The 144,179-nt window shown below is 33.4% G+C and overlaps 1 protein-coding gene across 1 annotated transcript; it reads left to right on the forward strand.

Annotated features, from left to right (window-relative positions):
- The first annotated feature begins 7,282 nt into the window (after positions 1–7,282).
- LOC143225262 (uncharacterized) lies at positions 7,283–71,393 on the forward strand. The gene is made up of 7 exons (XM_076454342.1): positions 7,283–7,483; positions 45,726–45,954; positions 54,905–55,125; positions 62,218–62,353; positions 68,675–68,808; positions 69,492–69,717; positions 70,028–71,393. The coding sequence occupies exons 2-7, from the start codon at positions 45,846–45,848 to the stop codon at positions 70,129–70,131; spliced, it is 930 nt and encodes a 309-aa protein (XP_076310457.1). The 5' UTR covers positions 7,283–7,483; positions 45,726–45,845; the 3' UTR covers positions 70,132–71,393.
- The last annotated feature ends 72,786 nt before the right edge of the window (positions 71,394–144,179 follow it).

The raw sequence follows: 144,179 nt of genomic DNA on the forward strand, positions 1-144,179 counted from the left end.
TTAAAATATAAATATATTTTTTTTCTATCACTTCACTATCTTTTTCAAATAATATTTTTCAATTTTCTGATTAATGAGAATAACAGGCGCAATATATAAAATGTGTGGATTATAAACTTATTATTGCAGAATGTAACGTGTAAATAACAATTATGAAAAATTATAAACTTGTGGTAAATTATCAACAAATTGAACAGTTTTTCTGACCTAACTGTTTTTTTATATTGCTATTTAAAGAAATGTCGTGCAAAGACGATACGCACAAATCTACTGAAAGTTATTTCCTTCTATTTTCATTCAGTTCATAAACTATTTTTGCATTATTATGCTATTTTTAGACATTCATCAAAAGACTTAAAAATATTATTCTCTTGAAAAAGACCTATAGCTTCTTGTGCATTATACCTATCACGCTCTATTGAAATATTTTCTATTGACTCAGTTTTATATGTCTTGTTCTTGGAAATTTTAAAGGTTTACTTTCATAAAACGTTATGAAAAAACCTATGATTTTTTCTATGGAAACCTATAGGCTTTCTAGATGAATGTGGCCCACTTTTTAAAAGTATTTGCTTAACTACAAACAAGAACAATTTCAACCATTTCGTTAGGTTTACCTGAATATTTCGAAACGAACTTTTATAGAAATTAAAAATATATATATTTAGTTGCTTTTCTATATAAAACTTTAGAACTCATATAATTAATCTATAAAACTTTACCAACTCTCCTAACGAATTCTTTAGGTTTGCTTTTGTAAATGCTTTAGAAATCCTCAAAGAAAAACTTTAGCGAGTTCCTATAAAAAACTTACAGATTATTTTATTGATAGAATTTCTTAAGATACTTTTTTCTTTTTTTGAAAACATTTTTTATGAAATATCTCCTATGAGGTACAGCTATGACGAGATGTTTGATTTAGTTGTTTGCAGGGAAACATGAAAAAAATTGAAAATATTATTCGTATGCTAGGGAAAACTAAAGACTTTATCTGACAGAGTAAGTTGCATCATACTGAACAAATCCTAAGAGAACAAATATTAATTTACTTTTCCGTCAGTCAGTTGAGGACATGAAATACACTATATAGGTCTTCGTATGTTTTCTTCGTGATTTCCCCAGTGACATGTTAAAGCTATCATTCGTATGTAATGAAGAGAAAAATATTAGAAATTTGATCATTGTAATCAAATGTAATTTACCGACATCTACGTAAGACGTACTTGAAGAGGTTCATAAACGTAACGCGGATTCGTGTAACAAAAATATAAATCCTCACAAGTGGCTAACCACTATGAAATTTTGTGAATTAATGTCGAAATTCGATCTGTGATGAAGGTAAAACTAAACGAAGTTTTTAAAAGTGACTTTTTGAATGAAGACTTCTTGCAGCAACAGATAACTTTAATTTTCAACAAAAAAAGTAAGATAATATGTATTATATCCACGGTTTAATTCATTTTCTATTATCTGCATAAAACGTATTTTTCAATTACTTTAAAAAATAATGAAACGAACACTCCGTGGACAACCAAATAACAACGAAGTGTAGTTACGTCAATGTATATCTCTAATAATAGCTATGGAAAAAACAACATTAGCTTAAAAGAAACTCTAAAACTAAGCTTAAAAAATCCTAGTCTATAATTATATAATAAATTATAATTAAGTGCTCTACAACTTTATCTTTATTTACTCGTATACAACAGCGAAAAATTGTCTAAAAATGGAGACAATAAAAATGTGTTATCAATATAATACAAAGAAATATGCTCTGAAGACATTTGAAAAACAACGGCTTGTAAATCAGCAAACGGCCCAACAGGGCCAGGTGGTTAAGGCACTCGACTCGGCTCCAAAATGCTCACCCTTTTAGCTGTTGGAGCGTTACAATGTGACGGTCAATCCCACTATTCGTTGGTAAAATAATAGCCCAAGAGTTGGCTGGGGGTGGTGATGACTAGCTGTTTTTCCTCTGGTCTTAAAATACTAAATTCGGGACGGCTATCGCAGATAGCCCGTGTGTAGCTTTGCGCGAAATTAAAAAACAAACGAACAAATTAGCAAATATTAATTATATTCCGTAAATTAGATTAATTGGGACTTAAATAATAATAAATAAAACAATGTAGTGAGTAATATTCTACCATACAGTAACAGCCTAATTGTTTAACTGTATCTTTAAATATTTTAATTTCATAGCGCTAATTGGTATAAATAGAGGTACTGTCACTCAATTAAGAATTCAGGAAAATATGAAGTGCTTGCTCCAAGTGCAATTGAGTTTTTTATAGTTCAACATAAACATTGGCAGTAAGTTATTTGTGCCATGCCAACCACGGAGAACGAAATCCAAGATTTATCAGCATAAGTTCTCATAGATGATTACCCTATCAGACGTGGAGGTGTTATAAAGTGATGGTCAATCCATCTATTCATGTAACAAGTAAAAGAGTAGCCCAAAAGTTGAAAGTCGTTGGTGCTGACGACTTGTCTTCTCTCTTGTCTTCTACTTCTAAATTAGGGACGGTTAGCGTAGACAAACCTCGTGTAGCTTTGGACAAAATTTAAAACAAACGAAAGAAGTCCTCAGACGCACCTCTGCATCACCGAGTGACAGTACATATAAGCATATGACTAGATTTCCGTTTCTTAATTGCATTACATGAAGGAAGCTTTCATCAAGTAATAGATCAAGTATAGACCCTACGCTGCCTTGATCAACTAATGGATGAAGCATAGTCCCTACACTGCTTTCATCAACGTATGTATAAAATATAATTCCTACACTGTCCTCATCAACTGGTGAATTAAATATAGTCCTTAAACTTGTTTCATCAGCAGATGGATGAAGTATAGTTCTTACACTGGCAAAGAGAAATACTCTTTCTTTCAAGAAGTATAAAGTACTACGATAAAATTGTGTTCTTAGTGTTCAAAGAAAATAATTATGTTTCTAAATATAGAAACACTTAGCATGAAAAAAATCCTTAAACTAACAAAAGAACTTCTCTCTCTTCTAGTCACATAATAATGCCCTAAGATGAAATACAGCCCATCAGCTCTCACATTCTATCAACATAAACATAGATATATCTGAAAAATCATATCAACCATCCCAAAGACATCATATTCAAATAATTCAAGGTGTAAATACCGGAATAACTCAGTAAATACCGCATAAATGAAAGTATCTTGAGAATGAAATAGATGTTTCTGAAGTTGCAAAGATGGAAGAACACTCAAAAGCAGCTAGAAGTCGCAGTCACTTGAAATACTCTCATCCACAGTGAATAAGATGCAGTTCAATTTAGGTTAGCCAACAAGAGTTTCTTCATGGGACACCATAATAAAAATAAAAGGTATCGAAATCCGTATTTTCACATTGTAAGTCCATAAACATACAGCTGTGCCACTGTGGAGGATACATACGATCAAGAATACAGTGTGTGTGTGTGTGCTTTCTTATAGCAAAGCCACATTGGGCTATCTGCTGAGCTTACCAAAGGGATTCGAACCGCTGATTTTAGCGTTGTAAATACGTAGACACACCGTTGTACTAGCGGGGGGCAATAATACAGCTGAAATAACGATAACAATAACATTTTCAATTATGTTTCCTGATATTGCAACTCCAGTGCTAAAATTGCAATGTAGCTTTTTAGTGACGTAGTCACTCCCTGGGACAGCGAAAAGTATACGGATTTATAACGCTAAAATCAGGAGTTCAATTCCCCTCGGTGAACTCAGGAGATAGCTCGATGTAGCTTTGCTATAAGAAAACACACTCAGTGACAGAAATTCAACTCAATAATAAGTAAGTTATTATTTTGCTGTATGTTTTTAACATTTAAGTCGAGTTAAAAATTCTAAATAAGCATATACGTTGGTAAAACAAAACAGTGTTGCAGCCGAAATAGAAGTGGCACAATTTCAATGTATTACACGAGAAAATGATTGAAGTTTATTGTTAGTGCACCTTAATGTAGCTCAAATTTATCAGATAATCATTAACTTTACGTAAAGTAGAATAGGGAATATGTGTGTATATATTTATATTTAAATTGGCCAAATTCTAGGCTTGTAACTATATCTGTATACATTGTATCTATGACGACAAAACAAATTATTAAATCCAGCTTTGAAACAAAGTTTCGTCCCAAATTCATTTGAGAAAGCTACTCTAATAATTTCGTTTAATTATAATTAAAATTAAATTTACAGTAAAAATGGTGATTATTAAGCTTTTACAATGACTTTCAGTGGAAGTGGTTTTCTTTATGTCAATAGAAAGATAAATACAATTTCTTTACAGATAAATTCCTCCACGTCAATAATTTGATTTCAAAGTGTTAATGATATTTAAAACTACTAATTGTTTCTCTTCTGTTATTAATAACATCATGCTTTGTGTCCAAATAATAATTATTTTGAACATATCGGAATGCCATATTGGCGTAGCAAAATTAAAAATTTCCATTACTGGAATTATTACAATTTTTAACCGCGGCATAACGACTCATAAAATGGCTCTGAGTTTATTGTTTCTTCAAGTTCAAACTGTCAGCTCCGTCATTTCTTGATAGATATGAGATCTGATTACAATTTTGGAATCAGGAGGTCAAACTATTTCGACTGATGTATTTAAACACGACCAAGGTCTCGTATATTAATTCACTCTAATTTGTCTCAAATAATTTCAATTTGAGGGTAGGCTGTTAAAGATTCAGATGAGTAATAAAATCGAAATGGGTATAAGAGCGCTCTTTGCTTAGTATTGGCTGGTGCACAAAAACATAGCTAATAACAAGGAAAAGTTCTCATATATTAAGTTATTCTAATCCTGTCTAAAGACTTTTAAATGCCACGAATACTGAGAATTTACTCTTGCTTGTACTAGAACAGCCATACGTTTGTAGTTATTGTAGTTTGAGTTCAGTCTCGATTTTATTCTCTATTGTTTTAATGAAAAAAGTGCAGTATTAATTATAATTCTTTGTAGTACACTTGTTCTAGATTTGGTTATACTTCAGAATAATGAATGATTTTGCAGCATAAGTTATGTATTTGGTTTCAAATTTTGAACAATGCTTACATAAGAGTATCTCTTTTTGAGTGTAGCCCAAGAGTTGGTGGTGATGAATAGCTGCCATTCCTCCAGTCTCACACTGCAAAATTAGGGACGGCCAGCGCAGATAGTCCTCAAGGAGCTTTGTACGAAATCCAAAACAAATATATTTCTGAAAACTTTAAATAATTTTTAGTCCTTGAACATAATATCCAGCTTTTAATGAAGTTATTGGCTTTCACAGATTAAAAATAAGCCAGTTTAAAAGCCGAAAAAATATTAGACAGTCACGTTCACTGCTTACAGCATTATAATTTTTTAAATCAATAAAACCTCCAATATCCAACCTCTTTTTTACTGTTCAGCAATTGAGAGCGTAGTTAATGGCGGTAAGCCTATTGTTGGCGCTGTACTCCTCTCTAAAAGATTCAATGACCAGTTCGCTGATCTAAAGTAGTAGTTAAGGTAGATTTCTCTATCCATAAAGTTTATTCTTACATATATTAATATCATAAATGCTCTCATAACATTTTGGAAGGTATGATCTGCGATGTATTTCGAGGCATAAAATTTGATATTCAGGTTTTTCGGTTGATTTTGAGATACCTTCATAACGATTAATTTATCGTTTACCAAAGTAGAAATACGTTTGTTTGTTTTTGTTTTGGAATTTCGCACAAAGCTACTCGAGAGCTATCTGTGCTAGCCGTCCCTAATTTAGCAGTGTAAGACTAGAGGGAAGGCAGCTAGTCATCACCACCCACCGCCAACTCTTTTACCAACGAATAGTGGGATTGACCGTCACATTATAACGCCCCCACGGCTGGGGGGGTGAGTATGTTTTTGCGCGACTCGGGCGCGAACCCGCGACCCTCAGATTACGAAGTGCACGCCTTAACGCGCTAGGCCATGCCAGGTCGTAGAAATACGTTAGAGAAAACTTGGTTAAAACAATACGAGTTGGTGTAAACAAGAAAATAAATGTTCAAGTTGAAAAGGAAATTCAGTTAAGAATTCTGTTAAAATGAAATAAAGAATTTTTTGTGACATTTTGGAACAAATGCTATTCGTCATATTGTATCTATTAAACAAGTTCGTCTATCTGGCGACGGCTCGGCATAGCCAGGTGGTTAAGGCACTTGACTCGTGATCCCAGGGTTGCGGATTTGAATCCCCGTCACACCAAACATGCTCGCTCTTGTAGCCGTGAAGACTTTATAATGTGTCAGTCAATTTCATTATTCGTTGGTAAAAGAGTAGCTCAAGAGGTGGCGGTGGGTAATGATGACTAGCTGCCTTCCTTCCAGACTCACACTGCTAAATTAGGGATGGCTGGCGCAGAAAGCCATCGAGTAGCTTTGTGCGAAATTCAAAACAAGCAAGCGTTTACCTGGCGAAGAGATTTGGCACGAAATGTCTTTAAATAATTGTATTTTAACGAGTGTTTTAATACTTTTTTATTAACTATAAATGTATTAGGTATCTGCTAATTTATTAGTGTTTTCGCCTATTTAGAATACGAATAAAGAAACAGAAATGTTTAGACAGCTTTAAGAAATTAATTATACAAATAAACGCCACTTTTGTTCCAGAATTGTCGTGCGAAGTTACGTATGCCAAGGATTGTCTGTGCATAGACACCTTTAATTTTGAACAGATAGACAAAAGGGAAGATATCTGGTCAAAAACACCCATTACCAACTCCTAGGCTATTCCTATCAACCGAATTAGGGAACTCTTATAAACCCCTTCCCAGATCTCACAGTGGATAACGCGTTTCTGTAGTCCTCGAATAAAGCATCCTATGATTTACGTTACAAGCATGCTAAATACTAGGTTCTGCTCATCTATAACAAAATAATTAAATCTAAACACATTACATCCTAATTCTTTGTATGTTTCAATATTTACCTCAAGCAACTCAACATAATTATTTGACGTAAGAAAAAAAAAAAGAGTTAATTGTTTAAATTGCGTTATTATTAGAATTCAAATGAAGAAATATACAGAACTTGATCTGGTGTATCTATTGTATGTCATTATCGTTTATGCTTTCCAATCTCATGATTATCTTTTCAGCATTGTCGTATATGCAATAGTAAATTTACTTCTTATTTCTGTCAAACAAGTTATCTGTACAAAGCTTAATAGTTCTACATGCAGGTGTCGCTTTAGAAAGATGAGCTGCTTAACGTCAGTCCTGACGCCAGTTGAACTGTGCATGATTTCATCGGATAAGAGTCGAGAGCGCAAACGAACTCTAGTCAGCTGCGTCAAAACCAGTTGGTGTGTAACTTCTGTATGTTTCTTACCAGTCAAGTGATTGAGAAAATACAACGACTGATTGCTTGAGGACCTACATTTTACTACGTTATGGGCTAATAAGGCCAACCTGATAATTTACTAACATTTCAGGTAAGATTTTGTCTTAGTGTATACATATATACTGTAATAAGAGTACATAACTGAAATTATCAAAGTTACGAGTAGAACGCTTAGAAAGTTATCTTTTATAAAGAAATGCTTGTTTTTTGTTAAGCATGAAGCGAAAAGAAAGATTTCTAACTTATCAACGCATAAGATTAAAGAATATAGAACCATTACACCACCAAAATAATTTTCCCAAACACATTATTGTAACCGTCATTAGAAAAATAAAACCGAAATGGTTTACTGTTGCTGTTATTTTTCTAGTGCAAAGCTACACGATGTATTCCGCGGAGAATCGAACCCTAGATGTCATCGTTGTATGTCCGTAAACTTATCACTGACTTCCCGGGAAACAAAGAGTTTTGCAGAAATATAACAGCACCAGTTTAGCGGCAGGTAGAGAGTAATGACCTTTGTGTAACCTGGTGCTTAACAAAAAAAACAACAACAACTGGAAACTAAGGAAAGTGTATGACCAAAAATCGTATTCACGTTGCTTTATAATGGGTTGTGGTTCAATAAAAACATTTGTGAAAGAGTACATTGAAAAAGTTACTTTAGGATAGAAGTTATGAAGAAACGCGCAACCACATTATATGCGACATGCAATAAGCATCCGAAAGTTTGAAATAAATTTCCAACTTTTCATTATCTCCTAAGCTTAGAGTCGTATTTAGTATCAAATATATCGTAGAGGTTGTTCATGTATACCTCAATGTTGTGATACGATAGAAGACTAAAACTCGGATAGAGCCCATAGATCACATAGACCAACATGCCATTAAATGATAGAATATTAATGCTTCGCTAGAGCCCATAGATCACGTAGGCCAATATGTCATGAAGTGATAGAATACTAATACTTGACTAGAGCCCAAAGATCACGTAGACCAACATGCCATTAAATGATAGAATATTAATGCTTCGCTAGAGCCCATAGATCACGTAGGCCAATATGTCATAAAGTGATAGAATACTAACACTCTGCTGAAACCCATATATCATAACAAAAGTCAATATAAACCCTAATAATGTTTCATGGCTTGTACAAGGACAAATACGTTTGCGTCATATATAAGTGGGCTCGGCATGGCCAGGTGAGTTAAGGAGTTCGACTCGTAATCCGAGAATCGCGTGCTCGAATCCCTGTAACACCAAACATAATCGCCCTTTCAGCCGTGGGGGCATAATAATGTTACGAGCAATCCCACTATTTGCTGGTAAAAGAATAGCTCAAGAGTTGGCTAGCGCAGATAGCCCTCGTGTAGCTTTGCACGAAATTCAAAAACAAACAAACAAACAATTATATATAAGTAAGTTTATATATAAATATAATTATTGATTTTGTTTCGTTTTCTTCTTTGTTTCAAAATATGAAGTTACAGGACTAGCTTCAACCTTTTCTTATACATATATATATATATATATATACTTTTCTTAATTTTTTATCCATCTATTTCTCTCGATATACACTGCTGGCCAAGATCTTAAGGCCAATGAACATAAAGAAAAAATATGCATATTGCGTTGTTAGACTCAATCACATATTTGAGTATAGCTTCGAAAGATGAAAATAAGAAAAGGGAAAATAAAAATAAAAAACTTTTTTAGCATTTAATAGGGAAATGTGAACACTATGAAATTAGCCTAAATACTAGCTGGTCAAAAGTTTAAGACCATACCAAAAATAAGTCTTAAACAGGGTAGGAAATGCCCAACAAGAGTTCTCGGTAGTGATTTGCATGGCCATCATTGTGAATTACTGCAAATGTTCGCTTTGGCTTGGTCGATATAAGCGTTTGGAAAAGGCGGGCTAGAATGTTATTCCATGTGGTGAAGATGGCTTCACGAAGATCATGCACTGTTTGGAAATGACGTCTATTTCTATAGACTTCCCTTGCCATCCACTCCCAAACATTTTCAATGAGGTTCAGTTTGGGCGAACACGCTGGATGGTCTAAAAGAATGACGTTATTCGCCATGAAAAACTCCTTTGTCCTGCGGGCATTGTGGATTGCAGCGATGTCCTGTTGAAAGATCCAGTCATTTCCAAACAAGCGAGGGCCTTCAGTCAATAAGGATGTTCTCTCCAATATGCCAGTGTAGCCAGCTGCTGTTTGACGCCCCTGTATAACCTGAAGCTCCATTGTTCCATGGAAGGAGAAAGCACCCCAGATCATGATGGAACCTCCTCCACTGTGTCGGGTAGAAAATGTCTCCGGTGGGATATCCTTATCGTGCCAGTAACGTTGGAAGCCATCTGGACCACCCAGGTTAAAATTTTTTCTCATCAGAGAACAAAACATTTTTCCACTTTTCTTCGTCCTATGTTTGGCGCTTCTCAGCAAAGTTTAACCGAGCTTAGTTCTTGAGCTGCATTCTGCGTCCGTAAGGGTCTTAATTTGGTTCGACGATCGGCTGGTGTCTTGCTGGACAACCCGTCAAATCCTCCTACTCAACACCAGCGAAATTTTCTTGGGCCGACTACTCGAAATTCTCGTTTCGTATCCCTCAGGGTCTTTTAAAAAATTTGCAACAGCAGTTTTACTACGTCCAATCTCACCAGCGATGGCACGTTGAGAGAGACTTTGCTTTTGCAGCTCGATAATTCCGCCACGTTCAAACTCTGTCAACTTTTTAGTCTTTGCCATGTTTTTACCTAATGTAACACATGAGATGTCAGTGGGAGATGTTGACAATGCTAATGCTTGAACACAAATGACTAAATTTCGTTACGTGTTTATCGATTAACGCTTCGTTTCATTATGGTCTTAAACTTTTGACCAGCTAGTATTTAGGCTAATTTCATAGTCTTCACATTTTCCTTATTAAATGCTAAAAAAGTTTTTTATTTTTATTTTCCCTTTTCTTATTTTCATCTTTCGAAGCTCTACTCAAATAAGAGGTTGAGTCTAACAACGCAAAATGCATATTTTTTTCTTTATGTTCATTGGCCTCAAGATTTTGGCCAACAGTGAAAATATAGGGCACAAATATCTGCATGTCTGTCTTTCCGTTATCTAAATACTCCTCGGTCGCTGGGTCATTCTCACCCAAACTTTGTGAGATGATGGTGGTTTGGAATAAGGAATTTGTTATTAGGATTTACAACCTCCTCCACTCGCAGCATTGGTGTTATTGAGCATTTATTGTCTTTGAATTACATTAATGCTAACAATTATCATGAGGCTGATATGAAGAGCCTTTTTTTTAAATTATACCAACTCCCTCCTTTGACCCTTGATCTTTGAACTTCGGCTCATAAAATAATTTGCTGGCGATGATCGTCCATTAATTAATAACGTGAAACACTATGAAACGATATTAAGATCTGGATGTTGAAAATGGGTAACAGAAAGCACCCCTACTGCCACTACAATCCGCTACCTCTTCCTACAAAGTTACCCTAACTATCGCACAATATATACCATGTTTTGAGTGTATACGCATTGAAAATCTAAAGCGTAAACTAACTTCCGGTGAGATAATAATGAATACTGTAATAATGTAATTTGTTACAAATAAATTGTGTAAAAATAAGTATTTTGCGTTGTATATCAAGCATCAAACCTACATTAGTTTAAGCTTATATATAACTTAGACAAAGAACGGATACCTCAAATTGTTCTGTATGCATATAGCTGATTTTGGGTCAATATAATTGATTTAAACAGCTCTACCACCAATCCTTGTCAGATACCAGTGACAAAAGATTCTAGCTGTAAAAAAACTGTGGTATAAGAATTCACTAATCATGGTATGTGGGAAGGAACTTGGCAGTCATTACTAAAATCCACAGCTTTTCGTTGATAAGAAGACTAAAGTGACACAACAAAACAGTATGTTCTGCTCGACTTGACAAGCTGGTTTAGCATATCTTTTACAAAATGTATTGAACCTGAAATACACCGATATTCCAGAATTTCAGTTAAAAATATGATTGTGCACATATATAAGTAAAAACATTTCAACAATTAAGTAATATTAATACATCAAATGGAAGGACTGGGTTGAAAACAGAAAGGCCAACTTGTGATGTAAAAAAATATTTTAATTACGAAAACGATCATTAAAAACTACAATACAAAACGTTGAATATATTAAAAAGGTAACAACGGTATGTGGAACATAAGACGTGTTCCGTGTTCTGGAGATGACTACGGAAGTGAGAACCACGTAGTGGTGGGGATGCACTGTCTATTAGTCTTGACTTCCGTTCGCTTGTCTCACGTGTTAAAGAAAGAAGAATGGATACAAACTATGTATGAAAAATAACAATATCTTAAAAAAGCAAGATGTGAAAATAAATAATTACCTACCGCTAGGGGTAAGTAATGGAAATTTACCTCCTGACGTTGGTATTCCAGTCCCTATTATAGTATTAAAAGTTGAAATTAATATATGTTTATATATATATATATATATATATATATATTACAGACTTCAGTGTACAACTTTACAAATTAAATGTAGGGACTTTAGTTAATATATTAATTTATATTATAGCAAAAAATATCGTTAGCAGTGAAGGTACTTAGCTAATTACAGAATACATTGTATTCTTTATAAGAGAAATGAAAGAAAAATACATTTTATTTGTTTTAATACTTTTCGAGCTGATTTTTAACCACGCTTTGAATAAGCACGTTATTATGATCTAAAGTTAATATTAATTATATATAGATTTTACCAGTAATATATGTACATTAAACGAACAAATTAAGTTACTGACAAAATATTGTCAAGTTAATATTACTGCTATAAAATCTAAATATGAGTTAAATAATGTTATTAAAAACTGTGATGAGACCACACGTTTGTGTGTGTTTACTTACATCAGAGCCACATCGTGCTATCTACGGAGTCCACCGAGAGGAAATCGAATCCCTTAATTTAGCAGCGTTGTAAATCTGCAGACTTACCGCTGCACCAGCAAAGGTTCTACAAATTTGTAATTAATACAATATATAAAAGTCATAGAATATTAATTAAAGCCGCTGAGTAGAAGTGAATTGCTAAAAAGATAACACTTAGAGTTTATTTCAGATAAAACAGAGAGTACTCAACAAGTTTGTTTTTGGAAAGACAAAAGAGACTTTTTTAACGTTTCGGAATACCCAATTATTTCCTCTAAATTTAATTCTCTTTGGATATACTTTTAAGTACTTCAAAATCCTATTTGAAGTATACACAGTTTTTTGATCAAATATGATCTCTTTCAAGAAAAAGTCAAGGAAGTGCCATAAAGTGACATTTTCTGACCGAAGTAACTTTGAATAATTATGAGAATTTGAAAACATTCACATCTGTGTGTTTGTTGAAAGATATTCCTAAATATTGTGAATATGAATGTTTCAAGCTACCTTGTTTCAAACAGCTACGTAGTAGGGTTTCTTGTTGAAACAGTAAACCACACTTATTTCTAAATGTTTTGAATATTAATGCTTTAAGCTACTACACCAATAAAGTTACACTGTAGTATTATCTGCTGAAATTGAATATGAATATTGCTTTGAATATGAACGTTCTAATCTACCATAACAAAAGTAGGTACGTTGTAGGATTCTGTTAAAATTGGAAACCACACTTGTAAATGCTTTGAATATTAAAGTTTTAAACTACCACAATCACAAGTAACGAACAGTACGTAGTATAATTCTATGATAAAAATTAGAAACTAATATTTTCCGTAAGTATATCATAGTTTAATATGAATTTTTCTTAGCAATTACGTTTTGTGTCTTTCATGTGTACATTATTTCAATTACTTGAAAATGCGTCATCAGAGATAAATCTATACTTGTTTTGATAATCCTGGTACCAAGATTTTGTTTACCGAGACCATTAGATAATCATTTAGTTTTATTCTTTCTCTGTAGTCATGCTATCAAGCAGAAGTATTGTTATTTTCATGACTGTTATTATACCATGTTATTTAGTCACCAAGCTTCCACAAATAACAACATTATAAACTCTAGATTTTTACTGATGATATAGAATATCATTTATGGCTACAATCATCGTGAGTGGTAGTCGTGCGTCAGTTTGATTTAACTGACTGACTGTTCTATGGAATTATTTCAGGGGACTAAGACTCATTGTACTAAAATCGTTTATAAGCCTTTCTTGTCATTTTAACAACCTCGCGATTTAAACATTTAAGATTGTAATAAAGTGTTTCAGTAATATTTCGGTGTATATATGTTATTGCTTTTTTCAGTAACAGAGTGATTTTTTTTCCTGATCATTAACATTTTCCACAGAATAAAACTACAATATGATCGAAGGAAATATTAAGGCAGATAATCTTTTCTGTGTTGAAGGATAGTAGTTATTAAAATTTCGGTTTAACTGTTACCAGTGTATTTACTAGAAGTTCCTTGCGCAGCGTTTTGAGACACGTATTTATTGATAAATCATATATATGTATATGTATATACATTTGTGACTTGTACATAAAACTGGGCTTAAATTCTACTTCTAACAGGTAAAAAAACAACTAGTAACTAACAGGAAACCATGTACTTAATGGCGTGCATACCGCCACAGTAGCCACGGCATTGCTACGGGGATCCATTAGCTCATCATACAGACGTACACGTTGACGTTTATGTATACGTGATTTACTGCGTTTAGCATATACATACTGCTTAAACCACGACCACAATTCTGTCAAAACATACATGTGAATAAAATGAACAAACAGACCCAAATTATTTTTCACATGCTACCTATGAGACAGCGTGCATTCTTATTTCTATATCTTCTGTAATATAAAGGGCTTAACTCGACTTCCCAATTCGACAAGTTAAGATATCATCTTTTATGAATACAGTCAGTTCTAAGCGAACTATTTATTTAACAAGACGTTACGGAATACACTCCGATAACGTTTGTAACGTTTTATCTTTGGTTTGGTTTCCTTTGAATTTCGCGCAAAGCTATACGAGACATATCCACGCTAGCCGTCCTTAATTTAGCAGTGAAAGACTCGAGGGAAGGCAGCTAGTTCATCATCGCCAATCGACAACTCTTGGGTTAGTATTTTACGAACAAATAGTGGGGTTGGCCATAATATTATAACGCCTCCTGGATGAAAGAGCAAGAATGTTTGATGGGACGGGGATTCGAAACCGCGACCCTCGGATCGCGAGTAAAGTACCCTAACCACCTGGCTATGCCAGGCCAACGCTCTATGTAACGGCGCTGTTAGGCCACTATCAAAGTTTATCTCTTTAGCCTAAAATCGAACGAACTCTGTTCTCTTAGTGGCAAAGAATATCTAATTTCAGCTTACATGGCACTTATGATCATACATGGATAAGTGTAAGAGAATATGGTAACTCACACTTTGAAAACTTTGATATTACCACAAGCTTTTCTATTTCAAAATATTCTAGAATTGCAGTATTCTCATATTGTTATTACATATACATCTAACATTGTTAACATTATTATGCATTCAAACATGTGTGAACTAACCAAATTTTTAATTCATTGACTATCTTTATTTGAAATAAGATATATTATTTGTCACGTCTCTATTTGAAGAAAAATACATTAATGATATTTCAGGGTTGAATATTGGAAACTTAAAATCAATATTTCCTGGCTAGTCCTCGCATTCATGGACGTTTCGAAGTGTTTGCTAGCTCGAGCGTTCTCTCTCTATGTAGTCTGTACAAAGGCGTGGCCTAAATTTCAACTTTTCTCTGACAAAATTAAGAGTTACTGGCTCGAAAACTATACAGCATTAACAAAAACTAATTAATGATGTGATATAATACAAAAAAAGAAGTGAAAATGTAACTTCATCAGGTGAAGGAGGACATTCGAAGTGTGTTTGAAGAATGAAACTCTTGGGCGAGACAAAAATTAGAACAAAAATGCTAAATAAATAATTAAAGCAGGAGTATAACAAGTATTTCAAGTACAGAGGGCGGTATCTGCAAACACAGTCTTTAACTGAGTAATAGGCCGGCATGGCCAAGTGTGTTAAGGCGTTCGACTCGTAATCCGAGGGTCGCGGGTTCGAATCCCGGTCGCACCAAACATGCACGTCCTTTCAGCCGTGGGGGCGTTATAATGTGACGGTAAATCTCACTATTCGTTGGTTAAAGAGTAGCCCAAAAGTTGTCGGTGGGTGGTGATGACTAGCTGCCTTTCTCCTAGTCTTACACTACTTAATTAGGTACGGCTAGGGCAGATAGCCTTCGAGTAGCTTTGCGTGAAATTCAAAAACAAATAGAAACAAAAAACAATTAAGTAATAAAAGCACCAGAAAGTGTACAAAGCACACCAATAACTCACAACAAACACACGAAGATAAAACAAATAATATTGCTAAAGGATGAATTCTATCAGTTTGCTTCAGGATACTTCGGTCAAATATAAACACATTGCTTTTTGTATGATGTATTTATATTATAGAGGGTTAGAAACTGATGAACTAAAAATATACTTGCTTTAAATTACAATCCACATATTTCAAAATTGTGAATACATGTTGAAAAAATTACATAGTTATTAATGTTTTCTTTCGTATTTTTAAAAACTTAACGTACCTATTTTTTACTGCAACACTACATAATGGGCTATTTGCACTCTGCCAATCCTGCAGAATCAAACTCTGTCTTTTGCCACTAGTAGGCATGTAACACAAATAATGTTTTCGAATAGAAGAAGCAATAGTTCATGAAAGTGAAATCAATAATTGAATTTTTCATTAACACTTTGTCTGAAGGATATTCACATCAGTGATGTGACTTTGTTGGAAGTTGTTTCGATTTGGTGTTTTAAAAGCTTGAATAATTTATCGAGAAGTATCACTACATATGTTGATTTAGATAAACGTTACAGAAAATAAAACAAAACATTTGAGAAAGCCATAGATAAGTCCCTGGCTGGGACAGCGGTTAAGGCTACGGATTTACAATACTAAAATTATTGTGCTAAATTATAAACCTCTAAACACAAATTCGATTATTGGGTAAACTGTAGAAGACTTCTATTATATAATGGATTTTAAAAAGTGCATAATCTTTGTTCCTGTTGAGTATTGTGTAGGAACCGAAAAACGAAACAAAAAGAGCTCAGAACTGAAAATACCAATTCAGGTCATTTACAAAAAATGATATTAGTGAACAAAACATTTGAAAGATAAAACTTTAGAGGAAAACCATCTGTAAGGTATTAGAGCTGACAAAGGTTTCATCCAGTGAAAATATCTCCTGAAAATCTGTTTCATAGAGAAGCTTCATATAGTAACCCTGGAGACAAGATGTTCAGGTAACAGCTATATGGTTATTCATCATTGCTGTCAAGATTAGCCGGTAACAAAGATTAGTTATTAGTGTACAGGCTTTATGCTAGAACACTAAGCTACTGTCAGCCCCATAGTAGTTCCCCGGCTAACCCAGTATCGACCGCATAGCTAAGTAGCGGCTACATTATAAATATGGAGATATAAGAATTCTCCTGGGAGACAAATACCCCATTTCATGACTGTAAAAGCCTATATCTCATTGATTTGAGTAACCTTGCTTTTATTTTTTACTATCTCTCTCATTATTAATTGTTCAAAGAGGCGGGTAACAATTTTACTCGGATGAAGGTACTATACGGGGATATTAATCAAGGTTAAGCATAATTTTGAAAACAAGAAATACACCAATAGTCATGCGTCTTTTTACTGATTCGCTTGCTGGATTAAAAAAATTAGGTTCTATTTGTTAATAGTGGTTCAGAATAATTTTGGAAAAAACAATAATGTATTCTAAAGACGGATGGTATGAGTATTACAACTTTATTTAAAAGAAGGTAAAGAACAACGTTTCGTCCTTCTTAAATTGTCTTCAGGTTAACAAAGAGCGAGATTGTAGGGGCGTTGCAGTTGGATGTTAGGTTATTAATTAATATAGGTATAAAGGTGTTTCTTTATTGGTTTAATTTTGGTTTGAGTTCTTATATAAGTAGGGCTGCTTTGATTTTGCGATTTTGCGTTGCTTTGTATTTGTTTTTCTATTTAGTATGTTGGAAATTTCTACGGTTATGTTGTGCTTATTTGAGTTTTAGTGTTCGAAAATGTGCAAAAGTGGTTTTGTTTGTGTTCTTTGAATCTCGTTTCCATTTTTCTGCTTGTTTATCCGATACAGAAGTCGTGGTAGTTGTTTTGTTGTATTTTACAAAGAATGTTGATGTCATGTTTGTCAGTTTTTAAACAGTATGCGTTTTACTTTTGTACCTAGTTTTTCGAATGAATTTAGTATTCACTGGTATGTTATGTTTTGCCGTAGGTTTTCTCCATATGTTGATTATTTGTTCCCACTGACATCAGTAATATATGGTATGCAGCAGTGTAAGGTTTTTGTAGTTTGTTGTTGACAATGTTGTTGATCTAAGTGTGTGTGTGTGTGTGTGTGTTTTTTTTCAACAGTTTTTAGAGGAAATTTGCTAATATTGTTGAAGTGCTGTTTTATTCGTTTAATTTTATCGTTAATTTTATCAGGTGAACATAGTTTTGTGACTCTGCTTATTTGGTTTCTTAATATGTTAAGTTTTTGTTTTGTTTCAAGTGTTGAGTCGCAGGAAATGTATAGTCCAGTATAGGTGTTTTTTTTTCTGTGACTTTATGTTTTGAATTGTGTTTCATTAAGTTAACTGTGAACACGAAAAAACTAATCAAATAAAGTTTCCCAAACTCAAGATCACAAGAATCGATACATAAAATATACCAATAGTTATGAGTCTTTCTACTCATTAATCCAATTTAATATCGATTCGCTTGCTGGATTAAATGTATATATAGTTTCTATTTGATGAAGTATGTTATGTTTAATTGAAGGAACTTGGTATCTAATAATCATTAACTGTCACCATGAAACAAAACAAAAATTTATAGTTTAACAAGGAACAACCTCAAAGTAAGAATTATGGAAACAAAAAGAACCTGAGTTAATCTGTCGAACAACAGTTATCTATCTGAATATTATGTGGTAACTGTTTGCCCTAAAGTATGTTGCAAGCTATACATCCTAAAATGTTAGCATTCAATCTTAATTTACTTTAATGCTGCAAAACATTAACAACCGATATTTGTCTAAAACATTTAATGGTGATTTGGATCGAATTATCATATTAGTCAACATGTTATACCAGATATGTCGGGCTGGAGTCAAAACCCTTTGTAGCAAGACGAATAGTGGAAGAAAACATTTTCTTCTCACTCACTGAAGCCTTGAGAATCAGCACACAGTAGTGTACGTTTATCCATGTCAGGATTAAATGAGACAAATCGTCCTTATTGGTTTAACTTGTTCTACTTCTGAAACAAAATAAATCCCCTGTTTGCTTGGTTCTATCTTCTGTCAGTCTACAAAAATGATGGTTTGATTACTCTCTTGGACATGTTGGTCAAATGTCCGGACATGGCAGATTACAAAACAAGTTAGCATCTGTTGCTTTAATTCGAAAACCAGAAGAGTCCAGTTTTAGTCACTTGAAACCAAATGTTTCACTAAGGATTGACGGCACTGGAGGAGCCTGCCTGGAAATTCTATGACTTAAAATCAAAACCACAAAATAAAACAACCCATCTAATTTTTCACATTGAAAATAAAAAGAAAACATATTCAAAATAAATAATAAAATCTGAGTCTAACTTCAGATGAAAAGAAACCAACTTATTTTTCCAAAGAGACCTTTTTTTCATTTTATAAAACATTTTGTTACTATGTTTGTAAACGGTATTTGACACGTACGTGTTGCCGCAATGGAGGAAGTGTAAAAAGAGGGTAAAATGTGAGATTTAAAAGAATATACAATCAATCTTAGCCTGTGGGCAAAAGAAACAACTAAACATTCATAAAACATTCTTCTAATGCGGATATTTTTACCACACGTACACAAAAATGGTTTGGAAGAAGATGAAACGGGCTGTTTCCTGCTGAAAATATTACTTTGAATTAAACCTTAGCCTTTAGAGTCCCTCTTTATTTTTCATGTTCCGAAACGCATTACGCAGCGATTTTTATACAGTTTGTCGAATAAAAACACCATACTGCACGCAATCCGAACTCCATTCTTCATAGCGGTACGCATGGAACATTTTCAACACACATTACCCTTTCCATTTTGTATTGTAACTAAACCTATGCTGTTTCTACGTGTGTCTTTTTTATGACAAATTGACTTTTTGGTACCCTGTGGCTTTTGAAAATAATGTAAAATCGTTTTCTGGTACACAGAAGAGATCAAACAAAAGTATATTTTATCAACTATAGCTGCTGATATTAGGTGTAAAATAAGCAAATCTTGCTACAAAATAGGAATACGTTTCGCGGAAAATTGTAAGAAATCATTTAAAGCTCCAAGTTAAACATTAATTTTAATTCTTGGTTCATCTTTGAAGCATAATGGTTTGTTTTCAGTGAATAAAAAACATTCACATTAAATCTTATTAATAGGCTCGGCATGGCATTAAGGCGTTCGACTTGTAATCTAAGGGTCGCGGGTTCGAATTCCGGTCGCACTAAAGGTGCTAGCCCTTTCAGCCATGGGTGAATTATAATGTGACGGTCAATCCCACTATTCGTTGGTAAAAGAGTAGCCCAAGAGTCAGTGGGTGGTGATGACTAGATGCCTTCCCTCTATCCTTACACTGCTAACTTAGGGACGGCTAGTGCAGATAGCCTTCGTGTAGCTTTGTGCGAAATTAAAAAAACAAACAAATGTTATTAAATTTATTACATTTTCTTACTGTTTGTCAGCGGTAAACTTATGAACTTACAATACTAAAACACAAGGAAAAACAAAAGTATAGATTAGTAAGAGAACAGAAAGTTTAAAAATCAGAATTATTACACTTGAATTTGTTATCACTGCTTTTTCACTACCCAGTGATACGCATCGGTGTGAAGATAAAACTAGAGTATTCTACAAAGCCTCCATTTCTGACTATTGATTAAGTGTTAACTTTCGTGATGACGAGAAACCCACTTGAAGTAAAAATGTATTCTCAAGAGGCTGGTACGGGTATTAACACTTTAATTAGAATATAGTATCGAACATCTTTTCGACCTACTTAGGTCATCTTAACCTGAAGATAACCTAAGAAGATGAAAACGTTGTTCTCTACTCTATTTTAATTGAAGTTTTAATTCCCGTACCAGCCTCTTGAGAGTACAAGTGTTAACTTTGCACTGTATTTGGTTACTGAATACTAAGCTACAAGAAATTATAACTATGTTGCGCTTAAGCGAATATTGAAACCCAACGTTCAGTTAGCTTTGAAAGCATTCTCTAGTAAATAATAAGTTTTATATGTGCAACTAATTGTACAACAAGAAACGAGGACATAGGAATTAATTTCTCGAATGATGAAGAAAACACCAATAAAAACTAATTTGTGATCATATGCTTGAGAATCGTTGAAAATTATTCAACTAACAGAAGGAAGTTGAATTCAATAGAATTTCTCGAACTTATTTCTTTAACCGCAGCACAACTCCTGAAATCCTGTGTACTTTTATAGCTGTTTGAAAGTTTTAGTGGTATTTCAAAAATTGCTATTATAATCACTGCAAGCACTGAACTGAAATAAATATCACTTCTAATAAATTTGTTATTTAATCTAAAACCTTAGTTCGTTTGGTTAACGATAGTCGTACATCTAATATATTACAAACACACATATAGTAATAACAAATGTACCAGCAAGAATCATGGAGCAGTATCCAGGCTTACAAAATAAGGCCTGCTATCAATATAAATGGTGGTACTTACGGTATCAAGAGCCATTTTCTGATGACGTTGGTTTCACATAGTCAAAGAATGACATGGCTGCCAAACTTAAGCATTTCACCCGAATGCTTATCCATTTCAACTATATCTTTGACTCGACTTCTTATGCATTATAACTCCATCTTTGACTTGACTGCTTATTCATTTTAAGTCTATTTTAGACACGATTGCTTATTTATTTAACTCTATCTTTGACCCGACTGCTTATTCATTTGTATCTTTTCTTTTTCACGACTGCTTATTCGTCTTAACTTTATATTTGTGGTGCCCTTTTGAGTTATTCTAAATAATTCAATCGAATTTTATTCAGAGTCTCTCAGAAACTTATGACGTAAAGACTCAGATAAGCATAAAAAGCAAAAAACTGATGAGAGTTTGAGTTTAAAAATCGTTTCTCATCTCCAGAATAAACACAGTAATAAAGATACAAAAATGAAAATGGCCATTACATTCCAGATAATTGTGCAGAACTTTCTATTTTAATGAGCGTTTTGTCTTTCCGAGTTCTAATACTATTATCAAAACCAGTGCTGCGCTAAGACATTGCTTGGCTCTGGGCAAAACGTAAACTAATGCCCTCCCCTGCTTTTAATAAAATACCATACAATTTGGTAAACTGGATTGGTTAAGGTTAAAAGAAGAAGGAAATAAATAAATATTTATTTAAAAACTGAGTTAATGCTCTTAGTTTAGTATAAATTTTATATTTTGTCATTTATTATTATACTCACAAAGAGCGGTGGTCACTGAGCGACTGTCTCTTTTGCCCATTGGATAAAACGGACCCATCAAAATATTAAAATCTCTCTAGTATCCACATCAATTTTAAAAGACAATTCAGTACCAAGCTATTACTTGTAACAAAGTATTTAGAGAGTGATATGATTTTACGTAATTTATATGGAAAGGTTTTTTAGTGTGAAAAAAAATTAAAATGTTAAAAAGTACACTGTTACTCTTATTTTAAAATTATTGTAAGCAGAGACAAAAATTTTAAATTCTGATCAAATATCTGTAGAAGTTTTTTTTTTTCTAACGATAAATTAAACTTTTTGAAATAGTGTTTGGAGTAAAGAGTGAAATAATGAAATAACTCCGTCAAATGCGAAATATTTTTACATATAAAATAATGACTTAAGTTACAGAAACAAAGTACTTTAACAAAATAAAGCATTATCAACGTACCATTTTCATGCCTTTTAGTCATTAGTTTCTCCTAATGCATTAATTATGTATTATAAACAACTATCAACCTTATGCTTGTACATTTGAAGTACGGAATTGTTTCAACAAAGCTGTTTCTCAGAAAGTTTTAATCAGTATGAGAATCTCAGGCCGAGATGATACATCTTTTTCAGTATTGATACTTAAAAAGTTTCGCAACGTTACTTTTTTATTTTATTTCAGTAAATTTTATCTGTATAAACAGTGCCATACATCAACTTTGCCGGTTTACGCGTGTATTCCTACACAATACAAAATAGTCCTGATCGAAAAGTCCTGTTTAAATAAACAAAATAAAGATATATGAACAAGAAATCGATACTTTAAGATCAGATAATCATTATAATTATTCGAGAAAACTCATGCCTGGTTAAATGGTTTCGTTGAATTTTGGGCAGAGAATGACAGATTGTTGTCAGCACGTAAAAATGTCGAACCCCACAAAAAGTAATCTTCTCTGAACTGAAATCTTTAACCGGTTTCCACTTTTGTGGCGACGCATGACACCAGGGTTTTCCAGAGAGGTGTTATTGGCCTATTTTCTGGGTATCAAAAATCTATACCGCCAGACTAATGACGGTCTGTGACTTTCAAAGCCTTTCTTCCCTACCAACTATACTCAGAGCTACGTTATTACGTTAACGCAGCCTTTATAGTGATGGAAATGATGCTATCTCATAGACGTAGAAATGCGTCTTCACACTTGGCTAACCATTAGAGAAAAATTGTCAAATCCAATACTAACACTACTGTCTACATTGATGTTACATATCGAATCAAAAGACGCAAACGGCAATTCGCTATCTCCATGAAATATAGACAATATCGTCTATTTCCAAAATGATTTCAGGATTATATATATGTCACTACCCGAAGCTACATCTCAACTTGGCAGAAGATCTGGTACTAACACATACATTTCCCAACCCTTATTGTGAAACGTACTGAATAAAGCTATGATAGAACAACATAATTCGCCTCTAATACATGGAAGTTGTTCCTCGGTGAATCAGAGGTGAGATTAAAAACCTAAAGCTAAAATCTGGAGTTTGATTTCCTTGCAGTGGACATAGGGCTGATAGCCCATCATGTATCTTTAAATATACAACCATGCTAGTGATTTTTAACTGTTTCATTAAGGTTTTTTCCATTGGTTTATGATTGCAAAAATTACTTTTGATTGGTATTCCATACCTTGTTTTCCTTTAGAATTTAATAACATTTTGTAGCGACGCAGAACACAGTCTGCTTTGAAAAAGGTACAAGTACATATTCTGTCTAAACAGTTTTACCCTGCTATTCTCCTATGCTTGAAGAACCGTCTGAATTAAAGGAACTCTTAATTATGCACGTTTATCTTCCCCAAAACGTAGAATCTTCTGAAATAACTATTGGATAATTTATGTAATTTTGCAATGCATTTTGCCGGATCAACTCTCACAAACTTCTCTTGTAAATATTTTAGGCTCGCTTAATTTGCTATTGGACGATTTCTTATGAAAATAATGCAACGTTGTGTAGATACAATAGTCTACTGGTGAAATTATGGAACACAGATATAATGTTAGCATCTGTATACTTGTATCATAAATTGTTTCACGAACATGATTGGAGACTGACATGTTCTATCACAAATCATGTTGCCCTTTTAGCAGTGGAGTGTCATAGATCAGCACTGACTCACTGTTAGTTTAGAGTAACATTAGACTTGACGGTAAACGGTGGTAACTTCCTTGTTTTCAATACAGAAGTGATGAATTAGAGGATAGCCAGTGAGTAGCTCTGCAAAGGAAAACTAGCATAATTACCCTTATTATAATAATTGTATTTTGAATTTTCTTTTGCTATAATACGGTGATAATTATATCTGAAAAGCATGTCTTAAAACATGAAGTAATATTAAAACTTTTTAAGTGCAGAAACTGTACACACATTCAGTATAATCATTCATAATGTGTAAATTCTGTGAAATGAAGGTCGTAAGAAGCTCAATTGGTGTTATGAAAGTTCAAATAGTTACAACGTAAGAAAAAATTCCTATGGTACTCTGATTGTTCAAGTAGTTCCAACATAAGAAAGAAGTTCCGTTGGTGTTCCAGTTTTACAAAAAGTTGCTGCGTGAGAAAGAAATTTCGTGTTATGAAAGTTCAAATAGTTACAACGTAAGAAAAAATTCATATGGTATTCTGATTGTTCAAGTAGTTCCAACATAAGAAAGAAGTTCCGTTGGTGTTCCAGTTTTACAAGAAGTTGCTGCGTGAGAAAGAAATTTTGTTACTGCTCTGACTGTTCAAGTAATTAATACTTAAAAAACTCTTACTTCAGTTATTGTACATTCCAGCTCTCATTACTATAAATTTTATTCAAATCTTTTTGCAGTAATGAGTCGTAAAAAAACAAACAAATCCAAGAAACAACAACCGTATGTATGTAATCTCGTAAAAAAACAAAACAAAAACCAACTTTTCTAATTATCTTGTTGTCTCTCCAGTATAAAATCTATGCCGATTGTTGGTTTCTCTTTTTGAATCTTTTTAACAGATCTTTACAATGTTCAGAAGATTTGATTTTAAAATCTAATTTTCGCTTTTCAATCATAAATCTCTTATTTTGATAATTAAAATATTCTTTGTTTCTTATTAATATTCAAATTTTGTTTAGTTTGCATGAAAACAAAGAATACGTTTCAATATATTTATAATTTTAATACTTCAAACTCTGTTTAAATTATTCAAGATTTTTGAAATATTTTTGATCGGTTCTCAGATTCTTTAAGATGTAAAATTCATTATTGTATTATTTTACCAGATTGTGCTTTAAAAACTAGTGTTGATGAATTTTATTAAATATCATTAAAGAATATTTAAAGTTCTAAGCTGAAAAAATTAAGTTTATTTCTTTTAAATTGAGGACAAAGCTATAAAGCTATCTGTGCTCTGCCCACCATGGGAATCGAAATCCGATTTCTAATGATGCGAGTCGACAACATTCCGCTGTGACATTGGGGGGCGAACCATGTTTAAACTTTGTAAGAAATGTTTTTTGGTTTTAAATGGAGTGGAGCAATTGACTGGCGTAATATTAAATACTGTTCTTCCAAAAAGCGTCTTTCATAGATTTTCATAATATTGTTTTATAATTTGTAGTTCTAGTTAACTTGGTTCACCAGAATTTGGTATGTCTGAAGTTGAAAATGCTATTTTACCCTAGAGCGAAGTAAATAAATATTCAAACAAAATCTTTTTTGATGCAACAAAGGAAAAAAAAAATCTTCCGGAAGTTTACTGAAATGTATTTCCTAAATTATTGAAATATATTTACTCTCTCCCTATCTATCCCCACTTCTTGCGCCTCAGCTTAAGAGCTTATTACATTAAATTTTATATATAATTCACTGCGTAGTGTTGTACTTAATAAAACAAGAAATCAATATTTTAATTTGTTAATGCTTCCAGACATTTGACATGGCAACATTAATGATATAACAGACATGGAACTATTGACCAATATTCAGATATCCAAAACGGTTTGCGACTTGGTACTGTTATTACTACTGTTAAGCACAAAGCACCTTAATAGGATGTATATCTGCACTCTCGATACTGCGGGTATCGAATCTCAGTTCTTAACCTAGTCTTTTATACATTCAATATTAAAATGCACAACCTAACGATCGATTACATATAAGTTATTCATTGAACATCAGAAAAGAACTAGATTGAGAATAATGTTCTATAATAGTTTATTAAACCATGTGAAAAGCTTTAACATTTCATACAAATAGGGCTATCACACCTACTTTAAAGGTATTAAAACAGTAAAGAGATAATTGAGTAATACTTCTTGTTAAAATCGGATCTGTTCTGTTGATTATGCTGCATTTTCGGCAGAATATCTAATATTCTACCGACAAAAAGTCGGATTCAAAGTTATATATTTATATATATACATACACACTTTTCCGCGAGTAATGTTAGGATACCGTTGCTGAGTTCAGAATTTATACTTGGATCAACATGTCTACGGTTCACTTGTATAATAAAACTAATCCTATTATCAACCAATGCTGCATGCGAATAAACACACACTCATACATATAGCAGCCGATTCGCTGCTTAAGGACATGTTCCTTGTGTACCAGGCAAGCTTTAGTCCGATCGAAGTCACACGAATCGTGTGTATTGTGGTAGCTTGTCAAACATGGTACAATACCTTGCGTTCTCATTTTGTATTGAAGTGTTGCGAGAGGTGTCCCACATTGAATAATCAATAGATCGTTTAATTCTTCGAATGTTACAATTAATAAATTTAGTTCACGTCGTTAGCACGAAGAGTGGATAAATGTAATATACACGTGGTATCGCTTATTATGATGGATTGATCTTCAGTTTAATAACAGAACCTGAACCACTGATTTTGACTTCGGCTCTTACAAATTGAATAACACAAACGAACATTGTATATCGTGGAAATCGAATTTTGTGAAACCATTCATCACAGAAGAAAGGTCTGTGGTGTTTTGATGACAATTAAATATCCCAAGATTATGCAAACCATTCATCACAGAAGAAAGGTCTGTGGTGTTTTGATGACAATTAAATATCACAAGATTATGCAAACCATTTATCACAAAAGAAAGGTCTGTGGTGTTTTGATGACAATTAAATATCACAAGATTATGCCAATGGGTGCACAAAGTTAGAATTGTGGTCGTTGCACTCTAACACCCTTAAAAACGCCATGGTGTTGGGTATACCGACGTATCTTACATCATACGAAATATAAACTCTGAGACAACTAAAACGCACAAACATGTGGGCATTTCAAGGGGTATCAGGTATTTTATTTAAATTGATAATGATTACATGCAAAGCCAAATATATTTCATGGTAAACTAGATATGTCGTTGAACTTCATAACCGATATACTGCTGCGTGACATACGCGACTAATAGTATTTCATGAAACTTTAGAGAAGTACCTTCAGAAATCTCGATGTGCTTCGACGAATCTTATTACTTCAAATTGAGGACATCATAAATAAAATTTATAAAAAAGATGTTTAACTGCTACTGTTAATAAAGTTTTCTAATCTGTGCACATTTGTTTTTCAATTTCGCGCAAAGCTACATAAGAGCTATCTGCGCTAGCCGTCCCTAATTTAGGAGTTTAAGATAGCTAGTCATCACCACCCACCGCCAACTCTCAGGCTATTCGTTTTTACCAAACGAATAGTGGGATTTAGCGCACATTATAACGCCCCATGGCTGAACGGGCCAACATGTTTGGTGTGACGGGGATTCGAAACCGCGACTCTCCAATTACGAATAGAGTGCCTTAACCAATCTGTACAGGAAATAACTTTTAATAAAATATATCCATTTTCTTACAGTAAGCATCAGTGAATAAGACAAAAACATATTGCTACATTGTCACGACTTACTGTGAATTACCTCACTGATACAAAGTTCGTTCTTTGCATTTAGTTTTTCATTCGTTTTCCATTTTTGTTTTCCAATATTTGACTGAAGTCGCTGAGCTGTGCTTAATTGTTTTTATCATTCTACGTAAACGTTATTTTAGAACGAACCAATTAACTTGCGGATCATATGCATACTAATTGTAGAGGTCTGGCATGGCCAGGTGGTTAGGGCGCTCGACTCGTGTCTCAGAGTCGCAGGTTCGAATCGCCGTCAAGACAAACATCCTGGTTCTTTCAGCCATGTAAGCGTTATAAGTAACGGTCAATCCCACTATTCGTTGGTAAAGGAATATCTCTAGAGTTGGCGGTAGGTGGTGATGACTTGCTGCCTTCCCTCTAGTTTTACACTATAAATTATGGATGGCTGGTGCAGAGAGCCCTCGTGTTGCTTTGCGCAAAATAAAAAAAAAACAAATAAAAATATCAATAGTAGAATAAATATGAGAGTGACAACTGTCTCTTCTGGGATCGAATCTCAAGAGTAAAGACACCTGTTTTGAATCTCTTTTCTAGATCCTGATAAAGAAGGCTTATTACGTAAGTAGGTTTCTACGTCAGCAACGTAATCTTATGTGACATTTTTGTTATTAAATTAATTCGGCTCAGCATGGCCAGGTGGGTTAGGGCGTTAGACTTGTAATCTGAGGGTCGCAGGTTCGAATCCCGATCACACGAAACATGCTCGCCCTTTAAGCCGTCAGGGCGTTGTAATGTGACGGTCAATACCACTATTCGCTGGTAAAAGAGTAGCCCAAGAGTTGGCAGTGGGTGGTGATGACTAGCTCCCTTCCCTCTAGTCTTATACATCTAAAGTAGGGATGGCTAGCGCAGATAGCCCTCGAGTAGCTTTTTGCAAAATTAAAAAAAATATAGTAAATGAATTCCTGCTTTATATATAACATGAAATTGCTATATCAAGTATATGCTTTGAAGAATCAAATATACAAATTCTGGTAAGTTGTAGAAATTCCATACAGTACGTCACACATTCCACATCGTTTTTAACTCACTTGAAGAGAAAACGATTTTTATATCATTAATTAAAAACAAAAGCAGCGCCTTGTTTTTAGACTAATTAGAAAACAGGACTTTAAAATCAAAATAAATTAAGCAGAAATAGATTTCTGATGCGAAAAGTAAGAATTTCTGTACTTTTTATTACTTTAGCCGAGCTTGAAATCTTCAGAGAGCCAAATAACCTTTATAAAAATGCTATATACCCTTGTCTACACAAAGAAAGCAAAATAGGAAATGAACGCGCGCAAATGTAATGATTCACCAAAACAAAATGCACTGGCTGTTAAATTAAACTGCATTAGTTTACTCGTATGTTTGATAAAGAGTTTTATATTCGTTTTTTGGTTTTTTCCATATATTTGTACGGAAGAGAGAAGAGAAACATTAGTTTGTCTTCGAATTAATTTAGTGGTTTGAAATAATGCAATTACTATTTCAGGCAATTACGATTGTAGCGTTGATCTAATATCACAAAATAAAATTTGTAAAATTAGGGTCTATATAAATATATTGAATTCTAGTTAAAACTTCAACAATTAATAGTCCACTGTAGTTTATGTATGTTCATTTGTAATTAAAATATTTCGAACTGACGCCTACTGATTTAGATTTGACAACAGATTGAGATGTTATTGACGTTTGGTAGAATGAAAGTTATCCCTTGTGACTTAGAATAATAACATTTGTTTATTTTGGGCGTATGATATGTATTTGTGTGTACATGTTCGTCGGAGTGAAATTTGCAGTATCAGCTGTAGGAGTAATTGATGTTATCATATCAAAATAAGTATCACATTACAGCAGTATTGTCACTCTTACGCCTATAGAAGCGACTATGTTTTGGTTCATGACAGAAATAATTGAAACTTTCTGCATGGAAAATATACCGTAATATATACATGTCTATATTTTTATACACAGGCTAGATAAACAAATATTATGGCCTCATCACGTCGTTATGAGTCACGTCGAGTTTAATAAAACTGTAATTTTAATGTTTCTACGAATATATCGTAAAACAGATCTCAAAATAAAGAAAGATAAAACTAAAGCAGATTTTGTTGTCACTAATTCGCATACCATTTTTGCTCGGGCTATCAAGTATTGAAGAACACAAAACTGAGATGAAAAATTGAATATTATATTAATAATAAAATGGTGACATTGTATGTACTTTTGGTTTCCTTTCAGAATTTTCGCACAAAACTATCCAAATGCTATCTTCTCATAACCATCCATAATTTCGAATTATTATTTTAAATGAAAGTGTAGCTTGTTAATAGCACCAACCGTTAGTTTTTCATTCGCTCTTGTTTCATGAAATGGCGGGCTTTGACCGTCGCTGCTATTGTGCATCCATGATTCCATTTGTTTGTGCGGCAGCGAAATGCAAACCACGAACCTTCGTATTTGCAGTTCGTACCATGAAGATAATATTTATTCGAAACATTAAACACTAACTTTTTCAATTTAAAGCTTTTACATGTCAAAGCAGTTTTAGCGAAATGGTTATTAAATAACTTTGTTTATAACTGATCCCTGTGTTTTTGTCACGCTAAAATTAAACATAACACCAACAATATATAACTTTTCAGTTTTGCATAAAGAACTGGTGAAACGAATCTCGTAGACTAAACAGTTTTAGAGATAAGGAGTTAGACAAAATTAACACTGAAATTTTGCATTTCATACGCGTTTTCATGAACACATCAAAGCAAAAGCTTTGAACTTTATGAACTTACATCCTTATAGGAACGCGGTCCTGTGTTAGAACTCTGAATTTCAGTACTAACTACTCGAATTCACGTAATTCCACAAAATGTTCCCCACACTTTAGACTAGAGGTGCGTTACAAAAGTAGCAGTCAATCCCATTATGTGGACGGTGAGTAGGATGCAATTCCTCTGGTCTATAGTTCACACGAAAGGGGTGCTGGGAGATAGCCCTAGTGGCTATGTCGTAAATACAAATCGTCGTATCATTATAATCGACTTGTGAAAACGTAGGACCAATTACATAAGAAGATTTGTTCATTAACGTTAGGTTTCTGTTCAATTGGACTGAAATACATTCCTAGACGTTCCCTCTTTTATCTTTGTACTTGCCGCATATTACTTTTTAAGCTACTTGTTCATTGAAGTGTGTGAGATATAATCATAAACTATAATAATGGTTAGGCCTTTGTGTAGTGCCTGTTTGTTTTGAATTTCGCGCAAAATTATCTGCACTAATCGTCCATAATTTAGCAGTGTAAGAGTAGATGGAAGGCAGCTAACAAATAGTGGGATTGACCGTCACTTTATAACATCCAAACGATTGAAAAGGCGATCATGTTTAGTGTAACTGGGATTCGAATCAGCAACCCTCAGATTGCGAGTAGAGCGCTCTAACCACATGGCTATACCGGGCTTTAAGCAGTGCAAATATTATTTTAGAAGAAGCTTAAGTCATGTGACTTAAAAGTTCTTAGACAAGAAATCATCTAGGTTAATACAGCACTCTGTCTATAGAGTTGGCGTTGAGTATATCAATCTTTAATATAACTTAAAAAACAAAACTAACAGAAACTGACCCATCAGCATGTGGCACGTTCGTCTCTTCAGTACTTGGATGGGTTCATGTTCAGTAAGATTATGTAAATTACGGGCGTGGAAGTATTAGGGATACTTCAGACAGTACCACTGGTCTTGGAGGTACTCGTATTCATAAGGCAGGGCAATACATAAATGAAGATAGAGTTCCAGTTGCAGAAGTGGATTAAATAATACCTTATGAATTTTCGTATTTTAAAGTGAATTTACGCAAGGTAGTACTGTAGTACTTTCGCTATCGTTACTTTAAAATGGATTTAGGCAGGGGTTCAACCTGTGGTACTTCTACCATGGTTGTTGTTAAGTGAATTTAGAAAGGGTGTTCAACCTGTGGTACTTCCACTATCGTTGTTGTAAAGTGAATTTAGAAAGGGTGTTCAACCTGTGATACTCTTCCTGTCGCTATTTCAAAGTGGACTTATGAAGGGTGTTTAACCTGTGGTACTCTTACTGCCCTTATTTTAAAGTGGACTTATGAAGGATGTTCAACCTAGTGGTACTTTGACGGTTGTATGTTTTAAAGTGCACTACTGTTTTTCTTGAAATAGATACGATGTTTCAGGTTTTTGGTGAATTAAAATGTAAAAATAAGATTGTTCTAAGATATCTGATGCAGAATTTTAAACATAATTACGAAGTTCCTTTGAAATGTCTCAGATACAACTGTATGGCTGTTCAAAACAGTTTACTTCCTTTAGTAAAATATCAAAACTGAGAATTTGTAACTCCTTAACCGCTGTTAAGTTAGTTTACATTCATTCTTATTGAGACATGACTTCTTATTTATTATCAACTAACTAACTGTTCGTATTCGGAGTTATAAACTCCACAGGTCAGAAACAAATAGTGCAAATATCGTTTTTGTGTTCCAGTCGACCAAAGAAGCTTTGGTGTCGTAGGAGAAATGTTTCCAGTAATGCTGGAAACCACCACATTAAATAAGGTAACGTAACACACACATATAAACTTATTGAAGGATATGAGAAGAAATTATGTAAATATTAATTGTTTAAAGTGCGCTTTCACCAAGGGTAAACAAATCAACAGAACAAATATTTTTTCCCAGTTTTTGCAGGTTAATTACAAACTTTCAGATGTTAAGGTGCGTTTGACAAAAACCAACATTTGGCATAATCGTTAAGCCAACTACAATGTTGTCCACTATGGCTATACAATGAAATGTAATTAATTCCGTTTTTACTTCGGCTGGGTTCTTTTAATCTCTTGTAAATTTCTATTCTGTCGAATGTTTGAACATAAGTTTTATTGGAAGGATATGAATTTGTGAATACAAACCTAAACTAAGCAACTTGTATTTGTATCGTATATGCATTGACTTAATATCTTCAAAAGCATATTTCTTCTTTAATTGAGTGCGTAATAAAACCTACATCTTCGTTGTAGGATGCACTTCTATATTCTAAAAATAGGTGTGTTACAATTCGATCTATTTATTCTTTTTCTATCAAGAAATGCACCTGAGACCATGAAAAACGGTTAGCTGTTAATACATGATATGTTATACAGCATTAAATTAAATACTCAGAACAATAAAAAAGAAAACTACTGCACGTAGTTACACGTAGAAGTGTCTCACAGAATAGTTACTAACAAGTGTCAGTCTCAAAGCGCTTTCACTTTTACATGTGGTCTACAAAAATCCATATTATCAGGGTTACCAGCCGTACGATTAATGAAATTAATTTCACATATCTTTATTCACACAAGAAGGAGTTTAAATATTGTTGGATTCGAACAAGAGAGAAAAACACAATGATAAAAATTGTTTTTAGAATATTTGCTGTCCCTCATACACTTGTTAGCATTATTTATTGTAGTGATAATGACTAGCGATCTGAAAATGTTTACTTTAACTTAAAAATCACTAGCTAGGCAATTACGTACTAGTTTGACTATCAGTGGAAACACTTTTAAATGAAAGTATCGGGCGATTTTATTGTACATCTGTTTCAGCTATTGCTGTGGTTTCAAATTGAACGATGACTATTTGCGCTAAACGTCCCTAATTTTGAACTGATGAACTAAAGGAAAAGTAGCTAATTGACACCTCTCATCCAAACCTCTTGGAATGCTTTTGTCTGAGTGAATAATTGTTTTAATCATCAGTTGTATAATGTATCTCCTGACTCAAAGACATATACCACAGTACAACAGAGATCCACTATAGTGCAACAAAGATCCACTATGGTACAATAGAGATCCACTATAGTAGAACAGACATCCATCAAAGTACAGCAGATATCCACTATGGTACAACTGTAACCTACCAGAGTACAACAGAGATCCACCATGGTACAACCGAGAGTCACCATAGTACAACAGAGGTCCACTATGGTACAACTGAGAGTCACCATAATACAAGAGAAATCCACCATGGTACAACTGAGAGTCACCATAGTACAAGAGAGGACCGCCATGGTACAAGTGAGAGTTACTATAGTACAATAGAGGACCACCATGGTACAACTGAGAGTCACTATAGTACAACAAAGGTCCACAGAAGTGAAAGTTGCTGTCATAAACGTGCATGAAAATGTTGCGGGATACGAATAAAACCAGGATTTTTTTTATCTAAGTATAGCCCCCCGCTAGTACAGCGGCATGTCTCCGGATTTACAATGCTAAAATCAGGGGTTCGATTCCCCTCGGTAGGCTGAGCAGATAGCCTTTTGTGGCTTTGCTATACGAAAAACACACACACACACACTATCTAAGTATAATGGAATTATTGAAATTACTTATATCGTTACTTGTGTTACGTGACTGTAACAATGAGGGCTACAATAGTAAAATTAATATATTCAATGCAAGAAGGTAAATAATTCATTAGATTACAATCATTGTAGTTCTACATATATCATTCATTTGTTTTTTGCTGTAGTTTACCTAACTGTCCAAAATCTGTAATTATGCTACCTCCAGGCTTTATATCCATGATAGACCGTAGATTGTTTCACATTCCTTTAATTAGTCTATTAAGGACTTTAAATGAGAGATGTGTAAAAATAGGCGTTTCAGATCTACCTTCTTTTGGTTATAAGACATTGTCTAAAAGGCCTTTCGTTCAATACCATGATGGAAATTTTAAGTATAATTACAGTTATATTTACAATTCAGTAGAAAAATAATATGGTGTTAAACGCTGAAAGATAGATCGATACTTTTGTAAACCTTTGATTTAATCTTCGTAACAGATTAATTAAGAGGAATTTTGAAGAAAACCTGTTGTTGAACGCGATACTAGACCTTATAATTCCAATTACTTTTACTACATATTAAGAGCAATGTAGTTGAGCATTTGTGACTATCACAGTCCATCCCATCCATAATAATATATGATGAGTTCTGGTACTGAAGAAACGGCTTCCTTTTCACAGACGAAGGATGGATCTATATAGGATTTTGATATATACACTTATTTGATTTTAAATTCTTCACAGACACGTAGAAGGAATGCAGAAAAACAAACATCTGCCATATTTTTATGATTAAAAATAAATAAAAATTAGGCATAATTCTTTAATTACTTTACCAGCTTTTGATGTTTAACACCTTAATATTACATTACCTATGGTAATACATATTTCTATGGTAATATTACACAAAATGAAATAGTATTGATTATAGTTAATAAAATCTGATAAAATTGCATTAGTTAGGCAGTATAACAAAATGTATCGCCTTTAAAAATGGATAGGATAATTAAAATTAAATAAATTACACAAACACGAACGCCACAATAAAAGCTTTAGGAAGAGAAACTCAGGTAAAGAAAAGCCGTACTGTCAGTTTTAATGTAATTTAAGTTTCAGAAGATATCGGCAGTGGCGTGCTCTAGCGAGAATCCATCAAGTTCTTTCTTACGATTAGTGCTGTTAACGTGAGATTTTCTCCAGGACACAGTCATAATCCAATATAAGAAATTTTTTTATGGTTGGAACATAAAAAAAGAATATAAAAACAGGCATTTAGAAATGAAAAACACTGAAATGGCAGTAAGGTATTAGCCAAAAGCTTGCAGATTCAGTATAAAGATGTGGACTAATAAAATGATGGAAAAACAATATACTTCGGGTGTACAGGATAGGTTTAAGAAGGCTTTTTCTGTACAGTTAAACAACATATCAACAACATAGATTATTAAATAAAACACTTTTGTTGCTTGAACGACAGTCTAGCAGCTAACCAGTAAAATGCATCAAATATTTAACAAGCCAAGTAAGCCTAAATTTGTCAATTTGTCTAAATACAGGTATCTAAATAAGGATCACACACCACACGATATATCGACAATGATTAAAGGCAAATGAGGCTTAGTTTTGCATTTGCGAAATACTATACCTGATAGGATATGCGATTCTTATTTTACGCCTGTCTATCATCCAATATACTAAACTGTTAAAGTTCAAATTGCTAAACTCATTCATTTTATAACATGTCTTCCTTTGGATGGGTTAAGAGAAACGAATGTGTGTTTTCTTATAACAAAGCCACATTGGGCTATCTGCTGAGCCCATCGAGGGAAATTAAACCCCTGATTTTAGCGTTGTAAATCCATAGACTTACCGCTGTACTAACGGGGGGATCAGAAAGAAACGAAAAGACACTTTTGAAAAATACAAGTTTGCGTCTAAAAGAAATTCCTTGTTCTCGATTTGATGATGTCACGATTAATGGGCATAACCTTTATCAGATGTATAGTGTGATAAGAATTGTATCAAGGTTTATGTAGAGAATTCAATAAAATGAATAATATATAATTTCTGAATTAAACGTTTCGTTTTATAGCAGTAAAAGTTTCTGATGAAAAACTAACTATGCCTGTAGGCAATTGCTTCCTCACTATTGTAAGCAGATTATCAAATAAATTTACAATGGAGACGTTCGTAAGAACAGTTAGAAGTTAAGAACTGTGCGCGAAAACAAACATCCATTTTCAGAAAATCAAAATTTGAAACTTTTAGGTATCAAAACGTATTTATGTGATTTAAATAAGCAATTTTGTTACCTCAAATTTAAAACTCGCTTTTTAAATCTAAAGATAGTTTGTCTGTTTTGATCAGTTTGTATCATAAATGTTTTTTTGCCTTCAGACAACGTTCACAGCAAGCCAATTCAGAGATTTTGAACCATCTGGTTGTATGAGGAGACTTTTATAACTCTCCATAAATACATTTTCCCCTCAGCTTATTGCTTAAAAGTTTTATAACCACAAAATTTTCTTTAGAATTTGAACTTAATCATTTGAAGGTTTTAAAGAGGGACGAGTTCGTTATACTAAATTGGCTATGAATATGCAATTTAACAAATACCGTGAAAACCATAGCCTATACAAATTCACGATGAAACGATACCAAGCTACATTTTGACATTTATTTTTGCGAATTTAAATAGTGTTGTGTCACCGAAAATTGAACGTTTTGACTGTATAATGTTTCTTTCCAACGCATAATGTTCATTTACTCAACTCTTAAATATGTGTTCAATTGCACTTAATGAGATTATGAAATAAGTGAATATGAATCAGTTTGGGGTGCAGGACCATTTAGAAATAGTCTTGCAGCAAATCAAACTTCAGCTGTGATAAGTGTAATGTAGCATATTGTAACAGGTGGCAGAAAATTCACTATAACAAGAAGTGAGTAACATAAGCTGCTCAAGTGTTTCAGACAGGAGTACGCAACATAATCAAAAAGGATTTATGTCAGGAAAGGAGAACAACAGGATACGAGTTCGCCATTTGCCAAGTTAATGCTTCCAGTCAAACTTTCTGTTCAAAATTCGCATACTTAAGGCGGTTGGAAAATGAAACGAGTATTGATACAATTCCATACAAAGACACATACGGTGTAGCGTCTATGGATTTCTCTTCGATCGAACTTTCAAATAAGCGCTGAGAAAGTGGATTATGGCAAGCACGCGCAGTAGAGTGGTGCGTTTTGAACGAAATATCTTTCGATAGAAATTACTTTGCGAGGCGATTGTCAAGATGTATTTTCTTCAGATAATGCAAAAGTAGAGGTGGCGACCTGGATTGTCATGATGAAGGGGCTCCAGAGTAATTTAATACAAGGTACTTGACCAATTAAAGCTACATGATAAACCAATGAATAGTTTATAAGTAAGTTGTTATCTTTTACTTCTGTAGTATTTATTATTTTCTGCCTGAATAGTACTTCATACGACTCTTAGAATAAACAGCCAAGAAACAGACTCGAAGGTTCAGGTGTAGCCATTGCTAACTTAGGAATGCTATTAGATGGTGGGGTTACCTATTAATTTTACCTGCTAAGTATTAGCATAAACGTGGAATTGATTACTGCTTTTATAATGTGCCTACAATTGAAAATTCTGAGCAGTTTGGGGCCTGGAACTTCTATTTCACGATATGGTTAACTAACTGCAATGTCATTGGCGTTTTATTTTGTTCTAGTAAAACTTTGGAAATCTAAGATGCTTAGATCGTAAGTTTTCAATCTATTTAATTAATATACGAAGTTAAAAGATTGGATGAGTCCCCCAGTGGCACAGCGGAATGTCTGCGGAGTTACAACGCACAAACAGGATTTTGATACCCTTGGTAGGCAGAACACAGATAGCCCATTGTTTAGCTTTGTGCTTAATTACATAGATACAAGCAGTCGATAGACGAAGTTAAAACAATGGAACTTCATATGAAATACAATATTTCTAATGCCAATTTTCTAACCGCCTATACTGGCGCCTTTATCCTTGTAATATTTATTCATATAGTATGTTTAAAAATACGGATGCTAACACGTATAACTTAAAATAATTCATAATCATACACTAGAGAATAAAAATTATAGAAGCACGTTTAATGTGTTTGGATCTGAAGCTATGGTTACCTAGAACAATACTCTAAATTCTATTATTTTTTAAGGTTTAAATATAAATTTAAATAAGAATTCAGCTTTATAGGACAATATAATCGTTTTGCAACATTTTCTAAGAAGCAGAATGCATTTCTCAGTTGGTTTGTTTGTTTATCGCAAACCTAAATAGTGTTAGTTGCGCAAACATCTTGATATTTATTTTTGCAAATTTAAAGTGTGGCGCCACCGAAAATTGAACGTTTTGAGGTTGAATGTGTAACTGTTCTTTCCAACGCATAATATTCACACACTGAGCACACATTTTACGCTCACAATAAGCAACTAGTAAACAGTAAACAATAGGTAGAGTGGTGACTGACTCAATATGCAGAGAACGTTTTTCTGGCAACGTCAGAGCGAGACGAATGGTGACAAGTGCCACTTTAAATATTCAGCCACTTCCACAAACATTATCACGAAAAACTGTAGCTCACAGAATTACGTGCATTCAGGTATCAGCCAATAGTAGACGACAAAAATCCCACCTAACAAGAAGTTACCCATTTTCTCTTTACCCTTGTTATCTTTAGAGCCAGTCAGAATAAGAACTGAAAACATTTAAAATAAAAACACGCACAACAATTCTTCATCAGAGCTCCCTAATTTATCTTTCAGGACTTCTTACTCTTTATTTTAAAATAAAATTAAAGAACTTAATCCTACAAACCCATTTCTCTGTCACGCTTTCACCCCCACCCATCCACTTCTAGAGTTCTGGAGTCGGTAATACAGTAGTGGATCTTAATCCTTGAATCTTCTGATCCACAGTTCACACGCGCTTACTGCTAATGCTATTTATTTCTAGCTTACTGTTTTATGTACTTACCTTCGCAATGATGGTTTTATTTCGTCAGGGGTCCCCCGCTAATACAGCGGTAAGTCTACGGATTTACAACGCTAAACTCATAGGTTCGATTCCCCTTGGTGGGCTCAGCAGATAGCCCGATGTGACTTTGCTATAAAAACACACACACATACCTATTTCGTCAGGTAAATCATACTAACTGGCTCAATAGGAAAAGAAGAAAAATGACTTAGCATTGAACGATCTCAAACAGTGAAATATGACATCTCAAATATTTAGAAACTTAAGACAGTTTGTAATATTTAAGCAAAGTACAGGAGAGATAAAAAGCAACACATGTTATTAGAGAGATCGAAAGAGAACAAAATACCATTAGCTTGAAGCATAGAACAAAATAGACAGAGTATGTAACAAGGCCAGCGCGTTTTAAACAGTGAACCATTCAGTAAACTCTTGTCCTTAAGGCAGAGTTGGAATAATTGTATGCAATAGGCCTGGCATGGCCAAGCGTGTTAAGGCGTTCGACTCGTAATCCGAGGGTGGCGGGTTCGAATCCTGCTCGTACCAAACATGCCCGCCCTTTCAGCCGTGGGGGCGTTATAATGTGACGTTCAATCCCACTATTAGTCGGTAAAAGAGTAGCCCAAGAGTTGGCGGTGGGTGGTGATGACTAGCTGCCTTCTCTCTAGTCTTACACTACTAAATTAGGGACGACGAAGACACATAGCCCTTGAGTAGCTTTGCGCGAAATTCAAAACAATTGTATGCAATATGCTTCGAACATCTAAAAATTATAATCTCAGAGAAAGAAAACAGTAACTTGAGGTAGTTCGTTCGCTAACGCATTAGCAACTCAAGAACGCAATAATTGAATTTCTCAAGCAAATTAAGGTTCTAAGAATAAAAAAACAAACAAGGTTAAAAGTAGTGGCGATTGAGTCGTAACGATAACATATTATCTTGTATTATTTTATTAAGTTTTGTTTCTTAATCCTGTGTACACAGAACGAAAAAAAAAAGTTTTTTATTTCAATAGAGATACGCGTAGTTCCCACCACTGAGTGGTATATCTGAGCGCTGATAAGACAAAAACAGCGGTTTCGATGACTGTGATGAGTACAGTACAAAGAGTATATTGTGTAACTTTGTACTCAAGTACAAAGTACCTGTATTTAGTTGTTATTGAAGTAATAGTTAAATGTTCTAACATCTCAAAGCCACTATAAGACACAAATTAAATGAGCGTGTATCATAATTTCAACTCGCTAATCTTTCCATCGTAATAAACATAACTATAGTCAACCAGAAAAAGTATTATAGGCCTAAAAATATTAGTAAGAAGGTCTTTTTTGTTAATATTTCTTTCTTTTCTGAAATATGTGTAATAATGTCACTATAAAATAGGAGACAGGCACCAAAGAGTATTAGAATTTACAATAAATATTGTTAAATATTAAACAGGGATTACAAAATACAATAGTTATATTTCTTAGATTATCAAGTGTTTCACAACAATCTTAATTAAAGTGACAATAATACGATAGTTGAAAAATGTGGTCACATTTAGAAAAACAACAACAAAACCACTCGGTTCTGCCTACTCTTCCCTGAATTAATTAAAATTTAGAAAGTCATCAAAGACGTTCTGTTAGTTCCTTAGTGGATCAGCGCCAGGTGTACGAACTTGCAGTACTACAATCGGTACTTGATTGTCCGTGGTTAATATAACACATAACTTTCTATGACTTGGTTCAAAAACAAATATACGACTCGCAAATGTAGATGATAAGTAAAAAGTAACTAAATATTAAACCAGAGTCACCATGATCTTGAGGTGCAAATGTTGTGATCATAAACTCCCAATCAAGTTTTCATGAATAGCAACCTGGCATTTTAATCCAATTTCGATTTTTATTATTGGAAACTAGTAACTTTAACGTTTACTATTGGTGTTTTTATTAATGGTAATTACATGTTTTAACCTTTTCCCTAAAGGTTTTATTAATGGTAACTACTTATTTTAACTCTTCGTATTGTGCTCATGGTTCGAATTTTAGTATAGCTAAAAATAATTATAGGTTCATTAAATGAAGGATATTTCATTGGCACGTACAAGGGACAGTGCAATTAACAACTCTTTAGGCTTAGGGAACGAAATTAATTATACATGTTTATGTATGTAAGTTTATATGGGGCTAGAATATCATGCGTTAGTACATGCATTAACCATGAAAGCAGTCTAAGCTTTACACCACACCGAGAGACCATAACATTATTATCCTGACAGGTTGATACGACGTCAAAGTCGCAACTAACAGTATTTACATAAATGAAACTATTTGTACAGCCATAGAAGATTAGCCATACCGGTAAATTCCAAAGATATGATCTTTATAGGAATTCGCATCTGATCCACGTAAATGAACCTTAAAATAAGATGGTGAGTTACTGATTTGCCCTCGTGTAATCGTTACATCTTGTTCTGAAATTATTATAGTTTGAAAAGTGCTCTAATCTCTCTTTCGTTACTCTTAATTCTAAACCTTCTGGTCAATTTAATCACGTTCGCTACATGCGTGCGCTGGAAGCTGATCTTATCCAGTTAGGAGAATAAGGGAAACGAAAATTCAGAAACACTCACTAATTCACAGTCAGCGTCTTTCTACCATCATTTAATTACAATCCACACAGAAAGTATTAATAGTGCAGGATGTACGAGACATGCTTTAATAGTAAGCGGAACTTAATTGTCTCGAGTAAACTTCTCCATCTATCAAAAAGATGTTATTGTAAACAGGGTTTTATGACCTGTTATGGTTTGTTATAGTGTGATGACACGTTTTTCAACAGATAGGTTAAAATGCACATTAATTTTAAAAATAATACTGAAAAACTTATATTTTATAAGATTTCAAGTTTTTAACAAGTGCTTAAACTGATGACAAAATACGATAAGTAATCGGTTGCTATTAAGCTCAAAACCACGTAACGAGCAATTTGCCCTATGTTTACCACGTGTATTGAAACTCGCTTTTTATCGTCATAATCTTACACGCTTACCGCTGAATGACTGTGAGGAGATGCGATAAAAACAACACATCTTTAAGGTTATTCTAAAAATAAGATTTTAATATTTCGCTATATTGACTGTTTAACCTATATCTAATTTATCATTTTTGGTTTTCTTTGGTAATTTCGGCCTATAATCAAACGTTGAACTTAAACTTCCGAAAATTATAAAACTATTTACAAGTTAAAAGTGACTTAGTTAAAGGTTAAAGTATTTTTTCTCTCCAAATTATCCAATATACTGAAATATTTCAAATGTTACTGATTTTAAAGGGCCTGGCATGGCCAGGCGTGCGACTCGTAATTCGCGAGTTCGCGCCCGCGTCGCGCCAAACATTCTCGCCCTCCCAGCCGTGGGGGCGTTATAATGTGACGGTCAATCCCACTTTTCGTTGGTAAAAGAGTAGCTCAAGAGTTGGCGGTGGGTGGTGATGACTAGTTGCCTTCCCTCTAGTCTTACACTGCTAAATTAGGGACGGCTCGGTGCAGTGGACTAACAACCTACTCACTTAAATACTTGTTGAAGAATCCGCAAGCGATTGCGGCCCTATGTTCCTTGATGGAATCTAATGGTGATAACTAACTAACTAACTGATTTTAAAAAATGAAATAAACTAAAGATACGTTCGAGCTTACATCAAGTCAAATCAACAGCCTCAACTCGAGAAAATAAGTTAACCTTCTAAAGCCGAATTTTTATCATTGTTTAATGAAATTACTTTCTCTCAAAGTTTCGTTGATCGCCTGTTGCTGAGCGTAAAGTGGGATATTTGTTCTTTGCCCATCGGAAATATTGAAACCCGAGTTTTAGAGTTGTAACTCTACAGACCGCTGAGCCATAGGCGTTTCTTATTACTTAATATTTTATATTATTAAAGTTTATAATACACAATAAATTAAACCTTCTCTATTTGACCATCCTGATCATTTTTACGGTTATCTAGTTGTTGTATTGGACGGTTTGTGTAGAGAGCACAGAAACTTTTCTGCCTTTAATTCGATTCTTCTTAACGTGACCATTCTGTCTTAATGTATTTCTAAAACCTGTTAATTAGGTCATTTGAAGTCTTTTGAACAAAAGAGATTAGCTACAGCGTGTAGCTAAATGGTCAAGAGACTGTTCCGAGCGGTAACATCTAAAGCAAACCTCTGTGACACAACATCTGAGATCATTTACATATATTGTTTCATTGCAATTAGCTATCGGCTTTTCAAAGGGACGATATTATACAACACCTACAAGTTTTAGAGTTCTATACTTGATGTGTGAAATGTTACTTACAATGCCGCCTTATGCCAGCAGCCTGAAGGAGGAGACGCCTTATCGCTCGTTTAAGCATATCAGTAATACTTTCGTTCCAAATCTCATTTGTAAAGATGTGCATATACGTATGCATAACCATTAACTTTTTATCTTCTTGGAAACTTACGTTAAACTTAAAGAACAGGCAGTATTTAAATATGCAAAACAAATATTAAATTATATTCTATTTTCTACCTATTTTGCTCGACGACATTCGATCATATTCTAATTTTATTTTTATTTTTCTTGTAAAATTGAAAATTTCAGCTCTGATCCAGAATTCATTTTAATGCCCTACATAAAACTAAAAACGACAAGAAGTTATAATGTTACAACTACGACAATGCAAATCCTCTGTTATAAAATAATATAAATGATTAGACTCCATCCGTTTAATTATGCAAATCTGACCTCTAAACTGAAAACGAATGGTAATCTATCTTTGCTCAGATGCAACTTAAAAGTGAATCCCTGAACTTAGAGTACTCTAAAAGTGTTCATTAATTCACTCGAATCCACACAATAAGTTTGAATGTTTCACTCAGGCGTAGATCCAGTGTACGAATAAAACCGGGAAATCCCAGCAGGGTTATTACCAATCAATTATAAGTCTTTAAAAGTGTCATTACCTTCAAAACCAATGTCACAGTTGCTCGTATTTGTATATACATTTGACTATTATTCACTACACAAGAACAGAACCGCTACCTTTGGCTATATCTATCATATGATAGATAACACTACACAACACTGTTGGGTGTTCCTTATAGATTTTTAGCTGCTGATCACGAAAATCACATCTAAATTTGCCCATCACGTACCGTTTCATCGAAATATTTAGTTTCACCAGGACATTGCTACAATAGAAAAACGATATCAGGGGAACTGGAATCCGTCAATGGTTGCTGACTACTGTTGGACACTGCAACGTGATGCACCGGACATTGAATACAAACGTAAATCAGGAGCAAAACAATTTTAATTATGTTGAACTTAATAGCGTGCTAAAAACATAAACGCAATTAAATACGTTATTGCCAGTAAACAGTTAACTGTCTATTTCTCAGAGCTCCTACGTGATGAAGCAAAACCAAAACTATATTTGTGCATACCCACCAGGTACCTGTCACTATCAGCAAAAACTTTTGAGGAAGCAAAACTTTTCAAAAATATTGTTGACATTTTTCTAAGACTGAATTAGTTGTGCGTAGCCGCAACAGATTGTCTAAAATAGTGATACAATTAACGGTAGATGGAGCCAAATAACACGCTTCCTTATTTAAACAAACGCTGAAATCCAAACCCACTTTCAAATAAAAAACGTAATACTTTTGACCATAGTAGAAGTATGGTGTGACATGATTAGCTAAGATATGAATCTTTAGATCCTGAGGAATGATACCACTAATACTACAAGTTATAGAAGATACGTCTAACACCCATTTGTAATATCATTTGTTAGTACGACTTACTCTAACGTCAGTTTAATAAGTGATAACCCTCCTACTAAAGTAGTACGCTGGGATTGATGTGTTCTCTCAAAGAATGGTGTAGAGTGAAATCTCATTGAGCAAGAAAGAAAAGCTTTTGAAAAACATAATTTTTTGCCAAGTGTCCCAGCCAATCAAAATTCTAGAAACAGCCCTTTTATAGAACTGATTAAATATATTTCGGGACCGAACCGAGATTCTGGTTTAATTATAATTATTTTGTACAGTCTGTTGTTAGCAACAGCTATTATTTATGTCAATGGTTTAATAATAGCTACAGTTATCCTTTAATGATTCCTTAATAAATAACCAATATAACTCGTTTATTTATGTCATTTTTCAATCAGCAGAATAAAAATAGAAATCCAAACTGTTTTATTATACACAAGTATTACGTGTTGGTTTTATCACAGTGTAAGTTAGTGTGTTGTCCCATTCGTTTACAAACGTAATTTATCTTAGCTGTGGAAAAAACAAATGAACATGAATCTTATACACAATATTGTAATACGTTTCATATTATTTTACAGCTGCAAATGAGATTAAAGACGTTCGACAACAAAACGAACAAGGCTTTTCCCGCTGTCGTTGTGAATTGACAGGATTTGCTTCCGAGAAGACTGTTCATTATTGTTTGTCAATAATGAAAGATGAAGTATCCTGTTTTCCATGAACCTGAACATTATAAATCACTAGTGACGACCTTTCTTCCAGGAATGGGTTCATTTACACAAATTCTTCTAATTTTCATGCTGCGAGGTAAGTGTGATTCACGTTGTTTTAAGCACAATAAGTCACTAGCAACGACCTCTCTTCCAGGAATGGGTTTACTTAATCAAATTTTTATAATTCCCATGCTGCAAAGTAAGTGTGATTTACGTTGTTTTAAGTACAAAAGTCACTAGCTACGACCTTTCTTCCAGGAATGGGTTTACTTAATCAAATTATTCTAATTATCACGCTGCCTGCGAGGTAGGTGTGATTCACGTTGTTTTAAGCAAAATAAGTCATTAGCGACGACCTCTCTTCCAGGAATGGGTTCAGTGATCCACATTTTTCTACTTTTCATGCTGCTATTCGCAATGGGTTACTCTACTCTCCCTACCGCTAGTATCGAAACCCGAGTTGAACGGTAAACCCCAAAATTTGCTGCTGAAAGACATAAATCTGATACTAAGTAAAGTGTCCGTTAAAAGAAAATTTAACTTATAACCCTTCATACATCATCAAACAACAACATACTTTTTTTGTCTTTACAGAAAAATTAGGTAATAATGTTATATATTCATATTTCCTCGATAATTTGAGATAAATTTATAACATTTGATGTCTTCAATCTGAATGATGCCTTGTACGACAAATTGAATTGAGTTCAAAACCGAAGTAAAACACTACAAGGCCCAGACATAGTCGTCTCTAGTTAAAACTACTAGTTAAAGGTAAACCATGCAGTCAGTACCACTCTCTGCCTAAAGGTCTCTCTTAACCAAACAGTTGATTTGACTCTCACTCACAATGCACCAATAATGAGGCGCAATCAATGATACGTTATGTTATTGTTTGAAAATTAAATCATCTCTCTGAAAATATCTGTTAAAATACTGTGAAAATTCCTGAAATGAAAATGATAATTCATTCATTTAGCAGAACACTTGTGATTTGGCCTTTTTACAGCACTTTGATAAACTTTGAAACATTAATTGTTACCGTTATTTTTAACAAGTGAAACACTTTTAACTTTTCCGATATTTCTGCTTTTGTATAAAAAACGATGGGATTGGAAAAGTGTGCTTACAATCAACGCTTTAAAAACTACCCATCCTCTATAACCATATATAAATACCGCTATATGTAATATAACTGGTTTCTGTGTTTCTCTCTCTTAATACAGTAGCACAATGTGGATGCAAAAGCAAAAAAAAAGAAAAGAATAGTTTATTATCCATCAAGTTAAATAAGTCAGGGCAGTTGCCATTGATGTTGTTGATGTACTTAACATTAATGACTAATTTACAAAGCAGACCTTTTTATCCACCTGGACAAAGTATGATGACTAAAAGTATTGATTTATTCACAATTTGTCTCTGAAGAAGAAAGGTCCACCTTTTTAAAGAGCTCAGATTATTGGGTTTTTATTCATTTTTATCAGGACGTCTTGAACCTATGTTTTTTTCTAACATTTTAAATGATTAAAAGTATAACATACTATAACCAAGTTACAGCAGATGTAGAATTTACACCAATGATGTTACTTATAACCGTGCAATAAGAATCTAGGTTTGCCAAAACGCGTAGGTTTTTTTTTTTTTTTTATGGAAGTCAAAACGATCTTGGATAGGTTATAAATATACATTTCATAATTAAATTGAATTTAAATAAATCCAATATGTCATGAAATATTACTATATGTCTTCACTAGGTATTTATGTTTTCTCAATGTATTTTTAGGAAGTTCTCGAATGAAAATAGTGGGCTTTGATTTACTTTTCATCTGTTTTTGCTGCAGCTACAAAGAATTAAAACTAGATAGGAAACTCAATCAATATGTGAAGGGACATTTTTAATATCAAGAGACACAAAAACTACTCCAGGTACTGTCGAGAATAAAATACATGGAGCATAAACTTTTTTTTATCCAAGATGGAATTTCATACATTTTTGAGTAAAAAAATTAGGATTAAAAAGCCAAAACACAAAAACTACTCCAGTTACTATCGAGGATAATAAAAAAATATGGAGCATAAACTTTTTCTTCAAGATGGACTTTTATATATTTGGAGAAGAAAAGCTGGAAAGCCAAGGTTACATATTTGACCACTCTTCCACGCATTACCTCTAATGCTAAGTATCGAATGAAGGAAATAAAACGTATGTAGTTTCAATAATCCTTGCATTTTATCTACCTTAAGAATCCTTGTCTTCTTTATATCATACATAATTCACCATTTTCTCCTTTGCCATTTGACCAATTGCTGTTATTTTTCAGACCACTTAACTAGATAAAGAACACACGAGGCGCTAATGTTCACTGAATTTGGCGTATAATAATATAGTAGCATATTTCCGTTTCTGCAACTAAATATGTTTACACTAAACGCTAATAACAACAGCAAAAACAAAGAAAAAATGACAAAAAACACCAGTATTGACAACTATTCTATATTAAGTTTGATTATAGTTTTTACTTGTTGAATAAAAAAGAATCAAAAGACGAAAATTGTGGTATGAAACAGCACGCGACTCAAAAGTCCGTGCATCTTTAACACTCAACACACTGATAACAGCAGAAATTTATCTTCGTTCATTACAAGTTACGTGAGCTAAATATTTTTGAGAAATGACCAAAGACAAATCTACCCATATTGTGCTTAGTTGACTGATTTCTTTTTTTTTTTTAATTTTGCGCAAAACCATTCGAGGGCTAATTATGAACAGATCGTACAAAATATTCTTACCATTCGGATGCTACGTGTTGTAAGTCACGCAAAATCTGTTTTGAGTTGGTTCAATTTTTATTGGCATTGCTTTGTTTGTTTGGTCTTTGAATTTCGCACAAAGCCACACGAGGATTATCTGCGCTAGCCATTACTGATTTAGCAGCGTAAGACTACAGGGAAGGCAGCTAGTCATCACCACCCACCGCCAACTCTTCGGCTACTCTTTTACCAACGAATAGTAAGATTGACCTTCACATTATAACGCCCCACGGCTGAAAGGGCGAGCATGTTTGATGCGACTGGGATTCAAACCAGCAACTTTCAGATTACGAGTCGAGCGCCTTAACCACCTGGTCATGCTGGGCCTTTTTGACATTCCATCATTCAGTAAGTTTTAAAAGAAAAGTTTACTTTTTTCATAAAATAAAAATTCGATGATATTAAGTTACAGAAAGAACCAAATTTCTTCAGAAATATGTGTACTGTTAATAATATTTTTATTTTATATGGCATATGTGTATCACCTTGTGTACCACCTGAGGACTGGCTGCCAGTTGATATGAATGGAAAAGTTATTTCCTGAAACGAGGAAAATTAATTTTTTTTGTGCCAGGCTAAAGCCCCAATGGCTTTAGTTTTTAATTTTAAAGTAAAATGAGAGCCAAGAACGATAAGTACGTTCCGTCTAATTTCAGACTGTTTTCACCTAAGGAAAGGGCTTACCTCGATTGATATTCTTCTTTTCTGCATCCACTTTAAATCATGAAGCTAGAAATAAGTGAAAAATGTGCGTGCATAATATATCCTCCTTTTTGATGCTGGAAAGCTAAACACTGGTGTTATAACTTTGTGTACAGCTGCGCAACCGTCTGTTTGCACTCTGTCCACAGCATGGAACTAAACCTGGATTTTAGTGTATACGTTTGTTCAAGGAAATAAATTTTGGTGAGAAATATCATTACGTGTTTTTAAACTGAAAAAAGTAACAGTAAAAGTATACGGTACAAGTAAAAATGTTGGTCTGTGATTTCAATATACTATGATACACATTCACAAATATTGTACACTTGTTAGTGGTCGTTGTACTATGTTTCTTTTAATTAAAGTGTTCATATTCGTAAAGTAGTTTGTAAGGAATATACAATATTTTTGTTAGGACTAACCTAGAGATTCAACTACTTTCATTTTCCTTAGAAAATAATGATTAAAACACTTGTATGCGAGAAAGATTTCAGATATAAATATTCAAATTATCATATTTTGATCTCAACAGTTAATTATAATAAAATTAAAGTATCTTGCGTTAGTAGAGATTAAATAATTCAATGTACTTGTTTTAATGTGCTTAGACATTTAATAATTTTTTTCTTCAAAAAAACCAAACTATTTCCACCCAGTTGAAACTCATGAATTTACCTTTAGGTTTGAATTCATGAATAAACATTAAAGAAATGTGATTATAAGTACTCAGTTTCTTGCCCGTATATCAAATATTTAAATAGGAAAAACAAAAAGTAATCGTTCTGTAGAAAAAAAAAAAGACAGTCAGTAACATTAGTAATTCGCTTGGCAAAGCGACTTGGTCATGTGAATGATCATAACACATGGCTTCAACAGTATATATTTTGTCAATAGTTCTATCGAACGATGGACGGTGGAACATAACTGGGAGTGGCTTTGTGTGAGGAAGTCAAGGGTTTTCTATCAGGGACCATGTACCAGTATTTGGTAACACAGAGTGGGCCGAACGGCTGTTATACGAGATTAGCTGTTTGCTGGAATAGCTTATGGTGTTACAAGGTAGGACAGCGTATTTCAAGGAGTATTTGGTGCTACAAAACAGGATGTCGTATTTCTCTTGACAAGTTTCAGGAGCCACACGCAAACTTTACAACATCTCTAGATGCAGAAAAATAAACGAAAAAATCTTCAGATCGATTGGTAAAATGTAAAAGTACTTTTACAGTAGGCAGTGGTGAAAATCGGAGTCAGCGCATTAGAGGAGTTATTTTCGTTTTTGTTTTTTATTGAAGTAAAAAAGTAGTTATTTACCAGAATAACAAACATTTCAAACACTCCTTGTCTCCAAAACAATATATATATAGTAAAAGAAAACAATCTTACTTCTAACATGTGTAAACTGTTATTCATATTTCAAGTACTTATGTTGAATAGGTAGCACCATTTATTGCTGTGGTGTTTATTAAATAGTGAAATTTTACTTACGTTCGTTAAACTTCATGTAATATGGTTTACTCTTAAGCGATAAGGGTCGATCCTATTATTCACGAGGTACATGAAACATCTATAAAATATTGTTAAATATTGTTTAGGGTAATGGTAGAAGATAGGCTATTTGTGCTCTATCAAGTATCGAAACCCGATTTTATGCTTACAAACCCTTAGAGTATCCGCTGAAGTAATGGGTAGAGGCGAACGATATCCGACAAAATAGAATTGAAAACAAAAAGTTTAGAGTGTGTGTGTTTTCTTATAGCTATCTCCTGAGTCCACCGAGGGGAATCGAACTCCTGATTTTAGCGTCGTAAATCCGAAGACTTACCGCTGTATCAGCGGAAAACAGTAGTTTATAAAAGTCCATATTACTATAATTTAGCGAAAAGTGTTGAGACCACTCATAGTAAAATAACTAGTAGTTAAGAGTATAGTTTAAATACGAACATACCTCTTGTTGACACTTGTTCCAGTGTAATTCGTTCTACAAAAAGTTAGTTTTTCTTATTGCATAATAAGGTACAATAAAACATCATTTATTCAACAAGGATTTGATTACATATGTTGTCAGGCCCGATGAAAAATATTTAGTTTTTATTGCATGGAAGTATTTCATCAGTCTAGGATTTCTTTCTAGGTTTGTATATGAAGGTATATTCACGTACGAAGACAAAAACACATCGTAACACAAATTTTGATCCTGAATAGTATTTGTTATTTTTTAATTGCTTGTTTTGTAAAAGTACAGAAAATGGCCATTATTCCCTTCAAACTTTGCTTTGTGACTTGGATAATTAAATTTAGAAATTAACCTATTTTCTATGTAAAAACGGGCAAATTGCACATTTTCATTTACATGAGGACTGAATAAAACAACATATGAATCAAGATTTACATGTATTTATACTAAAGTTATACAAAATGAAAAACAATGTTTAGAAGTGAGTAGTTTTTTGAGATTTGCGACTGTAATGTAAATCACTTTCACGTATCAGCCCCCAAATATAGTCTCCCATCATGTTATCGTTATACGCTCCTTGGTGGTGGCGTTCAAAGTCCAGTATATCTTGGTGGAAGCGCTCGCCTTGTCCCTCTAAGTATGCTCCCATGTTCTCCTTAAACTTATCAAGATGATCGTCAAAGATATGGACTTTCAGGGACATCCTGCATCCCATTTTGCCGTTTTACCGAGTCTCAACCAGTTCCACATACTTTTCGGCCTTGTGATTGTCCAAGAAGGCCTGAACCACTGAGAGAAAGCTGCCCTAAGCTTTCTTCCTTCCTACTGAGCATTTTGGGGAATTTTGTGCACACCAGGATCTTCTCTATTTGCGGTCCAACGAATACACCAGCTTTAACCTATGCCTCAGGTAGCTTAGGAAAGAAGTCTCGAATGTATTTAAAGACTGCAGACTCCTTATTAAGAGCTATGAGAAATTGTTTTATAAGACCCAATTTTATGTGCAATGGTGAAAACAACACCTTCTGGTGGTCCACTAGTGGCTCACACTTTACATTGTGCTTCCCCACAAATAACTCAGTACGTTGTGTCCAGTGCTTCCTGTTGTAGTGTGCTGCGGTGTCCCTGCTTTCCCAAAGGCAAAGATAACAGTGAAACTTTATAAAGCCTCCTTGGATAGGTCTATATGTTCACTTAGGCAGATAAAACTAAACTGAAGTGATGAGTGGTGAGCCTCTGTATATATATATAATGGAAAGTTCTAGAATTCTAAGAGGTTCTTGAAAATTCTCGTAAGTTCCACAACATTCTAGTAATTCTTGAAAATTCTTGTCAGTTCGAAAAAATTATCTCTCAGCTACTCTGTACTGAATCTACCTGAAACGTTCTGGAAAAAAATGGGTAAATTTGAAAATTTCATTTCTCAGATCACAAAAGCAAAGTTTGAAGAGAAAAATAGATATTTTCCATTTACTTTAGGCATAAGCAATTGGGAAATAACGCTTTCTGCCAAGGAACAAAAAAAGTAAAAATTTAGTTACATAATGTAATATAGCTTAAAGTTAGTAGGATTACGTATAGTAATTTTACTTACAGATCACGTCGTAAATAATCCCACTTTATTTTCTTATTCTCACAGCAAAGAGGTGACGAACTTATTTTCTTTGCCGAAAATTCTGTTATTATTTACAGCTTCATTTAAATTGTATAAATTAATTTATATATATATATTATGGTGAATTTTCTTGAATAAAGTGACAATTTAAATATCAAATGATTACGTATCGTAGAAAAGATTACTAGCAGTGGATTTCTTCATCTGCTTGAACAGAATTTAAATTCCTCTTGAAAATATAATAACAGATATGAAGAAATGTTAACTGCGACTCACCGTTATTATTGTTATTATTATTTTATTTTGGTATAATTTTACTTATTTGTTAATAAGCACAAAGCTACACAATGGTTATCTTTTCTCTGCCCACCGTAGGTATAGATGTCCGATATTTTTTGCATTGTAAGACTTCAGACTTACAGCTGAGCCTACAGGAGTCCCCCGCTAGTACAGCGGCATGTCTCCGGATTCACAACGCTAAAATCAGGGGTTGGATTCTCCTCGGTGGGCTCCGCAGATGGCCTGATGTGGCTTTGCTATAAGAAAACACACGCCTACAGGAAGCTATTTCATTAAGAAGAAATGTTCATAGTGAACTCACATTTACTGTTGCTATTACACTTATTTCATTACAAACAAGACGCATTTAAAGTGATTCACGATTATGATATTCGTATCGTTACGAAGAGAACAGGTTAATAGTAACTCACAGTTATATCGCTATGAAGAGGGCAGGTTTACTGTGACTTACCATTATTATTGTAATTATATCGTTATGAAGAGAGGACATATTGACTCTGACTCATAATTATTATTATTATTATATTTATTTTTATGATTACACTTTCTTGTAATGATTTAATGCTTTTGTTATTATGTTTTCTACTGTGTCACATAAGAAGTATAGTTAACTTATGTCTGCTAATTGTGTTATACCCGATGTTTTATTTCTATCCTTCTTTGGCATAGCCAGGTGGGTTAAGGCTTTCAACTATTAATCTGAGGGTCGCGGATTTGAATCCCGGTCGCAACAAACAAGTTCGCCCTTTCAACCGCGGGGCGCTATAAAGTGACTGTCAATCCCACTATTCGTTGGTAAAAGAGTAGCCAAAGAGTTGGTGGCGGGTGGTGATGACTAGATGCTTTCTCTCTCGTCTTACAGTGCTAAATTAGGGACGGCTAGCGAGCGCAGATTGCCCTCGTGTAGCTTTGCGCGAAATTAAAAAACAATCTATCCTTTTTCCTTACTTATACAATAAAAAAGTTTTCGACTTTGAGAGTGCAATGAACCTTTTCAGTTTTCTTTTTCATAATATGCATAAAATCATATTAATTTACATCAATACAACAAATAAACAAGATGTGTTTGTTTATTATGTCACATGCACAGTAAGCTGATTTTGTACGCCTTGAAGCATGATGGAGCTTTATAGGTAAAACTGAATCTAACAACTTAATTTTATCAGCTAAGTAAGTTAGTTATATAACGAAAATGACTAATCTAATATATCGTTTTAACATGCCATTAGCAGAATGAATTGTTTCTTTCCATAGGTACTCTCGTTATTAGAGATTATTTCGGCAATAATACCAATAATATTTCATGTTGTTTTGTCAACTTATTGGATTTCAGTTAGCAAGAAATTGAAATATTAAGCTAATAACGTTAAAAATCCTCATATAGACGAATAAAAGTACATATTTCGTACACATTAAATATTTTTCCTAGTGCTGTTAATTAAAGCAGAATTAAAGGAAAAATAGAATAAAACTCACGAAAAATGTAAGATCTACTTGCTTTCGATTATCTGTCATCAAAATTCTGCCTTTTGTTTTCATATATTAGACGGTGAAGAGGATAAGTTAAAATAGTACTTACGATTGAGTAACGTGATTTTCTATAATCCTTTCTTTCATGTCGTGGCTTCAATTTGTAAATAATATTGAACATGTTTATTTTAGGCTTGTCCATTGTGGCATCTCTGAGATTAAACGCCGACATGTTTGATGTGCCATCACCAATAAGAGCTGGCCAGTCTGTTGAACTGACCTGTTCCTACAAGTTAGACGGGGATTCGTTATACTCTGTCAAATGGTATAAGGACAACATTGAGTTCTACAGATATGTTCCCAAGGACTGGCCTCCTGGTCAATTTCTTCCTCTGCGAGGTGTAAGAGTTGAAGTAAGTTTACCATAATTGCTTGTTTCTTTTCACTTTTCGCCTTTAATGGTTAACTATTATTTTCTTGTGTGATTCACGTCTATTTATCAGCTACTTAGCTCTATTTATGTATTTTTCTCAGAACTAAAAAAAAATTAGTAAGAGATATCGAAACACTTTCTTGCTGGCAACATTTATGTTCTTTGATGTATTAAAAATATTTTTCCAGTCTTTTTGCCATTCTGAAGACGTAATTATTTTAAAATTTTACAGATAAACTGTAGACAGTATCTCCCGATTTTAAAGTTGAATCATCGAGTAAGAACTTTTGTGAATCGATATTTTCATTTTATAATTCTAAAAATGTTCAGAAACAGTCTTCTTCGACACGATCATGAAAAAATAAACACGCACCAAAAAGACAGCCACTTATCTTTTCAATTATCAAAACAATCTATTTTCACATGTTCAATTTTCTTTGTAATAAGAATTTACTCTAAACGCTATTACTGCCCCAGATGTTTGGAAATTCTTTATCTTTTTAAAAGTCCACTTGAAGTAATAACAGTACGAGTTAAATGGTATTTTTTACAACGTTGATTTAATAGACTCTCTGATCACATTTTTGTTGTTGTTGTAAATAAATATTATGTAATTAATTTATATTAATTCTTCAGAATTCATAGGCTACGTGCCTCCATCAAAAGTACTATGAAAGGTATCCTAGGTAATTTTATTAAAAGAGAAGTACTAAAAGATGCAGATATATAAAAGGTTAACATCAATGGTCCTTCAATTTATCCTCCTTTGAGTGAAATATCATGGTTGTATGGTTAAAGATATATATATATATATATATTAGTGTATATTGCAGAAAATACATAAATTTAAAGCTTAATGTTATTCAATTTCTCGTTTCAGATAGCTTAATCGTTTCACTTTACTAGGATATACGTATCAAATAACTGAATAATAAATATAATAATCCAAAAGATGTGACTCTGGAAGAAAAAAATACGAGATGAAGGTAACTGTGTTACCAACGAAACTAGTCGGCTGAAATATGTAATAACGATTTTATCTGTCATTGTTTTTGGCTTGTACTCTTAATATGGTAGCACAGTTCTAACATAACCATCATTATCCTAGTATATTTATAATATTTCATAAGGAAGAAACTTTTTCTATGTATGTTGTTTTTATTTGTTTTTTTTAAATCAATAGTTTTCCAACCCTTTCGTAGTGAAAGATAACATTGTGCTTAATTAACGTTTCATATTAATCTTCCAGTAAATTAATTGACCCACTGATTATTTCGTTTCTTTCATAAACATAATATAAAATGAAATATAAACCTTCTAAAGTCTTATGTTTCGTCAAGAAACTGTTTGTTTCAAATGAAATCAGTCAGTAAGGTTATTAATAGCAAAATAAAAATATATTGTTACGACCGTTAAAACAAATCAGTCATTGGTGATAACGAGAAACCCACTTGAAATAAACATGTATTCTCAAGACGGTTGGTATGGATATTAAAACTTTAATTAAATTAAAGTACAGAACAAGGTTTCGACCTTCTTAGGTCATCTTCAGGTTAACAAAGACAATTAAAGTTTTAATATCCGTAACAGCCGTCTTGAGAATATATCGAAACAGGCATTGAATGATTGATTGTTTGGTTTCTTTTGTTATGAATTTCGCAAAAAAAAACTACACAAAAAATACCTCCTTTAGTCGTCATTAATTTGAAGTGATAGACTAGGTTAGGTGTGTTTTTTTAATTTTGCGCAAAGCTACACGAGGGTTATCACAGATAGCCAAATTCCCAATTTGGTAGTGTAAGGCTGGAGGGAAGACATTTACCATCATCACCCGCTGCCAGCTCTTAGGCTACTCTTTTAACAACGAATAGTGGGATTGACCGTCACATTATAATGCCCCCACAGCTGAAAGGGATAAACATGTTTGGTGTGACGGAGATTTGAACCCGCGACTCTCATATTACGAGTCGAGTGCCTTAATAACCTGGTCATGCCGGTTCGATATACTAGGAAGAAAGGCAACTAGTCAACACCACTCCCAGCCATCCCTTAATTTACTCTTTGTTAACGAATAGTGGATTTACTGTTACTTATAACGCCCCCATGTCTGAGGAGACGAGCATGTTCAGGGACGGAATTCGAATCCTTAAATTGTAGGTCTTTAAATGACTAAGCTTTGACTATAGACACATATTCAACTGGTAACTATTTATAGTTTCTTTTCCATATCAAGAAACAGACTTCATTTACCATTTTTCCTGTCTCATTTTAATCCATGCTTTAGAATTTTAACTTTAAATGTATAAACTTTTGATATATGCTATTTTTATTCTTTAAGCTTATCTACCTACATAAAACTGTACACCATTTAAATTCATATTAATATTCTCAATACTTGAAGCAAAATTTAGAACTAAATACTCGTTATATTTTCATGTTAAGATATATTAGTTAGTTCACTGTTTTGCCGTTTCTATCGGAATATTATTTGTGCGTCTTAACCATTAAGGATATTTACACAATATTGTATTGTTGATATTTCTTACTTTAAATAAATGTAATTCAAATCGTTGTGAAAAGAGTCCTTCGACTGTGTTAAGCCTATTAGATTGAAGGAATTATATAAATTAAAATAGAACCAATTCAATAAATATAAAGTAGTATTTATGATTGTTTTATTACAGCTTCTAAACAGAGGTACATTCAATAAATAGCACGTTTTCTTGTAAAAATACATTTATGTAAATTACACCAAAACCAGAATTAATAACTATTGGAAACGCTTTGAAATAACACCTTAGACAACTTTTTAATGATACATACAGTGTAACTGAGATAAAGCTATAATTATTGTATGTTTGTAGTAATAGTAACATTATTATATTCTGTTGTTTTTTGATGATGCTTAGATATCAGGATGTTTTGCATGCATAATAAATTAAGTTTAAATTATAAAAGAAGTTTTTGCATACAACACATTTAATTAATTTTTTCATGATTCGTTAATTTGATATTGCAATTATAGAGTATATTTTAATATCCAGTCATGATGTTACTTTTTCGTAATCAAAAAGAAATGGTGTTTTTTATTTAAGAACATAAAATTAGGCATCGAAAAATAAGATGAATCACTGTACTGGTGATAACATTCAAGCCTTATGTGGGAAGAATACGCTGTCGATGGCAGATGAGTCCCTTCCTTTCGTTAGCGCTTGTGTATTAGCGTCCCATCTTACTTGTTTTAGTTTAATGCGCGCGCGGAGAAAAATATAGAATTGGTTCTTTACGTGAATTTATTATTTTCCTTTCTCATACAGCAGTCCTTTAATTTAATATCTTGAGTCACTTGGTAAATATGCAGACAAGGCCTTTCTAGCTGCTATTAGTTTTACTTTACACGTAGGAGTCTTTGAGGAAACATTTTGTGAAAATTTCGTAGCCTTAGACAATAAGTTAAAGTGACAACTTTGTATCTTCATAACAAAATACGTAGACTATTTTCAAACAAAACTATTGATTTTTTTATATGGGGGAAGGAATAGTACAAAATTTCTTTCATTTTGTTTATCTCAGACAAATGATTTGTTAGAGGTCTCAAGGGGGTCTCAATAGTTAATATGTTGATTATATATTTATAAAAGTTGGGCTTCAAGTACTTTATAATAATGACAGTTAAATCCCGCCATTCAAATAAAGTAGCCCGCGAATTGCACGGGCGATGTGAATGGTTGCCTTTCTTCTTGTCTGTTATGTAAAAATTAGCAGAGATAACGCAAGATTGACTTTTGCGCGAAATTTAACAATCAAACAAACGTCCTCCGGATCTAGTAATAAAAGTAATAGAATGAAAATACCTTGGGATGTGGCATGTCATTTACCTCAGAATAACTTATAAGACGGTGAAACCGAAATATCCAGAAAAATTTCAAATTGTTGTTAAAATTGATCATTCTCGAAGTGGCAAGTTGTATCTACTGCTGTTCACGTGTGCACCATTTCGATAAGATCAAAAAATAATATTTCATATGTAAGTTATTGAACATATAATACCTGTCTAGCATGAACTCATAAATAATAACTCTCAGTGTCTACGGATTTACAATGCTAGAAATCGGTTTTTCATATCCCAGATGGACAGAGCTTAGATAGCCCATAGTGTAGCTTTGTGCTTAATTCCAGACAAGCAAACAAATAAAATAACTTTAAGTAATTAGAAATGTATTACGTATTTATAATTTGCGCAACATTTGTATTTATATAAATTTAAGCTATTTTACTTAATACTTACAATAAGATATGTTTAGTAATTTAATTCTATCAGCCAAATTCAGTCAAATTTTGTTATTCAATTAGAATAAAAATTGATACGGCTGACTAGATATCATCCCTGTGGTTTATCAGTTGAAAATTTCTGACAGTTTTCGCAGACAGATTTTGAGTAGCTTTATGCAACTATCAGAAACAAACAAATCAATAATTCTTGTCTCCATGAACAACTATGAAGCTTAAAAGTAAAAATAATCCTCTTTGCTAGCTATGTTAAGTTGCTTTCTAATAATCACCAAACTATAAATATTTATCAGCTAGAAATATATATATATGTATATAACACGTTTTTGCAGTAAATTATGTACAAGTCAGGTTAACTGCATACGGTTTTATTTCATATTTTTCTAACTTTGTTCATTGCGGCTCGAAATCAGTTAGCTTGAATTTTATAACAATTTTTCAAACGTATAGGTTTCCAATACGTTAAACCGTAACTATAAAACAAATTATGGTGAAACAGCTCAGACAAGCATTAGTTTTTACCAGATTCTTTTTGTATACAACGTACAAAAAAGATCAATAACACCACATCGTTATAATACTATAATGGCCAAGTAAGACTGAATCAATTAATTGTGGCTTATTAGGATGATTTTGTTCAGGAGTACCCAATTTTTTGGCGCACGATCACACATGATATTAGCCATCTTGACCTTCATTAAATGAAGTAAATGTTTTTGAGTTACTGTAGCCTGTTTCATTCATCTTACAATTGCCCAATTTCTCTGCTATAGTAATAAATCTTGTTAATGCTAGAAAATTTTCAGAAGTTAGTATAATTTAGTTGATAATATTTTTGTGGTACTGGCTGGACCCAAGATTTGCTGATAAATCTATAACAGCTGAAAACTTTTTGTCAGCTATAATAAATCATTCGTTTTTGATCAATGCAGAAGATGCAAGTTTTAAAAATTGTTTTAGATATTACAATAAACACTATTATGGTTCAGGAAGGAAAATTTACACATGTAACCATATTACTGTCCAGAGGTGAGATATGTTCGTTTGTGTTGCTGAAGGCTCATAATATATGAATATGTAATAAATTTCGATAGAAAATAATAAAAACCCAATTTACTCCTGAAGAAAAAAGATCCACCATTCAAAAGCGCTCTGGTTATAGGGTTTTTATTCATTTCTGTCAAGAATTATTGAGCCTACGTATTTTTCTAAGATCATGAATTAAAACTATTTTCAAGCTTTACCATGTTTTTGTATCTAGTGATATTCTGTCTGACGACCCTACTTCTTTATAATAGTTCTTAAGTATAACATGTGACAATTGAACTGATATGTGAATGCAGCTTTTGTTCCACTTCCAGACGAACGTATTTCTTGATTGTATTATATATTGCTGCCTGGAATACATGATGATTTTTGCTACCTATATTAGTATTTGTGACTTTTTTTAATTTTCATAAAATACCACACTTTATTTTGCAAGGCTGGGGTATGACTTGTTGAAGGTCGCTCTCTTGATAGTCTTGGTACCCAAAGTTGATTAAAATCCGTTTCTTTCGAAATTAAAGTATATCTCTTTCTTAGAAATTCTAAGTTTTCTATCTGAATACTTATTTTGCTTCCGGAAGAACAATTACATACTCTTTCCAGAAGTAATAATATTCTTATGGCATTACACGACCTACAAAGTGCCAAACAATGAAACAATGAACGTCTGAAACATTCCTTTCCATTGCGTCTTATAACAGCTGTGACTGTTATGTGGATAATATTTTTGTATATTAAAAATCATTTTAAAATAATGTACTCAAAGCTCTGTTTGCCACAGCGATTTACCTTTTCGATAAACATTATTAACTGCAATTGCAAAGCACGAATAACATGCATGTCAATTAGCTCGAGGAAGAAAGAAAAAGTATTCATTTTAGATAAACATTTCGATTTTCATATTAGTTGGAACACAGTGCAATTTAGTAAAGTATTGAGAAGCATGTTACGTGTATGTGAATATTTGAAGGCAGGTATAGAATTAATATTATCATTAGCTGATCTATCGTGAGAATATACTATTATACCATTGTTTTACATATATATATATATATATATATATATTTTTTTTTACAGACATTTACTCATAAAATAACTTACCTAGAAGTAAAACGAAAGACAAATATATGTTTCTTGATTTTATGAAGAAGTTCGTTGGAAATAAGAAACTTCATATAAAGTTGTAAAACAAAACAAACACATAATCACTTTACATTCAACAAAATACACTACATTAAGCTTATGGCATAGTATTGCACAGGCAGAACATTTCTAAGAATAAAGATTAACGGATAAATTCTTATAGAAAGACTATAAAATCAAATAAGCTTAGCAAAAGACTTCTTTAAAGTCATGTAAAAATAAAAGGTGTTATTTCTACTGTAAAAGATGTTTTGATGTGTTAAATCTCTGAAACAGGTTTTGCCAAACACTAAGAAAAAACAGCAACACTCATTTTAATCTGAAGTTTACGTGGGTCATTACCCAACTTAATAATGTATATTACCTGATATTAAAACTCTTACTGTATTCGTGTTCTTTCAAACATTTATGTTTGTATTGTTGATGTATAGTTTTCTTTGTTCTGGGAAGTAATGGAATCAGGCATCTATAAATTCTGTATTAATTAAGTGCATTTTTACACTGCGATTATGTGAAAGTTTCATAACTAAAAATATCTGTTTTATCCCTTACATACATACTTATGTACACAACTAATTTACTTTTGTTTCAGCTATCCAAATCTGGTGAAAACAAAGTATATCTAAATGATATAAACCTCGATTCTGAAGGTCGCTACAGATGTGAAGTTTCGGCAGAAGCGCCTTCTTTCCAAACTGTGGAGGCTAGCAAGGACATGAAGGTACTTGGTAGGTTGGGCGCTTTATTCCAATAAATGTTTCTTTGTTGCATGCCTTAAATCCAATATTTTATTCATCATCGAAAATCAAACCATAAATGTAGCATCTATGGAATTTACAAAGTCAAAAAATATTTAAACTTCTTTAGAAATTACGCAAAACTATCTATTTTAATAGTGCAATGATTCAAGCAAAAGGAATGTTAGAACTTGTGCCTTTGTTTAGCCAATCAAGTTATTTGTTTTCAGTGGTGGACGAAAGGCACCTTAGATCCATTTTGATCCTTTATTTTGATCCTTGATATGTATTTCGTATATGACTTGAAATATACACAAGTGAACCTTTTTAATTAAAAAACAATGTAAAATGCATTATGTTATCACATTCAAATAAAATCGATTTTTTGCGCTTTTACATCAGTTTTGATTTAGTTCGACTTTCAGACAACGGAATAAAACATTAAAAACAGCAAATGAAATATGTATGTTTAATGTTTTGGTCTTTCGAATGCATTAATTCCATGATTCCCTAGATTGGTAAACCTTCAGCTTAAAGCTCCCCAAGGCTTTTGAAATCCTAGGTAAACACTGCCTCCTTTTAAAATACTTACTTCGCTTGGAAATTGTTCTTACATTCTAATTTCAGGAAGAGAGGATATATCATCAAGAGATAGTCTCGTGTATTGCTTTTGGTCAAAGAATCGCAAACTGAGAGGCATAGTTCTAATGGAATCACAAGAGTTTTCCGTCTTGACATAGTATAAACGTTTAAGGTATTATGGTTGTATTGGATAATAGCTAAAATGCTTGTTTGTTTGTTTTGAATTTCGCGCAAAACCACACGAGGACTACCTGCGTTAGCCGTTCATAATTTAGCGGTGTAAAACTAGATGAGGAGCAGCTAGTCACCACCACCCGCCGCCAACTCTTAGATTGCTCTTTTATCAACAAATAATGAGAGTGGCCGTCGTCTTATAATGCCCCCAAAGCTGAAAGGGCAAGCATATTTGGTGACCGATATTCGAACCAGCGACCATAAGATTACAACTCGAGCAATCTAACCATTTGGCCATCCAAAGCCCTCGCTTACGAATAAATGGAATCTTGAATAGCTTACATTTTAAAGCAAATTTCATCCAATGGAGCATTTTATATGTATATGGAACAGTACAACTACGCATTTAATCAACACCAGTGAAGTAAGTTAAAATGTTTCAGTAATTTTTACTTTTTTAAAACACACAAGTCAATGCCGATTTGTCTAATTTTGCACAAACCTACTTCAATGCTATCCTCGCTAACTGCGTGATATATTAGAAGAAAGGCAGCTAGTCTTTACTACCTAGCGCCGTTTAAGATACTCTAATCGAATAGTGGACTTTGAAAGCTATTCATACACCACACACACAGCTCCAAAGTTCGGAGCGAGATAATTTTTCCAGCAGTAACGGAGTGTGAGCCAAGGCACTTCGGATTCACAGCATTGTGTTTTTCTTATAGTAGAGCTCATCAGACTATCTGCTCTGTCCACCGAGAGGAACCGAACATCTGATTTTAGTGATCTAAATCCAGTACTTACTGCTGTCCCATCGGTGGACTCACAATTTTGCATGTTAGTGAATAACCACGCTAAGCTACGAACATACACGTGCCACATTCAACATTAAAATTGTTCCAAGGAAGCAAATTAAAATTAACTTCAACACTTACATTTTATTGACTATTACTAGTAATATGTGACAGTTAAGAGGATATTTTAACTAGAAATACTCGTATGATATGTGTCCATTACCAATATTTTCTGAAATATTTTATATTGAGAAGATAACTGCAAATATAGACTAACATAAAAATGATCCTCGGGGACTAAAAAAATGTAATCCGCCGGTGAGCTCTTGGAATTATAATTCTAAAATTCGGGATTTAATTCTGGGATTAGTATATCACGGATAACTAGTTTTGCAGCTGTAATCTTAAATAATAACGAACGAGAAACAAACAAACGTATTTGAAATTTACAGTCATGTGAAAAAGTTAGGACACCCGATGAAAGCCTGTGTATTTTTGTAACATTTTTGGATATATAGATATTTAATACCAATATTTAAAATACTGAGAGATTATAGGAATATAACTAAACAATTAAAACTGAAGAAAAGACTTTTCAAGATCTTCTATAAATGTAATTCTACAAAAATTCATATTCTAACTGAGGAAAAAAATTAAAACACCCCCACATTTATTCACACTTAAATGGCTCAACGCACACACAGGTGTATCACACAAGATGCACACGATTAGAAGATCGTTACTCAGCATTTTGAACGAGGCTTGCCCTATTTAAACCCCAGACATTTAGTTTGGTGTGCTCCTGACTGTTGAAGTGAGAGTGAGCACCATGGTGAGAGCAAAAGAACTGTTTGAGGCCTTCAAAAAGAAAATTGTAGCAGCTTATGAGTCTGGTAAGGGATTTAAAAGATCCCAACAGATTTTGAAATCAGCCATTTTACTGTCCGGAAAATAGTCAACAAGTGTAAGGCTTTCAAAACAACTGCCAACATGCCCAGGTCTGGTCGTCCAAGCAAGTTCACCTTGAGAGCAGACCGCAAGATGCTAAAAGAGGTCTCCAAACACCCTAACATGTCATCACGGGACCTACAGCAGGCTCTGGCTACTGTTGATGTGAAAGTGCATGTCTCTACAATCAGAAAGAGACTACACAAGTTTAACTTGCAAGGAGTGCAAGAAGGAAACTTCCAGACCAGACTGAAGTTTGCCAGAGAGAATGTAGACAAAAACCAGGACTTCTGGAATAATGTTTTTTGGACAGAAATTGAATTATTTGGATACTAGAACAGAGGACATGTTTGGCGTAAACCAAATACAGCATTCCAGGAAAAGAACCTCATACCAACTGTGAAGCATGGAGGTCAAAGTGTCATGGTTTGGGGCTGCTTTGCTGCAGCAGGACCTGGAAAGTTCACAATCATAGAATCCACCGTGAATTCTACCATGTATCAGAGGGTGCTTGAGGATCATGTGAGATCATCTGTAAGAAAAAAAAAAGCTGAAGCGGACCAGGACCCTGCAACACGACAATGACCCAAAACATACCAGTAAATCCACCAAGGACTGGCTGAAAACTTACGAAATGGAGAGTCCTGGAATGGCCGAGTCAAAGACCAGATCTTAATCCCATTGAGATGCTGTGGGGTGACTTGAAACGGGCTGTACATGCAAGAAACCCCTCAAACATCTCACAGCTGAAAGAATTCTGCATTGAGGAGTGGGGCAAATGTTCTTCAGACCGATGTCAAAGACTGGTAGATGGCTAAAAGAAGCGTCTCACTGCAGTTATTTCAGCCAAAGGGGGTAACACTAGCTATTATTTGTTTAGTTATATTCTTATAATATCTTAGTATTTTAAATTTTGGGATTAAATATCTATATGTCGATAAATGTTACAAAAATACACAGGCTTTCATAGGATGTCCTAACTTTTTCACATGACTTTACATACCAACAAATTAGAATCACTTTTAGCATATTTTGCTAATGAGTTTGTTCACTTTTAATTCGACATAAATTTTATTAGCGGAAAAGAAAGATCAGCTCAAATGGAAACCTGTACAAACAAATTAAATTATTTGTATAATACAATACTTGACAAGCCAAATATTATTAGTTAAAAACATACTGAATTTATATATACAGGGTGTCTCAAAATAACGTTTACACTCTTTGGATCAATATAACTTGCCTTGTTTATTGATTTTAACAATGAAACAAGATACATATGATAACCAAAGGATTTATTTTAAGATTTAATACTGAAATCAAGAGAAAAAATAAATAAAATTATTTCCAAGGAAAACACTCCTTGGTTGAAATTGTAAAATGTCACAATTTGCTTGCTTCACTTCAGGTGTTCAAACTGAAATCCGTTCTGCTCCAGTCACATCTCATAACGGGAAGAAATGGAAGTGCACACATCAAACACCATCTCATCTGGTATTAAAGCACATTGTTCTTCAATTGCAACTCTCAATTCGTCAGTTGTTGCCCTTTTTGTGCTGTGAACTTTGTCTTTCAGAAACCCCCACAAAAAGAAATCCATGGGTGTCAAATCTGGTGATCTAGCAAGAAATTCTACACTTCTTCTTCGTCCAATCCATCTGTCTGGCATAGATGCATCCAGATAAGCTCTCACGTCACGATGGAAGTGGGGAGGAGCGCCATCCTGCTGGAAGAAACACTCTTCTTCTCCAAATTGTTTTTGGATGCGTGGCATGGCACGTGAATTTGCCTGGAGTGACTGTGTGGTGTGGTCTGTCCGCTAGGGGACTCATCGGACAGACAACACCACACAGTCACTCCAGGCAAATTCAAGTGATGTTCCTCTGTAACATGTGGATTTTCTGTTGCCCAGTAGGTGCAGTTGTGTCGATTTATTGAGCCATTCAGCTTAAACGTTGCTTCGTCACTCCAAACAATTTTGAGTGGAAATTCATCATCGCCTGCACATCTAGCAAGATACCATTCGCAGAACTCAACCCTTCGATCAGGGTCATCTTCATTCAGAGCGTGAACAAGCGATGGGATGAAACTTTTGAATTGGGAACACTTCAAAATGCGATGAACGCTGGATATAGGGATACCTGTTTCACGAGACAGTTGGCGCACTGATTTTCTTGGAGAATTCAGAACATTATCAATGACCTCTTGCCCTCTTGTTGGGCTTGTTGCTGATCTTTTTCGACCGGAGCGACCCTTTCTCATATGGTGGAGAGTTCCGTATTCATCAAACTTGGCGATGATGCGTGAAATGCTGGGGCGAGATGGCGCATCCATATGGAACTTTCTAGTAAAACGTCTTTGCACTTCAGCTTTGTTTTCGACTTTCCAAAAAGTTTTGAGAATGAATATTTTGTGCTCGATTGTAAGCTGATTATCCGCCATCCTTGGACACAAGTCAAATCTTAAACAAAAGAAACGGTTTATTAGCTATACACAGTCAAAGAGTGTAAACGCTATTTTGGGACACCCTGTAGATGTGTGTGTGTATGTATACACATTTTATATATGTATTTTTATTTCTAGTATATGTCAATTTCATTTTAACTTTTTTCATATGGATCTCTTTCTGTTGAAGTTGTCTAAGTCGTGCAAGAAATATTTTCTCAGGTGTCTAAGAGGCGAGACTAAGGCACAATCTATTTCCTCAGAAACACGCTGGATGCATTACTTTGTAGGAGTTTACCAAAGAACTGGTTTAAATCTTGTTTATAATTTTCTTTGGCTGAGTTTCTCTCTAAGAAGACGAATTTCCGTGATGCGTGACAAATAAAAATCCATTAAAACCCGAATGATTATGATAAGCTTACCGTTCGTAAGTTACAAAAGTTTGAAGAGAGATTTTGAATAAATAACACACTTGAAAATGGCATTCCTATGAGGATAAAATCAAAGAATAAGTTGGTGACAGATCCAAGAAATAAGAGACTATTGAATGAATACTGATCTGCCATAAACCATAGTTGTTTTACAAATATGAATAAATATGAAACCTTGAAATGTGTAACTGTCATTGACTCTTTTATGTAATGGCCTGTTGGGAACTTCATTTATTCGTCATTTGTGAACTGATGTAAGAAAAAGCTATGCACATAATAAGTTAGGTTTCACTCTTTTTTTTTACCTATGGATGACACGATAGTTTTCTAACTATTCTATTTATGTGAGCAACATATTTGTAGCCTATAAAAGTCCTAAATGAAAAATTACATTAAAATTTACATATATATATTAAACCGACAAGAACATCATTCCTAATAACTTTTGATTGCGCGTTATATCCACTCAAGTCGCTCATTAAATTTGTAAGATATCAAACAAAGAAAAAAAAGGAAAGCCTTTATCATAATGAAATTGTAAGAAAAAGCTATGATTTGTAAGAATACTAATCGTATAGTTTCTGCAGTCAATCAATTTATGACGCACTTTCTACTTATGTCATATGAAAAGATAATATTCAATCTATTCATTTTTGACACGGAAACGTGAAACTATGTTTTGCCGTGTATTGCTTTCTATAAAATATAATTTCCTAAAGGTTTAGTACTAATACTAATTGATTTTGCCTCCTTCTCTACATACAAATATTTCAGATGAAAGGACCAGAGAATTTTAATAATTTGTACACATGACATTCTTGAGAATTATGAGCTCAGTGAAAGATGCATACGTGTGAATATGGTAGCTTAGAATTAGTACAGTTGTGCTGTCAGTGTGGAAATGTAAGTGTATTACTCAACTATTTCTTAAACTGTAGTTTTGCCTACTGAAGGACCAAAGATAACAGGAGGACTAGCCAAGTATAACATTGGAGACACAGTTTTGGTAAACTGCACTTCTGCCAAGTCCAAACCTGCTGCAATTTTACGTTGGTATATCAATGGGAAATTGGTATGTATCTTAACCGTAATGTATTTTAACACACACCAAAGGTAATTTTGAGGCTTCTCAAAACGTACTGTCAAACTTTTATTTTGCTTATTTAAGTGCAATAGTTTTCTAAAGTATTAAAGGCACATATCGATACCTATATTGTGTAATAGAAGTCAGATAAGCTTTAAGGACGGCCATTCTCTTAGTATACACTCTCCATTTTGCTTTCACGTCACGTTTCTCTGTCATTATTGTCTTCTAACATAGATATACAATAACCAACATGGTAAAATGCTTTTCTTACTCGTAACGTAACTCTGAAATTCACAAATTATTTTTAAATTAAATGTCTTTCTCTCGACGTTAATTTAAGCTTAGGAAAAACATTTTATAGTTTCTGCTAATAAAGAAAATGTTGTTTCCTGTTATATGTGATCGGTACTGGTGACCTATCGAGTTAATTAACACTAATTGAGACTATTGGGTAAACAGACTACATTTGTTAATAAACGATATGTTTCAATTGTACGAACTTTAAAAATTTGGTTTTCGCTCTTCCTTAAATGTAAATGATATTGACATGAATAATTTTGTATTTTTCCGGCAGAGTTCGTAGAATATTTGTTTCCATTTACCATAACATAAAAGAGTAAGAGTCTAGATACATAAGATCCTGATTGGAGTTATTAACTCTGTTTTAGGCAAAGCACGAAACTCGATATTTTACAACCCATCATGACGACGGCCTCGATAGCTCTAGTCTCAGTTTAAAATTTATCGTCACTGAAGACCACTTACGAAACGGCAACATGAATCTGAAATGTGAATCGAGCGTACTGCGTTCGTATGTCATGAGTAATGAAGAACTGGTTATGGGGGGGCATCACCAAGCATCAGGGCTACACATCAGTGAAAACTTGAATCATGGTAAGTTGTAATCAAACAACTGTGACGTTCCAACGTTTTATTTTATTTGTCGGTAAGCATATGAAGTATATGCATAATAATGTTGGAAAATTCGTCAGAAAAATCATATAGATTATAGGTGTTCCTCTATGTTATAGGCCACTTTATTTTTAATAATAATTACTAACTCAGAAAAGGTTAGTAATAAAAAACGAATTGCGTGGTAAATTATATTTCGGGTAGCTCTCTCTCGTCTTTTTTCACATTATTATTTCTTTCAATTTGCGTGTCGTACATACAAATGAATTCTTTAAACTTTCTATTTCTATAGATGTACCAGATTCAACTAGCATAGCTTCAACCCCAAATTATCAGGTGGGATTTATATTATTTCTGATGGCAATTCAGCGTTTCCAATATTGGACATCAACATGAATTAGATCTTGATTTTTTGTGGGATGTTTTGGACTTTTTAAACGCTGTGATACCAGTTGTCTTGTGGTGTGCAGAGAACTACAAATTACACTAAAAGAAAATAATGAATGAGAAATTTGGAGATCGGTAATGGAAGAATTTAAACTCTGTTTATTAATTCATCAAATTTTACATTTGAAACTGAGTTGACAGAAGTCTATTACTGTACATAATTGATTTTGCAATATTTTCGCTGCTTATGAAGTGATCAATGTATGAATATGTACGTGATTATTGTAGCCACAATAAGGATAAGTGTTAAAAGCTTTAATAGGAATCTCAAAATTGGATGTGATGCTTTATGTTACATCTTTGTAGACTTCTTCAATGTTATACATGAGAAGAAGAAACATGAACAGTCAATCATTCCTTCTCACCACAACTTTCTTTGGATATAAAATCTTATCTTGTGAAGGATAGATAGAGAGGAAAGATACAACGGAACATGTTTAATCATCATACGTTAAAGGCTCAAAACTGTTTTATTGTTGAAAGTTTAATCACCTGTTCTACAAAGTATGTTTCATTATGAATATTTAAAGCACTTTTTTAGATTTTACTTAAATATCATTTATTGTTAATATACTTAAACTGTTTTTATTTCAAATAAGTCAGTTTACTTATATGAATATTATTTTCTTTAGTAACCACATCTTAAAAACTTATAAACACTTATATTTTATTTTTAGATATACTTTATAAAAATAAAAATAAAAATTAGTTGCCAGTCTGATTTAATAAAATATGGCGATTCCTAAAGAGTAATTCCAACAAATAAGAATTATTTATTGTTATAGTAATAGTATAAATCAATTCAATATATCTTAGATACATACCATTGATACTTTGTTTATTTCAAGTAACATTTACCGATACAAAGTTTGCATTCTAGCAATTCAATTCTAGGCTTATGACTCCAGAAAATATTCAAGATAGTATAAAACATCCCAAGCTTCAAATCGGTGTTTGCAATTCTTCTGGCACAATATGTATGTATCTTGTATTTTTTTTTAATGAGAGTATTATATTATGAACCTAAACATTGTTTAGAAAAATGAGTGATCCACTAGATTTGGCGCAAAAAATGAAATCAATGTTCATGAATTCTAGCTTTTGAATTAGTAACAATAACAAAGATATAAAACATCTTGTTATCTACCTGTTTGTACCTCTAAGTCAACGTACCGTTCCTTAATGTATAGCTCCAATAAATATGTATTTGTGGTAAATTCATGGGCTTCATCTCGGATTTATATACTTTAAAACATATTGGATATTTAATATTAACGGATAATTACGAATATCAACAAAACAGAAACCAAATATCCCAGAAACTGTTTTTTAGAGATGAAAATTTATTATCCTAGCTTATATCTACTTTTGTGTTTAAAACATGTATTAAGAACCAATACTCACAGAAACACATTCATCTTTGGGTATGGAGAATATGAATAATACAAAAAATAAATAATTAAGGGTAACATATATAAAAAAAGGCAAAAACCAAAGTCTAATGGAAATTTGTAAACTTGCTTTAATTAGATATAGATGTGGACTCGCAACGTAAGTGATATATACATACATATTTAGACACCAAGATTGCTCTCAGGTTGTTTAACTTTGTGTGAGAATGAAATGAAAACATCACTAATATTTGTTAATGTTCCGATAATATCTTTACATATTCGAGTTTTCCAAGAGTCATTAGTTTGGAAACATTGTTACATACGATAAAGTAAAAGTAAAGTTACAAATTAATTTGACCACAACTGATGTCCCCTATAACCTCTATTTAATATGTATGGGAACTCAAACTATTTCGTTTTTTTTTAACCCACATTCTACATTCTGTAATTACTTCTTGTAGACTTGCAGTGGAACAGTTTGTCACATGTAATTCAATAGCATTTTAACGATAAAAATGATTCCAACATTAATAAAGTTGTGAATCTCGTTAAATTCCACGTTTCTTAGTTCAAAATAATAGTAATTAACTAAATGATTATACATTACAACTGTTGCATTCTTTATATATGTTTACTGGCTTCCTTTCAATCGTTGTAAAATTAGTTTATTATTTCGGGGTGACGTAGTGTTTGATGTAATAATTATGTAAAAAAAATCACACATGGCTGAAATTTACTCACCTCAGTAACACAATATAAAAAAAATACAATTAAAGAAGGTATTTTAGAATGATTAAATTTGCTTCTGTTATTTTAATTTTCCAGTGACAAAATGTAATTCTAAATATCAAATGATTTGTCTCCTTAATGGCACAAACATATTTCTGCGGATTTAGAACGCCAAAAATTGGTTTCGATACCCGTGGTGGGCAGAGCACAGATAGCTTAGTGTAAATTTTGTGCTTAATTTAAAACAACAACAATCAAAAGCTTTTTTTTTGTACGAAATTTATGGTAGATTTATCGATTAATAACAAATAAAACTCGTACATCAGTAAACGTATAAAATAAATAACTAAAATTATGAATTCTTTCGTACCTCGGTCTTCTAACCTTAATGAGCATTTCAAATTTAAAAGTGTAAACTACAGAGACTTGAACAAGAATAAAACATACATTTCATAAATCTAGGAGTCAGTTGATCCTGCAAAAATGACTGGTGTAACTCCAGTTAGTCTGCTAAAGTGCCGTGTGTAGCTTGGATCAGCTGACTGCTAAATCAGCATTAGAGAACAAAGTGCTGATTTCATTGACTATCTCGGTATGGACTATATGAATATAGAATAAGCAGCTTTCTCGCGTCAGAAGAATATTTGAATATCTGAAAAAGTCACGGATTCTGTTCTAAATCATAAGTTTTCTTATCGGGCACATCCAGCTGACGCCTTCTAACGAGATGAAGGAGAAATAATTTTAAAGTGCCTCAGATAACTTTCTTTAAGTGCCGCCAATCTTTAGATTAAGCCTAGATCGTCAGTCATCAATTTTTATGGTGTGTCAATTTAGTGGTGTAGTATATTATTACAAAATGTCATATTTTTCTTGGATAATTTTATGAAAACCGTTTATTTTGCATTTATATGAAAAAACGACATTGTGAAATGCACTTGAACATGGAAAGATAAGGTTTGTGTATATTTTACACCATTTTGAATTACACGCTAGGATTTTTTTTATTCATTTAAAAGTCTTATCTACAAGTAATTAGGATGAGAATAGATAATTTATAATTTGCTCATAATAGTTGTTGTTGAAACATTTAATACTTATTTCACGAAGATATCATGATAAGAATGTCACGTGTAAAATATATCCTGAACTAAGCTGTTCAATGATCTGGGCTATATTTTTTTCAGAAAATATGCTACATTGAAAATTCGAAATGACATTTCAACAACATAATCTTACCAATGTTTTATTTATTGAGGTCCGAGGTTCGACTTACCACCGCAATTTATCGCATGATGAAGGTCTATATTAGCAAATAGACACGATTTCCTTAAAAAAAGGTAAAAACAAACAAATTCATAGCGTTAAAATATTTGAGGTTAGCCATAATTATTCACCTATGTTCTCTATAAAATTAAATTTCCGTTATGTAATGGTAGTGGCTGACTGCTTAATCTGCTGTGAGTAAATACCATAGAAGCATAAATAACTAATATTTTATCTCCGTAAAACGTCTAACCATTTATTTAAATACACTAAACAGTTTCTTCTCTATAAATTCATCCCAAAATATTATTTATTATATCTAAAGTTTTTATAAATGAAGCTATAACTTATGATAAGAAAGTAATCTTAAAACAATCTAAATGATCTAAGCAGAGAAGGACATCTTGTGCCCTTTTTGTCATGAAATCTGTCTAACGAAACATTAACATGTATGGTGTTATGTAACAAAACAGTGTCATGTAAGTTTTTACAAGTATTATACAGTTTGTGGCTATTTCCATTACTACTGTTTATTTTCATATACGGTAATAGTTTCCCAGTGGCTCAGTGGAAAGTCTGCCTCCTTACAACACTGAGGTTCGCTGATTTAGTATTTTTGTAATGAACAACAAACACAAAGCAGGCTTTTGCACCAGTGCCATTAAGAATACCTTCACCCAAGAAGACCTGTTGATTACCTGAACCAGTTGTTCAATCATGTTTAATCTGCTTTGTTTCATGTTTTTGATTTTCGCGCAAAGCTACTCGAAGATTATCTGCGCTAGCTGTCCCGAATTTAGCAGTGTAAGACTAGAGAGAAGGTAGCTAGTCATCACCACCTACCGCCATATCTTGGGCTACTTTTTACCAAAGAATAGTGGGATTGACCGTCACATAATAACGCCCTCACGGCTGAAAGGACGAGCATGTTTGGCGCGTGTTTAATCCGAGAATAACAATGTATTCTTAGAAAATGAAACCAATTCTGTCGTTCCAGAGATAAACAGAATATTCATTTTCTATAACTTTACAGGAATGATAAAGATGTTTGAGAAGTTAGCTAATCATCACCCCTATCTGCCAACTCTTGAGGTACTATTTTACTAAAGAATAGAAGGATTAACCGTAATATTACAACTCCACTCGCGACCCTCAGATTGTGAGTCAAGCTCCATAACCATCTAACCATACCGGTCCCATACACATAGATCATAAAGATGCATTCACATCGGGAATTTAGTATATAATAACATTGGAAAAGGAAGGGACATTGTATCCCAGTCGTGGTAAACAAAATGCGAAGTGTTGTAACAGGTGATAATCCACAATAACAAAGGTCAGAGACGTAAACCTTCCATTACGTAAGCATGAAGTACCACGATCAAGAAAAGCTACTCAAGTAGCGTGTATACAGGTTGCTTTCACAACATATCCTATTCATCTTTCGTGTACATCAATAAACAATAGAACGAATCGGGCTCTGGGAAATCATTCCTAGTCACTTGATGAATTATGAGAATCATGAGAAGACGAGTGGTGTGGTTTGGACATAACAGACTTAAAACGAAATTCTACAACAGACACTACAATGCAGGGCTGTCACCGACTCATGGTCGTGAGGTGGAGAGCGACTGGACTTGACGACATAACATACGAAACCTCTGTATGTGATAAATTCTTTTTTGTAAGTTCAGATGTTCTGTTTCGAGAAATAAAAAAAAATAAAAACTTTACCATAAACACAAACAAGTTTAAAATAACAAAGTCTAAACTTATTGTTTTGTCAAAAACGTATGCTTTATTAGAAAAACTGTTAAGCACTATTTCAGAACATTTAAACTATTTAAGAAAAGTAAACAGTATTAAGTATTGGAAAAACAATTTTAGTGCTCTATTTTTTCTGTAATTTTAAGCTATAAACATCCTTTTAATTGCATCATCCTCCATATAAGTGTCAAAAAATTGTAGTTGTGTACACCTATTAATGCATTTTAAGTCATTAGCAAAAACCATGTCAGATGATTGCCGGTCACAGATATAAAACACGAACGAGTGTGATTGATTCATAGATTCTGTGGAAACCAGCTTGTTTCAGACTACAAATCCTTAAGAAAGAAATGTTATAAATATCTGAATTATTAATAAGATTGAAACACTATGTAGGTTTTAAAATTTCGAGTTGCATGGATAAAATATAGAGGGCAGAAGGGTTAACTAGATGATACAGTACCATAGCAGTGACAAAAAATAAAAATGTTAATTCATTCCGTTGATGTGTCATATAAACAGTAACAGCATAGTTTTAAATGTAAGCAATATGAAAACGTGGGTGAATTTGTTTAGAATTTTAACATACTAAAAATTATTACTTTAGAAACATCATTAAGCATCATAGAACTTTTATTGACCAAGTGATTCTAATAATATACAAACCGTACTATCATTCAAATTTAGGAGTTTAAACAAAGTGTTGGAAGTTAATAATATTGTGGTTAAATACCATTTTATTCGTTTAAAGAAATTTGCCTCAAGATACACGATATCTCAACTCGTTTTAATATATACTCTTCAAAGCAAGAAACGCAAAATAGACATTTTTTTTAATTTTAAAGAGAAATATATGTAATAACGTTACAAGCTCAGAGTATGTGATGTTACACGTGTTAAGGCACTGATTGTCAGACTAAAATAACAATAAAAGTTGTGCACTTTGAAAACGGAGGAAAACATCGGATTTTTCGCCAAAACGCATTCGTGTTCAATAAATTTGTTTGAGAGATCTGCATGTTCTGCAAGTGCAACATGTGTAAAATCCCTATAAAAGTGACGGGTTCTCGGTTTCCATAGCTCAGTGTTAAGCCACCCACACGCAATACGGTTACGCCAGGACTGACTGAAGCACAACGCAACAACGCCATTGGTCGCTTGGAAGCAGACGAATCTCGATCAGATGTTGCCAGAGCTGTGAATGTCCACCCAAGCACCATTCACAAGGCTATGGAATCGTCACCAACAACATGGATCAACTCGTGACCGTCCACGATCTGGCAGACCTCGTGTGACCACGCCCGCACAAGATCGCTATATCCGGTTACGTTACCTTCAGGATAGGACCATCACTGCGACGTCTACTGCCTCAACCATACCAGGGCTGCGTAGGATTTCCGATCAGACCGTACGCAACCGTCTACGAGATGCAGGAATCCGACCTCGACGTACAGTCAGAGGCGTCATCCTCACCCAGCAACATCGTCAAGCACGGTTGCAGTGGACTCGGGCACATCGGGTATGGCCTCATCGACGATGAAGGCATGTTTGGTTCAGAGATGCATCACGTTTTGTGCTTCGTAGGCAGGATGGAAGGACCCGTGTTTACCGTCGTCGAGGTGAAAGTTTTGCAGCAAACTGTGTGCAGGAAGTTGACAGATTTGGTTGTGGCAGCGTCATGATGTGGGCTGCCATCGCCTACAATGCCAGAACAGACCTTTTGCACATTCGAGTGAATCTTATGGCTCAACGATACGTCGACGAGATTCTTGGGTCCCATGTGCAACTCATCATGGTGAACATCAACGACGTTTTTCAACATGACAACGCCCGTCCTCACACAGCCCGACTCACCACTGTTTTCTTGAGACACCACAACATCAACGTTCTTCCCTGGCTCTCTAGATCACCAGATTTAAACCCCATCGAACATCTTTGGGACGAATTGGACCGACACACAAACATTTCTGTCATCTTCTCGAGTCTTTAACACGACAAATTTACTTCACACAGATAATGTTGTAAAGTTATTTTGTTGTCGGTGGGTGGTGATGACTAACCGCCTTCCCTTTTGTCTAACACTGCTAAATTAGAGACGGCTAGCGCAGATAGCCCTCGAGTAGCTTTGCGTGATATTCAAAACAAACCAAAGCCAAACAAAAAATAATTCTATAGAATCATATGGACATGAATTTTCTATCTTTTAATAATTCTAAGTTATTACACGGATTCGTATTTTAGTTGCGTAGCAGGTCTTAAAAAACTATAACAAATTTATAACTAACTACAGATAAAGTAAATAAGTAAATTGGACCGACGTTTGCGACGGCGACAACCTCAACCGCAGACTCTACCTCAGCTTGCAGCAGCTTTGCAGGCTGAGTGGACAGGGTGTGATTCGTCATCTCATCGCTTCCATGGGCAGGTGATGCCAAGCAGTTATTGATGCTCACGGGGGGCATACTCGTTATTGACGTTGAGTGACGTTAAACTTCAACTAGTGAGCGTGGACTTCGCCTTTGCAGACTTTGGATGTTCAGCAGTGAATGTGCAAAGTTTCACACATGTCATACAGAACTACCCGGAATAAACTTGTTAACAATTTTTCTCAAATTTTGCCTTTTGCGTTTCTTTTTTTGAAGAGTATATATAAAAGTACACAAAGGTGGCTAAAGATCTAATGTGGTTGATAACACTCGGATGGGAAGACTACATAAAGTGGCTGATAATTGTTAGACGGGAATATTATTTAATGTGTTTGATAACTCTCGGACAGAAAGATTACATAATGTGGTTGATGATTCTTACAAAGGAAGATCACTTAATTTGGTTGATAACTCTCAGACAGAAATATCACTTAATTTGGTTGATAACTCTAAGAAAGGAATATCACTTTATGTGGTTGATAACTCTCAGACAGGAATATCACTTAATGTGGTTGATAACTCTCATACAGGAATATCACTTAATGTGGTTGATAATTTTCAGACACGAAGATTATTTAATGTGGTTGATAATTCTCAGACATGAAGATTACTTAATGTGGTTAATAATTTTAAGATGGAAAGATTGTTTCAGAACGCAGTTTCAGGACTTACCCAGAAGGGAAGACAGCAACAGCAACGTGACTTTTAACTGTTTAAAATTTAATGTTTTTACTCGAATATTGAAATTAACCAGATAGTTTAGATGACAAGGGAAAAATATATAACAAATCTGTTTTCCCAAGACGCCTGGTATGGGTATTAGGACTTTGATTAAGATGAGGTACAGAACAACATTTTGACATTTTTAGGTCATCTTCAGGTTAACAAAGAGAGTTTGCAAACGAGTTAAATCAACGAACAACGTGAGAGCCAGAATCCGTAATGTTTTTGTTTGTAGGAAAAGAACGACTGAAACAAAACAAAATTATGGCAGGTATTTAGGTTTGAAAAAAGGTATTCCACTTTCCCAACTGGGGTGTTTAGGGATATAGATTATCCCTCTTCGCCCCACTCGTGAATAAATATTTGAATAAGTTAAGAACTTTCTTCTTCGGAGTCAGTAGAAAGCTCAGTTAATGCCTATTGCAAGATTTGATAATATTTCCTAAATGTCTGGAGGACGTCGAGGCAAGCAAAGACCCAGGCCTTCAGTGATGGAGATGATGATTTCAAAGATGTCGACGGAATTGTGAAGAAAAGAAGCATGACGAACCATTAACTCAAACGACTGACGGACTTTTACCAGGTTCACTTGGTGGCAGGGATCTATGTTAAACTTTAAGTGCAATTTAAATATGTCTTCGAAGTAATCAAGCGACAGTGACTTTATATTTCTATTTACAAGACTGTATACTTGTTTTATTGTCTAAGTATTGTCTAAATGTGCACACGATTCTTTTAGCCCCAGGTACGGACTAGTAATATTCGAGTGTGTTTAAAATAAATGCTAAATGAACTATAAATTTATGTCCAGTGCATTTCACATGAAATGAACATTACGCCTATACACTAATACTTATTTTAGAAACAAAAAATATATCATAATATTAACAATGAAAAGTTGAACTCTTTTCTGATATGCTCTGAATACCAAATTCTTTAATACAGAAAAGTTGACCACTGGTGTCTGTGATTTTATTGCAATTCTGAAACTAAAGAAAAGTCCATTCACACGTCAGCATGGTAGAATTATTTTCGTGGGAAAATGGTTTAAAAACTAAGATAAGCGCTTAGAGTCAAGGACACTAGAGATGTCTGTTATATGCCATTTATTTACATTTTCAACGCGTCTTCCTAATAGAATTCCACTCGAACCTTCATTATTTCATCAGAAATATTGTGAAGCATGTTTTAAAGCAAATTCATAAACGCAAGTCAAAAATCATCGTAGACAAAGTACGAGCAATTGACGATCCTTCACAGACCCTGTAATATATCCATACCATTTTAATGTTAGTCTTGATAATCATATGGTAATGATTATTTTGAAATTATTGTGTTGTAATGTCTATTCCTAAGAATTTCTTAGCAGTACTTTACAAAATAAAGGGGTGTGTATTTGGAACCGTTTGTATAAGTTCTAGATGAAAAGTTCTACATAAGTTCTACATAACAACAGTTTTTCAGCCCGCCTTTATTATTCATTATTATCTTCTCCGTCTGAGAAGAACCAGTTTATTTACTCGCGAAATTCAATATTTTCAACTGTCCTGTTTTTAGCATAATTTTAAACAAGGGATAGTTTTATTATCTGGATAATAACTGAGAGAAAAATAAGAATATATTTCACAAAAGAAAACAAAAGTTAATATACGAGAAACGCTAACTTTCGAGGGAACTTAACGGATTGAATCGGGATTTAGAGAAATGGGAATATCACTGGTTGATATATTAATGGTGCTTTGAAAATATCTTTTGGTCCTTCAAACTCCACTCTACTAGTAGTAATACAATGTGAAATGCAATGCCTTTAACTAGTCAAACCGGTAAATTTCAATTTGATCATTATTTCAAGCACCTCCTGCTAAATGTAAATGTTGGGAAGATAAAAGCTCAACCATTTTCGTACCTGCTTAGCCATAACACCAAACCATTCTTTTACCCTAAAATGTTTGTTTGTTTGTTTTTGGAATTTCGCACAAAGCTACTCGAGGGTTATCTGTGCTAGCCGTCCCTAATTTAGCAGTGTAAGACTAGAGGGAAAGCAGCTAGTCATCACCACCCACCGCCAACCCTAAAATGTACTAACCTGTTTTGCCATAATATCCAACCACTATCGTTTTCTAACATGTATTTAATTGCTTTATCACCTTTGGCATCATACTTTGTTAGTTTATAGGTCCCAAATGTATTTCAATCTGTATTATTGTCATTCCTAATGTAATTAAGTAAAAATTACATGCAAGTAATTTTTTCAATAAAAATTAATTTATTACTCAAATCTATTTCTGTAGGTTTATATGCTTTTCAACAAGTTTTAATAGCTATTTATCTAAAATATACTTTTTGTAACGATTACGCAGGTAGCTGGGGTGGAGATAGTGAAGTTAGTTTTAATATGTAACGAGGTATGATTGTGATGAAAAATGAAAGTACGTGGATTTATCGTGAGTGCATAGCTTTTGCAAAAATGATACGCAATTACGTTTAACGTTTGATACATTTTCTCGTAAAGGTAAATAAAGGAAAGTAAATCAAACCAGCTATGTCAAACAATTTCTTAATCTTCTCAAGTTATCAGAACAGAAGATAAACTGATAATCAAACGACAGATCCGTACGTAAAGTTTAAATCTCACGTGAGAATATTAAAGAAACAACTCAATAAATCATGGTGAACGGTAAGGGTTAAGGTAATTCATGGTTGTCATAAAATACGAAATGAGATCGAATGAAAGACTGACTGCACATTTCGACAACCAAATAAAAGTCCAACACAAAAGGAAACTGTGTGGTTGATTATGGAACTGCTGTATTTGTCATCACAGGATTTTTTTTTAACAATACGTGTTTTTTCGTGACCAGAGATACCATCACCTTACTTTTCACAACTACGCAGTTTGACGCCTCGAAAGCGATCCATCAGAAGAGAAAGGGGGGGGGGGGACAAAATACAAGAAGGAAGGACATTTATGAAATCATTCACACGCCTGCCGATGCACAGGTTGCTGTTATGAATTAATAAGTACATGATGAACAAGTACTTTTCTTCATGTGCCTGGCCACGTGAGAAAAGTACTGTTGCTCATAATGCCATAATAAAGTTTTTGATTTTAAAATATATTCGAAAAATACATAATTTATTTTATTACATAATCTTCAATGTGCAGTAGATCTGTTCAAAAAAAATCATGGAAAAAATTCTGCGACATTTTTTTTATGAAACAGTGATAACTTAATTTTGAGGGGAAAAGAATCTGAGACTTTAGCCGAGATGAAAATTGTTTATTAAACGAAAAGAAGAAACGTAAATATTCGCGATTCACGACTTCTGTAGATATTTCGATATTACTAAGAGCTCGATGGATCATGACTTAAGATTAAAATATAAATTAATAAAACCAGTTTTCTGTAAAAGCTGCCAAGGAGTCAATAAATCATAAATAAGTAGAGGTCGAATAATCAGTTATATATCCTCGCTACCAACTGTAGTTTGAGACATAATCCCAAAAATACCTCACAAGTTTCAAACAGCTTAGGAAATTTAGGCACATCTTTAATCCATATTTGAAGCTAAGCAAAATAACATTTTATAATGTGAAAAATAACAATGTTAATAAGAATAAGTATTTGTTAATACTTGACTGAAAAGCAAACTTGAAGATGGATTTGGTTATTGTGTAAAGAAGTTTTTTCTAGAAATTCACTTCGATTTACCTTGAAAAATGTCCATAATTCAAAACATTTAAGTTTAGGGATATCAAATGTTTTAGCACGATAAAGAAATGTTTCTCGGAGCCAACATAGTATTTAAGCACTTATTTTGTGAAAAATATATTACTGTGCTTCAATAAAAATATTTCGTAAGGAGTGCTTTTTTCTTATAAAAATCACTATTCAACATTGTATTTGTTTTCTTATATCCAGGAGTCATGTGTCATAAAGACCCGTCAGAGATTTTCATAACAGCTCCCTACAACATTATTTTCATGACATCATGCGAACGAGGTAAGCTTCAGGTGTACAACTTAAAGCAAACTATGCAATACTTTATTTGAAACTATTTGTGAAGAAAAAGAAACACGGGCCTTTTTCATGCGCTATACACTTTAATCACGTGATTGTGGTCTACCATAAAATTCACTTACATAAAATATAATAAATGATTACTGTTAATCAACATCTAATGTTGCCTTGTCACGAACCCTACATTTACTGGATTATCTTATTCACGCAAGAGCCTACTTTAAATATAGTGCATCTGACAATCAAGTTTTTGTCAAAACCAGAATATTATGCAAAAAGTAAGAATTGTTGAAAATTCCATGATACAAAAATAGCCAAACTTTAGCAATCCTAAAGCTGAAATGAAGCTTAACCCTCTTTTTGAAACCTTGTGTTTTGAAACAGTTTGGCTTCTGATCAAATATGCTGTGTATGTATTTCGCGCGAATTTGTCACAACTTGTTTCCGTATAAATTTCATGTTCCGTAATAGCAAGTTTATGTTTTAATTTACAAAGTTTTACATGGCATTGTACATTTAACTGGTATTATAATTAATCTTTTCCAAAATTCATTATTATAGAACACTATATTAAAGTGATAATAATACAAATAAAAAAAAACTCGATTAGCCAGAAAAGTAACTTAAACAGTACCCAAAAATAACAAAAATCGTGTTTTATTTCTTAAATTATTATGTTTCTTACGTGATTAAATTTATTTTCAATTACATTTGAATGATATACGGTGTTTCCTTTGCTAAAATGGATTTCTCGTCATGAAATTTATATTAATAAGGTACAAGTGGTTTGCATAGACACGGAAATTGATGTACTGTATGGAACAAAGAAGCACATGACCGGAGATTGCTTAACAGTTTTGTAAAGGTGTTTTGGTACCCGAGATGTTCGTTTAGGTTATAGCTGTTTTAAGAAAAATTGCGAGACTTTCCTTTATTTTGCGTTTGTTGATCTTTTATTGAAAACACAATCATAGATATACTGTGGTTTTTGAATTGCAATAATGATAAAAATGGAAGGGTTTTATTGGTGTGTTCAGTGAATGTGGTTTACAATTTTCTTTTATTTCTTTCGATGTGGAAATCACTCGGTCATGTGGCCTCTTTAATTCCTTAATGTATATAATGTATATATACAGGGTGGCCCGTAAGTTCCTACAAATCCATATATGTTGTGTATCCAGTGTATCTGTGTGCTGTCCCTCATTCTCCCCTGCATAATATTATGCGACGCCATGTTCTGTGAGACATTTTCCTCAACATAGCAGGGGTTATTGTTCCAAATGCCGCGGTAATAGCTGCCTTCAACTCATCATTAATATTATTTAATATAACATAATTACATATGGATGGGTAGGGACTTACGGGCTACCCTGTATATATATTCCTGTGTCCATGAACTACTTGTACATGATTAAAAAAATCATTTTTACTTGTATCTGATGATGGCATAACCCTGTTAAAACGTTGTACATTTATAATAAAGTTTTCTTCATTACCCATTGAGGCCGTATTCAAATATTTATTATAATAATAAAGTTTTCTTCACTATCCATTCAAGCCATCTTTAACCGTTTATTATATCGTTGATAAAGTTTTCTTTATTACCCATTCAAGCCATTTCTAAATATTTATTATTTTATTAATAAATATTTCTTCATTATTCATTCAAGCTGTCTCCAAACATTTATTTTTTGAAAAAGTGGGAACCTTGTCATCAACTTTTCACGTATTTGTTTCTAACAGTTTTGACATTTTCACAGTAAAGCTAAACCATAATACGATTTAAGGATACATGCTTTTATATGTATTATACTTTATTAAAATGCAGTGAACGGATTTTTTTGTAAGGAGTATTTTTAGGGTACTCATACGAGTATGTTTCTAATTAGGTTATTTTTTTTAAACATACACAATAGCTGTTTATTCGTGGAACTTCATAGGTTAACTCCTGCAACAAAAAAGCACGAGGAAAAAAAAACGCCTAAATCAGGCTAATGGATTGAACATTCAAGTTCATTACTTCTTATTACTACTGTTCACTCATAGACAAGAGTAGGCAGACAGTTAAGCTAAAAATGTTATTTCTCGTGAAAGTAGAGATGACAACATTATGACTTATGCACAACGTTTAACTAAACTCCTGCTTTAGGATAACACGTTTTACTAATCTTATTTAATAGAAACAAATAAGGCTGATATGATTAAGATGGATCTTGCTACATCTAGGAGAGTACTGGAATTACTGTCATTAATTTTAAACTAAAAACTAAGTCTCTTTCTACCACATGTTTAATTTTTGATTGAATGTCAGCAAATGAGCGTACAGTTTGACACAGCTTTGAAACGAATACAAGGCAACATTAGAATAACCTCTCCAGGAATTGTTGAATAATTCATGTTTTAACGTAAAGAATGTAATACATTAAACGTCGTAAGTGCATCAGATGAGAATAATAACTGATCTTTTGTTAACATTTGTTTTCATTCAGAGCAAGCGTTTAATCTTTTATATTTTATTTTATTCAGCTAAAAGAGATATATAGTGTAAGCAGTTTAAACGACTTAAAGTTATCCATGTGATAAACATGCTTCAGACACCGTTTATTTCATTTGAAACTATTTTTTTGTTTTAATTAAACTTTCTTAAAACTTAAACATATATACAGAATAAAATAATATATCTGCAAACAGTAAGGAAATTTAAGTTTTTTAATATATATAACATATCATATTAGCAAAGTAAAATTTGTTTTGTATGTTTCTTTTGACGAAATATACCCAATGCTTATATGCTCTTTGTCTACTTCAAAAAATCAAACACCAAATTATAGAGTTGTATATCCCTAATCTTACCGCTTACCAACTGAAAAATGCTAAAACTATAAATACAATTGAAATTTCTTATTATGTACGATTGAAAAAATAAAAAATAAAATCACACGAAAGATACAAGATGTTCCTTATATTTATGGATGCTACTGTCAATAGAACAAAATCAAACACGAGTTTTACATCTTCTAATAGCAGAATATAGTTGTAATAAAACGTGTATGGTATGATATAACATATGAAGACACAAGACTTAGTGTATTATGGAAGACAAAATTAAATTATATATTTAAGTAAATTTGAAATTTGATTAATTTTTGCGAATAAAATCAGCACAGTTACTGATTTAAGCTGACTTTAATCTTGTTTGTTTTCTGGTTTGTGGAGATTTATGGATCTATGTTTAATTCTTTTTCTATCTGTGATTGTTTGACAAACTCAGTAATTATATTATAAGTTTCCAAAAATATTAACTAGTCTCTCTTTATGCTTCAGGCGTACTCAATGGGCCCGGCATGGCCAAGCGTGTTAAGGGGTTCGAATCCCGGTCGCACCAAACATGCTCGCCCTTTCAACCGTGGGGGTGTTATAATGTGACGGTCAATCACATTATTTGTTGGTAAAAGAGTAGCCCAAGAGATGATATTGGGTGGTGATGACTAGCTGCCCTCCCTCTAGTCTTACACTGCTAAATTAGGGGCGGCTAGCACAGATAGCCCTCGGGTAGCTTTGCACGAAATTCAAAACAAACAAGCGTACTCAAATCTAATCTTAATTAAGTAAAATCTATTTCTAATACCTTAGTTATGTGAATAGTTTTATTTGTTAGTTTCTTAATATTTACTCTTGCGATATAATATTTTGATGAGAATGTACTTCTTTAAAAGTACAGGAATTGTTTTTAATTTTATTATGATTGGATTCTTACTTGTCGAATGTTATCTATATATATGTTTTTCCAAACAATCCTGTAAAAAAAGCTAGAGAGTGAAAATAAAACAAGATGAAATAAAATATTAAATTAAGTCTAAACATATTTCTAGTAATAAATCAGAGCATTGATTGTGTTACATTAAAATAATTTTGAATACGTAAATCATCAAGTTTCGTGAGAATTATAAGCGATATAAATTTGACATTGTTTGTAATTACTTGGTGATTTTGGAAAAATATTGAGTGACAACTCTTTTAACGCAAAATATTCATACGCTGAGATCAGAGATTTATAACTTTCAAGATAGGGATTTTTATGTACTTAATTGTTTTGGAAAACAAAGGTAATATAATCAACTTCGGATACCAAGATCATCCAGAAAGAGACCAGCGATGGTGGGACAACGTCTGGGATCTCGTAACAAGTGAGTGTCTACAAACAAAAACATCTGAGATCAAAGCTATCCACGTGCAGTATGCAAAATAACCACAAAGCATCTCTGTCTAGTAAAGAGACGTGTACACGAGCTACTTCCATAACATATCTGTTTAACGTCGCATACCTAAAGCAGCTGGAAAATAAAACAATTATTCATGCTATTCAATACGAAGACATATCGCTGAAGTGCTGAACACAGTCCAGTCACATAGTGCCTGTGGATTTCTGTATCACTGGATTGTTCAAACAGATACTGAGGAACTGTCGACCTCGTAACCTAAATGGATTGTGAAAAAAAGAAAAGACAGCAATGGAAACCACGTTGCAGGACTATTGCAAGTGTGCACTGACATCAGATGCAGCATGAAGAAATATAACGACATGAACCGTAACTAAGTGATGAAGGTCGAAACCATTTCGATGTAACGTACAAGCGGTTACAAGCTCAGCTGTTACATGTTATATATCAAATAGAATATTATAACCTAGTAGGTCAGGCAACGCATCCTCTTCTAGAAAAGCATCTTCTATCAGATTTGAGAAGTGCGGTTTGCGTCGAGAGTTTCCTGAGTTGCAGCTCATCTAGTAAAGGGCCGACAAATTCTATTCGAACAAAATCTAGTTTACGTAGTGCGTTTTCTGAGTTTCCATTTCGCTACAAATATTATATGGTATCATTTTTAACTGAAGTAGAGTATTCTAAACCTCCAGTTCTCAAGTAACTAGTTGTAGAAATATACATTATTAGCAATGTGTTATTGCGCACACTATACATTGTTTGTCTTTTTTTGGGCTTCATGCAATAATAGTAATTAACGAAGTTGTGGAGACAAAGTTTCTTCAGGCTTTTATGTTATACTGAAACATGATTCAGATAGACAGCTCTTTTCTTTTCGTACGAGAATGCTACGACCACAGTTGTTTAATTACATGGCATTACAGTAGCTTAACCACTGCCATGAAAAAGTGTTTGTTTATACGAAGGTCAAACAGCAAAAAGTACATTAAATTGAACCTTTACATACTCGCGATTTTTATGTCAACATTTGAATTACCAGTTCCTGAATTACGACTGATTATAAATCCCTCTGTATTTGAGCGCAAACGCTAGTATCAGTACAGTTACATAAAACAAATAATGCAATATTTGCCTTATAGAGCTATAATCATTTTTTTAGAATTATTTTAACTATATGTACAAACACCTAGGGTAAAGAGCAACTTTAATGCCCTTGTGTTGTCGGGGAAGGAGTGAAGAGTTTCCCGATAGATCAGGGGTAAACTATCGTATTGAAAACACTAAACCCCGAGCTTCGAATCGCAGTAACATGCACAAAGCGTATATAGCCCATTGAATAGCTTTACGCTTAAACAAACAAACGAACACGATGTCAGGGGTGGGCTATCTTATGTGATTAACTTTTATTTAACATTATACCTACAGCCCATTTTCAATTCGTTTCAACTTCTGAATGGCTCAGCGGTAAATCTGAAATACTAAAAACGGAGTTTCGATAGATACCCGTGGTGAGAACAATACAAACAGATTACTGCGTAGCTTTGCGCTTAACAACAAACAAACTTAAATAAAAGGAATGTCGGGTAAAATAATTCTCTGTTTAAAAGACAAAATGCACGTGGTTTTTGTTTATATTGAGCGAGCAGAAAAAAATATTTCCAGAAATTAATCACAGAATTAACTGTTACATAAAAATCTGGTATCCCCAACACACTTCATCCCATTATGTGTTGTTTAATGACAATAATTTTCACGAAGAAAAATATCCGTCTATTATGAGCTTCATAAACTGTTTTAATATTGAAATATATTGTGAGATAACCTTAGCGTTTTGATGTGGAGATACCGTATATCAGCTATCATTTGAGTTAACTTCCCGTTTTGTTGAATTTCCTTCATTATAACAATAAAACCGGTTTTACGAACGACAAAACAAATGTTTCATAGTGATATTAAACATACCTTTCACATTACTAGCACAAATACCTCGGCAATTGTCACATCCATATATACCTTAATTGATGTGTTCTCATGCTCTGAATCCGAATCTGGAAACAGTTTTTTTTTCCCATATGGTAATTTCGTGGGTAAATCGGAAATTGTATATTGAAAAATCCCCAACCGTCTGAAAAGTAAACCAACGTGCTTAGGCAGTGAAAGCCAATACCCTCCCCCCACACAAAAGCTTTTATTTTACAAGTTAGGGATTCGAATTTAACCTCCATTGATTTTTTTTTAGATTTCTTATAATTATTTGAAAAAAAAAATAGACTGAGTAAGTCAAATATAATTGTTTAAAAAGTTTAAAAGTATTTTTATGACATATTCAATAAGTTTTGTACAATGTCAATAAATATTAGTGCTCGAGGTACGCAAGGAAAAGCCAAAAGGTTCTTTTCATACGAATAAATTGCATCACTTTATAAACAACATCTTGCTCTTATCAGCATAATATAAGTATATTATTAATGTTGTGGAGAAAGGGAAAAATAAAAAGAAGCTTATAACATGTGAGAAGATTTAAGAAACATATACGTGTAAAACGAGCGTGTAATTCCTTATATTGAATCATTCATTGTATTTTAAGTTCACCAACGGTATTAAGGGTTTATTGAGATTTTCTCAAGGTTTACTTTATGGCGCTAGGTTTAGTTAAAGACTATAAGGTTTTCTACAAGCCTATGTGAAATGATACAAAATTAACATAAAAGAAACATCTATTTAAAGAGAAAAAACTCGACCATGTTACACTTAAAAGAAATTATCATCTAAACAAATGAAAGATATACAAATCGAACACTTTTAGTTTAAGCGTAATAAAACTTTACGATGCAATGTGAAATTAGAAGTTTTATCAGTTGTACAATGTAATAAATGCTACTTTCATTCAATGAACAATAATAGTGAATGAAGTCCTCAAACGTGTGCAATTTTTGTGAAGAAAAAACAACTGAAACACAAATAGTACGAAACGTGCAGAATACGTACAAAATACTCGAATTATACTTAAAAATAAATAAAACTCAATAAAGTAACTTTTTATAGTTAAAGCGATGACGTTAAAACAATTTTTAAATGCTTTTTTGTCAGAGTTCTGGCGAACTTATCTCAAAGAATTTTGAGATTTTTTAACGGGGGTTGGTTGGTTGATTATTTGGAATCAAGCAAAACACTATACGATGGGCTACCTGCACTCTGCCAACCACCGGTATCGAAACTTGTTTTCTAGCGATTTGAGTTCGCAGACATAACGGTGCTTCAACGTAGTTATTAAGATGCATCTCTTTCAAAACATTTGAAAATACCTTACCTTAAACATAATTGAAAACGCACTATAATGTATATATAGATTATTTAGTAAAGTATTATCATTAAAACAACATATGATAGTAACACCTCCTATACAATCCCAGGTGGGTCAACAGTAAGGTTATGGATTTACAATACTAAAATTTGGTGTTCAATTCCTGCAGTAGACACACCGAATATACAGGTATGGATTTGTTCTAAGGTAAAAAAAATAAATTCATTCTAAGTTTTGATACTTTAAAATAATTGTACATTAACTTTGACTTTTTACATCTTATAACTGTGATATTACGAAATATTATTATATATTTCTGCAGTTACTCATTTGTCCTAATTAATTCAATAGAACAATATCCAGCAATTGTACATTAAATGTTCATAGTTAAAACTATTATAACTCATTTCTCCAACATAAGGAACTGTAAAGGAATTTGCAAAAAACAAACAAATTATCTCTGCATGCAAACCCAGATTGTTATTCGTCACTGTTGCCTGGTTTACTTTAGAAAATAAACCCATAATTTACAGTGACGGCTAAACATTCAGTGTTTAATCGGATGTGTCTTTCACTTCATAATTAACGATTAGCTTCTTTCAGGCGCACATAATGCTTGGTGTGTCATGTGCTACATGGCAGACCCTCATTTCATACAAGCACCTGCATTTGTAATTACTGAAAGTTAATGACAAAGGCGTACATCAAGAGTTAATTACGCCATGCTGAGATATATAGTAATGAATAGCGTGTACCATCCTACTAAGACGAGTCGCCGCGACAGGCCTTTATACCGCATTCCATAGGACTTATGGCCACAGGGGACTGATATTTAACGGATAAAATATTTTATTCGATATATGCTCCACAAACATAATTCCTTAGAGTATAAACTGATTAGTTGCTCGTTTATTTATAAACCAAATTTCTTTCATTCTCGACATATCTTTTGAAGTATATAATTAATTATAATGTTCGATAATTATTGAATCAATGCTATTTTGTCAATACACTCAATCGAACTGATCATGAGAAATTTCGAGCTTCTTTTTGAAATTTCTAGCAAATCTACACAAGGGTTATCTGCGCTAGCCGTTCCTAATTTAGCAGTGTAAGATTGGAGAGAAGGCAGCTAGTCATCACTACTCACAAGTAACTCTTGGGCTACTCTTTACTAACGAATAGTAGGATTGATAGTCACTTTGTGACGCCTCCAATGGCTGAAAGGGCGAGCATGTTTGGTGTGTGACAGGGATTAAAACCCGAGGCCCTAAGATTACGAGATACTTTTTCAGTTAAGTACAGTGACTTATGGATATATAATTATTCGTAAAGCACGAATTTTGTGATTATGCGAAGTGACATTGATATTGATACTTCGAATAACAAAAGAATAACAACTAAAGACAGATTGGAAACTATGCTCTGAAGCAAAAGTGTGCAATTAGGAGTTTCGTAACTGTCTTTATTTCTCTTACAGAATGTGACTTCACACGCAAACTCAACTGCTATTTGCATATACAGAGTAAAAAGAAATAGAATATATACAGAAGGTTGAAATAAAAACTGTTTTGAAAAATGTACTTTAGGAAGGCATGTGAGAGCGACGTCAAACATAAAGTTATGGTGGAACGTAATGTACCAGAAATACACTTTGGTAATGTTTAGCGTCATGTAGACAGTGTGATACCATTGAAAACTTAGAGATTAGAATACCTACGTAATAGGTCTTTTAAACGCAAAATGTTTATACACTCACTTCAAAATTAAGTGTTAAGACCAGGGACTTTTCCAGTATTCATTGTGCATGGCATTGATAAACGAAGTTATGTGGATCAACTTGGGGAGCTAGAACCTTCCATTATGAGATCTCCATTATTTATATTTAGCCATGGTAAAAAAAGTTTGATGTTTTGTAACTGGTGAGAAAACTCTGAAAACAAAGGATTGTGGCAAAAGTATTCAACATAATCAAGTTTCGTTGCTTTCAGGTAATACCTGTTCAACCATCGCATGCCTCAAGAAGCGTGAGAATGAAGCTGGTATTCAATGTATACCATACTAACCAAATTGCCAGATGCAACGGATTTTGCTGAAATTATACTGTTACAATGGGCGCTAAGAAATAGTTATTCTCCTGCAATAAATACGATTATAGAAAGCCTTCAGGGAAGAGAGGTTTTATTTTTAGATGACAATCTTACCTTTTGTAATAGACACCATGCCGTAGGACTATAATTGCTAAGATACACAAATACCAGATAGAACATGATTGGACTGTACAATAACGATGTAGTTGGGTTCCAAAATTGTCTAAAGATAATGTACCAAATCTTTGTAAAGTTTAACGTTTGGAAACCTGAATCAGTATCTATATTATAACCTTTAATTTTCCCCAATAATCTATTTTCCTGAATCAATAAATAAGAGGCTTTTGATGTGATTCCAATAAGTACATTGAAATAAGAGAAAACGTTGGTGTAATGTTTGTTTGTTTGTTGTTAAGCACATGATTAACCCGACATGCCCAGGTAGTTAGGGTGCTCGAATCGTGATCTGAGGATAATGGGTTCGAATCCCTGTCACACCAAACATCCTCGCCCTTTTAGCAGTGGGGGCATTATAATGTAACGTTCAAACTCACTATTCGTTAGTAAAAGAGTAGCTTAAGAGTTCACAGATGATTAGCTGCCTTTCCTCTAATCTTATACTGCTAAATTAAGGACGGCTAGCGCATATATCCCCGTGTAGCTTTGCAAGAAATTCAAAACAAACAAACAAACAAACATGTTAAGTAAGAAGATACTGTGGAAAACGAGCTTTGAAAAAAACGTAAGGAAAACAGATAGTATTTGCTTAATGAAATTAGTCTTCTATTTGTCACGGCAAAACCTTTAACCTTTTCAAAGGATATTACAGAAACTGTATCCAGCTATAAATGGAACTCTTGAAGGAAAATATAGTAACCAAAAATTTACTTATAAGTTATAATAATATTTTGTGAAGTGTTTGCTCGCTTGCTATTAAGAATAAGGCTACGCATTGGATTATGAGTGCTCTAACTTCCGCAGGTATAAACACTCAAATTATATTATTGTAAGCTGTTAGACTTATCGCTGAGCCATCGTGTGTAAAGCTATTGTTTTAACTATATAACGTCATACAAAGTTGCAAAAATTATCAGTTTTTTTCTCTTATTCTTACAGGTGTTTAAAGCTATGTTATAATTCAGGACAATTACAAAATGAACTGTTATTTATTAAACGTGTTTTTATCACATATTTTTCATAAACCTGTGAGGAAATTTAACAAAATAACAAATGATGATGATCTGACAGTAAACAAAAGCCAACATTTGGTAAAATAGATAAATAAGAAATATTCAAAAGATCATTTCGATTTTTCGTAAATTATAAAGGTAAAACAAAAATATCATTCCGACTTATCAACTTACTGAACAAAATTAGTCAAACTTTAGATAAAACTAAAGATGAAATTAATGTACTTCGGAAAACATGAAGAGAAATGTTAAAAACGAAAGTGAAAATTTGCACTAGTGAGTACGTAATTTATATTGTTTATGATATGCAGGGGGAGAATAGTATTATTTTTGGCTCAACCTAACAATATTACGGCAAGAAATATTAAATAAATAATAGAAACAATGAAGAACAATGAAAAATTAATTAATCATAAGTAAGGATAAAAGGTTAAAAAGTTAGAAAGGAAGTAGATGGCGTAACTTTTTTCAAATATGTAAACTAGTAGTCACATGACCATGGCTTTATGTATATATATGTTGCACAGTAGTTTTTCGCACTCTTGAAAATGACGTAGAAAACACTTAAAGACGTAGAGGGCCTTTTTCATGACCTTTGCACGGTTTTTAAATAAAATTTTAATTGTATGTTATACAACATTCATCGTTGAATATTTCAATATACTTTAAATATTTATACAAGTTTAACTGAATTTTATTCACAAAACAACATTTGGCTATTACCCGTGTCAGGCCCGGCAGACTCATGTGGGTTAAGGCGTGCGACTCGTAATCTGAGGGTCGTTGGTTCGAATCTCGGTCGCACCAAACACGCTCTCCCTTATCAGCCGTGGAGGCGTTATAATGTGACGGTCAATCCCTTTATTAGTTGGTAAAAGAGTAGCCTAAGAGTTGGCGGTGGATGGTGATGACTAGCTGCCTTTTCTCTAGTCTTACACTGCTAAATTAAGGACGGCTAGCACAGATAGTTCTCGAACAACTTTGTGCGAAATTCAAAAACAAACAAGCTACACAACGTTTATTGACAAAGCTATTTCTGAAAACGAAATAGTAGATGATGCTTAAAAGAAGTTATAAAAAAATATATTTAGTTTGTTTAAGAGTAAAGTTTAACTAAACGCCATTATCGATTGCCAAAAGAGATCGATACAGAGACCTGTATTTCAAATAAAAATGTTTCAATAAAATAAAAATGCAACTGATTTTTCAAAATATTAATGAAAAAAGGTAATTTATCAGAATCAGGTTTTTCCATTCAGAACCTAATTGAAATACTTGAAAACCGTAACTTTCTGCAGTCGCAGAACAAATTAGTTTCTTAAATACTTCGGAACACCTGCTGTTCGTTCTTTGTTAATAACTGCGAGATTATAAATATCTACACTTTTCAAATTTTGTAGTTTCATTTATCGATTTCTCGACTAATCTATTTAGCTGGACCAATAAACAAATATTCTGTTGATATTTAATAACGTTGTCCAAAAAAAACAAACAAAAGATTTGCGATGTGTCATTCCCCCCACACACCTTAATTAATTAAATCTCCAGCCTTCTACTTATAATACAAGTTAGCTGGCGCGTCTTCTTGAAGGCATTAATAGAACATATATTTTAAAAGAAATTTCTTTGAAGTTAAACACAAAGCTACGCAATGAGATACCTGTTCTCTGCTTGGTTTCCAGCTTTGGAAGAGCGTAAAAATACAGTTGTACCACTGGTTTAGTTTGTTTTGTTTTGAATTTCGCTCAAGTCTACACGAACGCTATCAGCGCTAGCCGTCCCTAATTTAGCACTGTAAGACTAGAGGGAAGGCAGCTAGTCAGTACTTACCGCTGCCAACTCGTGCGCTACTCTTTAACCAATGAATAGTGGAATTGACTGACACATTATGACGTCTCCGTGGCTGAAAGGGCGAACATGTTTGGTGCGACAAGGATTCGAGCCCGCGATCCTTATATTACGAGTCGAGTATCTTAATCCTCTGGCCATACCGGGCCTGTGCCACTGTGGGAAGTTGAAAAAACTTCTCTTACGTTTGTTACAAAATACAAATTATCTGTCTTATGCATGTAACATATACGTATACAATAACATTTCAGACTCTACTGCTAAGAAATTGTATTTGTTTTGTTCTTTTCCAGAATTCTGCCACTTATCTATCCATAACACATGAGGAATACAGAAATCATTAAGTGATGACTCCATAAAAGAGCACAAATCCTACAAGGTTACTTTTACATTCTAGATTTGTCATTAAACAGCTTACTCTGTATGCTAATTGTTATACACAATTACTGTTATTAGGAAGATTTTTTAAGAATAATTTTATTCGTTTAATTCATGAAACAATTCTATTTGTTCGCCTGTGAGAAAAATGTTTGAGATCATCGCCCTCTGATAACTACGAAACGATCAGTGTCTCTTGCGCATGTCCAAAATGACAATAAAATTCGTATAAAAGCAATTTTCTTATTTTTATATGTCTTACAGCTAATTTAATCTTCTCGCTCGTTTCATTTGTACCGGAGGGACAAATGTAACTCTACGGATTAATAACAATAAAATCAGGGGTTCTACTTCCCTCGGTGGACACATCAGATAGTCCAATGTGGCTTTGCTATTAACATATACACGCTTTACCTTGGCCTGGCATGGCCAGATGACTAGGGCTCTCGAATCGCAATCTAAGGTTTGCGGGTTCGAGCCTCCGCTCCACTAAACGTGCTCGCCCTATCATCCGTTATAAAGTGACGGCCAATCCTACTCTTCGTTGAGAGAAAAGTAGCTCAGTAATTGATAGTGATGACTTCCCAGTACTTGTTCACTATTAAATTAGGGATGCGCGCGTGATTCAGAACCATAGCGATGTTTTATAGGGAACAATGCACACACAGGCTATACCCATACCCGCCATCCATATGAAAGCAACAAACTTAAGACACCCACGCTCCTGTTGCGAATTACTAACTATAGAGATTGTTTTAAACTATCAAAAAACTTCACCTCTAAGGAACAAGCAACTAGGAAACTTTATTAATTTTTTTGGACAAAAATAGATATTCACCAACTATTGAACTTCCAGGAAAAAAAATATTAATTACTATAACACAAACCAATAATTTCATTCCATGCATATGTATATATATTAATATCAAGTAACAGATGCAGAACAACAAACGTGTTTATGAGTTCCCTATAGATCAGACGTAAGCTCTCAGACTTACAACTTTAAAATTGGGGGTTAGATTTTCTATGATAGAAAGAACGCAGACATTTAATTGTGTAACTTTATGGTAAAACAAACAGTAAAACTCTGAAGCTCAAGTTAAGATGATCTATCCAAACTGAGAAAATATGAATTTAAAGTGTATAAAGAAAAATATTAATCTAAACTTATCGAAATCTCTTATCATCAATGTTTAAAGTGTGTGTGTTTGGAGCGGACACACGTGCCTCATATTTTAAATGGGTTTTATTTTTAATCTTTCTATACGCAGTCGGCATCTTTTACACCCATTTCGTAAAATGTGTCAGATGAAATGCGCATGCCAAAGAAAGCATATATAAAAATGCGATGCTGTAATACATATGAAATAATATAAATTGTTTATATATATACTATACAGTATTTTTCATTGTTTGAAATTGTTGAAATAGATTTCAAAGCGTTTGTTTTCTTATTGCTAGACAATTTTTTATTCGTTTATGACTGTCCATATATCCAAAATGCCTGTCGATTGATTTAATTGAATATTGGAATCTTATATATGTGTATGTGTGTTTTATATTTTATTTACTTGTGGAAAAGAACCTTCAGTGAGTAAAAAACTAGATTATGAAGGTTCACGTATATGTAGTATAGATGATTGGAAAGGTGGTTATAGTTGTTAATGTTATATATTTTGTATATTCTAACTAACCTACTTTACCAAAATTGATGTACGCCCATAATGTAGCAGATTACAGAATGACTTTTTTTTTTAACTATGCTACTCAGTCATCTCATGCTTTTAACTTAACGTGCAAGTGACAAAAAAATTTCTGGCCTTCCTTAAAAGGCCTTATGGTAAAGAAGTCACATGTTATAACGTTTCTGAGAGTTGTTGTTGTTCGTGCAAAGTACAAAGTACTTAAGTACAAAGATACACAAAAGGCTATCTGTGCTACGAATCCACGGGTGTCAAAACCCGACTATTAGCAGATTTCTGTGATTTTGCATTTTCTATCACCACGTTTCTACAATATTGACAGTAATTATTGAGTTAAAATTGTCACTGGATTTGGTAAGAAAGTTCTTTGAGCTTGGAGAAATTTAATATACAATATATATATATGTATATATATATTAGTATTTTAAGCCCAATAATTTATATAAATATATATATAAACTTTCTATTCTGGGTCCAATATCGTTGTTAGTTTTTTGACGATTGTCGTTGAGCTTCTTATTTGATAAGACATTTACTATTTTTATACCAATTTTTGATATAATACAATTTTTACCTTTACTGTACGTTGTACGTGTGTTTATAAACTTCATCCTTAAGAGGGTTATTACATTTTAACAAACAAAAGGCTCAGGTTTCTTCTGCGTGTGATCAAATATAAACACAGTCCGAAAATACCTAGCATCTATTAATATTTTAAGTGAATGCTAAACCTAACATACCATTACAGCGTTAAGCCCTGAACAAGGTTCAGAAGAAATTGGAACTAACTGTTTGTAAAAATCTCGTCTTTCCTTTAAAAACATATTAGCTCGATTTATATATAATTTTTTAACTGTAAACTTGTTTTCTCGAAATTGGTACTATTCAGACTATCAACTTATCTATGTTTACAAAGCACAGAATGAAAACGAATGCAATTTCTGTGCTATTTCTTTGCTACATCACAATCTCAACACGCTTGCATTGTTCTTATGTACCATTATGGCCTTCGTGTTTCAATACAATCCCTAGAAAATGCTGTCGTATCATAAAGAATTTATAGCATGCGCTGGCATATGGGGACAACATCAAACGAAAATAGCACCTATATTATTTCATAACATTCATTTATTTCTTCTATGTCTTTGGAGTATGTTAAATAGATAACTATATTGTCTCAAGCCATAAAGCTAGAAATAATTTATTTTTCACGATAAAGTTTCACACACATAAATCGAAACACTCATTAACGTCAAATGAATTTACTGCTTAAATAAAGTAATTTTTATTTTTAAGCTACACGTAATTTTTATTTTAGCGCAAAGTTAAACAATAGCTGTACGTGCTCTGCCCCTCAAGAAGAATCAAACCCAGAATGTTAGCACCCAAAAAAATCTTAAGACTATCCTCCCTCTCCAATTATTATTCAAAAACAAACGGAAGAATAGTCATGAGGACAACTGAATTCAACTCAAACCTGGGTGTTTTAAGATACAATATCCATTTAGTGTCCACAATAGATTATGGTATAGTCGTAATTAATCTGTAATAATAAACTTACAGTATAGACTATATACTTTTCCAACATAAAATATGATAACAATTTCCTCTATTCACAACCTGTGCCTGGAATTTTACGATTATTAAAATTATGTAAATGTATTAAAATAATTTGAAAGTAGTATTATGTTACCCTCAAAAACCTAATGATGTAAGATAAGATAATCACACAACCGTTAGCTTAAAACTTACCTACTTACATGACATAAATCAACTATTAAATTCGGTAATTAATACTTTGTAGTACAAGTTAGGCAAACTAGAGCTAGTTTAGCTACTTGATGTTGGATTTTCAAGCAAACTAGACTTAACTTAGCTACTTGATGTTGGTCTTTCAGGCGAACTGAGGTTAGGTAAGCTACTTTATGTTGATTTTTTCATGCAAACTAGGGATAGGTTTATGCAAGACCATGACGCAAGAATTGCTGCAAATAACTCAGCTCCTAGGATTAACTTAGATAGTTGATTTTGTTTCTTTGGTAATTTAGGGATAACTTAAATAGTTGAAATTGATATTTAAACAAATTAAGATCACCTTCGCTACTTCACGTTGGCATATCAGGATAACTAGGGTAAGCTTAGTTACTTGATGTGGGTCTTTCCACGCCTGATTTCTTATTCAAAATGTTGTTACGTATGAAAATTTCAAATAGCTGGAAGCTTGTTTGTTTGCTTTAGAATTTCGCAGAAAGCTACTCCAGGGCTATCTGTGCTAGCCGTCCCTAATTTAGCAGTGTAAGACAAGAGAGAAGGCAGCTAGTCATCACCACCCACTGCCAACTCTTGCGCTACTCTTTTACCAATGAATAGTGAGATTGACCGTCATATTATAACACCCTCACGGATGAAAGGGCGAGCTTGTTTGATATGACGAGGATTCAAACCCACGACTCTCAGATTACGAGTCGAACGCTTTAACACACCTGGCCATGCCGGGCCTAGCTTAAAGCTGGTTTAAATTGTAATTTAGGTTTAGAAGTTAAATAAATGTCTACATGTATCCACTTTGTGATACCTTGCAACAAGATTGATACACACAGTTTCCTCTCTAATACAAACATATTTTAATGTACAAACATTAATAGAATTTACAATAACATTCACTATAAGTAATGGTCTATGTACAAAAGTTTTACATATTACAAATACTATTGAGTCTTCTATCTGGTTTTGAACTTCATTGATATCTTATTGAGAGTTCACGATAAGCGAATTAATTTCGAACTGATGCAGCTACCATTCACTTAAGAAGAAGCTAGCTAGCTCAGAGTTCTTTGTTCTTCGCTTATCATGTGCAGGGCGTTTCGTTACAGATGTTATATAATGTCATATTTAAATCGGCTGAAGTTAAATGGTTTGCAATGTTCCAAATCTATAAAAGTTTCTGGTCAATATATCTGAAGTTCCTGATTAATAAGCCTTATTACACTTACAACATACCAGCTATAGCTAACCACTAATATATTATTGTCTCCTGGTACGTTGAGCTGAGTACATTTATAAGCGTGAAAAGAGTTTCCATAACTTTCAGTCAGAAACACAATACTGACAAAACACTAGTGTCTACGAATATACATACATTGTTGTTTCTTACACTCGAGAATCTTTTGCAACTTTATTGAATAGGCGGAAATTTCGCAATATAAATTTAACTGTATAAATTATGTATATTGCTATATACAAATTTAACTCAAACACACATCGATATGAAAATAGATATATGATAGTAAATCTGTCACATTGTATTAATATAAAAACTACTATTTTGTAAATACATCCTCTGTAAAATCAGAATAGAGCTCAAAAACTTTTTTTTTACAATGACAATTTATTTATCAATTAAAAGAGAAGTTGTTTAGTTGTTTTTGAATTTCGCGCAAAGCTACACGAGGGCTATCTGCGCTAGCTATCTTTAATTTAGAATTGTAAGACTAGAAGGAAGGCAGTTAGTCATCACCACCCACCGCTAACTCTTGGGCTACTCTTTTACTAACGAAGAGTGAGATTAACTGTCACATAAAAAATAACTCTACGGCTGGAAGAACGAGAATGTTTGGTTTTACAGGGATTCGATCCTCTGACTTTTAGATTGCGAGTCGAGCGCCCCTCCCTACCTGTCCATACCGGCCAATTTTTAGATTGTTTGTTTCTTCTTGTTTAGTACAAAGTTATACAATAAGCAATCTTTACTGTGCCCATCACGGGTATAGATATCCGATTTGGTGGTGTAAAAGTGAAGGATATTTTTAGCAAAAACTATTACCACATGTCAAAGTACAACGTTTCAACTACCATATTACCACCCATTTAAATAAACTGTTTGAAACCATATTGTTAGGTAATGAGGGACTATAAATCTGAACATTAAATTTGCTTTTTTTATTAAATATTTTAATCTGAGCTTAATTACTTCAAGAAAAAATATATAATTCTAAATAATTATTTAGCATACTGTGAAATTATTAGCATACTGAGTTTCAAAAATGTCTGGTTAAATTAATAAGAATATTCTTAAAACATCTGGATTATTAATTGAAATTAAATCGTCAAAATAATGAAAAAAATGTTCAGTGATCATATAATAATTCATAAACACGAAATTTCATATAAAAACGAATACGAATTAACCATTTTAGTAGAATAACCGGGCGGAATAGACATGCTAATCTAATATATTAATTTGATTGCTTGTTTAGGTAATTTCTCGCACAGCTAATTGAATTTGTTTGTAAATAAACACAAAGTTACACAATGAGCTATCAGTGCTCTGCCTCAACGAGTATCGAAAGTCGGTTTCTAGAGGTGTAAGACCGCAGACATGCTGCTGTGCTTCTGGGGGCATCATTGTCAAATATATCTCTAACAATTTCTTATAATGCAAAATCAACGCATTTTTAATGAAACATAAGCCCAACACTTCCAGAGACCCTACTAAAACTAGGCTTTTAGGAAGAGGGCTATCCACAACTCTAACACCTGCACACTTTGTGTACATACGTCTCCAAGGGACTCTTATCTGCTAGTTACGTGTAAACCCTCCCAATCTAACACTCAACGTCTCTCTGTTTTCCTCAGGAGTAGCGACCTTTCCATCACCACGGACGAAATAACACTAATTCTAAAAACATCCACGATGTACAAAATTCACACAATCCACCGGATCCTGTCCACAGCCATCGGAAATACAAACCACTCTTTGAAAACAGTATCCAAATCAACAACTAACCAGCTACTTGTTAATGGTTCCTTTTAGAGCCGAACAACCACATCAACGCCCAGAATCTTCCATGAACCAACCCCCAAACACCAGTTTCAGATCAACACAGCGTGGAAGACCAACAACGAATTATCATTTAATCACAGAGTATTGCTAGACCAAGTAGCCAAACTCACACAACCAGCATCTAAGAAGAAGAACAATTAAACAACTCATACACCCCAGACCATGAAACATGAAATATTTACATCTGTAGACATCTTTCATTTAAATAGCCAGGGAATACAAACAATACTTGCCAGGAAAAGCCGGAATATCCAGGCTGAAGATCAACCAGAAAAAGACATAAGAAAACAAACCCTTTCGACCAGGCTCAACATCAAGGAATATTTCTCGCCATCGTTTACCCCCAGAGACGATGTCAAGTTTATTCTCCAGTACCACCAAGCCTTCCCTCACCTATTCTTGACTTTCCATCCTTCAGTCTGAGTTTAAAAAAATTCTGTTTTTATTTATAAATTTGCGTTTCGTTTTTCTTTCTAGCATTGTATGGACATGGTCTGGGCATTTAATTTTGGAGTTCTAGCCGTGAAAGTGGGTTTTCTAGGGGTACGCCAGTTTTTCCCACATAAAAACAACCGATGCATTGTATCCAACGATCCTAGTCCGTCTTGACTAGCCGCCGTTTGTTGTAGCACTTATTGAAAGTTTTCGAACTATTGGTCACGCCTACGTCTCCACTTCTGCTTCTTTTGCCTCGTCAGACTAATTCTTCCTGCTCACGCTCATATATACATATAGATATTTATGCAAGTGCACGAATTTACGTAATTTCTTTTTCACGTTGTTCTACTGTACTCGCTTTCAGGGAGAAGGACTGCTGAGTCCTCAGCCACTCCAGGGGTGTTGTTTAAGGGATTTCCCTTAAATACACTATAGCCATAACCATACTCATATATATCTACTTTATTTACGTATGCAATATTTAAACGCCCTCTCATTTGATTTCCCTGTTCACGCTATTATGTCGTTACAAAATAGAGTAAGGCTGTTTGGTGCCAATAACAATTTTAATGTTCAGCATTATGACAGGAAATGCATCAAAAATGTAACTGTGAAAGTTTTGAGCAGTGACAAGATTTCGGAATACTTTTATTCAATAAATTATTATGCCTAAAATTTTCAACTTGTTATAAAGCAAGAGATTCGAGATTTCAGTTCCATTTTGTTTCCGTTGAATACGTCTCTGCACATGCCAACAAATCATTTACAAATTTCTAAATGCAACGTATAAATATATAAACATCAATCTAAAGAGGAACTCTCGTTTTATATGTCTGAAATCTTAAGTACAAAAGATGTTATTGTCAGACGTTGTACAATATCGATCATAAATCCTTAAAATATTTGCTATTAATGTTAATTTAACTCTCTCAAATGAATAGTACAGATAGCTCAATAAGCATGTTGCTTAGCGCCAAACTACCAACAAATAACGTTAATTAATGTATCCTTATCGAATTACATTTTAATTGGGATAAATCCTAACAAAACAAAACGGTTTCCTTCAAACTTTTTAAAGCTACGTTAGGCTTAAAATAAGAAGAGTGTGTGTTTTTTATAGCAAAACCGTATCGGTTTATCTACTGAGCCTACCGAAGGGAATCGAACCCCTTAGTTGAGAGTTGTAAATACGAAGACTTACCCCTGTTCCAGCGGGGTGCTAAAAGAAGAAAAAATGAATTAATTATAGAGATAATTTAGTGAAAAAAACGAAATAGTAAAGTATGACGAAATAAATTTTATTTAGGTAAATATAATTTACAACTAGTTAGTAATAACTATTGATATACTCCTTAGAAGTTCATAGCTATTGTGTTTTCATATCGTTGACACACGTAATAACGCTTCTCAACATATATGCGCAAAGTTTATAGAAACTCAGTGAAATAAGAACATCATTTTTGTTACACATTACTATTCCAGAAATCAATTTTATAATACTGTTAAAATAGCTTGCTGTTATACTTGATATACATATTTTAATGAAAAACCTTTCTTCATTCTTTTTGATATGTTTTAAGAATTCAGTCAACTGAAAGCTCCCACCGCAACAATATTTTTTTTATAACTTCATAACGTTTCAATAGTTGAAAACGAGATATATGTTCGACTGCATTGCGTCTCGAATCCCGGACCCTTGAAATTCAGAAGCCATGCACAGCCAAAATAAGTATTATATACTGTCTTAGAATTAGTGAAGAATTAATATTGGTACTGTAGTGTTAATTACTTCTTTGAATTTATTTTATGAAATAATTTCTTGGTAAATACTTCAGAATACATTGAATAATTAATTCACAGATATGTAAAACAAGGTAACAATAAAACAAGTTTATTAATAATATTAATTTACGAAATAAAATTATATATTGCGTTTCACCTTTTTTGTTACAGACTCCTGTAATATTTTCACGTGCGATCTTTATTTTGTTTTACACCTGAATAGTGTTTTATTCAACATTTGATACAGTAGTACATATAAACAAAAAAAAAACAATTACACGAAATGAAAAAATACATGTGAAACTAATACCTCCATGTTTTCAGGGCTCAAATATTGTTTGCAGGGATGTGATAATATTTTGTTTTTAAAATGGTAATTTCATTTAAATATAAAATTTCTGTACATGTAAGCTAACTTGACCTTATTTAATGATTAGTTCTGCGAAAATAACTTACATGAGTCGTTTTAAAATTGTATTTATATACGAATTAACTATCTTAACTGTACGTTAAATATCTCTGTTCATTATTTCTATAAACGACGCAATTTGGAACGTGAGATAGGAGAATGTCATTTATGAAGCAAAAGTAATAATTATGTATGTTTCTCGCTGGACCACTTGTCGAGGTAAAAGTGATAACAATAAATGCATTTTATAATTGTATATGGAACTGATGACAAGCTTATTATTCACAAAATTATGTGTGAGACTGGTGACAAGGTCACTATTCACAAAATTATGTGTGGGACTGGTGACAAGGTCACTATTCACAAAATTATGTGTGGGACTGGTGACAAGGTCACTATTCACAAAATTATGTGTGGGACTGGTGACAAGGTCACTATCCACAAAATTATGTGTGGGACTGGTGACAAGGTCATTATTCACAAAATTATGTGTGGGACTGGTGACAAGGTCACTATTCACAAAATTATGTGTGGGACTGGTGACAAGGTCATTATTCACAAAATTATATGTGGGACTGGTGACAAGGTCATTATTCACAAAATTATGTGTGGAACTGGTGACAAGGTCATTATTCACAAAATTATATGTGGGACTGGTGACAAGGTCATTATTCACAAAATTATGTGTGGGACTGGTGACAAGGTCACTATCCACAAAATTATGTGTGGGACTGGTGACAAGGTCACTATCCACAAAATTATGTGTGGGACTGGTGACAAGGTCACTATCCACAAAATTATGTGTGGGACTGGTGACAAGGTCATTATTCACAAAATTATGTGTGGGACTGGTGACAAGGTCATTATTCACAAAATTATATGTGGGACTGGTGACAAGGTCATTATTCACAAAATTATGTGTGGGACAGGTGACAAAGTCTTTATTCACAAAATTACATATGGAACTGATGACCATTTCTTGGTGGGTCATTCCAATGAGTTGGGCAACTTTCTCAAAATGTCGTATCTTTCCAGTGGCACAGAGGTATGTCTGCGAACTTACACCAGTAGAAAGCGGATTTCGATACCCATAGTGGGCACAGCATAGATAGTCTATTGCATATCTTTGTGCTTAACTACAAACAAAACATTATTTTATTCCATTGTCGTTTTTTGTATAACTTAAGAAAAATTACTTCGGTGTTAAATCATACATTACATCTTACAAACGTCCAAATTACTTTATTTTAAAAGAATGTATCTGAAATAGTTATTCAAAATAGCATTGTAAAACTACGTAACTCTATTTTTGTAATTCTTTACTTGAACTCCTGCTGAGACAGTTAAATACGATCAATCGGCCATTATAATATAATAAAAACTCATAATCAAACAAAAATTGTTGTTTAAACTGTAGTGAAATTCTTTAGTACTAAAGTAGCTAATATAAGATATTGTTTAATAACTGTGTATGTGAATATATTTTTTTAACAAAACCACAATTTCTCTCTGTTGTGTTCATCGAGGATAATCAAATCACTGATTTTTGCAATGTAAGTTTGGAGACTTACCGCTGTCCAACCAGGGGACAGCCAATAATTAACTTGCAATATCAATTACAGATACATCAAAATACCTTTATTAAGTTTTACTACAGTGTGATGTTTTTCGCCATTTAGTAGCTGGATTTGTGTGAAAAAAAAATAACGCGTAAAGTCTTCAGTCCTGTAATTCAACGGTAAGTCTGTAAAGTTATAACACTAAAACTGGGTTTCAATACTACTGGTGGACACAACACTGTAACTTTGCGCTTAATGTCAAACCAACAACAGGAACCCACATTTGCATTGTGCCATAAACTTGTTTTTGATTAAACTTCTGGTTCAGCTAACAAAACATAATAAAAGTTTAATATAAGTGACGATATTGCAATCAATAGAAAAGTATAGCACCTGATCATTATTTTGTTATTTGTCTCTTGCTTACAACAGGGAGATGTTTTTCAAGAAATTATATGAGCGCGCTTTTACACTGAATTCAAATATTGATATATTTGTAAGGCTTATTAAATAAACTTTTAGATAAATCAACCAATTATAAAAATTTCAGTATTTTCTAAAGATTTCCAAATTGTTTAATTAAACTAAAAGTTTAAAGGTGACTGCTTTTTACAGTCTTGGATTAGTTTGGACAGGAAAATAACTTCGATGTCAAACTTTAGCCTGTAATAGGACATGTTTCTGGTTCGACTGCGTTTCTATAAGGAAAAAAAAACAAACAAACAAATACTTTAGCTTAAACGTGATCAGGTGCAAATAACAAAGAAACAAATGAAAATGATCATGACATAATATTTAATAGTTACATTATTGAAATATAATGCTATTAAAAACATTTGTGTTAAGTGCTACAATCGAGTAAATGGGGCCACTTGATAAGTGTTACCATAACAGTTCATTCTAAAATTCTGAACCCTGATACGAAAATTAATATTATATTCAATAAATAGTCAAATTTTATGTTAAATTAATAGTTTTTTGTCAAATTAACGATAAAGCTGATATAAAGCATATAACGCTCATTTTAATGATCCAATATACTTTGCCTAACATTTTATAATGCAACTACAATATTGCTTCTTCATTATCTTGGGTATCGCCGAGTGGGACACGCGAACGTCTTTTTCCAATGACCCATGTTATCATAGATCCTCACTTCTTAAAAGATGCTGCAATTTGCTTATACTTTCGCAAGGCTAAAACGTGTGGGTATCTTTCTGAATGGTTCTGGTGCCCTAAATTGATACACGTTCTTTTTTCTTTCATATATATGCCCCCCGCTAGTACAGCGGTATGTCTGCGGATTTACGACGCTACAATCAGGGGTTCGATTCCCCTCGGTGGGCTCAGCAGATAGCCTGGTGTGGCTTTGCTGTAAGAAAACACACACACTTTCATATATATTTCAAAATTGATCAGTCTCGATGGCATCATAATACCTACAAAAACCAAGAACATCAAAATGTAGTTGTGATTACATACCATTCCACCACAACTTTTTATTGAATGTGGTTGTCACGTGCCTTGACGATTTGCATGTTGAAAAAAGTTTTATGATACCATACTCAACCTTTCAGTACTGCCAACCATTTGCCAGTTGCTCAAAAATGAGTTGAAGAGGAATTTAATTATTTTATATCAGTGAATTTTGCCAACTTATAGCGCTGTAATTAGAAATTCCAGTTATTTTTTGTTCTATGCTGGTATATTAAAATTGTCTGTTTCATAGATTGGAATGGATAATCCTACATTTTTGTGAATTTTGTGAATGAAATTTACAAAGCTATGCAGATTTTTATTGACAATAATTTAAGAGATATATAGTACTCTAAGTCCAGCAGTATCACATTGGTCTTACAACGGCAGAAACCGGGTTTTGATATGTGTAGTGAGCAGAGAACAGTTAGCCCATTGTGTAACTTTAAACTTAACTTCAAACAAACAAGAACACTCTGCATTTGTGGCACTGGTTTGTTTCAGTATTTCCACTTTGATGTAAAATAACTATACAAGAATACCCTTCTATAAGTTACCATCCATAAGTTTAACTGACTCGCTATACGGAAGACACCTAGTCAGTAGCATCTACCTCTTTGACTAATCTATTTGCATACTAATTTGTAATGTCTTATTTTCTATAGAAGTTCGTGACTGAGCTCAATTTTTCATAAATAAAATAAGCTTATGTTAAGCAACACCTTTCATTAAAAAAAAAGACAAAAACTTACGCTGCCACTAGAGAGGAATAATAGCTTTCCCAACGCATATCATAAATACGAAGCACGTTAATACTAAGTTCAATATAATGTACGTGTGAGGTAAGGTGAGTTTTCTCTTTTTAATTATAAAAGAAACTTTAAAAGCGCCATATGAAAATGTTTTAGTCCGTTAATTTCTTTAACTTCTGTAATAGCATAAATGTTTGCACACACATAAATATATTAGAATAGGTGCTACAATATCGATTTTTAACCAAATAGAACTACAGATAGATATATAATGAAGTACAGATAACTAAATAAATATTTATCTAAGTAGATGCAGTTCCAGAGTGGAAATGGCAGAGTACATTCTAACCACAATATTTTACTGAAGCAATCATAGAAACATTGATATGAACAACGTAAGCTAATGAAATGAAGAAACAAAACATAATAGCACCATGCTGTAACACATATTCTGCGTGTGTTTCCTTACAAAATTCAAGTTGTAAATAACTCATTTCTTGAACTTAAGAAATGTCTCACAGGTTAATTAAAATACCGAAAAAAGTTGTTTAGGGTTGTAACAGAAAGTGATGTTAGTTCTGTCAGCCTTGACTATGTTCATAATATACTCTAGCGGTAAAGAAGGCTGTTTCTTTTTTTTTTCCTTCTGTTCGTTTACCAGCAAAAGCTTCTATATATCGTCAACAAAAGGTGCTTTCGACCGGAAGTTTCGTGGATATCTTCACTCTCAAGAACAGCTACTGATAATAAAGTAGGAATAGCAAAAAGACAAAATGATAACCAGTAACCCTCGTATTTACGCATCATAAACTTGAAAAAGACTTTACTAGGACAGTAAAGAAACTCTCTGCAACTCAGTGGGCTGTCTATAGAAGAAGAAAACTGATAACCATTGCAACTTCGCAATATATTACTTCTAGCCTAAAACAATGTATATATATTTTTTCAGATAAATCGGACCGTCACGAAAGCTTTTTAACCGTATTAATTAACACCTTGTAGAAACACCTTACAAAAATTCCCAGTATGTATTTTTTATCACTTTCTTTCCTAAATTAAATTCTAGTTGTTTTGTTTTCGTCTTCTTCATGCATAGAGCTTTTAGGATTAGTCACGAACATATAATTTTTAACAAGGGAGTATGAAACTAAGTACAACAAAATTTCTACACAATGAGCTATACTTACTATGCCTTCCACGAGTATCGAAACTCGGATTTTAACGTTATAAATTGTTCGACTTTCCACTAAGTAGCAGAATATTTGTTATTTGTTAGATTGAATTTCGCGCAAAGCTACTCAAGAGCTATCTGCGCTAGCCATCCCTAATTTAGCAGTGTAAGACTAGAGGGAAGGCAGCTAGTCATCACCACCCACCGCCAACTCTTGGGCTACTCTTGTACCAACGAATAGCAGGATTGATCGTCACATTATAACGCCCCCACGGCAGGTGGCAGGTAAATATTTATATTTGATGATAATATATTCAAGAATCCTGTTCATAAAATCGAGAAATTGATTTCCAAACTTTTTAAAAATAAGTACATGTGTTTCTATGTCTGTGAATGTGCGTATGCGCGTTAGCTTATGATATGGCATGTTTTTCATAAGTTTAATTATATATGTATGTGTGTACCTTATTCTTGTGTTTAATCAAACAATATAAAATTATTTATTTCTATTTCACCACATCTTTTGAATTTTTTTGTTTGCACAGTAACATCTACTAATAAGATAATGCTTAATTAGTTTTCTGAAGTTTTACAGGGTTAGTTTTATTAGTTCTTTGGTACTAGTCTTATTCTACCATACGTTCTCAGCTTTCCAGACCACTCTGGACCATCTTAAAACCCTAAACTCTGGGGATCGATTTCCCGCGAAGAGAGTTATTTCTTTGCAAGAAAAGAAAAACCTATAATTATGTTTGAATTGTGTATATTTTTATCGATGAATTTCATATTTCTGACGTATAACTTTTAAACAGAGAAGTGAAAAAAACTTCTTTCCGATATATTCTGATGTTCAAGTTATTTGTAATTAAGCACAAAGCTACACAATGAGCTATCTGTGCTCTGCCCACCAAGAGTATCGAATACCGAAATTAAAAATATGATTGCCTAACATAAACAATTAAACTTTAGAATACTAAATCAGGATGTGAAAAGTAGTTAAATATTAAATAGTTATATATTAGAGGGAAGGTACACATGTGTAAACTGAGCAACCGTCGATAAGTGTAACTAGACGAAAGATATTTAGTCAGTAGTATCAACAGCTAACTGTTGGACTAATCTATTGGTATAGTGTAGATTTTACTGTATTCTTATTATCTATTGACATCTCAAAGTAAGAAGCTCTATTTTCTTATTGCAGCAACGGCAGTTGAGTCATAAATACTTCATCGGTCCGTCCTGTATTTTGTGAAAATTTCCATGAAAATCACAAACGTTTCTTCTATTCACCGTTTGAATACAATTTGTTTCCGAATAGCAGGTTAATTAAGTGTGATGTGATACATTTTTATTGATGCTAACTAATTATAAAAATAAATTTATATTCAAAATTATGCCACAATTTGTAAAAAAAAAAATGGATGGTTAAATAACTATATTTACCGAATTTGGAAAATATATTTTCGTAAGAACACAAAATTCTTGTATGCCTTATTGCTCTAACTACAAATATTGGTGCAAAAGTTTGGTCCAACTATTAAAACAGCTTTTCGTTTAATGTATATAACAGTTCTTAATACGTCAGAATAACATATTTAACTCATAAATAAATAATCTACCCAAAACAACATCCAGAAAATATGTCTTATAAGACAAATTGAGCGTTGGAACTTTTATTCTCTGTAGTATTCCACACTGAGAAAAAGGTATAAGTCCATCTTAAAATAGTTTGTCCGTATGGAATTCTGACCATTATTTTCTGTCCTGGATAAATTGGAAGTGAACTGGACGCGTAACGTCAGTAGGCTATTACTAAGCTGCTCAATCTACGATTCTTTCATCCAGCCAGAACTAACTTACTTCAAATATCAAATATTGTCAATTAAACAATAACAAAGTAATTAAGAAACAAAAAGTTGATATGATTTATTTACATGTGCACTGAACATCCACTGCTTCTTATATTAGACACATAAATAAAAATATCTCGAAAAGTATTTGTTTCGAAAGTTCGACATAACTTCCACTACAACTGAGCGATCGTTACAGGATTCTATGTACTTTGAATTATGAGAACAGCTCTGCATAAACTTTTCGGTCCCATCAACATTCAATTCCAAAATTAAGCTCAGCCACGTGCTTCTATAGAGATAAGAAAGTTTGACACTTATTCCGGAATCAAAGGAAAGTAAACGGAAAACGAAAGCAGACCAGCTGAAGTCAAGAGATTTGCTGTGTTCTTTATACCAAGCAAAATTATATTTCCTAAGAATTTTTTTCTGTAGTACAACAGTTCAAAAGTAGAACCTTATATGGAACAACATAATTCTATTGGGTTGAGGAATAATTCGTGAGCGTTTTTTCAAGTTAACAAAATATATTCATAAATGAAACGCTTTCGCAAAATATTTCATGTCATTTGGTAGATAATTTTTTTGCTCTAATAGATGGTGTGTTTGATTTTCATATGTCTTTAATTTTTGCTTTCATTTTCAGCTCATTAAATGGAATGTCAAGTGGACAAAATCGACACCATCTGCTTTTCGCATTTAATTTCTTGCAATTTCGTTTAAAACAATGCATACTATATACCTAGGTATTACATGAAATAAAGTATCATAATAAATGTTTTGGGTGTAATGTGTTCATGCATTGAAGTATTGTATAGTCTTGCATGTAATGCTTGAATGAAATTACTTAAAAACGCTCACGAATTATTCCTCAACCTAATATTTAGCGTGACGACAGGGTTTGTTTTACTTTAACTCTATAATTTATCACGAATGTTTCACACTTGTATTTAGCCACCCCCCAGTAACACAACTGTATTTTTGCGGACTCACTCCGCTAAAACCTGGTTTCGATACCCGTGGTGGGCAAAGCACAAATAGTTCAATGTTTAGCTTTGTGGTTAATTCCAAACAAACAAACACTTGTATTTATAGTTTCCTGTTGATGAGAAAGCGTATAAGAATAAATGCTGTAGTCCTTACTTTTGAGTTATTGAAAAGAGAGAAAGCACATAGCAACACCATATCACCCATCATCCACACTAAGGGATTAATTGTCACTATTGTAACCCATCAACAGCTTGAAGTGAAAATAATATTTCTATGTGTATCGTACCTATGGAAACTCGGTTTGTGAGATCCGAAGTATGAAGCTATATCGTACGACCAATCCAAACAGTAGTATCACACTCACGTAAGCTGAATATTCTTCTACATATGAGAAGCCAAACAGTACAATTATAAATAAACCATAAGTAAAATTGAACAGAAGAAATTTGAATAAGTTTTTATGCAATCAGTTCTGATCTTCAAAGTCATAAACAGCATTATTAGTCGTTTGACTGATAGAAAAGTAAGGTTTCATGTGTTCACTTTTAAACAAAAATACAAGAGCGCCAACTGTGCCAGCCGTCCCTAAATTAGCAGTAATAGACTAGAGGAAAGGAAATAGTGACCACCACCAACCGCCAACTTTTGTACCAGCTGATAGTGAGACTGACTGCCCCATTATTGCACCTCCTCAAATGATAGGTCGAGCATATTTGATGAAGGGGTTTGAACCCACGACCCACAGAATACAAGTCTTTCACCATAACCACCAGAACGTGTCAGGGCCCGTTATAAATAAGCAACTGTAGTAGAAATTATCTACTTTATAAAGAGGAGGAATTCTAGTAATGAAATGTGTCAAATAATAACAATTTGTAACTGTATACAAAAACATTCTGAATGTTTAGAAATTAGAAATTGTAACTAAAGTTCACAAAATAAGATTAATGTGAAAAAAAATAAATGTGAAGCCTAATTAAAAGTTTGATTCAACATATGCCACTGAAGAAAATAAAGTTGAAAACACTACACATATTAACCTTAACTATTTATTACGCGCCTGCCTTTGCTTACAACCTTACAACTTGCCCACACCTTCTTTTGTGCGTACGTTGTCCAAATGAACGCACACATCGCTCTTTCTCTTGTAAAAGTATTTGGGTATAGATGTTTATCTACCCAGGGGATTAGATTTCGTTTCCCTCCTAACGCACACATCTTGTTATTTGTTTGTTTGTTTTGAATTTCGCGCTAAGCTACAAGAAAGTTACCTACGTTATACGTTCCTACCTTAGCAACGTAAGACTAAAGGGAAGGCAAATAGTCACCATCAGCCACTGCTAACTCTTGAGCTACTATTTTACCAAAGAATAGTGGGACTGATCGTTACTTTATAACGCTCGCACAGTTAAAAGGGCAAGTATGTTTCGTGTGACGGGGATTCGAACCCACGATCCTCAGATTACGAGTCGAACGCCCTAGCTACCTTGATTGGTTTGATTTCTTTGGAATTTCGCGCAAAGCTACACGAGGGGTATCTGCGCTAGGCGTCCATAATTTTGCAGTGTAAGAATAGAGGGAAGGCAGCTAGTCATCATCACCAACACCCAACTCTTGGGTTACTCTTTTACCAACGAATAGTGGGATTGACTGTCACAGTATAATGCCCCACTGCTGATAGGGCGAACATGTTTGGTGTGACAGGAATTCGAACCCGAGAACCTCAGATTACAAGTCGAGTGCCTTAATTACCTGGCCATGGCAGGCCTACAACCTTGATAGTCTTGGCCTTACTAACGTTGTGAGTCCTCAGACATACCGCTATGCCAGTGAGAGGCTTCTAGGAAGTGGTGTTAAGACTGTACGCACATATTTAACAAATTGTGACAAGAAATTATAACTCTTTCCTTGATTTTAATTACAGGAATAGATAAACAATCAACTCCTTGTAATATGTTCTGTTCAGGATAGACTGTTGCGTGGTTATTTCTTATTCATTCTATAACAGAATTCAAACGAAACCTTGCAGTAGGGTAGATACTAAATTCTTGTAATAGAATAGATATTAGGTTCTTTCCTGTTTCTTATTGTTTTATGTAAGTTCAATGTGAATCCAATGAATGCTACGCTGGCACCTCTGATCAATGTTTTGAGAAAGCTAAACTGTTATTTTTTTTAAAATCTAAATGTAATATGTATTTGATAATAAGACTTTTAAGACGTCTCAAAATAATTATCCTCCGACAACTGGTTTATGTGCAGAATCGTTTAAAAGAATAATTTTCATGAAAATATAAATATGTTTTTAGATATTTTATTGCATTTTATAGTAGGTTTCTGGAACTAACCCGATGTGGTTTTTCTATAAGAAAAGCACACACTCTGAAACCATATTTTACCATTTAAACCCGTCAGTAACCCTAAATATATGTACCTTAACAGATGTAAATACTCTCAACACTGCCTCATACTCTGACTAAAACAAAATTTGTAACATTTAAGATTATTTTTCTTTTCTTTTATAACGAATGCTAATAGTTTGGCATCACAGAAATCACCCAACAAATGAATGGGTAATTGGTTAAAATTCTTTACTCCGTGTTTTAGGTTCCGAGCAAATTTGTGTGAATTCTAAAAAACTCGGAGTATGCTGTCTTCATCTAATGTACTTGCATACCCAACTAGTCAAGTCATAACATGAAATGGCCAAGAGCTTAGTGTTTCAATAACTTACTATGTTACTTACTTAAATTAATATACATACCTTTTAAATTGAAGACATAATGTTGAATATGTAAATATTCTGGTGCAGTGTTACCAATGCATAGATATCTTACAGCGGTAGATATAGAAAGAATAAAAAGTAGTTAGAGATAACATGATCTGTGGAAAACTTTATGTATGAAATACTGGAAAGAAAAAAATTTACAACTAAAAGCTATTGATGGTGGGTTTCAAAGTGCACATATTCTTATCACATGTCTAGCTAGATAGAAATCAAAAACGTGATATCAACATTTATTAATCCAGCAGTTAAGAGTTTCTTCAAAAACAAAGATCTGAGATTGAACAGTATCAATTTCCAACACACGTTTTTTCGCAATAAGAGTTCACATTTTGATTCTAAATACACTGTCAGGTGGCGTCAAGTGTTTCAGTGAAAAACACCGCCTAAATCCGAACAACCTTATGAAAGTCAGTTCTTGTAACCTTTTATACAAGAGGTATCAACAAAGGTGAAGAAGTTATTTTAAAAAAATTAAAGTTCAGGTAACAAAAAAAATGAACTAAATATATGGAAATCTTTAAAAAGGTTTAATAATGAAATAAATATACATTTAGGCCCAGGAGCCACTGAGGTAAACTTTTGGAAATTATTGTTGTAAATGAGCCATTGTGAACATGGAAGTTGTACACGTACATTAGGTTTATAAGTACCATTATGTGTACTTCATGGTTTGTTGCCCTAAAGATAATGGAATTATTTCCATCGAAACGTGGACTTTTTAAAGCTTTTTTTAAAATTAAATATTCAAACTTTACAAATAAATTATCGCGCACGTAAAAAAACGTTAATGTCTTATTTTATTAATTTTTTTAACAGCTGTTAATGTATTCGATAACAGATTTTAAACACGTGTTTTTTTCGAATATGGTCTTGCGGCGCTTGCCGGACGACGGACGTAAGGGTCTAACATGTGCACCGTAACACGTGTTAAACATGCTCTGCACTTTAACTGTAGATGTATCATGAGAGTGATGACAGTTAATCATGTTACTCTTGTTCAAAGCACTTATAGTGGCAGTTACTACCAACCGCCAACTCTTGGGCTACCCTTTTACCAACGAATAGTGGGAATGAACTTCACATATAACGCCCTCACGTTTGATGTGATAGGAATTCGAACCAACGACCTGAATATAACGAGCCGAGTACCCTAACCACCTGGCCATGCCGGCTTCGTACGTTTCTGAGAATTGTGTTTACGATCACGACAGTTATTTATATATATATATATATATCATGTAGAGAACAACAGAAACGCATCATAATTTATTGAAGGCTGTACAGAAAGTTGATATCATGCTTTTTCATTACCACAAGAAATTACAGAATTTAAGTGATGTAGAATACAAGTGTGCATCTATGTATCTATACAATAAACCTTAAACGTATTCGAGCTAAAGTATTCTACAAACTCAGTCGACAACAATTTTATCAAATAACAAGTCTGCACCTGGGTTTCAAAGTTTAAAATTGTTATTTATTATTATTGAAGATCATATTTACAAACTTTTTATTTCACCTCTGCAATAAAATTCTCAAAGAACGATTGTTTAAACAAGTTGCAATTTCATGCACCTGAACCAAACCATCTTTACAATCAAGAAAAAAAAAGATGCCTTTAACATGTTTCTCCTAACTAAATATTTCTTGAAACATAACTGTTAAAAGTAAAAAGACGCCTACTAAAAATTGTAGAAAATAAATTTTAAACTTTGCTACAATTACCGAAAATGTTAGGTTATTCGAAAAGAAGAATTCCAAACTTAAAATGGGTAAGTGAAAGATGAAATAAGAAAGGAAAAAAAAATGTAGTGCAGATGTTATGTTGTTAAGATGAATGATATATCAATTTCTTTATACGAAATACTTTGTTACGTATAATAATGAGATCAGGCATTTATCGGAAGTAAGGCAGATGTTACTTCCATGTATGAATAAATATGTTCTCACAAGTAGAATCAAATACGACATTCACGCAGATTGATGGTTTAGTCGTGTTGGAAATTCAAATCAGTTACCAAATACTAATGTACAAGTAAACAAAACAATAACATGTTATTTGTTTCGTTATACCGGGTATCGGAGTATAGCAGCAAAATAACAACTCGTCTGTATTGGTACACAAACAATCACAACACTAACAAGTCATTTGTCTAAATATACCAAGTATTGGTATATAAACAATCATAACACTAACAGGTTATCTATCTCGATATAACAAGTATTCGTGTTTAAACGATAACCACAACAGTAACAAGTCATCTATTTCACGCTTTTTAATTCTTTTTTGTTACTGCAGATCATAGAGCACGACATGGATACAGTGAGTTTCGTAATGCTTTAACGACACACAGTGCGTGTTGTGTGCGTGAAGATGAGGTGAAATAACGTGTAATAACATGTAAAATACTATTTATGGACGAACTTTAGTAAAAATAGAAAAAAAAGAAATATCTTGAAAAATGTATTTAATTTTTAAGTTGTGAATCTTGAAGTCGTTTTGATTGTTATTCCCTGAATGTAACTTTGAGTCCTTCCTCTACGTGTTGGCGGTAAAGTTTATAAAATTACAATGATAGTATACCGGGCTAGATTCCATGGAGTGTACAGAAGGCAGAAAAAACATTGTGTATCTCTGCACTAAAGTCCATTGCATGGAATTTTTATGGCATTTCCCCAAGCGAAAAATAAGAAAAATATTGATCATACTTTCACAAGACTTCTTTCATCTCTAAAACATTTAGATATGAAATTTGAAAAGTTCCACCTATGTATGATTAAATGTTAGAATCTTCCGTTAAATAAACAAATCGCAACTGCTTAATTATAATTAACTCTAAAGCCTTTTCTATCAATGTTCCTTAAAATCACAAAGTATACAACATCGTACGTTCGTTTTGTTAAATTTTGCGTTAAGGTAATCGAGAGCTATCTGCCTTGCTGTCCTTAATTTTTAAAGTCATGTACTAGAGAGAAGGCAGCGAGTTAAGTCCTAGGTTTCTCTTTACCAAAGACTAGTCGGACGAGTAATCAGATACATAATATATACAGACAACAGTAGTTCGCCATTATCATTCATATGCTTATCAAGTCTCCCGTTAAACTCACTTAAGTTCATTGCTCACACCATATGTGAAGACAACATATTCCAAAGACCAACTACTGTCAGAGTTAAGTCAAACTGTCTTAGCTGAAGATAACACCCACTCTGTAAAAAAAAAAAAAAAGAGAAAGTACAAGCTCGTACTGAAATAGAAAGAGAACAAGCTCATATCGAAGCTGAAAAAAAAATGAATATCTTGATGCCGAAATAACTCGTATAAACGTTAAAGGAGAAAATAAACGTTTCAAGACTGAAAACGCTAGCATTAAAGCTGAAAAAGAAATTAGGCTGAAAGAAATGGAAATTAAACTCAGCTCCAATTGACCAAGGCAAAATGACAACTTTAAACTTAATCGACATATTGAAGTACCGCCAGTTAAAGAAAATGAAGTTGATAAATATTTCTACCATTTTGTTTGTTTGTTTTGAATTAAGCACAAAGCTACAAAATGGTCTATCTGTGATCTGCCCACCACAGGTATCGAAACCCAGTTTATAGTAGTGTGAGTCTACAGACATACCTCTGTGCCACTGGCGAGCTCCAACATTTTGAGAAAGTTGCCCAAGCCATGGGAATGGCCCACCGAGAAAGGTCATTATTATTATAGAGTGTTTTAAATGGCAAAACACCAAAACCTTATGCTGCTTTTTCTCCAGTAGATTGTAAGGATTTTGATAAAGTTAAAGCACCTATTCTAAAATCATTCGAGTTTGTATCGAATGCTTATTTTCAAAAGTTTACAGGCTAATACAAGCAAGATAATGAAACTTATATGGAATTCGCCCACGAAAAAGATGTTTATTTTGATCGATGTTGTAATTCTATGGATATTGGCAACAGTTTCAACAAAGTAAGAGAATTATGTATAATTTAGTAATTTAAACGCTGTACAAGTGTTGACCTGAAAATTTACTTGCATGAAACGAAAGTTGAAACACTACAGTTAGCAGCTGCTCTTTCCAAAGATTGCACTTTAACACATAAAACCACTTTTGATAAAAATAATTATACCATCTCCATATAAGCCTGTATCCACTAAAATTGAGGATTCTTCTAAAAAAAATGGAGCTCCTGTAGTTTGAAATATTCTGACAGTCAGGATGAAACCTCATCAAAACCTGTCTGTTATTTTAGTGAAAACTTGGTCTTCTTATGCTTGACTGTTGGTGTTTGAAAAAAAGTAAAGAAAGCAATATCCAGTGCGTTATTGTCTACATATGGACGTAGTTTCACCAGATTAACTGATGTTTTTCATTTAACCACCGAAGAATATGCTGATGCCTTTACGTCTGATGTTAAATAAATGTTATGAAGAGGGACTTTAATAAAACCACCCTCAATACCATTAGCAACAACAAATCAATGGTGGCAGAAATCGAATCTATAGACGTCAGCACTTTCTTCGGTGGTCAACTCAATAAGATCGGATAATCTGGTGAAATTACGTCCATATCCAGACACCAACGCACTAGATGTTGCCTTCTTTTCAATAATGCTGAACCCTTAATTGGAAGTGATTTGGCTGGCAATAAAGTTGTTGTTGAACCAAGAGAAGTTAGCGAACCGATTACTGTTTTATCTAAGAATGGTGTTGTTGTTACGAAGAATCCTGATATCTTTCTTTCGTGTTCAGTGACTCGAGTTCAGGCTGGACATTTAGTAGAGTTTTAGACTGTTTCAAATTGTAATACATAACAGAACCAAAATCTAACACGACGCAATGTGAGTTTGACTTGTCATTGCTTATTAAATTGCATTATTAAATTAATCAAAAACTTAAATAACCGGCCAATTAAGATACTATTTGCTTTATTACTTTATTTTAAATACATTTTTTCAGATTTTGGATATTTTCGTAAAGTTGTACAAGAGCAATTCATATACAATCTGGACACACATTTACAAATCTTAGATAACACTTGCCTTATTAAACAGTTGGATTTGGCTGTGTTCGCTTATATCGAACCAACGACAATGCGGTATAAGGCGTATTTATGGCAGCAAAGTAACGCAAACTATGGACATGGATTCATATCTCTTTACTTTAGCCACAATGTCACGTTCGGCCTTATCTTCACTAAGAAAGACATTGTAATGTCAATCACAATGGCATCAATCTAAAAAAACGAAATATCTTATCGGACAACGATTATTGTAAACTGTAGTCTCAATAATATGAACCATACATAGCATGACATGAATAGTAAAGCACCTTTTTAAATATAACAATAATTAGAATTTAAGGTAAATAAAAAAGTAGAACTTTTAAATTAGTTTCCAATTTTTTATTTACTATTTCATTTCAACGCACATTATCAGGTATACAATTAGCGTTAAAACAGGATAGATAACATTGTACTATTATAAATAGTTTAGTTTCTCGCTATGATGCAAGACAAATATATTATGTTTTATCCGGTTGTAGAACTGGATATGAGTTTCGATTTTAGGAAAACCTCATTGAAACTACTTTAGTGTTTAAATTCGTATATTTTACGAGTTCAACTCGTAGATAAGAAGAACAAAACGTTCAGCAAGTTTAATGAAATATTTAACAGTTTTATTTGGAACGTGCAGCCATACAGCTTGTGAGAATACATTATGATTTTGATCAGTGTCGTTCAGTAGTAACTGATTCAGCCAAATTACCAGGAAAGCAATAGATGCAATAGATCTTCTGGAAGTACTTATAAAACAAAATACTCTTACGTGCCATCAGTATAAAACAGTGCAAAGGAAATCAATACGTTGCGAGACTACATTCACCTTGAATGTATTCCAGCTTCAATGGCTATCAGAAAGCCAGGATAATAAACTTTTCAACTCACTTTGGTCTTAAGAACTGCGTTTAAATGATTTAAAGTAAATAATCATAAGCTAGTCTCGTACTTAAAAGAAAATATTTTGTTCATGATGCATCATATGTCCATTGAGAAAATATGAAAACATGAGTAAGTTAAGTCATTGAGAGAAATCGAAAGTCCCGTCAGTGAGAAGCTAGAAAATTAAATTGATTTCTTTTACTATTGATGATTTCTTTATGAAAGTTAAATCACGATGCAATAATGTGTTTAAAAACATGAAACATGTAAAAATTATTATTATCCAGATGACACTCAGATTTGAGAAGTGAAACAGGAAAATAGTTTTTGATATTTTTCTTACTCAACAATTACAGTTATTGTGATAATAGATATGTTTACGCCAGTGTAAATTCTGCACAAAAGACTTTTGCGATAAATATAGTATGAAATGAAAAACAAAGACAGAAAACTTGTATAAATATGAAAATGACATCTATGCATTTCGAAAGACGAACTCACCTATTCACAGTGATTAAAGCATTTAAAACTGATGGTAGTATCCAAATCAGAGGAAAGCTTTACAATAATTGTCAGTATACACAATTCGTAGCCCCCCCAGTGGCTCAGCGGTATGTCTGCGTACTTACAATGCTAGAAACCGGGTTTCGATACCCGTGGTGGGCAGAGCACAGATAGCTCTTGTGTAGCTTTGTGCTTAATTCAAAATAACAACAACACTTTCAGTAACTCCATTTTCTAATGTTTGAAAGTATTTGTCTTTCTTTATAATGTAACTGTCCCTTTACACCGGAAAACATCTGGAAGAACAATGAGATGTGAAAGAGGAAAAGGCAAGAGCTGCTAAGGTGGAAAACAAATAAAAGATATCTACGAAATACAGAGTAGAAGAAGCATCATTATTCAAAGGTTTCAAGTGTTCATCAGTTAAAATAAGTCAATTCAGTTATTGTTGTAACAGATCAAACTAGGTTAAAAATGTTTCCAAATAAGCATGACAATGATGTTAAAGACGGTTATATACTTTTTTGGAACCATATATATCGGCTTTTTGGAAATTAAAGATGGGGAAGTAAAGAAACATTTGTTTAAAAACAGTTGGCTATAGCAGTAATAATAAGTTACTGGTAGAAAGTAAAAGTAGCTTAAACTCCAAGTAAGTTTTGCCTGTGGCTGAGTGTTATAAAAAGTGGTATTCAAAGCATAGCTACCCAAAGGAATAAGAGTATAAATAATATCAAGTATTTGCTATGAAGTACGAGATGATGAACCTTTGTTGGTTTGTTCGTTTTGATATTGTTCAAAGCTACACGAAAGCTATCTGCGCTAACCGTCCCTAATTTAGCAATGTAATATTAGTGGGAACGTAGGTAGTCATCACCACCCTCCGCAAACTCTTGGGCTACTCTTTTACCAACGAATAGTGGGATTGACCGTCACATATTAACGCACCCACGGCTGAAAGGGCGAGCATGTTTGGTGTGACGGGAATTCGAACACGCAACCCTTGAATTACGAGTCGAACGCCTTAATCACCTGGCCATGACGATCCTATACGAGAGATATCTGCACTAGTCGTCTCCAATTGAGCAGTGTAAGACTAGAGGGAAGGCAACTGGTCACCCCACCCACCGTTAAATCTAGGGGTACTCTTTTGCCAAGAAATTGTAGGATTGACGGTCACATTACATCGTTCTCAAAAGGGTGAGCGTGTTTGGTTGGATAAGGATTCGAACCCGTGACTTTTAGTTTGGAAAACAAACGCCCTAACCACCTGGCTATGTCGAGTCCGAAATGAACCTACATGAAACAGCTCGTTGTAAAAGAGGCCTATCTCGAAAACAAAGAATTGATTGGTGGAAGAGTTACATTTAATGATATTTGAAGATGCCATAGGAAAGTAAAACGTTTATAAAAAGAGTATTTCAAAGCCTCTTTAACAACGTTTAGTACGTTGGTTCTACTTTGGCATTATGGGAGACGTTCTTAAAAATATGTAAATAACTTTCAGTATCTGAGATAAACTCGAGTAAGTGCATTTAAAGACGAGTACCTGAAAAGTAGAAATAAAGAAATATATAAGATTGACTTCAATGGTTTTGATTCACAGACAGAGTAACCAATACGTTGTTGTACAATTAAAAGGACTAAGGCCCAGAGAAAGAATCGAAAATGAACCTGATCCAGAGAAGCGTGAAGGATATGATTACTGCGAAGCCAAAAGTAATATAAAAAATTATGGAATAGGTAAAGAAAACCTTCAGATGGTATAATTTATAAAGCCAAAGCAAGGGTACACTTCAAGCAGATTTGACAGAATATAGTCTGACTGATGTAAAAGAAAAGAGTTAGAAGTGCAATAAAGAAAGCAGCCATATTTTAATTTTACAGAAGGAAAGAGCAGCAGAAGATTTGGAAAATCCAGGGACATATCATAGAGGTTTAAGAAGATTTGGAAGATCTAGGGACATATCATAGAGGTTTAAGTATGTGTGGCAGTTGGGTACATGATCTTCGTAAGTGAGCTCACCAGATAAGATGTATATCAAAACTAATCCTAAAAAATCAGTATTCGATAACAAAGGCACTTAATGTGGGAGAAGTATTGTGGAAGCTCAGTATTGTGGCTTGTTAACCCAACATAGTTGCACTTGAGAAATGAAAAATACCTACTCCACTGAAATTTTCAAACATTGAATACGTTAAACAGAATTAAAAAGAATTGCAAAGATTACCAATATTTTCTCTTGCCACCAGATAGCAACATCGTCAGCAAAAATGAAAAAGGTTATAGGTTAAACCTTTACTAGAAATATAAATAAAAACTGATTCTTAAATATAAGGCAAAGAATGGAAGAGAATTTTCCGTTTTTGAAAATCAGATTCATTGGGGAATAAATAAGGAAACATATTCTAAAAATCAGATAAGACATTTATTGATTGTATAATCAAGAATCTTGATTACACAATAACAAGTAGATAATATGATTTAATTGATTATCCTGTAGAAAAAATAATATTAACAGTTTTCTCATAAATAAGCAACTAACATTAACCTATTTAACGCTGAGCAAGGTCAACAGAAGAAAATAACAAAATAACTTGCCCAGGTGGAGCGATAGAGTCGCTTTTTGGAGACGAAGCACTTCAATGTAAAGTCGTACCAGTCCAGCTATGGTAAGAAGGGAATTAATCTTTCTTATGGAATCCGTATCAATTCCCTAGAATACAGTGCATTATGTATGTGTAAAGAAAAAATTGTGAAAACACCAACCTTCTTGGGTAAAGAAAAAGAACAAATGACTCAGTTTTCTTTTCACCAGTGACTAAGAAATTATCATAATGGACCCCATATGTATATTGAAGACAAATATGGTGATAAATGTCGAAAGAAATTCTAAGCACATTTTTGATATTGTAATGTTTTTTTCTAAATAATGATAGAAGGTTTTCATAGGAAATATTGACGATTATTAAAGGGTAAAAAACTAATATGAGAAAACACCTTATTGAGCCTGAACGAGGATCTATGTATTTGTAATGTTGATAAAGCGTTATAGTGCTACTGAAGTTAATAAAGGAAAATAAAGAACAACCACGAATGTTAGCTAAATAACAAATAGATAAATAGATCTAACTATTGTTTCCTCTACTGCTAAGTTGATGCCGATTTCCATGCAACTTATATAACAATAACAAAAATGTCACATGTAACTAGACATGCACATCTGAAGATGAATCCATTAGTATTAATTATTAATATGAGCAATAATTAATAAAGGGTAAATATTGCTTTAAGAGAGGGTGAGGATGAGAGTTATGAGTTTATAACGTTAAAATTTATTAAAATGTTAGGGCTACACAGGCAGGTTCAGTTAGATGAGACAAAACTAGGTGACAAATTTGAGCCTTTGGTAGCTCGCAATAAGCAATAATGTGTTCAAGTGTTTTACAGGCTCGAGAGATTTCTCATCAAGTATTTCATAAAATTATTTTTTAGAAGCTCTAAATCAAAAGAGTTTCTTTCAAAGCATAAATAATTGATTCATACATCAAAATATACTAGTATTCCTTGTTTGAATGTTTTTTTGGGCTAGGTTGAGAATATAAAGGATATACAGTTTTAAATCGATGTTATAAATGATATGCTAAGAACAAAAAATAGACTGGTTGGTCTGTTGGATGAGTAATATGTTAGAGATGAGCTAGGTACGAATATTTTGGGAAACCTCTAAAGAAAATAATTTAACCACAGTTTAAAGTACATTTGCATTTTTGTGAGTGGCTTTTGGATTGCAAAGCAACATAGGTAGAACTGCCTTAGACATCCCTAATTTTGAACTGATGGGCTAGAAGGAAGTCAGTTCGTCACCAGAAGTCAATTCCGATTCATGAGTTTTTCTAATTAAATAATGGTATTTGGACTTGACTAATACCTCCATAACATAACGACCTTCTTGCCCCGGAGTACAGAGTATACATTTTATTTTGTGACAATTATATATGAAATGAGGACTGTACACTTTCCACAACTTCATTCTGGACCCTTAAGACGAGCTCTGGGTAAATAGACTAGAACATAAGAATGCAAATAATTATAAAGTAAGGTTATCAGATTTTAAGCTTTGTTTCTATTATTCTAATGTTTGTAGTGCTTAGAACAAAAATGGAAGAGTTCAGAGATTAAATTGAAATGGACAACTCTGATTACTAGGAGTTATAGAAATTATGTTAAATTTGAAAAAAAGTAATGAAGAAATTATTTTAAAAATAGTATTCGTTTTAAAAGAGAGGTGTGGTGCCTCGTGATACATAGTAGACGAACTGAACTGTATTCTGTGATGAATGAAGACTATTCTGATTAAAAGGTTGATTACAATCAGTAATTTCAATGGTAGAAATTTTTTGATTGACAATTGTTATAGTTTAAATTATCAAACAGATGACAACAGTGATATATTGTATAATAAAGCAATACTTTTGCTAATAGGAATAGCAAAGCAATAATTAGGAGAACCATTATTTTAGATAAAATGACAGAGATTGTAAGGGGTGAAGTGGGTGAGGGAGAAATTGACTGATTGATTTGGTACAAGATGTTTTTCTATACCAAATAACCAGCTAAAGAGTATGCAATTTTAAATTTATTGTTATTCCTTAACGATTATGATATTGCAATAGTCAAAGAGGAGGAAACATTTGGAAAGTAGCGAACGCTGACTGTTTCGGTTTAATGCACTGTTAAAAAGAAAGGATATCTTAGTTTCTCGTCTTTGCAAGGCCAATGTGAAGTCATAAAACAAGGTTCAACTGTAATGAATTAGATAAGTAGTTAATAGATAACTTTGGGCAGATATGAGAATTCACCAAAAATAAATTGGTTTTATCCAAAATAACCATTTTTTTCTAGGAAGAAGAAAAAATAGCATTAAAGAAACTGAGTGATCTTACTAAAAGCACACGGGAGGAAATATAAGATATATGATTTACGATTTAGAGATTTAAACTGACGAACAGGATGAATGATTTACAGAACCATTGGAAATTCAAAGAAAAGATTAAAGAAAGAACATTCAAAAAGGTTTGTGACTGTTGACAGAATGATGACATTACAAGTACATCAAAGAGGATTTTAGCATATTAAAATAGGAAATAGGTTAAAATGGGAATTAAGCCTTAAAATGATTTTGGAAGGGTTGTGTTGAAGACTATGAGATAGATAAATGTTTTTGTTTTGTTTTTACCAGAGAGACTGGTACCGACACTCTTAATCCTGACCATTTAATAGGACGTCATGGGACTTGTCGCCATAGAAATATTAGTACTTAGTTATTAAAAACAGCTAAAACATCATGAACACACAATATTTTTTCCAGGAGTTTTAAAGAAGGTAACTCTCAAATATACAAACCTCTCTATTTTCTTTTTGATATATATATCAATAGACAGTGAGTTGGTGGTTGAGATTGTAAAGTTAGTCATGTTGCGTTTATTTTGAAAAGTGCTGCCCTGGAAATTATAGACAAATTAATGTTACTTTTGTAGTAAGAAGAATTCTCAAGTCTGATAAAGTAAGCTTCTTAAATTCATACAGTGAAATAGGATATTTCACTTTTGACAAAGTATCACAAAAAATCACATTGGAAGAGGTTATAAAAAGACTATTAACTTGAATTACGGGTTGGTTGTATAAAACATTATAAATTGAGTTCAACCAAACAGAAAGAGAAAGATAATACATTTGCATTGTTATAATTTTGAGTACACATGAATATACATTGAAAACCAATTCAATAATATGTCTGGATGTGAAAAAATAATCACTCGATCTCTGGAGGCAGTGTTATGCTGCTATTACCAAAGTTAATAGAATTTTAGAATATGTTTACAGACATACATATGAGAAGTCAAAAGAAGTAATTATCGCCTTATAAAATCAATAACGAGGCCTCTCCTGAAATATTATATACAGCTTTGGTCTTGTGGTACCCTTATTTAAGAACGAATGGAAATGATTCAGAAGTTGGCTAGAAACATGATTCAGGAATGGAAGAGTTCACTCAGAGTGAAAGGTTATAATCGTTTGACTTTCATAAAAAAAACGTAAAAATTGTGTTACTGAAATCTGTAAGATTTTCTATGGGATTAATAGAATAAAGTTTCCTGGTTTTTATATCATTTTCTTAGGAAACTAGGACGAAAAAATATAAGTTCAAGATTTGAGAAATATATTCGAGATTCAAGCTTAGACAATTTTATTTTCTGAACAGGATTATTGACGTTATAAGAGTTTAAAAGGAATAAAAACAATTTCTTGAAATAATCTTTTTTTTAAATGGTTACATTATAATGGCCATGATTAAATAAGTAGAAGAAAGATTTACCAAAATTTTACATTAATTTCAAACGACTCAAAACCTTTAACATTATTAAACACTTCAAAAGCATTGTTAATGGACTGCATTTATCTAGTAAACATTGAGCGAAGTTTTGAGCTGCTAGTACAATCTTTCGTCAGTTCAAACCGCTGTGTTTTGTTTTGTTTTGTATATGTATTTGGCATTTACCTTTGGGCGACCAAATTTTTACGTTGTTCAAACTTTATCAGCTTGAAAGGCAGTTATAGATTTGAGTTTCGTCAGTTGGAAACAAAATGTAAAGTAAAATAGAATTCAGAGTAACAAGGGCGCGGCCGTAAAGGAAAACTATAATCGGGATGTATTATGACGTCTATGACGATTAATCCACAGTGCTCAAACCACCGGATTTTTTGAAGCCTATGATATTGAAATAGAGAGAGAACCGTTTACTAACTTTTTAGAAATATGTAATTTGAATTATTTGGAGTCTTATCCGAAACTCGTGGTCTTCACTCGTCATTAAAAGCAAGCAACTAATCTTACTTGAGAAATACTGTCTATGATATGTTTTAATTCGTGTATATGTTTTTAACAACGTTAACAGCTTATTGATAAGAGGTAAACATGCATGCAGCATATGCACAAACATTTTTTGCTTATTTTTTGTACAAAAATAATAATAGCTTATTTAAATATTTTGTATTTTATGTTTCCAAACACATTACGCCATGGGTATAGTGAACACAAGTTGCTGTGTTTTGTGATAAACGTTCACCACATGGTGTTTGTGTGTTTGTAGTTCAGCGCAAAGTTTTTAACATTGTAAATTCGCAGACATACCGCTGTGTAATAAGAGGTCATCACAGGGTGTCTCACATCACCTTTCGTAAAGAGGGTAGACTGCAGAGAATTCAACTCAAAAGAGCTATAAACAAATTGTAGAGACTATTTCACTATGAAAGTGACATTTTATGTGTGATAAAAGATAGGTGAAAATTTAGTTTCACTGTTTTGGTCTGAAACTCTCACGTGTGCCGCACTGAATATTATGAATTGTTGAAAGCAGATAATCATATACTTTGTATGGTGGGCACCAAATCTACGACTTACTATATAGAATTCTAACAGCCAGTTTCATGAAAGTTTAAATAGTACTCGGTACAAATAACCAACAAAAGACATTTTTGGAGCTGTTTAGCTTAATTGTGGTAAGTTGAAATAGTGCTTTAGCAGACTATATAGCTCAGTTTGATCTCTGACAATTGACTTTAATATGGCTTTAGCCCTGTTAAGTTATCACTGGCTTTATATCCAAGTAAAGTAGAAATGGGGCGATCTATTAGGCCTAGCGCTGTTCGAAAATAATATCATTTATTGCAGCATCACATATATTACTTTCATTGCTTTAGATAAAAAACAACAACAATAGTTATTCTACATTTTGATAAGATGTAATATGTTTTAAACCTGCTACTATTCCTAAGATTTCATGATTTCTTCGCGGAAGGAAGTAACCATCTTCGCGTGCTTGTTATCATCTTTGACGTACTTTCTACTCTGATATAAATCACCTTAGAAAGGTTGACTTACATTTACAAACAGGACTATAGTTAATTAAAGCCGTATACATTTGATAAACATATGTAGAAATCTAATTAATTAAGAATGTATATAAAGATCATAATATATAAAAGTGATTCGGGAAAATCACTGAAAAGTTCTAAATATTTAGAAGATAAATCAATTTGGTTATTTCTAAAATCTTCATTCATTCCATCACTTTTGTTTTGTTACAATGGATCAACTAAAAACGCAACAAAAACATATTGTAATAATAATTTTACCATTAGCGTTATATTTGATTCATAAGTGTTTTCTTTCCAGTAATCAGGAAAATCGTCGACATGATTTACTTTTACTACACTAACAAACTTTAAAGTATAACCAAATTTCCTTGCTAAGTAGGTTCATTATAATACGTGCTTTATAACTGGGCTTAACCAAGTTTAAATCTGCAAAATTAACGACAAATTTAAAACAACAATTATGTTATTCTATTTATTCAGGCCTGGCATGGCCTAGCGCGTTAAGGCGTGCGCTTCATAATCTGAGGGTCGCGGGTTTGCGCCCGAGTCGCGCCAAACATGCTCGCCCTCCCAGCCGTGGGGGCGTTATAAAGTGACGGTTAATCTGAGGGTCGCGGGTTCGCGCCCGAGTCGCGCCAAAAATGCTCGCCCTCCCAGCCGTGGGGGCGTTATAAAGTGACGGTCAATCCCACTATTCGTTGGTAAAAGAGTAACCCAAGAGTTGGCGGTGGGTGATAATGACTAGCTGCCTTCCCTCTAGTCTTACACTGCTAAATTAGGGACAGCTAGCACAGATAGCTCTCGAGTATCTTTGTGCGAAATTCCAAAACAAACAAACAAATATTCCATTTATTTCGTAATTGACCATTTAAAGTAATTACAAAACTATGGGAATAACAAGGAACCGAAACGTAGTTTGAAATCTGGGTGAATTTATTGACTAGATTGTATCGCAATTTATGAATTGTATGTTATTCATCACATATTATATGTTTTGTTCATTTTAGTAAATGGGTTTTCGTAAATAAAATTTTAATCAATCATAACATTTTGTCTGACGAACATTTAACACTCCTACGAAAATTGGGGCCTAATAGGCCCCAGAGCAACTTGGAAGGTTATTAATATTAGGCTAATATTTTTGTATTTAAATGAAATTGCCATTAACTGACCCTATCCCTTTATATTTTAAGGAGCAATAATATTTTGACTTTTCAGACATTTGCGAAAGAATATTTAAATTTTTTTTTAAATCATCCACTAAGGGTATTTTGGGGCCTATTAGGCCCCAGATCAAAAAACATAAAAATGACTTTATTTATTTCCTGAATAATTCTAGAACAGGCCTGGGCAACCGAAAAAAGCAAATTATAGTAAAAATATATTAATTTTACAACTTCTTTTCAAAAGATGGATATTTAGGATAATAACTCTACTCCAACAATAATTTTAAACGGTCCTGATTATTGCCTAGTTTGCCCACGCCTGTTCTAGAACATTCTAGAAACTTTACAGAAGTATTTAGAATAATCTAGAATATTCTTGAAGCTTCTAGAATATTCTAGAAGAATCCACAAATTCTATATGTATAGGAGCTGAAATCTTCAAACCGTGTCAAAAATGATATCTCTTGATGAAGCTGTACATTTACTGACAAAACTATCCGACGATGAAAGTGAACATGATAATGTCGAAGACTACTCTGAAAGTTGTGATGATGATCCTTCTGAAGCCGAAAATGATGAACAAATCGCGCCGTACCCTTCTGAAAGTGAAGAAAGTAATCAAGAAGATCTTACTACGATGCCAGTGAACGAACTTTTGTCCAAAGATAAAAATTTTAGTTATTCAACAACACCTTCAATGATCAACAGGAGAACCGTAGCTCTCAATATATTCAATGGGAACCCAGGCATTATAAGGCAAGCTGCTCCAAGAGTCTCTACACCATTTGAAACATTCAAAATTTTCATTTCTGATAATATGATGGAACAGATCATTCACTCAACAAACACCGTCATGAAAGAACCAATTTTTGAAGAAGACCTCTGGAAATGGATCGCAGCTAATCTTTTCCTTGGAATAAGCAAATCCAAAAATGCATCGATAGACGAAATGTTTTCAACCGAATTCGGCTTGCCATTTTTGCGAAAACTGATTACACAAGACAAATTCAAAAAAATGTGCTAAAAAATCATATTTGACATCCACTCTAAAAGAAATAGAGAAATCAAAGATGCCGCCATCTCTGGAGTCTGGAATTTTTTCATTGAAAATTGCAAAAACAGTTACAACCCAAGCGAATACCTGACAGTGGATGAACAACTATGTAACTTCAAAGGAAGAGTTGGCTTCAGAACCTACATTCCGACAAAGCCAGGCAAATACGGAATAAAGATTTGGTGCCTAACAGATGCAAAGACAAGTTACATCCTTAACGCTCAAATTTATACTGGAAAGGTTGGAAATACGACAGAAACAAATCAAGGAGAAAGAATAGTCAGAGAACTGAGTCAGCCATTTCTTGGAAAAGGAAGGACAATAACGACAGATAATTTCTTCACAACAATGACACTTGCCAAGTACCTACGAACAAAAAGAACAGGACTTGTTGGAACCATACGGAAATCAAGAACCTTCCTGCCTCCTGAAATAAATGCAAAATCTAGAGAGTTATCACCAAAGTTTTCTACCATGACGACATCACTCTTCTCAGGCACTCAGACAAACCAGGAAAATATGTACTACTACTGAGTTCTCAGCATCAGTCTGGTGAAGTAGAAGAGAATGTAAAGCCCGAAATCGTCAATCTTTACAATGCAACGAAGGCAGATGTCGACACTCTCGATCAACTGCTGAGATATTATACAACAAAGAGGCGATCAAAGCGCTGGTCAGTCTGCATATTCTATAACATTCTAGATCTTGCTGCGTACAATGCTTTCGTTCTATACTCGACAAAACATCCAGAATTTCTTCGTCAACATAAATCAAGAGCCAGAAGAGAATTTATACGGCAATTGGTGCTTGAAATCAAAGAAATTTACTGCAAAGATAATGACAAAACAACCTCATGTGAACCGCCTGCAAAGAGGGCAAAAAGAGGACGATGCCATTTGTGTGGCAGATCAAAAGATAGACAGTCGAAAATTGTTTGCTCAAATTGTAAAAAAAATGTTTGTCAGAGCCATTCTAAAGTTGTTTGTAATGAATGTTGCTAAATCACTGTGTTTCTATTGGAAAAATATATGGGGCCTGATAGGCTCCAAAATTACTTTAGTGGATGTAAATATTTATTTCGTAGGAGTGTTAAAGGTATTCCGAAGAAACATTATTGTGAGTTGCGTGGAAAGAAGATAAAATTATGTTCATTGTTGCGATGCGCCTGACCGAAAGTGTTTTATTTCCTACAAAACGGATGATAAATTAAGTTCGTTTATAATATTGTTTTTATTTAATATCATTATAAATTAAAAATGCTAAGAATTAAATCTCTTAAAAATTAATATTATTTATTTTTTGTGATATAGCTATCTTTTGAGAACACAGTGAGGTTGAAAACTAATTTTTTAAAACACTTCTTCTGTGATTACTTTCTATTGAGATTCTATAAAAACGTGTGATTATAGGCTAACACTATTTAATTAGGACAATGAAGTCAGCAAATCACAAGACAACCAAGCCAATATGAAGTATGAGAGCCACATTTTAACATTGTTTGGTGTTTTGCACGTCATAACTTGGTCAGATTTTGGATATTTTTAATATATCTTTCCAAGACAAAATATCCATAAACTAAGATCAACAACATGTGTTCAAATCACAGATTTAACATTTTCAAATTGGTGATATTCATACCACCTTATAAGATTGGAAAATATAGGAATACGGACCAATTTTTGACACTAATACCATCCAAAAAAGAGGCTAAAACAAGAATTCCAGCCGTTGTAAAAAAAAAAGCATCTTGTAACAGCTAAAGGTCCACATATTAAAAAATCTGTTGTAAAAGTTGTCCATATGTCTCAGACAACAGGGTGTAACATCATAAAGAAGGATTTTAGTCTGGTAAAACTACAAAAATCATTTTTATATAATTTGTTTCAACCAAGTACATACCTGAAGAAGTTGTAGAATGAATCAAATATCCATGCTATTCTTTGCGAAGACATACTGATCTAATCACCATATGGATCATTTGTGGTATTCTGTACAACCGAACTGATGAAACGAGCATTGTAAAACCATCATCTCCGTATACTAGATGGGTTATGAAAGACCACAGAGACTAATGGTGTGCTTGTGACAGAACAATCTTAAGAGGACGCATTTTGCAATGGAAATTATAAAGGATCGGATAAAGGAACATGAACAACAACGACGTAAAGTGGTCCCAAAATCGTATTAATATAACATATTTAACTACATTTGTAAAACATAGATTAACAAGAACGTTTATGTGACCATGCTTGCCATTACATTTGCACAAAGATTACCATCACTGTTGTATTCCGATGTTAGCTACAAATTTACAACACTGAAATCAGGAGTAGCAGATAGCCAAATGTGATTTTGCTATAAGAAAACCACACATCTACAGTGTTTTGAAGTGACACGTTTACGTCTATGCCACAAGGAACGTTTCGATTAGAATTTCTTCCTGTAGACCTCATAGAAACAAGTTGCACGTATTTTCTTAAATACGGCACTCAGAAACATTATGGTTTTAAAGCCGAAAGCTGGTGAGCGTTAAAAATCAGAAGGCCTAATATTTATGATAAAAAATAAAACACGTAAACTGCAAATTTTTCCTTCATCTTTCTCATTCGTCCATAGAGAATTACCAATCATTATTCAGTTCTAGTATTATCTAAAGGTATTTTGGGCACAAATTCATTGAAAACAAAAGATAGATCTGATATACTGAAATCCGAAATGAAACATGTTACGTATTATAGTATATCTCAGACAAGTCTCTGATTTATTATGTTACACATTGCGATTTCAAATAGTATGAAATTTTAACTTATAAGTTAATTGAATGTCGATATGTATCAAATTTATGATATTTGCCAACGAGATTGATAAACACAATATTCTTTCTTAACAAAAATATATTCTAATACACAAAAACACAATTCATAATAGCGGTTATTACAAATAGGTAATAGAAATAATTATTTGTATACAAAGATTTTACAAACTCACAAATAACATCCAGGTTTCTTTTTGGTCTGTAACTTAATGTTTTATCGACGGTCCAGGTTCACGAGGCGTAAGTTACTTTCATATTGATACACAGATACACTTCACTTGACGGGAATGTGAGCTTGCTTTATTCTTGTTTGGCCTAACGCGACTTATAAGTTTACTTTTCACAGAAGAAGACAGATAGCTAATGTCGTTGTAAAAATACTATGGTCTGATGTTAATTGTCTTACCATAAACCGTTTTAATGTTCGAAATCTGTAAACCTTCCTATAAATTTCTGTAGTTTTGCGATTAATAAACGTTAATCACAATTGCAGCTTTCGAGACTTATAGTATACCAGCTGTGACTGACTAGTAATATTATTACTGCGTCTTGGCTCGTCGATTTATAAACATTTAGGCGAAGTTTGAGAAAGTTCAATTAGCAACAATACTGGCAATCACATTGTTGATTCTTACGCTCGAGAATCTTTTACAAATTTAGCAAACAGGAGAGACTTGCACAACACTTACGCAACAATATACGTCATATGTATTAAAATGAATCAAATGCATATATTAAACAATATCGTTGTAAACAATGAAGAACAAATGTTTGGCCTATATAGTAAGGTTGCTATTTAAAACAAATACCTTAAACGTTGAATAAAACAAAAGTATTCGTGACAAACTCATTCGTTAATTTTTCTTTCTTTCTACGATAATTTAAAATATTTCCTCACCACGTTTTGTAAAGACAGTCAAAACAATTTTGAACCCTCGCGAGACAGCGATAAATCTTTGAATTTACACCACTAAAATCATGGATTCGATTTCCCCAGTGGACACAGCAGATTGTCTGTTGTGGGTTTACGTAACAAATACGTACACACACACACAGACAAATTTTATTATATACAGCCAAGGAATATTTGAGGTGAATATAATACTTCAAAAATACGTCTCGTTGTATCTCGTCTATCTATAATTATTATTTATGATTTTATATCTATGTTCATCCAAGATGCATCAAATTAGAGAAAAATGTTTAGTTCATCATCAGTATGGTTCGTTGATCCATAATTTTTGTTCTACCTACAGCAACTATAGTTTGTCTAGCAAGTTGAATTGTATTGGTCTGTCACTGTAAATTCGAATTATACGTGCAAGAAGTATAGTAAAAAACATTTACTATTATTCACTCACACATAATAATCTAAGTAAAATTTTCACTTTGACAAAATACAAACTCACAAGCATCTGTAGCATACATTAAAGTTACTGATAAACCTAATTAATTGTCCTGAAGTCTCAAGTGCTTGTTCTCTTTGTTATCATGTGTAGTTCTTGCTACAAAACCTACCGATTAAAATTGAATCTAGGCTCAAACAACTGTTTATAAAAAGTAGTATAATCAGAAATCTTTGATTCAATGTAATTTCTGTGAAAGCCCCCCAGCGCTTAGTGTTTCTCGAAATAACCTGTTTGTTGAACAATGGTTCATCAGCATGCTAAGTTTCAGTGTTAGTTTAATGTGTTATCCTCTAATCATTGTCTATATCCCATTCCACAAGAACTAATTTTATTCAACCACGGTTTAATTGTTTTACTGAAAGAAATACAAACATCACAGACGAAATCGGAAAGCGTAAAATAGCCTTGAAAAGAAGACACAATGTGATCTCGAAGATTCCGTTCTTTCGGGCCCTGGAGAATCATCTAAACTGAATACAAACACGTCGTGAAATTACATTTGATTTAAGGACCATGCCTTCGGATCACCGACAATGAAACGTGTTTCTACAGTTCCAGCAGAGAACGAAGTTAATGAGACTATATAAACACCACCGTTTAGAAAACAAAATCTATATATAGCGTACTTTAATGAGAATGTTTGTTTGCAAAACTTCGTTTTCTTCTTAGACTATTGCTTGAGGCGGTATTTGAAAGGTATTTTTATATTACACGTCTGCTTTTCAAGTTGTTTTTAAGTTATGATACACTTTTAATCAGAAACCTTGTACTTGAGGAAGAATGAAAATTGTACGAAAACCACTTGCTAATACTTCCAGAGGAATCGTTAAATTACTAATATTTACTCTTCTCACTCAAAATGCGCAATAACCCAACAGAGAATGTTGAAATTTATTTATTTTTCATGCATTAGGAGATAACATCTTCCACGTGTTAAAGGTTTGAGCACGTTATATCGAAATCATTTTGAAATTGAAAATCAGCAAGTAGCGTGACACGGCTGTTACATATTCACGTTGAAACGGCATGTATTAGAAATACAATAGGACATTATTTGTCATTTCATAGATACTGAATCACCATTGGATAGTGTGTTTATTATCTACATTAGACGCAAAATATTCATATATGTATAAAGATACGTTCAGATTCGGGATTTATAATTTCCAAGACAGAAATATCATATATGCTTAATGACATTGAAAAACAAAGAAATATGGATTAACTTGGTGCACCAGGACCCCAGCAATGCTAATAAAAGTAAAATGTCTTGTAACATATGAAAAGTCATGAACACAGCAACATACAAATATCCACGGCCGTTAGGCAAAGCATGACGGGCCGACGTGTTTTGTAACGACGTGTTGAAGTTCCAAAACAGTTTTAATGTTACTCAAATCTTGAGTTACTACTAATTGTCAAGATCTATTAGACGTAGCTTTCTGTACGTACCCGAATGTGTTGACAGACGTAAGTTGATTGTTTGCAACTGTCAGAGCCACTGTTGTATGACTTTACATCCTCTTCGCCAGCTGAAAATTGTCACTGTGGTTTAGTTAACGTTAGGTTACACTACTTTTAACTGAGTATAATAAGATTAAAAATAAATAAATAAATACATATATACACTATATCGTACTAGCAAAGAAAAGTTTTGATAATACTATTTGATATCCTTGCATTCGTTAAATACATGTACTTCACTACCTTGTCCCCAGTAAAATAAGCTTCCTGGCAAACAGTGGTATAAACAAGACTTAGGGCTTAAAGCTGGCGCACGTCAAAATTAAAAGCTAGCTGCAAACGACTGATATAATACCACATTTTCAAACTCACCCTGCCGCATTTAGAGCAGTGAGGCAAACGCAAAACCAGTCAGATCTAGTAACTTCCTTACTGGCTCAGTAGAACTGAAATCGCAGGTTGGACATCGTAGGGCTCGTGCTATCAGCGTCCATCATACGGGAAATATTGGAAAGTTACTTTAGTTAAAACCCCCTAAAATAAAATTATACTTCTAGGAAAAAAAATTGACAAGAGAGTCGAGATTGTACTGGTTTCTATCACTAAAATTGGAACTAAGATAGAACAAAAATGTCTAATACGTAGATTAACTACAGAGGCGCTCTATAGAACGTATTTTTCTACCATGCAATGTTATATTTAATCAAAAACTACAAAAAATGTGTCATTAACAAAGGACACGGACCAGACAGAAGAATGAGGAATAATGTGCTACACATCATTACAAAGTTAACGGCCCAGCATGGCCAGGTAGGTTAAGTTGTTCTACTCGTAATATGAGAGTCGAGGGTTTGAATCCCTGTCGCACCAAAAATGCTTGTCCTTTCATCCGTGAAGACGTTATAACGTTACGATCAATCTCACTATTCGTTGGTAAAATAGTAGCCCAAGAGTTGGCGGTGGATGGTGATGACTAGCTGTTTACACTGCTAAATTAGGAACAGCTAGCAGAGATAGCCGTCATGTAGCTTTGCGCGACATTGAAAAACAAACAAACAAAGTTACATTGAAATCCGATCATTTATGCCTGAGTCATAGAGAAAAAAATAGTGTGCAAATTGGTCCTTGTGTTAAGGTTGGGTTTTTTATCGTGACCTTTATCTTCCAAAAAGTAATCACTTCTAAGATAAATCCTAGTCCAAATGTATACCAACTTTAGTCCAAATTCATTCAGCCGTTTTGGAGAACCTGGCTGATAAACACACATACACAGGGATGAAAACAACCTCCGTCCACCTTCGGTGATAAATTGTTTAAGTGTGGATTATTAAAAGGTTACTTTGTGCCGCTAGGAATGCGACATATGTTTGGAAGGTGTACAAGACAATTAAATTTATTTCCACGCTATATCTCGTGGATCTTCGTAAATGTATTGCTATTTCTAAGAGCATACAACTTAGATAAAAAAATGTATTTTGCTTTACTGGTACGATAATCAATAATATAATACTTAATGTTTTCATAATAAGAACATTATATGTGTAAATGAAACGTTTAAAAGCATACAAACAACAACGTATTAATATGAACATGGAGAAAGTATATTTGAGTAAAAGCGCCCCCAGTAGCACAGCGGCACAACTGCGGACAAACAAAGCTAGAAAGCGGATTTCAATACCTGTGGCGGGCAGAGTACAGATAGTCCTTTGTGTAGCTTTGTGCTTCATTAGAAATAAATACCTTAAAAAAACAATACATCGCGAAGTTAGAGTTACTGACGTTAAAACTGTGAACTATTTCTACATGTTTTCAACACGTTATTTGAAGCTATATATACTACACTAAAAAAAAAAAATATATGTATTGATAAAATATACATTTCTTGGGCAGCACTCCAAATTACGTAAAGAAGTTACTTCGTTAACAAAAAGGTTATTCGAGTGTCTCACGTAGTTAGTATTTTTGACGGCCGATTACAAAACACGGTTAATATTAATTAATTATTACTATTACTATCATATTTACAATCTCTTTGTTTCCTTATGGTAGCTCATTGATAATTTAGAGGACTCATAATATTAAAATTCAGGATTCGATTCGTGTGGTAGGTACAACACAGATAGTTTGTTGTATATCATTTTAGTTAACAACACACAATTAAGTTTGTTTGTTTGTTTTTGTTTTTTGAATTTCGCGCAAAGCTTCTCGCGGGCTATCTGAGCTAGCCATCCCTAATTTTGCAGTGTAAAACTAGAGGGAAGGCAGCTAGTCATCACCATCCACCGCCAACTCTTGGTCAACTCTTTTACCAACGAATAGTGGGATTAACCGTTACTTTATAACGCCCCCACGGCTGAAATGGCGAGCATGTTTGGTGCGACCGGGATTCGAACCCGCGACCCTCGGATTACGAGTCGAACGCTTTAACATACTAGGCCATGCCTAAATATATAACTCATTACAATTAAGTAATTAATTTAAACTATCAATAAGCCTGAAAACTTGCGTCACGGCTAGGTGTCTGGAGCACTAGACTCGCAATCTGCTGCTGGCGGTTCAAATCTCCCTTCCCCCAAACGTGTTTGCCCTTTCAGCCATGGGGACTTTTTAATGTCATGGTCAATCCCACTATTTGTTGGTAAAAGAGTAGTCCAAAAATTGGCAACGGGTGGGAATAACTACTTGCTTTCGCCTCAGTCTTTTACCGGTAAATTAGTGACGGCTAGTGCGGATAGCCCTCGTGAAGATTCGCGCGAACTTCTGAACAAACGAAAACCTGTTAGTTACCCGAGCCTTCTACAGTTGCAAAACGTCTAGCCTAACTTTCTACGTTTCATTTAACTTACCTGGAGGAAATAAACAGTCGAAACGTTATATTATAATTATATGAAAATATTAGATTAGCTTGTAGTTCATAATGCACAATAACAGAAATATAAATTAAATAATGAAATAAGGCAAGTTCAAGTCATAGATTTTTGTTAATTATGTAGTTTATTTTGGTTTAATTATAATTCCCAGGAAAGAACAGAATAAATATGTGTCACTAACAGGTCTTTCTATTTATAGTTGTAAAAAGTCTGTGATTCAATCTGTTTGGTTAATATTAATGTTTGATTACAGCAAGTTATTCACATAGAATGACATTAAAAATCAATCTGTGTGATTCAATCTGTTTGGTTAATATTAATGTTTGGTTACAGCAAGTTGTTATTCACATAGAATGACATTACAAATCAATCTATGTGATTCAATCTGTTTGGTTAATATTAATGTTTGGTTACAGCAAGTTATTCACATAGAATGACATTACAAATCAATATGACAGTCAGTTTAGTGAAGTAAATACTCTGTTCTTACTATCTACAAGTAGTGTATTGTTCTATCAGTTTGGTATCTCCTCTGCTAACGATATTTTCGGCCCTACTGGTAAGTATAAATTGTTATAACTTTGAATATTACTTCATTTATCGACAAGTGTATGGTATCAAAACTGGTTCTATTCCTATATCTGTTTGTTAATTTCAATACGTAAATTTTCCTTGTTAAAAGCGTGTATTTGAAGTTATGTTTTCTAAAAATTCAGATACAATTATATACATGTTCATTAAAGATTAATACGGGACATATTTGTCATATATTCAGAAACTTAAGGGAATATTTATTCTGAAACTTAATTAAAATGTAGATAATTACTATTAACAACGATTTTCAGGTCTTACTTGATCGATTATACACTGGTTCGATTATCTAATAGTTATCTTGTTAAATACATAACAATATAGAGAATGTGTCAGTTTGCATTTTAATTGAAAATTTCGTATGTATAAATCTCTTGAAAATGTATTAATGAAGAATAACAAAATTTTCTTCTTTATCTTACAAGTAATCGTGGTTCATCCAAACACTTTAACAATATCAGTTTAAAAACATTTTATTCAAAAGCATGTATCACATGCATCAGAGAACAAACTCGCAAAGCTCAAATTATCCAACTATTAAGGAAACTAACCAGTAACCATGGAATAAAAAACTGTAATATCATGTAAGATAAGCTTAAGAAGAAAGTCATATATTACTGAGAACCTAACTAGTGACCTTGGACATTGTAATATCGGTTGCAGGATTAGCTTGAGTAGAAATTCACGTAGTTTTTGGCTCGGCAACTAGTGCTTTTAGGTAATAGATTTAGACCATTAAGTCATAAAGGAATTAACATCAGCTCTAATTAAATTAATTTTTGTTTTTTATAAAAACAAAGCTTAAAAATGAGCTGTTACACTCTTTGAAGATCAGATGTAGGTTTTTCTGACGCCTCACGTACAAGCGATTATATTCTTTAAGAATCAGACATAGGTCTGTTTCAGTTCTAGGTACAAGAATCAGGGAAAGATCTATCTAAATTTTAGATACAAGGTATATTAGATTCTATAAGAATCAGTCCTTGGACTCATTAACCCCTAGACAGAAAGTATTAGAAAATTTGAAAATAAAAAATTCTTAACACCATATTCTCGATATTACATTTATTTTAAGAATCGAATCTAGATCTAACATACATTTTATTGGAAGATAATGTATGCTTTAAAATGTTAGGAGGTTAATTTTTTGCTTTATTCCAATTGATAATTAACAGAAGTAAAAGTTTTCTTCAACTTCAAAAACAAAAATCTGAACCATAATGCCATGTGTTAAAATTCGTCACATTCGAAATGTTGGGTTGTAAACAAAAACAAAAACGAATAAACAGTGATGGTTATTACTTATCTTTATAGCTTTTTTGCTAACCTGAAAATGACCTAAGGAGATCGAAGTGTTGTCCTGTACTTTATTTTAATTAAAGTTTTGATACCCATACCAGCTGTTCTTAGTATACAAACATTACAGCTTGACTTAGGTGTTATAGATCTAAAGACATGGTGATACAAATAATTATGGAGAAAGATATAAAATGCTAAGAATATGAAATTTATCTTTTTCTATTGTATGTTTCAGTAGAAATTGTTTCGAAACTCTAAAGAGGGTACTTGAAATAAGTACTGTCGATATTATAAGCAGTCGAGATATATGCTCCAAACTCCTCAAAACTGACGTATTTAACTTGTAGTATGTTGTTTATGTCATCTATGTCAAGTCAGTAGAAACATTATTTATGTTTTAGCTATAAACACAGCCGTAGGTATTACCTAGAGAACAGTAAGATGAATATGAACATGAAGTGACCACAATGTACGGAGGGGATGCTCTTTACTGATAATCTAACTTCAAGTCATTTTGCCAAGTCAATGATAACTTCTTATAAGGATAGAAGAGGACCTATCATGGTCAATATTTTACATTTTTAGTGAACTATGACAGAGGACAATTAAAAGAGTGGATTGTATCTAATCCATGGTACTAAAAATCCACACAAAATCTTGACTATTCACAAGTACAAAGAGATTCATTATGCTATTTCCTAATGAATAAGTCCTTCTGAGTAAAGGTGTATCTTCCAACACGCAACAAATGTTGTTAAACCTTACCTGGTCGTAAATGGGCTAATGAAACACTCGCAATTAAAGCTTGGCGAGCACAAACCACTAGTATTAATATCATAAGACTTTATGCGTTTATGTAGAAGTTAAGTACGCTAAACATCAACTAAACACTTCAATTTATTTTGGGAGGATAATACAAGATAATTAGAACAGTATTTCACAATCATGCTTTGATAACTGTATCGTAGTATAAAAATAAAGTTTACGGATCCCTTTAAAGCAAATACATATGGTTCTGGCTCATTGTACAACATGCTAGCTTTCATTTTTGTAATTATTGAAATAATAATTGTTTTATTTCGCAACAAGGCCATAATAGATTATCTGCTATGTCTAAAGCGGGGAACTGAAGCAGTTTAGCACTGTAAGTCCGTAAACTTACCGCTGTCTCATCAGGGAACGAAATAATACATAGAACTAATGTTAAATTGCTCATGTAGTTGCAGTAATTCCACTCTGGCTTTACACATCTTAATTATCTCGAATACTGTAGCTTTGAAACTAAATAAATATTTGAGGGATTTTAAAGTATTAAAAACTGAAGTAAAAATGAAACAGAATTATCCTATGATAATTCGATTAATTATCTGAAACTACATTTTGGTACCAGTACTTACTTAAACGATGATTTTCTCCACAATCAATAAATAATATTATAAAGGTATAAGGAAGCAGGCAATGTTTTCCTCTGAAGACAGGATCTATTTGTGCCGTAGTAACAATTATTGATATTCTGTTAAAATCCATTTTTGAAATGTTCGTAAAAGTACAGTGACAAATTTCATTATAAGACTTGAAGCATTACTAATATACCCTGAGATATATACACAAAAAAACATCGAAGAGCTAACTATTTTGGAAAGTCGTTTAGTTGATGTTGGTATTTTATAACACTTGTCATCTTCATTTAAGTCTTACCTTTGAAATGATTCAGCTGTGCGTATATAGAAGTCGTATTTCAAATAGACTTACGTCTCTCCGTCTGAGACCAAAATGACTAATTCTTATTGACAACGAAGTTCTCCTAAATAGTGAATTGTATGGTAAAAAAGATAGGTC

Source organism: Tachypleus tridentatus, chromosome 9 (assembly GCF_004210375.1).
Source record: "Tachypleus tridentatus isolate NWPU-2018 chromosome 9, ASM421037v1, whole genome shotgun sequence".
Taxonomy (NCBI): domain Eukaryota; kingdom Metazoa; phylum Arthropoda; class Merostomata; order Xiphosura; family Limulidae; genus Tachypleus; species Tachypleus tridentatus.

What these genes read in the sequence shown, in the direction of transcription:
- LOC143225262 (XM_076454342.1), top strand. Translation starts at nt 45,846, where the DNA reads ATGAAGTATCCTGTTTTCCATGAACCTGAACATTATAAATCACTAGTG. An exon ending in TGCGAGGTGTAAGAGTTGAA is followed by an intron (nt 55,126 to 62,217) that starts GTAAGTTTACCA and finishes CTTTTGTTTCAG; the next exon opens with CTATCCAAATCTGGTGAAAA. An exon ending in GGTATATCAATGGGAAATTG is followed by an intron (nt 68,809 to 69,491) that starts GTATGTATCTTA and finishes ACTCTGTTTTAG; the next exon opens with GCAAAGCACGAAACTCGATA.